The sequence below is a fragment of the Cyanistes caeruleus genome, chromosome 2 (assembly GCF_971803275.1).
Source record: "Cyanistes caeruleus chromosome 2, bCyaCae1.hap1.1, whole genome shotgun sequence".
Taxonomy (NCBI): domain Eukaryota; kingdom Metazoa; phylum Chordata; class Aves; order Passeriformes; family Paridae; genus Cyanistes; species Cyanistes caeruleus.
The window spans coordinates 27,383,162-27,527,340 of record NC_141702.1 but is presented as its reverse complement, the minus strand read 5'-3'; the positions used below and the strand labels follow the sequence as shown (position 1 = coordinate 27,527,340).

Below are 144,179 nucleotides of genomic sequence, written 5' to 3'. Positions count from 1 at the left end.
TTTTTCACTCAAGTAAGGTTTCCTTTTTTTTTTTTTTTTTGAACTTCAATTTCTACAGTAGTTTAGCACTTATTTGGATTCAAAACTGAAGCTGTTATCTAGCCCACAACAGTGCAACAGTGAGCTCAGAGTACCAGAATATTTTTCTTAGGCCTTTAATAACTTTGTATTTGTATTTCAGTTCATACTGAATTCCAAATATAAACACAGCTAGAAAATAAATCATCTCTAAAGAAAAATAATAATACAGTATCTGATTCCTCACTGCTAAGATAAAACAGGTTTAAACTGTTTCTAGTGTTAATGCATGCTACCCTCTGCAATAAACATTTGTAACAGTGAAAGAATCACTTGTTTTTAGTGTCCAGTAAAATCAACAACAAGGTAATGCCTGCAGAAACTTTTGAGGTTATGGCATGATGCATTTGCTGCACTTAAAATACTCCCTACATATGTCACTGAATTTGAAGTCAAGATAAAATGCAGTTTTGGTACTAATGCTGTTTTGGCGCAACTGGTTCTGCCTTACTATACTCCAAATTCAAATTTTAGTGAATACATTCACTTTCTTCATTACTGATTAAAGGATTCATTCCAGAAATATTGTCTTTTGTAGGCCTGATAATAATTTTTCTACAGCTGTCAAATTTATTGACATAGAAATAGTTATTCAAAAATACAATGTCATCCAAATATATTTACTTTTAAAGAGATTCCATGTGCAGATATGGAAGTTTTCCAAATCTAGGCAGGTTACAATTTAATGTAATTGATCTTTATCTGCAATCCAGGGATTCCATCAAAAAAGAGCATTTGAATAAGTTCACAGTGGGCTGAGGACAACCTCTTGGATAGGGCTTATGTTCATAGCCATGGTATTAAAATGTTTTCAGCTGGACTTACAAAGTTCAGAAATAGGTTGTGATGGGCTGACCTTGACTGGCTTCCTGACCCCTGCTCAGCTGTTCTCTCCCTCTCTGCAACTGGACAGGAGAAAAAAGAATGAGAAACCTCCTGGGATAAGGTAAAGACAGTGAGATCACTTAACAATTTTCATCATGGGCAAAATAGGAATGGGGAAATAAATTTAAGGTATTGCTAATTAAAATAGAGTAAGGTGGTTATAAATACAAAATCACCTATTCCTGTCCTCTCTTCTCCCCAATCTAAGCTTCAATTCTTCACAACCCTCTGCCTCCTCACTCTAAGTAGTCCAGGAGCTGTGGTCAGTCCATAACATTTCATCTTTACTTCTCTGTCCTCCTCACACTTTTCCCTATTCCTGCAAGAGACCTCTCCACAGGCTCTAGTCCTCTAGCCCTGCTCCTTCAAGGGTCTATCCTGAGCCAGAGTTTCTGCAAACAGCCATCCATTCCAGCAAGTGGACCACACAGTCCTCATGGGCTGCAGGGAAACCTGCTCTGGCGCCCAGAACATCTCCTTTCCTCCTTCTTCTGCGGCCTTGATGTCCTCAGGATGATCTCACTTTCTCCCACCTTCACTCTTCACACTGCTTGTGTGGCATTTCCCCTTTCTTTAACACATTTTCTCAGAGGTTCCCTCCCCTCAGCTGGTGGGTCTCAGCTGTGCCCTGCAGCAGATGGGCTGGAGGCAGCTGTTGATGGCCATGTCCAGCATAATGCTGTCCCAGCCACTGCTCACAGACCCTCACTGCAGCCACTGCTGCTTCTAGACTTGCTCATCAGCACCCTGTACAGAGAGCTAGCTTTTCTTGGGTTTGTTTTAGTCTACACTGAAAAATAGAAATGTCCATGTTCTACATTGGATTACAGCCTGAGGGAACTCCACTTCCCTATATGAACTGAAAAATGGCGAGAGTGAAATGAACAGCTTGAAAAAGAAAGAAGAATGTGAATATTTAACCGGAGATATTTGAATCATATGAGTCATTATAGCCCATCTGAGTATGACTTCTAAGTGGTGAGAGTCTCATTATGTTTTGGATTTATAGCTCAGTTTCAATGAGAAAGATATGGCCTTGCTGGGTGATTTTCTTTGCATGTAGCGCCAGATTTGACCTTTGTAAGTAAAGAATTTCAATAGCAGGAAATGTTTAAAGGTCATTCTGTGATTTGTACAAATGTTTTCCAGGGACTAGGAAGAGATTATCAAACTCATTTCTCTTTTGACCCAAAGCAGATCTCTTAACCTAGTTCTTTGGTGTCCAAAAACTTGTGCACTAATCCACTAATCCTCCTAGTCTAATAAATTATTGAAAATCTATTATCTACAAGCCCAGACTGAAGATCTATTGGAAAGACTGTGACATCAGTGAAGTCCAGGTAGTGATACATTGTGGGGAGGAAATAGTGACTAAGAATGAGGAAGTGGCTGAGGAGCTTAATGCCTTCTTTGTGCCAGTCTTTAATAGTAAGACCAGTCTCCTGAGCTGGAAGACAGGTGCAGGGAGAAGAATGAAGACCTCATAATCCAAGGGGTGACAGTGACCTGCTACACCACTTAGAAAGCTCTGCATAGGGATCTGGACAAACTGGATAAATAGGCCAAGGCCAGTGTTATGAGGATCAACAACAGTGCCAGGTCCTGAAACTGGGTCACAAAAACCCTGTGCAGAGTTATAGGCTGGGGGCAGAGTCATTGGAAAAATGCCTGGTGGAAAAGCACCTAGGGGTGCTGGTCAACAGCTGCTGAGCATAAGCCAGTGTTTGCCCAGGTGGCCCAGGTGGCCAATGTCAGCACTAGTTATAAATTCTTTCCAATTACTGGTTTGAATGTTCCAAACTTTCACTTCTTTCAACTTCTTTTTCATTTTTCATTCTAAATGAATAAGTATCTGTGGCCTTCTCAGTACACTACCAGAAAATGCATAAGAACAATGTCACATTCTCTTCCATTTCTTTGCCCTTTTCTAATAAATATATCATTTATCTTTATCTATGAATGTGCACCTTTAACATCAACATTCAGAAATATTCTTCAGAACTCCGTGTTGATAGCAGTAGCTAATATGAATTGTGGTGACATAGTGAAACATATAAAAAGCCTCATTATATTTTTAGGAATCTGCACATATTTATGTGAATTTTCACTTACAGAGAATGTGGATACAAAAGAATAATAGTCAGAAAATATATCAATAGAAAAAGCACTATGAACAATAGCTTGTGAAAAGAACTGGAATTATGTGTGAGATTGGCTATATATGTAACATGTTTTGTGTGTAACTTAAAAGATGTATTTACTGGCACAATACACACTTGCTAGCCCAGATACTTTGCTGAATTATTGGTCATCTAGGGAAAAAAAAACAAACTCCATTTTTAAATGCTGCAACATGTATTGAAGCCATGTATTGAATTCATTCTGCATTTACACCTAAAGAGGGGAAAAAAAAAAGGGGGTTGGTAATTATAATGTCAAAACCTATTTTTCATTATTGCTTCAAATAAGAAACATTTACAACTATTCAGGGTTGGATTGAAAAAGAAACATGAGAGATTCTGCCTGTGACAGTACCACTGGACAGACTGACCAGATTTCCCTCTGCCCACATTAATTGTGATCATGAAATACTGAGAAAGGATAACACAAATTTGAGCTACCACATTTGAATCAAGTTAACCATGTTTATTCAATAGAGGTAGGAGGGCTTGTCAGCTCTTGTTTTCTGTCTCTGAAAATGAACCATTCAAACAATTATTTCACAGGGAAAGTAAATTGAAGCGTAGTGTATCTCTCACTAGTAATATTCCTTTCATTCACAACAATGTCCATACACTTCCCCAATTACCCATCAGTGTCACAGCTTCAGATCTCTTCTACTAACTTAATTTTTGACTTTGTAATGAATTTTGAGGATGAAATCTTAGTATTCTTATACTATAGCTAACATGCTATCACCTAGACAGCTTTGCCTTCTTGCCTAATGCCAACAACACTTTTAATGTCACAGGAAGCCTGGAAAGAAGAGAGGGGTGCAGGGGAAAGTTTTCTGATTTTGTCCTAATATATGACCTGATATATATTATTTCATTAATAGCTTAATTAAAATTCTACAAGTCAAGCATATTTTTCCATGGTAGTAATTCTTAAGTGATCTCCCAGTCTTCATCTTGACCTGTACATAAGCTTTTTCATCTTACTTTCTCCCCTTGTTCGTTTTAGAAAGAGAAATTTGTGAGAGTCTGGCAGCCAACCAAGGTCAACCCAACAAAAAGTCATATATTTAACTTTTATAGGATGTAAAACTTTAAAAAATTTGACTGCTTTGGACTCAGACATGGGATGTTAGCATGGTACTAAAATAACAGGGTGCAAGTTCACATGCACAGGAAAATGTATCCTGTATGTGAAATACGTATCTATGGCCCAGTGTTGTGGGACCAAATAAGACAGTATTTGCCACAGTCAGAAACTTCCATTTGTTTTTTCTCAAACTACAATATTTCCCTGTCTATCAAGTAAACCTATCAGGATTCTAGCTACAAAGCTTTATTCCATGTATTTTACCTGTGAAGCCAGGCCCTGGTGTAACAGATGTGTGCTAGCTAACTCACCTACATGGCATATATCCCAGACAGAAGTCTCACAGGATCACCTCCCAATCCATTTGCTCACAGACTCCAGTTATGCAACCCAACTTTCATTTTAAGAACAATTCCCTGCACAAGTCTTCTGGTGAGATGTATCCTATTTCTGAAGACAGAGTTATGTTTTTTATTGGTTTGGTTTTCTTTTTTTTTCTGTTATGTTTTACAGTTCTTGATTCAGATTTCTCTAATCAAATTGTTTAATCTCATCTGTGTTTTAACATGAGACAGTGTCATTCACTTAGTTCTGCCATGTGAGAATATTCACTGGGAAGTGCTTAAAATCCAGGTGCCAACCTACAGTATAAAAAAACAGCAGAGAAATTTTTCAACTTTCTTTTTGACACTCTTATCTCTCCACTCTTCATTTGCCAGCAGGGTAATTAGCCTTTATTTCTAGGAGACCATTTATCTTCATGTGAGAGCTTCTGTCTTCTTGAGTTCCCTGAATACAAAGACGATCACCAGTGCAGGGACATTCCTCCTATCCCTTCTTTGCTCTCTGACTCGTGGGCAGTCAGGATAAGCTCTCTGATCCCTTGTGGGAAGCTGATTCCTTAGCCCAGAGTCCTGGCAGGAGTTATTTAGCTATCTGAAATCCCTCTGCTATCCAGATACAATGATAAGAATTCAGAAAACTCCAAACTATATGGAAAAAACCTCCCCTATGTATTAAGTATACTGTCAATTTGTTTCAAGAATAGAGGAATCCAGGTACCAGAGGACACCTAAGGCCAAAGTGCAATTTACCAGAAGTTACAGGAGGTACAGCTTTCTTTGTGGTGTTCTTTCCTTGGATTTGTCCTTCAGTGCTTGCAGTGCTGCAGCTGTAGAAGTCAGGATTTTCTGCTCCTCAGCAAAAGAGCAACAAGCAATGAAACTTCTCTTTCCCAGCTGCAGTCATATCCTGATAAAATGTTCAGAACATGCATTAGTACTCTAGAATCAAGGACTGAAATCAAAGATTATTCCTTTCCAAATGCACATTGCTCAATGCTAAGCAATAGAAAGAGGGTTTTTTTTTTAGATGCAGGTCACAAAGCTTTAATTCTCTGCTAAATCCTGACAGAGTTTCAACAGTGAAGTAAAAGGGCATTTTCATGATTTGTATTATTGATTAATGTATTCTTCTTAGAGCAATAGGCTTCAAGCTGTGAATTTGAGCCTTGTGTTCCTCAAGTGGCTCTATTACTATTTAGAAGCACTGATAGGTGCCTGTTTTGAGAAAAAGACCAGCATATAGACTGGCATAAATTTTGCAGTCCTGAGTTATTTTCATAAAGGACAATGAGGAATGGACAAATCAACCAGGCACTTCATATTTCTTTAGTACAGACTGCATTAGGTTGCTCTCAATCCATTACAGATTGGATTGAGAGCAACCCTATAGAAAAGAGCTTGGGGTGTACCTGTGGGTGAAAAATTAGACATGAGCTGAAAAAGTGCATTCACAGTCCTGAAAGCCAAATGTATCCAGGACTGCATACACATGACCAGCAGATCAAGGGAGTGATTCCTCCCAGTGCCATTCTTGTGAGACCCTGCATGACACACCACATACAGCTCTGAGGCCCCTAGCATGACATGGACCTGTTAAAGCAGGTCCAAAGGAGGACCACAAAAATGGTCAGAGAGACCATTTTCATAAAGAGAGGCTGAGAGAATCGAGATTGTTTAGTCTGGGCAAGTGGAGAGACATTATTGATACTTAAGGGGCACCTATAAGAAAAATGGAAAGACACATTTAACCAGGGATTGTAGGGATAGGAAAAGAAATAATGCTTTTAAACTGAAAGAAAGTAGATTTTGACCAGATATTAGATGAGATATTAAGAAGAAAGTATTTAATGTGAGGGTGATGAGACACTGGAACAGGTTGCCTGGGAAAGTTGTGGATATCCCATCACTGCAAACATTTGGGGCTAGGTTGAATGGACTTTGAGCCATGTGATGTGGTGAAAGGAATCCCTGCCCACAAAAAGGTGGTAGAACTAGATGATCTTTAAAGATCACATCTGGACATGGTACAGTACATTTTTCCAGAAAGAACTAACATATTTTACTGCTTTAAATTCAATTTGAAATTCATGCCAGTTTTATGTTGAAAGGGGACTACAATATTCTAATCAAGAAATGGTATAATGTGGTGTTATCTTTAGAATTTGTGGGATTTTTTTCTCAGCTGCAAATTTTAGCTGGTCATCTTCACCAATATTTTCAGCATATTAAAAATTATCTTTGCACCAGGCAATCAAACTTCACTCTACTTTTCTGCTCTTCCTACTTAGGAATTTAATAAAGCCCATTCCAGCTTTTGAAGATCAACCATCAATCAAGTTTTAAATAGTGTGATTTCGTAGTAAGAAGTGAAAGTTTACTGTATTGATATGGAGCTTTAGTATACTCTGGAGCTGCCTGAGATTCACAAAGCAATTAGCCAATAATGTTAAGAAGTAATGGCTAATTTAACTAATCCTTAATGAAGCCTACTAACACTGTCAGGATTGATGAGTCCAGTGAGATTTTGTGCAAGAACACATTAAAGTAAGGGTCCTCATCTCATTTTGTCAGATTAATCATTATCCTAAATGATAGTGTTTCTTTCCGCTGATATAAAAAAAATATGTATTTTCTTCTTTCTAAAATTTCATAAAGGTATAAGTATGTGTAGTAGTACATGGATTTTATATCTAAGGAAACAGTTTCTGGTGATCATCCATTCTCATAAAGTAGGTAAAGCAGATATATCTATTTGAATCTCGTAATTACTGGGACAAGTAACAGTTATGTACATTGGTGCCCTGATATTTTCCTAAGTGAATCATTAAGATTCAATGAAAATATGAGATATTAAAATAATACTAAACAGGTGCTCTAGAGAAAAATTAGCACCACAAAATTTTAAAAGATAAGAAAAATTACATCATATCTTATAGACAGAAGCCTAAAAGTTGTAGTCTAAGGGATGAACATATTTTGAAATTTCTTTTATTAATAAAGTGGTATGTGCTTTTACAAACTATTTTTCCCACACACCTTATGTGACAGCATATATATCCTTCCCCTAGAAAACTCTGTACCCACTGTGTGTATTTCACTTTCTTCCAAAGTGAATTTCCAAGTTCACAAATTCAGGTAATGCATCAGATGCTGGATTAACAGGTTAAAAAAGCTTCAATAAATATCTGTATTCCACACTGCATATGTACATGCATACTAAGACACAAAGGAGATAGTCACTAGAAGGAGGACTTCCATCTGGTGGGTATATTTGATAGAATTATGAAACACTTATTTTTGAAATTGGGTGAAAATATATAAAATGTAAAAAATGTAGAAATGTATAAAATGTAGAAATGTATTTGTTATTCATATGAAGGAAAAAACAATTTGAAAAAAACAACCAAATATTTATTTTCACTTGGCTTTTAATATTAGTGTTTTGTTTTTCAGACTCAGGCTTATAGTGCTATGAATAATCAACTTTATTTAGGGAAAAAAAAGTGAAAGTGAATTTGTCATTAACCATGTAACTACTAAATACAAAGAAATGTGTTTATTGAACCCTAAAAAAACTATCACAGAGAGTCTTCAAAGCATGCATGGAATAGCCCATTATGCTTGATTTTTTATTTTTTTTTTATTATTGATTTATTAACAGATAGGAAAAAAAAAAACCCATAAGAGTTGTGGAAAACTTCTTGGTCTAATTATACAGAAGCAAATGATCTCCTTTCATCAGAAGCAGTTAAAGGCTTGTGAAAATTGGTGCCTATATTATTTAGATCAAAGTTCAGGGTGCTTATATAGCTTGAGTTATAAGATATCAATATAACCTGATATATCTATATAACCTGATATCAACATAACGTAAATAATGACTTTTTATATATCTATATAACCTAAATCATAGCTTTTTATACCTATATAACCTGAATCATAACTTTTGTACCTATATAGCCTGATATAAATAACTTTTTATTTATATATTTACAACATAATAGCTGTTATGGTTAACTGCTTACTTAATGTTGAGTAGAAAAAAAAAAAAAGAAGAAAAACTTGCCAGGTGGACAGCTTTAGAGATAGATAACTATAGTACTAATGAAAAATTGGCAAGTGCAAAACAAATTATCCACAAAACAAAGAATTTAGGCCTATTAAGATCAGACAGACCAAGGGACACCATAACTGTGCATGCTCTGAAGAGAAAGTTGTAAAGTTCAGATGAGAAGGACACCTTGGAAGCCTTCATCAAAGACCCCCACGACCCCTGAACTGAGGAGATGCAAACAGAGTGCAAAAGAACTATCTAATAACCAGGAGATCATACCATGTAAATTTTTTCTGGCACATATGTGATGATGTTGTAGTGACAGAGAGATACTAAGCAATACTTACTGTATAATTATACCACAGTACTTGACAAATGTGGGTGAGTTAGGTGGATAGGATATCTATCCCCCTCACCACCAGCACTGCAATAAACAAATACCTTCTCTACAGACCAATGTCTGTGGGGCTTTATTTCCAGCCTTTCTGGAATCAAAGTAATCACTGGTATGGCAAAAAAAACCAACCCAATACTAGTTGTTAAAGTCTAAATGAAATAAAATTGACTCAAATGAAAGCTTCATATAAAACATTGTAAACGTTATTCAAATAAAAAAAAACAATACCACTATAGGAAAACAAAGCTGGAATAGTCTAAGCTAGTAATTTCCATAACAAAGGACATGCTAATAAAATAAGAAGCCTCAAAGTAAATTTATCCTGTCACAGCAAGAACACAACAACATTGTAAGCACTTTCTCCACAAAGAGAAATTACCATAAAACTATCACATGCAAACTATAGGGACATATCATATTAAATATATTTATTATTAAGATTATTACTTTGCATAAGATACTAGACAAAGGATACAATTTGAAAACATTCTTACTTCCTGTTCATAAACTATTTATAAATGATAATGTTGTGAGGAACCAATGAGTTTTGTTATGCCTCAACAATGGTTGTCAGAGGCATGTGTGGGAGGGTTTGTGCCTGTGCCATGCCCAGGAAGCAGCCAGAAGAAGATGGAGCAAAGCCTTGTCTCTAGGGAGACTTTGCCACCAGTTCATGTCTTACATGGGACAGGCAGCCAGCAGGGGAACACTGAGGTCACAGTACCCCAGAGACACTCTCCAGTCAGATGGCAAAAGGTCTCTACCAATGGACTGCAGTGGGACTGGGAAAAAGGTCCCTACTGATGCCCATTGGACTGGGCCAATGGTCTCCTGTCAGCAGACAGGCTTGGAGGGGGAGCCAGGGGCATAAAAAGTAACTTCACCCCAAGCTCTGGGGGCTGTTCTGACCCTCACTTTTTGACTCCTTATGGGTTTTTTGAACTTGCTTTTGGAGTCCTGCCTTTTGGCCCTCCTGTTCTTGCTTACCCTTGCATCTGTTCTGCCTCCCTGTGTCCCTGACAATCTCTCTCTTCCTGCTCCATCTCTGTGCCCTCCCTGAGCTCCCTGTGATCCAGCCATCCTCCTGCCCCAAGGCAGCCCACCATCCACCCTCACCGCTGTCCTGTCCAGGTTCCTGGACCTCCTTCCTGAGCGCCCCTCACCTCGTGTCCACTGCCGTGGCAGCCGTGCCCAGGCAGACAGCGAGTGCAGCCCCGCCTCAGGACATCGACCACGCTCCCCAGCCTCCACTGGTCAATGAAAAAAAATCAGAGAAGCTCCTTCTTTTCTGCAACTATATGAATAAAAGTTTTCTCAAGACCATTATTCCATTTTTGAGTTTAACCACTAAGAAAAAGGAGTCATATGCCTATTTACTGAAGGCTTATTTATCAAAAGTTTGGGAGTTTTTTGTTTGTGTTTCTGGGTTTAGTTTTGCATTTTGGTCTGCTTTTTTACTCCCAGATTTCAGAATGCTGGTATTTAGATAACTGGAATTGTTTTGGTATAAATAATTTAGGTTGTATTCTAGACATGCTTTACAATTCTGATAAGACTCAAAGAAATAGCATATTAAAAATTCCAGTGTTTTTGCATACCTAAGAAAAGATAGCAATTCCAACAGTTACATAGTTGCTGTTGCAGTAAAACAGATATTTTTTTCCAGTGAGAATCATAATATATGTTGTTTGATGTTCTCCTGCAGCAGATTCCTAAAGGCAGTCTTTTACGCTGATGACTGGTGACTTTAAAGAAAGATCAAGAGTACACAGTGTACTCCTTTCATTTCTTCAGATAAGAAATTCCCAGATACAGACAAATCCAACTCCTTTATTTACTGCAGTGAGCAGTTCATGTTTGTTTTTTTTTCTCTAATGGAAACTAAATTAATATATCTCATATCTTTTCTTCTGATAATTACGCATATGTTCAGAATGTTACCCTTGAATAACTTCCATATTGCACATACCAATTGCAATCTGACAGCTTGTTTAACTAAACACAATTGCAATTCGGCTGGAAATCTCATTTCTAAATGGCACTGTAATGAGAAATTTGCAGGGCAGTTTTTGGGTTACTTTGCTTTAGGTTTAATTTTGAAATGACTGATTGAAGATCAGGATTAACATACTCCTTAATCACAACTACTGAGTCGAATAAAGATTTTTATTTTCTCTTACTTTACGCTTGGTATGGGAAGTATTTTTCTTATGTTCATTTAGAGTAAAATTTGAATAAATAACTATTTCCAGGCTACAAGTTTCATAGTTATCTGATAGATTGTTTTCCAAAAATAGCATATTTTCTGGCCTGAGAACAAAAAAAAGTTAATTTTTTTTATTATATTATTTTTAGTATCAAGTTCAGAATAGTAAAATTATTTGAAGTTACTGGTTGGTTGCTCTTTTGTAGGAAAAAAAGGTCACCTTTTGATCCCTTCCTTCTGGGCAGGAAACTCATTCAGTGCCCCCACTTTTATGTCTTCCACTAAGCTGAGCTCTCTTTCAGAAGGCATTCCTACCAAGGTCAATGGATTTTTGCAAGACAATATTACAATCTGTTCCCTTTATGACTCAGCCATGATAAACTGTTCCAGGAAAGTGTAAAGGGAAAAGACAGTACAAGTCTTTCTGATCTCTGCCTCCTACTACACTGTTCAAAGACACTAGAACAGTAACACAGAGTTAAGAACTAACAGGATCCCTGCACTTGGGTGAGGGGAATGTACATCCACATATCTACAGAACCAAGAATGCAATATCTTATAATCACTGGAAATTATTTTTGATAGTTCTGTTACTTTAGTGATGCACTTATCCCTTTGCTATGGCAATTTAGTACGTGTGGCTTGTGGTTGGTTTGGGGTTTTTTCTGCCCATCTCATACTGCAGATCTTTGCTGCTACCCCTGCAAATGAGTCAGAAACCTTTTTTCTACACTTTAAATACAGGCTACCACACAAAGCAAAAGCTTTGGCTAATTTTGTTTGCATTCATCTATGACTTCATAAAGGTAGATAGATTTATTACAAAATATGTGTTTGCAATATTTATAAATATTATTTCCTACTTTTTTTTTTTTTTTTTTTCTTTTATATATTATGTAGCCATGGCCTATTAGTGAAAGATTAAAAAAAAAATAATAAAAAAAAGCAAACTGATCATGTTGGATTAACAAATGCAGAAAGAAGCCTAAAAAATACTTGATGCAAACACTGATTTTCTATGTGTCTCTCTCTCAGAAAATAAATTCTTTGGTTTAATTTTTGGTAGTTTACTTCCAGGTGAAACAGGTAAAATCAAATTTTAACTTAAGTATAATTTCACCTTCTTTTAAATTTTCATCTTTTTTCCTATGTTATGATCTAATGAAGATAATGAGACTTTGAAATGACCTTAAACAAAATTCAGGCATACCAATGGAATTGCTGTTATACCTTTTAATGAATCAAATTTCCCTTCTGTGAATAGAGTGGTACCAGGACTTCAACTGCTTTTTCTTTTGGCATTAATTGTCACTTAGAGGTTTTTGAATCACTGAGAGCAGCACAGGAGGCCTTGGTAATACAATGCTTATTCTGCAGGAAGAAACCCCACTGTGAGACCGCCCAGCTGGCACTGAGAGCCGTGGTAGTGCCTGACACCACAGCAAAATCTGATGTGCTTTGCTTCAGAGCCCTTGAAATTAACTCCACCATGGACTGCAGGGAAGATAAGGCCCTAAGAACCAGATTTCTGAAACTGGGGAAGACTAGTTAATGCTAAATAATAAAATACTTTACAGATTGTCCTGGATCCTATTAAACCTAGGTGATAAATAAAAAGTAACCTCTATGTGATATAGTCTCTGATCAGTAGCTGCAGAGTGTCACAGAACCCGAAACATTGCTGCAGTTATTGCCTATTATTATCACACAAAGTTTTCTAGAAGGTCTGTAGCCATTTCTGACCCATGACACTGACAAACTTCCTACTAATTAGTCATTATTTTATCATAAGCTACATATAATGGAAATAAAGTAGAGGGTATAAGTGAAATTTAGAAAGAAAAAAATCAATTAAAAAATGTAGCCATCTAAAAAAATTTAGAAAGTGAAACTGAAAAGACATTGCAAATTTAACTATAAATTTCTGGTCTACCTTGTGACCAGAAATTTATTGATGTTAAATATGAATAAATGTCTTATTTTTAGTCTGAGTAGTAAAATATACTATATCTCTATTGTGTGCAGGTGCCCAAATATTAAACGACCTAACTGTTTTTTGAAAAGCATTATTGAAAAGCAAAATACAAATATTACCACACTATTTTCCTCTAGTCAGGGAAAGGATTACATGCATTAAATTTATTTCAACTCACTTCTAGTGAATGACTCTATAAAAGTAATAAATTTACATATATCCAAACTATAATATCAGCAGTTAGGAAGCCTTTATTTAATGCAGATTCTTTCATTGCATACCTATGAAAATATGAACTAAATTCCTCAGCCAAGTTCCATAAAAAAATTAAGTTTAAAAAAAGGGTTAAAATTTTGATGTACATCTTCCATTAAATATTCTGCTAGATGAAATCAGAAATAGTACCTAAGGTCTCAAGATAAAGGTTCAGGTTAAAAAGTTATATTTAACAGAATAAACTAGAGAGAAGAGAGCTAAGTACATGTATAAAGGGAAAAGACTTTATCTTACTTTGTCTTCTGATCTGGAACAAGTAACCTGCGAGATCAGGTTCTCCCTGTAGGGAAAGTGAAGATTTGCATTATGGTTTTTATGTGGTCTTCATCACCATATTTTTGAGGTACTACATCCAAAGAAAGGTCAAGGCTTTCTTTTGCCTAAAAAAGTTAAAGTTCTTGGTATATTTCTCAAGTACAGGAATAATGTCACAATCTCAGAGGCCAAACGTGGCAATTTTCCATCCACAAGAAGAATGTATTGAAAAGGCATATATTTTTGAAACAGAATTTTAAAACGACCCTTTGTAGCTTTGTATTATAGTGGCAAGGTTTTAAGTTTTCTTTATCTAACAGAATGCAGAAAGATAGCACTATCATTCATTCCTGAATACTTTGGTTTATATTCCAGTTATCTTCAGCACTGCTATCCCTATAAGCAGTTCAGTTGGCTACAGCAGGATGCTAATAACATGATGGTTGTGGGTTCAAGCCCCATGCAGGTCATTTACTTAAGAGCTGGATTTGATCATCCTTATGGGGCCCTTCCAACCCAGAATATTCCATGAAATTAAACCATTTTAAGAGGAAGATGTTATCCCATTTTAACTACAACCTGCACAGAAATTAATTTCACACAGAAAAAGCAGAGATTCTGAATAAAAACCTTACTGTTCCATGATCTCTTTGAAATACTGATTTTTCACTATTGTAAAATTATTGGCAAATGCATTTTTCCTAATTTAGAAAGCTCAGTTTTTGAACCAAGGGTCTTTGAATGAGTTTTCTCTCAGGTATATATATATTTTTGTCTTCCGGGCCCCGGGCTGAGCGATTTGTAATGTCTTTTTCTCTCCGTATATTCTAAGAAACCCAGCCAATTAAATAATCCATTTTGATTCTGAAGCATTTCACTCAATCCCAAAGATAATAGCATCGTAAGTCTTCACACTCTTGACAATAATTTTTATCAATCACATTCATTCTCAACCTTCCTATCTTGGTGCTTCCTATTAGTTAGCATTGTAATAGCCAAGAAACATCCATATTTAACATGTTTGTAATAAAAATAATCAAAACCAAAAGGCTCACAAAATATTCATCTGCTTGAATGACTTTTTGATGGATCAACATGTCCTTATAAATGTCTGGTGAGGAAAAATCCATAATGCATGTAGGCAATCTATCACAGGTTTTAAAAATAGCTTATGTTTTTCCTAATCTCTAACTAAAGTCTCATTTGATGCAATTTACATCCATTACTTCCAGTTCACTTGACTGTGGGTATGCAAAACACTCCATTTTTTATCTTTGGTGTTTGCAACCATATTTTTGTGTATTTGAAAAAGGTTATAACCTCCTCCCTTCCTCTCCACCCATGCAAGTCCAAATGCTTTCAGACTGTTCTTATAAATTACATTTTTATTGCCCCGGCTTTCCCCAGCTGATCCACACTTTAGAGACAGAGTATACACTATAATTTAACAAGTTCAGGTATAGAAGAGCCATTACCCTTACAGACACCACATAATTGTACACCTCAATCTAATTATCTTTTTTCAGAACACCAGATTAGTTCAATAGTAGTTCACCACAGTTTACTCTTCATCTTAATCCCCAAATCCTGCTCTGGAAATTACAATCTACCCTCATACTGCTCTTCCAGTTTCTGAAATAATTTGTTCCCTAAATGCAGAATTATGCTTTTGACCTCATTAAACTTTTTTTAAGGTTTTCCAGTGTCTCAAAATGATTGGAATTCTAATCCAGTCCTTCTGCAACTGAAGTTTCCTCCCATGTGCTAATGTATACAGATGTAATAAATATTAATACTGAATAGTAAATATTAGTACTGAATAGCACTGAATAGTACTGGATAGAAGCCAGGGGAAGAGGATCTCAGTAGGTACTTCCAGTTTAAAGTGAACCATTGCTAGCACTTTCTAAATATTGTTTTGCATCTATCAGCTCTAGATTAGTTATACTATTTGTCAAAGGTTAACTTTTGAAATTCTAAGGTGCTATGATATAAATCAAATGGACAAAAGGTTTGTCAGCTCATAGGTAATGTAAACTACATTTTTAATGTGTGTATTTTCTCTTCCTGTCTGATGGCTTGTGGTTTAGGTTTTGAAACTATGTAGGTCTCAACTGAAGCAATTTCATATTCATATGCAGTATAAAAGTATAAATGTATTCATTTTTTCATAGAGACTACTTTTTTCATTAAATATCCATATTTCTATAGATTAAATATAATCTCTTTTATAAAGTTTTTGATAAAAATGAAAAAATTCCTGTAAGTTTTTAAAATAATTTTACTACATTGGAATTACTACTTTCAATACTTTAAGTAATGAAAAACAAAGCATGTGTCTAGACATTTCCATTTACAGGAAAATATGTAAATGGCATAGAAACTGTATTGAATTAGGAGCCCAGATATTAATAAAAGGAGAACTTTTGGGACCATTTTAGCAAGTAAAGGTTTTAGGAAAAGAAATAGTATAAAGTGAATTATAAAATGCCATTCTGTAATAGAAATATCATGTCAGAGTTCTTACTGTATTTGAGGATTACTTATGAAGTACTCATTTTGGCAAAAGGAACCCTAAAGCAAATAAAAAACCCTTATCATTCTGTATATTTCACATGGTACAGTACTGGATTAAAATTACAGAGACTTTAACTATTATCAAATTTAATTAAAAATTTTATTACTTCAAGTACATGTGTTACCATATACTTGTATTTCCCTTTCTTTTATTCTCTTTTCTTGTCATTTGAAATATAATTTCCACAGTATTTTACCGAAAGAAGAAAATAATCATAGTTGTTTGTTTTTTGACAAAAAAAAAAATACTTGAAAATTCATTGAAGCTTAAACTTAGAAAACTAAGAAAACAGCAAAATTAGTTTACAGTGTAAATGACAGTATATTCTCACTGCACACATCTAAAATATCAGGAAAAAGGAAACGTCCTCTGACAATAGATGCAAGAGATCTGAGAGAAAATATGAGGACGGATAAGCAGCAGCAGTAGGATCTTCTCATCTTGGTGACCACAGGTCGACAGCTCTGATTCAGCCCAGCTGCTTTGCCAAGAGCACTTCACTCTGTGCTATTACATCCTACACTCAGTGCAGCATTCAGTTCAGTGATTGGTGGAGCTCAGTTCATGAACTGAAATGGGCAGATGTTCTCTATTTATTTTCTGTCTATTTTTATGGATTTGCAATTTTACATATTTTTCATTTTCAATAAATTGTGTTGATTGCAAAGTGTCTTACCCTGTGAAACAGAAAAACAGAAAAGCAGAGTTAAAAAATAGTTCTACAGCTTTAATCAGTTTTAAGCAAATTTTCAATCACATATACCACTTTTAAATTCAGAGACATATGTCAATTGCAGCACCATTTAGCACCATGTCTAATATTATTGGAAGTACTCAAGAACAGGTTGAATGAGGGCTTTGAGCAACCTTGACACCTAGGAAAAGATGTTCTGTGGTGGTGGCTGGGGGCATGGGGTTAGACTAGATGAACTTTAAAAAGATTATTTTATGATGCTGTGACTCTTATGACTGTAATATAACATATCTTAATGTATGGCTTTGTGTGAATCATGATATAGTTTTCAAGGACACCTTCATGCATACTTAGGTCTAACATTTCAGTACTTACCAAATTTATTTTGGTTGCCCATGTTGAAACCCCTAACAGCTATTGTACAGTCCCCCACATGATGCACAATTACACAATCTGAAATCCATGTTTAACTTTTTTAACAATTCTTTGGAAGTAAGCACATCTTATCATAGCAGCAGGATGTATTGTGACATTTAAAATATTCTGGAGGCACCATCCACAAAACTGCCTCCACAGACTTCCATGACTCAGTATCTTCCGGGTTACTTGCTTAAAAATAATCTTCTAAAAATATCTTCATGGTCAGAGCATGGATTTCCTCTGCTTTGAAGGACCCCTAGAATCCCTGAGGAAGAACCCCTGAGGAAACTTTGTGTCTGGAAAAGTGGGGTTCTACCATCTTGGCACAACCTTCCGAATGTACACATGCAAGAACCAACATTTTGCCCTTAATATTCTAGCCTAGGATGACTGCAGGCATCATTTAGAAATTCAAACACTAAGAGTGTTCAGTGAAAAATATGTTTTCAGTAATATATATCGTAGTATAATATACCTCAATTACTTTTACCTCAATCACCGAAATGCTATCTTTCCTTTTGAACCCTTATTTGCTTTTTCTTGTGTAATCAGCTTTTTCTTAAAACTAACATGATAATTTCCATAGGAATTACAAGCCTGTGTGTGTCAAAGTAAGAGTTTATAAGGTAAAAGAAGATTTAATTTAAACTCACTTATTTTGCAATTACTTTCCATATCAAGCCCCCACTTCTGGAAAGCACAGGGATACATCACATTCAGCTTGATTTAAGTTTTGGAGTCATAAAAAGGAGAGCAGAAGCTGTTGGCAGTTTCTAAATTAAATATAATAATCACATTATATAATAGTGAAATTTATTTATTTGTTTATTTGTTTGTTTGTTTATTTATTTATTGATCTCTGGTTTTTTTAATCACTAAAGAATGAAGTTTTATGTATCCCAAAACCATCTGTAATCTAAGGTCTATTTTAATTTTTTTTTTTTTTTTTTTTTTTTTTTTTTTTTTTGCCATGTTTATGGGGATTTTAACTTTTATATCCTAGGAAATTTCCAAGTTGTAGTCTTTAGTAGAACTGTAATTTATTCTCCTTATGGCTGTCATAGGTTGTACAAAGAACTATTTCCTTTTCCTTCCTATAACACTAAACATATGTTAGAGTTAAAAGAAAAACAAAAGCACAAACCAAACAAACACAGATGTAGCACCTCTCAGATGGCTGTTACGTTTACAATGTTTGATATTTTATCTGAACATAATTTAAAGCATAACTTTGAACAAGTATTTCTGCAGTTAGCCTACCCATTACCCATATTACACTTTTTTTATACCCAGCATTTATCAAATTATTACATATTCTAAAGGGAAAAATCTCAGCAGCTGCAGATATAGAACCTGGCTGAAAACACAGAAGTGTTTGTTGAACGTCTAGGAGAAGGAATTACTCTCCAGAATATTGTCTGAGATGTTTGGTCTCTGATCTCCTGATCCAAAGGACCCTTACTACATATTTGATGTGACTCACCAGTAGAGCTACTACCCTACAATATCTCATATTTAGGCAATTGAAGCAGACCAGGAAGGTTTCACATTCAAAGAAAATTTTATAGGTGAAAGAATAAATAAATTTAAAAGTGAATTATTTGTTTATGAAACTGATTTTTTTTTTCCAGGGATAACAAAAAATCTAGGATGAATAAACAACTCTTCTAGAAAAGTAGTTTGAAGTTATACCACTTCACAGAATAATGGAAAGATTGTGACTTATGCTCAGTATTTTTTTTTTTTTGTTATCATGTATACCTATAAGTTTCTGTTAAAAATTAAGTCTTTAAATCCTCAGACATTGCATTACCTTAACTATCTTAATTCTGTCTTTGAGTGGGAAGAATCATTTTTGCAGACATGGATCTGATAAAACTAAAAAATTGTTTAAGTGTGATATGACATGAAAATACCTCTCTGGCTCTGTATAATTCTGCTGCATAACATTTTTCTTTTTCACCTCTTTTTTTTCCTTCCCTCCACCCCCCTTTTTGAGGTTATTATAGGAATCTTCTTTGTACCACCACAGAATCACTGAATAGTCTGAGTTGACCCAGAAGGATCATAAAGTCCAGCTCCTAAATGAATGGCCCATATGGGGATCAAATCCATGACTTTTGCCTTCTTAGCACCATCCTCTAACCAAATGAGCTAAACTCAGGGTCATGCTCTTCAAGCACATATTATTGCAAATGTAATATAAATTTTTCACTGCGATGAAAGACATAACAGGGAACCAGACCATCTAAAGCTGTGTTATCTCACTCTCACACTGAGTAGAGTCTTACTGAAACTCCAATTGGCCACGTGCAATTCCTGCCTTCTGAATCAGAAACAAAATTTTTGTGATAAGGGGAAACAATAAGTGCTTCTCAGTGTGTTCTAAGTCCATAGTTGTTCCTGTGAAAATAAGATTCATCTACTCTTTTGGCAAATCTGAACATTTTCCTGCCATGGTGGTTAGTTTTCTATTTTAACCCTTAATTGTTCTGTTGTAACTTTTATGCTAACTGAACTTTTGGGGTTACCTGCCTTTTGGCTTTTGTGTGGTATGTATTTTATGGACATTTCCCTCTTGTTTGCCCCTGAATAAAAATCTTTGTATCTTTCGCCACACAGTCACATTGCAATTTCAGAACCATTTTTAGATTGTAAATTTGCTTTATTCAGGAGCTTCTTTTATACAATTTAAGGAGAGTTTTTACATATTTTTTTACAAACTAATTTGTCTTTCAAGACTCTTTCTAACCTTCCCCAAACTAATGTTGTTCTGACCTCTTTATTATCTTCTTTTCTTTCCTTTTCTCTTTCTTTCTATTTTTCCTCCTTTCTTTTTCACTTTTGGGTTTGTTGGGGTTCTTTTTTTTGGTTTTCTTTTTTTTATTTCTCTATACAAAGACATACCCGTTTGTAAACTGTGATTCTCTTAAAAAGCAGAACCCTTTCATGTAAGTTTTTATGGTGATAAACCCTACTACAAAGTACATCTCTTTCTTTCCTTCTTTGTGAATATTTTTTTCTGTAAGGCTCTTGATTTTCATAGGTAACTGTTTGATTTGTCACCATTTTTATCAGTAGAAGAGGAATGTATTTATGTTTTGCTGTATCAGTAACTTAGAAGTATTTCTTCAGTGTCTTCAGTGTAAAGAATGCAGGTTAATTCTCATTTGTATTGTCTAAACCATGAGTATGTCCTGAACTGAATAGCTATTTTATTTCAAGAACAAAGTGATCTGAAACAATCTAAATCTGGCCTGGAAAGCTTAATAGAGTCCTGGAATCCTACCAGTGGCCATCTGACATTGCCATTTAGATCAATTACCTTGTAGAGTTATCTCCTGTAAGAAGAGAGAAATTCTGAAGTCACACAACCAAAATCCTAGTCTATTTTTGTGCTACTCAGTAGAATATAAAACAGGAGTAAAAGGGTTGCTAATTGGATAAATGCCCAGAAACACTCCTTATTTAATGGGTGGATTATTGTAGAAAGCAAAATTTCTGTGTTGCAGAACTATTGTTTTTATCCTTTAGATTAATTTCTTGTAAAAATATGTGTACAAATACATATAAATGCACCAGATTAAATATTTTATATTAACTATTATAGCAAATACAAATCTCTTGAAGCAAATATATACTTTTATGTTTATCAATGTAATTTTTTTCCTTAGAAATTATGTATAACAAATTCAGTGTGTAATTTCTGCTTTTGCTTGATGTTTCCAGTCATAATAATCAAATTAAAAGATTGAATAATTACCTATAAAATGCCAAACATTTAAAAACATGTGAGTTTATGGATATGTATGTGTGGCTAACCTAGATAAAATATTAGAAGGAGAAATATTAAAAATAATCATATGAGTGAGGGTGTTACATTGTATAGTTGAAGACTTTTAGGAAAACACAACATTTTAGGCTGGACAGAAAGGGAAATAAAGTAATGTAAAGTGCACCTTTGACCACTTCTTGCTTCTCCCTTTGATCATATGTTCTTAACCTGTGCAGAAAACACTGGCAAGCACCCCAGTCTAAAGTCATCCTTGAATAAAGAGCAAGGTGAACTACAACTTCATGTTAGAGACATTAGAGATGCTATTTTCTACCTTGGAAGATAAGCTGAAATTTTTTCAGATTTGTCTTGTAAACTCAGGAAAAAAATATTTTCTGAGAAAGAAATGAAAAGGAAAAAAATAAAAATAATAAAGTTGAAAAAAATTTTTACCACCCCACCCTCCCCCCCCCAAATTTTAATCAAGCAGCTTGGGAGTTAAAACTTTCACACTGAAGATCAAGACCTCAGATTTAATTCTGTCCCCTTTTTGTGAAGAATTGATTCACATGCATTTAGCTTCTATATTCTACTAGACAGAAATCCTTACTCCCATGCAAACATGGCTTCTCTTTGAGTTTGGATGTCAGTGAGCTGAGGCAGCCAAAAGTAAACAGAGGTAACTGCACTTGAGAGAAAAGAAATGTTTCAGAATAAAATTGTATCCAAAGCCATACAGCATTTAGAATTTAATGAGTTTAATTACACTAATGCTAATTTTTGTGCTTCCACGTATCTGAAGTCCATAGTAAATACATGTAGAATATCACTACTGTTATTTGTGTTCTGACACCCTCTAAGCAAGGTACAGGAAAATTCAGTAGGGAGAGTTAATGCAAACTTTGATGTTGTAAAGCAGAGCATGTAGTGAAAATTTTTCAGAACATTATGACACTGGAATGACAGTTTTCAGGATGCATCAAGGAAAATCTAAGTCCCTCTTTTGAATTTGAACAGAATAATTTCTATAAATTTTCAATGATTTAATCATCCAGATCTCTTTTTAAAGGTATTTTCCTGAAACCAATAATATTAGCTTAGGATTTGGAGTCTAAGGAGCTGTGAGTGAGAAGGATTTTTATATATATATATATATATATATATATATATGTAATCTATCAAAATTTGGGGAGAAACTTTTTTTAAAAATTAGATTGTTAATCAGTACATTTGGATATAGAATTTGTTTAATCCTTTTCATCATATATGTGTATTATATGTGCAGAGCTGGTTTATGCAATGGATTATGTGAGGCTTCCTCTGCCCTCTGTGCATCCTTTACATTCCCAAGGTGCTGTAGCAGGACTGCCTTGGGCTTGACACTAAGGTAGTTCACTTTGTCATCTCACATCTCTAACCATGAACTTTGAAAATTTCTGTTAGGTATACAAACAAAAAAATAATGCTGCTCTTGCACTTTGTTACAAAACACCTCATCCCATTTCCTTATGAAAGGCTTCCTAAAGTCTCTTTATTCTTTCATGTTACTTCTTCAAAAATTTGATACACTTCAACTAAATGTGCTTTCTACTTAGTGATAAGCAATTATTATTCTTTATATTCACTAGGTTTTCTAACAATCTGTTTTGCCGTAGGATTTAGCAACAAATTCCAAACAATTAAAGATCAATTACGATGTCCTTGCAGAGGAAACTTCACATGTAGGTTTCTAATTTAAACACATGTAATCAATTTTCTGTGATCCTTTGACTTTCCCCTCTAAACATCTTCCACTTATCATGGACAAAGTTCTAATGGATGATAGAAAAGTTGCCTGGAATTTAGAAAAGGTGCGCTTAGCAGCAGCACCACATCTACATAATGATGACCTTTATCTAAATTCTGGTATTTGTGCTGAAAAAATGCAGTTGTAGCAGCAGAAATCTGTCTAAAGCAATTAATTGCCTTTTAGGGGAAAAGAAAAAAGGTTATTTTAATGAGAAAATAAAATTAAATTGTAGAACATCTTTATGAGCCAGTCTTTTGTAACAGGTGCCTCTTCATGAGTGTCATAGTTCAGAAACTGTCCATTTCCCCACTATCTTCACCAACAGCCTGGTGTGCTATGCAGAATGCTTCCAGACTGCTGGAGCTGAGTTCCTTTTAGATAAAAATAACATGGAAGAGGGATTCCATATCCAATGGACACCAACTGCTGACAGCTGCTAATCTCATAGGACCAAACCAGAGACAGTTTAAACTAAGTCTCTAATGTGGATAATGTAGATACCTGTTCCATCAGTAAAGCTGTCTATTTCCCAATAAAAATGATAAAACATGAGAGAAAAATAGTATATTTAAGATATTCTGTGACAGTGTTCAGTAATAATTAATGAGAAATAGTTTCTGTATGATGGGGATATCTTGACAAAATATGTCTGCATTTCAGTTTAGAACAGGAAGTAAAATATTAGGGCTCCCTCTGGCATGAATATTCTGAAAGAAAATACTAACAGAAAAAAAAGCAAATCCTCAAACTGCTCAAATACTAAGCTCATCCATTTTGATATAGGATTTCACTGGAAGTATGATCTTAATATTACAAAATGAATATCAATTAAACTATGTATCTCCACAGTTTCTATAAGAGAAGTATATTGAAGTGCCATTTCCATCCTATTGACATATAATACTAAAAAAAAAAACCCTAAAAAGTAGATATTTATTATATTTTGTATCAGTTACTTTTCTACAGCCAATGACACTATTTTTGGGGTAGGTGTTATACATGTGGATGGTGAGATATCCCTTATTGATCAGAATCCCCCAATTACAGAACAAGAGAAAAGAAGTATTTTGATAAACACTGGAGTCAGCCCAGGAAACAAGGAGACTGGTGGGTCTGACTGGCAGACAATTATGTGTCATTTACTACCTCTCTGGTCCTGATCTGATTTGAGCTATGTGAGGTGAACAATTTTTCTCTATGACAACGAGGCAGTTTAGTTATAGCTCAGAGTGGGAGACACTGTGGAAGGGTTTGTTTATAAATTTAACCAGTGAGTGATAAATGTTGGTATCATAACTATACAGATGTAGAAGTTGACCTTTCATCGTTTTGTGACAGATTATGGGTAAGAAGAGAAACATGAAAGGAAACAAAAATAATTCATACTCTATATGATAAGGGATTGAAAGCCAGTTGAGAGATATAAAGAAGTTAAAGATTTCAAGCTTATGAAAGCTAGTATTTCTAATGTTATAGCATCTAAATGGAAAACTGAAACCATTCTAATTAACATTTTTCACTTTGCCTTCATTTTTTCATTTATTAGAAGTTGTGATTTTCTGACAAGAAAGGATTTAGTTGAAAAATATCTAACTGGATCTATTATTTTAAGAAGAATGATTTTGCTCTGGTTTTACAATTTTCATGTAATGCTGGGCTTTGTCTTTTCCCCTTCGAGTTTGCCAGCAAAACAAACAAACTCAATATTTTCCCTTAACTTTAATACTGTACCACTAAATACTTGAATATATGTTAATTAGTCCTAAAATCTGGATATCTAGTGGTCCCTGAAATTGTTGCTGAGATAATTCCCAAAGGTCTGTAAATTCTAACAGTGTAACAGTTCCAATTTTCTAGTTTAGGTTTCAGTTTAAGACATTGATATTGAAATGGATTCTCTTATCCTCCATAGCTCACACTGAAGAATATTAAAATTCTAGTTTTAGTAAAGCAACTTTGCTTTAAATCACAGATTTATATTAGTAAATCTAGATTTAGTTGAAGTCCCCAAACATTACTTTCAATTTAATGAATACCCTGCTGATATCTCTATTTTTTTGCCTATCAATCAGTATTAATAAGCAGCTGAAGCAAATTATTTCACATGATTCTTCTGTTTGCTTCAGACAGACACAAATTTTTAGGGCCCTATTTTATGAGGGATAAATTTTCCTTTGGATCCATTTGTCTGTTCACTTTTAAAGCACAAAAAAGTTTCAAACCTCTTTTCAAGTTTAGACTATAGCCAAGATCTTGATTTTTATGAGTGACCATCTGAATATCAGATTTGTAGGTAATACTTGCATTTTCTTGTAGAAAAGTGGAACTGTAGAAGTTCTCTTGTCTTGTGGGTTTTTTTGTTGACTTTTTAAGTTGATCACTAGCTTACTTCTTAGTTTCAGATAAGTGCCATACACAACAGGGAACTACTCAGTAGTACTAGAAAGAGATCTTCCAGTCTCAAAACCAAAAAAAAACAACCACCAAAAAAACACACCAAAAAACAAAACAAAACAAAACATGACCACCAACAACACAAAAAAATCCCAAAAAACAACAACAAAACACCACAACAACAACAACCAACCAACCAACCAAAAAAACTAAAAGTCAAAAAAACTCCTTGTAATATCACCGACATTGTCAAAATTTCCCATTTTTATTATTTAAAAAAAAAAATTCCCAAGGAATCCTTATATGAATTTAAGAATGCCATGTCCTACTTTATTGTTATGTACATTATTAAAAAAACTATGTTTTATTTCCTGATGATTGTAAGACACATAATATTCCTTCCTTGATTTCCTTAATAACAAGAGTTCATCCACAAGGAGATCGGGAGCTGTGAGGGTGCATCCTGCAATCTTTCCATTATTCTAGGGTAATAAATTTGCAATGAGACATTACCAGTGCTCTAGCATTATGAATTTAAGTCTTGGTTTGAGTTCATGCCCTAACTTTATCATTTTGAAATGCATGCAACAAAATATATAAAGCACTGTTTCAGGGTGATTCTGAGAAAGTGTTGTAAAATCTGCTTTGCATGTAAAAATGTTAGTACTTTCTTTGTCACAATTGAACAGTATTGTACTTCATGGGAACTCTATGGAGGAAGCAATATTTTTCTCTCCTGCTTCTTGTTATGACTCTCTGATCAATTACCCTAACAATCTACTACCCTTTTTCTAAAAACTCAAGATAAATATTTATATATGATATTTTGGTAAACAGTGAAAAATGTAATTTTCTTAAAGACATGTAAAGCCTTTTCCACTGAACTTCATTTTTCTCAGTATCTTTACCTGTGAAATCAAGAACAGGGACTTTTAAATTAAATTGCACCTCATTTTATCTTCTTTGGTTAATTCCTTTGTCTTTGAGATATCATTTCTCTAATTCTTGAATATAATTATAGTACTTTCTAACCAGTCAATGATTATCAATCTGTACATCTATATATTTTTTTTTCTTTCATGAAAATACATTTCTTCATATCTGTGCTATGCTGCCTATGTGTTCTGTTTCTATGTTAAAATAGTTAACTACTCCAGCAGAGGCACTGGAACAAATACCTTTGTAACAACTAACAAGAAAATAAGATAAATACTATTTGGAGAAACTATGAGAAAGGACTTATTTCATAAATTATTTTTTCACTTATTTTCTTAATTTTCTGTCTTATTTTCTGTGTAGTCTGACAAAACTTCATATCCATTTGCTCATCTGAATATATATAAGAATTGCCCTGACTTAAAGAAAGTATAGATTATTGAAGCCTAGCTATTGCTTAAGTTTTTGATGTACAATTTTATTGCTTTTTGTAATTCCTTGAAAAGTTTTAGCTGCCATGAATGCTGTCTGTTTCCTTTCATTTGAGTAATTGGGTATTTTAGTTTCCAGAGGCAATTAATAGATGAATAGATGTGGATTTAGTTCTATATTTTTTTCCTTTGTTACACTGAAATTATAAAGATGTAAATGAAATAAAATGTAGTTGAAAGATTTTCTATGGAAAATAGCCCATGAGAACATATATTTCCATGGTGGGTGATAACTTTGTTGGTATATTTTATGTTGTAAAACATGTTCATTGGTAACCATTTCTAAGTTTATTTTATGCTATACATTCCTAAATTTTTTAGAAAAAGTCCCTCTACTTTAAAGAAATATTTGGAATCATCCAAAGTGAATTCAATGCCAAGGCTTCTAAATAAATTTGGAATCTCAGACATTTCTACAAATCAGGCATTCCGATGTCCGGACAATGAAACACCTTCATTGAGAATATGCATTTTATAATGTGAACTGTTGGACCATATCTCATACTCAACTTGCTAAACAATGTTGATTGATCTCTTAAATTCACAAAAATTATTTAATTGTAGAATATTTCCTCAGTAGGTACTGACACGACCTTTAGGTCTAACATACTGATTGGATTATTCAATTGAAAGAAGAGACAAAAAATGTAGTAACTTTTTGTCTCAAATGTCCACCTGCTTCAATTTATCACATATTTAAACTTTTTTTGACCTCCAGTCTGTTTTACATTATGTAATTGTCATAGAGCTTTTTGTAATGATACTATGGTTTAAGTGGCTAGAACGGGCCACCTGAAAATAATGATATTATTTAGAAAAAGTACTTGCACACATTTTATTATATATATTATATATTCCACATGATGCCTATGCATTTTATTTTCCTTCCATCCTTACCAATGTAAAATCTAGCCCTATAGCATTATCAGTATAATGGCCTATATTTTTCAAATAGGTTTCATGGATTTTAAAAAACCTGATATACTACTGGCATTGCAAAGTATTTATCAATTCTTCTACACTGTTTATTTGGTCAGTTTGGTTCTTTTTTCCTTTCCAGGTCTCCCTCCCCTCTTCTTCGAAGAACTCTAATGTCTCCCCTCCAAAATATCTGCAACCTGCTACTACACTTCTGGACTGTGAACATCAAATGCTCTTATTTATTTGTCTCATCAAACTTTTCAATGTTGTAAATATAATCTGTTCCACAACCTCAGGTTTGCATACACTGTGTCTCAGAAACTTCTGGCTAATAATGTTACACTTCTGCAATACTATCAGTATTCCAGATTCTCTAAGCTGGAGTTCTCTGGCTGTTATTCATTAAACCTACCACCCAAATTGTCCTTTTCCCTTTTTGTTTGCTTCTTAAGTAACTTGCATAGTTCTCTTCCCCAGTTCTACTCACCAGCTATAGGTAAGGTCAAGTAGGTGATGTTCCATCAATATTACTTTATCTCATGGTGACTTATATGTAAAAAAGTCAGTCTGAAGTTCAGTCAATTTTCAGACCTATGTTAGTAGGTTTACTTGCTGCAATTTTCAAACTAATTCTTAGACATATTGCACCTGTTTATTTCTGTCTAGACTTTTGCCCTCTCAACCCTCTTCATGAAAAGTGAAATATGTCTCTTTTCTGTTCAAGTCCATGTACACAATTATCCTATTTTTGCTGTAAGGGAAAGAGATATAAAAGACATGAGTGATTTTGCTTAGGTCACATAGGATAAATATTATCCCCAAGAACTTTGTCAGATGTTAGGACCTCTTGTTCATTTATTTTCTTTTTTTTCAAGTGGCTGTACTTAATCTGAACTTTACATACATGAATGGCAGAGTAGTTGCTGCTGGCAAAGATCAGTCTGCTTCATTTTAAGCATCTTTTTTTTTTTTATTTTTTTTCCTTAATAGAGACAAACACTAGGATTACATAGGAAATTCAAAAAGATGGCAGTAATTGCATGTGTCTACTGAATTTGTCCACAATCACAGTTAAAAATATAGGGACAGTGTGAGAGATAATTTTATTACCTTGGGGAATATTTGAAATTTTTTATTACATGGTTTTAAAAGTAGTTTCATTTGATTATTTTTTAAATAGAAAAATCATTCATCTATGAGAATAATACGTACTTTAATACTGGATATAAAATGCTGGAAAGTTTACATTTCCTGATTTTAGGAAAAAAAGGATTGCAAAAAATCCCAAAACCACAGAGCTACATGGAAATAGATAAAGGGGTTTTGAAAAGAGTTAACTTGAATATCCTGGAACATACAAAAATGAAGTAAAACACAAGAAATAATGCAGTTGGGCAAGAATAGTAAGACTTTCTGAAGGAGCAGGTCATGAGTGGGGAAAAGATGTAACTGGGAATTGCTTCAGCTATGTGGCAAAGTTGGTTCTTTCCATTCCCAAATGCAGAGTTTAACTGCATCCTAAATTACCAAAGTCATTAGGTTACACAGAGGGAGTGAAGTTCTCTAGTACTTGACAAGGAAAATCAATAAACTGTGTCAGGTAGGAAGCTGCACTTAGTTGCACTAAGCAACTGCCATTTTCTGATCATTTGCTTTAGTAAATATTTTTTCATGGCATATTGAAATTACCCTAAAGTTTCCACTTTGAGAAATTATTCTGTTCTTTTGGAGTTGCTTAAAATATCAGCCATTGATGTTTGTGGCACATTAGCCACTCAGGAAAGTTCATATATAAATAATTGAGCATAAAACAAATGAACTAATTTGATTTTCTGGTATCAACTCCGGTTGTTTAAGATGTCAGAGCAGTGGAGTGAACCACAGCCATCTTATCACCTACATCCAAAATTACTGCATGAAGTTAACACGGTTAAGTTCAGTTAACCATGTCAAGTGGAAAGCACTTAGGAGGAAACTGATAGCCCAGCTGAATATTCTAACTGCTGCTACTGAGTTAGTGATGCAAGTTCCAGATGCAGCTTGCTCTAAGCAAGGTCAAGGGCTGTACTGTGTGTGCTGTATACTTACTTTGCAACCCCTAAAACTATATTCTTATGTTCTGATGACATATAGGGTTGTTAAAGGCTATAAACAATTTGCTATAGAAAAGGGCCAAGCTGCATTGAGCAATAAAAGTAAAAATTAGGTTGATTTAGATGCTTATGTCCAACAGAGAAATCAAGAAAAACCTTCCAAAAATGGTAAGCAGCATCAGAATGCATAAGCATTTACAGGAAAACTCATTTAAAACACTGGAAATTTTGCTAATGTTCATGGTCTGAAGTCTCACTGTCTGAGCTGGCTTTAGTATCAGATGCTGAGTTAATCAGCCTCGTAGAGCAGCAAGATACATGAACTTGAGGTAATACAATTGTATTGCTTCCTGGCCATATTTGCTTCAGACCTAGCCAACTCTCATCTGGCTGTGAATATCTGATATGTCAGAACAGTCAGCAAATAGTCAGGTTGAGACAAGAGGAATGTCACCAAGCATCTGTCTCTCTCATTCTAGCTCAGTTATGTACTAGTGTATTGCACTGCTTTTCAGTTCTATTTTTCCTCTCTGTTCTGTTTTAGATTTAGTGAATGTGTGCTCCATAGCCATCCAAAGAATACAGTAACAATTGGCATTTCCTTCAGGAGTCACCAAGCAGAGACAAGTTTATTTGGAGGATAGGATGCAGAAGTATAAAAGCAATCTCTGCAGCCACAGGAGCCCTGATAGGAACAGGCTCACAGCTCCCACTGAGGTCATCAGACAGGAGGTATCACCTTGGGAAATGGATCTCGATGTCACAGGGCATCAGCCTGCTAAAGGACTCCTGTCTTTCCTGATGCAGACAGGAAGTCAGCGGTCATATGTGCACAGCACAGACTGCCTACACAATCCCTGAGGAATCAGAGATTCTCCAGTGTAATGCTGTACGTGTGATGCCAGCAGTCTGTCAGGAAGATGGGGACCTGTCAGTTTCTCCATAAATCCTTCCTTGCCGTGAAGCCTTTTGACACACTTTTGTCCTCTGCAGTAGGTCTGTGCTGACAGCTCCCTTTTGAAGTGATATTACCCATTTTTAAGGAATATTATTTACAAATTTCAAGATTTTTCATACACACCCTTATTTCCCAATCAGTTGCTTAAAGTCTGAGCTGCTGACCTTTCAATATTTTCTTCATCTTTGTTAAGTTCACTGCTATACCAGTACCAGTACCAGAACCAACAAACACACAACTGTAATCAGGGAAGGGTAAGACGGTTTTACACTTGGAAATCTGTTCCTGCTGTTGCTGTGGCTGCAGTTCCAGTTTTGTTAGAAACTAAAGCTTTAGAAAGGCACATTATAAGCAAGAGAAGTCAGCATGAATCCAAACTTAATAACATTTCTAAACCCATACCCTCTGTGATCCACCTTTCTCAACTCGCTTGTGAAAACATTCTAATTAACTCCACTGTGCCTTAGATAGCTGAATAGAAGACAAGACTGAGAAAATTATGATGTACACTTTCTCCTTTCACCTTTTGTCTTTTGATAGTGAAATACTTTGCTGTTCCTTTTGTACAAATATTTTGCTTTTCCAAATACTGCAATAAACCTTCAAGAACAGCAGCATACCAAACAGAAAAAAGATTCCCTCATCTCAATCCTTCATGATAAGTCTGAGGGAAAGGAAGGGGACATTTTGTTTTCCTCTGGCATATATCTAATGACACGTGTTATATATCAAAATTTCTAAAGTTATTTGTAGTCTCTTGGATCCTGTTATGCTGTATCACACTCATGGGTCTAATTAAACACCAAATTTAGATTCTTGCTCTTTAGATCTTCCTGAGGGGGGAAAATGGAGAGGGAGGTGCTGAACTCTTCCCCCTGGTATCCAGTGACAGAATGTGTAGGAATGCTTTAAAGTTGCATCCAGGGAGATTCAGAATGGATATCAGGAAGTTGTGGGGTTTTTTTTACCAAGAGGTTGGACAAGCATTTTTCAAACACTCTAGGCTTCCTAGAGGGGTGGTTGATGATCCAAGCTTGTTAATGTTCAAGAGGCATCACAACAACACCCATGATCATATGCTTTAACGTTCAGTCACACTTCATGTGGTCAGGCAGTTGAGCTAGGTGATTATTGATTATTGTAACTGCCCTATTCTATTCTATTCTATTCTATTCTATTCTATTCTATTCTAGTCTAGTCTATTCTATTTTATTCTATTCTATTCTATTCTATTCTATTCTATTCTATTCTATTCTATTCTATTCTATTCCATGCCATTCCATGCCATGCCATGCCATGCCATTCCATGCCATTCCATTCCATTCCAAACTTGCAAAGATGTAAGTTATAGTATTTATCAGCATTTTTTTTAATGTTTCTGTAAAATGTTTGTTTTCTCTAAATGTCATTACAGTCCTAAGCGAATTAAAACAACTGCAACTTTAGACCACCATATTTTATCCTATACTCATCTTGTACCACCAGTGTAAAAGCATTGTAAACTGCAATATTAAGAAAATTATTCAATATTTTGTTTAAATTTTCATGAATTGAACTTGTTACTTTTTAAGGAAGCAATTAATCCAAAGACAATGAATATGAGAATGAAGTTTCACAAAATTTCTGAACACAGTAACTCTTTTTATTTCTTTCTTATTGTACTCACAAAATAATACCTGTCAGGGTGACACTAGAATTGTTTTGACATTGAAGTATATTGCTTAAATTAAAAAAGTGCACTCTTCAAATCATTAGTGAGTTGGGAGGCAAAGAAATTCTGAATTAGTTATTGGTTTCTTGTCATTTTTGAACAGAGGAGAGTAATTTAATTGCCAGCTACAGAATTATTGGCTAGGTATTTCACACTTGCAAATGTAGCCAATTCGAGGAACTCTGCCCATACTCTCAACCTAAACAGATCTCCAGTTCATTTAAAAAATTATAGGCAACAAAGGTATTAGTTTTTAGTACAGCTGAGCAAGAGATATGTCCTCTTTCTGTGAACAGATTTTAAACACCCTTCTGTTGTCCACTGTGAGGAAAACAAGATTTCAGAAGTCTTGTGTTAAAAATTCTTCCAAGAAAACATTCTTAGAATAGCTCTACATATAAGTCACTTGTAGATTTATAGAAGAGGAAGGGTTCAATTCTGTATTATGTTGATTCTTTGACTATCTATTTAAATTTTTAAATATTTAAAATATTTATATAATTTAAATATTTAAATATTTAAATTGAACAGGTATCATAGAAGAACTTTGGAAAATTATCCTAGATGAGGGAAATATTAGAAAACTTACATGGCATCTGTTAAACTGTAACCCATATTCTACTAGTCCATATTCTACAAATTTCTTTTTCTTAATACCAAATAATAGTCTAGATAACGGCAGCCACAGAATCAGTCTGGTTTTGATTTGATTTCTTTCCTGGTCTGAGGAAACTCCTAAAAATTATTTTCTATTCATTAAAATTTTCCAATTAAAAAGGCCACAACAGTTTTTAATTTGCCCTAGTTTCCACAGACCATGCATATATGAACTCATTTCTAAAATATAGAAGTTAAAAGTTTGCAAACCTGATGTCGACATTTTGTGCAAGTTCTTTGACTGCAGCAATTAACACAGACAGAAAAGCTATCATGTATTTTAAAAGTGGGGTTTTTTTGTTCTTTATGGGGAAACCCTATTCAAATAATTTTCAACAATGTAAAACACACCTTTACATCTTCTGATTTTAAATAACCCTCAGTGTTCAAAATCAGAGACAACTAATCAAGTTTTCTAAATAATTCAAATGCTTTATATTATTCTTAAACTACAGATACCCTTTGGCAATCAATATAGTTGCAATCCTGTAATTGGAAAACACACTGTCTGTTTGTGTCTTTGCTCTGTGAGCAAGATTGCCTGGGGCAGACTCTGGACGTATCTTGATTAGCATAAAAAAAATTATGGACACAAGAACCACTTAACAGTTTCTTCTTAAGTCTTGCCCCCAGAAAGTTGATTTTCTGCACTTTCTAATCCCCTCTTCTTTAGACACAGTAGTGCAGAATTTAAAAAGATTTATCTCAAAGTTTCTTAATAAACCAAAGGATGGAAACTCTGTAAGATATTTTAAGAACAGGATGGACTCATTATTACAGATGAAAGGCTTGGGTGCTTGTCTTTAACTTTTAGAGAATTATTAAAAACATTATTTTCTCACAAAGATGTAGGAATACACTCATGGTCCTCAAAAATTCCTAGAGAGATGAAGTCAAAAAAAGCTTTCCTAAAATGAAGAGGTAGAGAATGAGTTCTGAAATCTCTCAGGTTTTTTCTTGTCCTTAGACCCCGTGGTTGTAACTGAATTGGAATTGTTGCATATTTCAAACTGAGTATGATCTCTCAGATAGAAGAACGGTATAATTTAACACCACAGCCTTTTAATTCTCCTCTCTCCTACCGAGAGATGCTTTTGCAGTCCAAATGAGGATATTTCAATTCTGTATGGTCTTGGGCTTTAGAGACATTATCATGCATATACTTCTCTCTCCATATTTAGTGAATTTAGCTCTAAATTCCTTGAAATGTAAACAAAGAGATAAAATAGTATGGTGCTTAGAAAGGTACTGCCTAGAAATGAAAGATCCATCTCTCAAAATGAAGCACATAATGTTGGCTTAGATACGCAGGTGTTCCTGTGGCCATATTAGATTTTCTCCCATATGGGGAAATGACAGCAGCATTGTCCTGGGTTGGAGAGACATCTGAGTCAGACAAAGGACAGCTGAAATCGCCTCTGAGAACTATCTCAGTAGGTGCTATTGTGAAATGGGTATTTTAGATTCTAATCCACAAATTAGAGCCCTAAAAAGTTAGAAGAATTTATTAAATTCACAAAGAGATAAAAATAAAATAATGAAAACACACTTATTAAGCTCAGATACTTCAAAAAATTTAATATCTAAGTTTTCCATAAACAATTAATTGCCTTTAGAGTGTCATTTTCTTTTAGCGTGTGATTACTAACTGACATCCCAGTTCAGTAATTACTAAAACAGCGTTTAGTTATGCAGAGTTTGGACACATCAGTGTTTCAATCCTCATTTGTAACAATCTGATTTAAACAATGGAGTAGAGAGCATAAACTCTTTGCTTATTCCATAATTTAGCAGTATGGGAACATGTCTGAGATTTCAGAAATTATTAGGTTTGTGAATCAAAATCTTAGACTGAAGTGGCTTACAGTTTGCTTCAACAACTGCATTGGCAAGTGGTCTCCAGTATGGGAAGAAAAATGCCCTTGAGAGATAGGTACTAGGAAGTTATTTCACAGTGACAGCAGGGATTATAGTCAGAAAGATTTTTCCTGAAATCTCAGTTGTCAATTTACCCAAGGCAGCTTAGCAGTGTTGGTGGTATGTGGGAGGTGAACAGCAGTATTACAAAGAACGGGTGAACTTTCTTTTCTAAATGCCTGAGCATTTAGCTAAGAACAAAATCAAGAAAAATAATGTAAAATAAAAAAAAAATCCAAAATAACAAAAAACACCCCACCCTGAAACAAAACAACAAAATCAAACCCAAAGGACTCTTAACTGTAAATCGTCATATCATAAATGGGCAGCACACAATACACCAAAAATACACCACAGAAACTGAATGAGAAACCTGCAGCAAAGAATCTCAGCATATTTACAGATAATGGGCAGCTTACTTACATGTTCATCCTCATTAACCCAATCTTTTAAATCAATAAGGTTAATTCCATTTCTGAGACTTGAAAATTTGGAAAATAATCATGAGACTTTGTTTCAGAAAACAGATGAAGAAATAGATTGTTGGCTTGCATAAGGAATTCTAGTTTCATATCTGTATTGAAATGTTTTTGTTTATTTATTTAAATACAAGAGTGAATATGAGCTTGCAATTTCCATAATGGTCTTACTCTGTCTTAGTGGGAAAGTGATGAGGACCATCCAGGAATCAAGGTCTCAAAAATGTAGCTAAAAAGAATTCTGATGTCTTTAATTCTGAATGTGAACAGCTATTCATATTTAAGTCAAAGCCTCCACCCACCATGGTGGAAGTCCTAAAATAAATTTCTTAAGCTTTTTCATTTCTTTCCTGTATAGCTTGAGAAACTCAGACTTTAAATGTGAAAGATTTCATTTATAGATAGATATAGATAGCATATTTTTAGTAAAATTAAAGCTGTAGCAGTGCTGTTATTCCACACTCTTTTTTCTCAGGAAGAAAAATGTTTTACATATGTGGTTTTTTCAGTAGTTTTGCAAGTATAATTTTATAATAAGCCAAACATTCACTACATAAAGGCCATTTTATTCCTAATAAAGGTATGTATTTCAAAGGGGCCAGGTCCTGACTCCTCTCTACTCATCAATTCTCCAGCTCAGGCTCCTCTCTGGAATTCAGTGACAGTACAGTCACAAAGGTAATGAGGTAGTCTCTTGAGGAAAGGACTTTCTCAGGACTCTAAGGTACTCCAGTTAGAAATAGTTTCCCCAATATGCATTGATTGAAGAGAATAATTCTTTGACTCTTCATTGTCCTGAGGCATTTACCAGGATAATGAGACCAGTCATTCATTTCCTAAGGCAAACTAGGGTCTGTGGAGTGCCCGTGAACCATGGAACTCTTGATGTTGTCCCAGGGAGAGCTGACTGGTTGCAGGATGGCAGATTTCCTCCTCGTTTCCAGCCGCTATATTGCACTAAAGACAGGTAAAAATACATTAGATACTTCTCTAACATTATTTTCTCTTGTAAGCAATTGCTGCTGTTGCCACAGGGGTCTTAAGGGTTCTGAAAGGTGAAAAATAGTCCAGCGTGTTTAGAAAAAGTTGTAGAGGTTACTGAGGCAATCTCTCCATTACCAAGAGTTGTAATAACAATACAAAAAAGCAGCTTGCAAGTTTAGGTGCAAAACCATAGCTAAAAATACAAGCATAGCAACAGCTTTCCATGTCTGTAATCTATTAATAAGGGAAAATTATTTAAGTGATGAGAGGTGTCATCATGCTGGTATTACTTGTCATGCACTAAGATATAGAATTGGAAATCCCCTGAGAAACTTTTTCCTCCAGTTTTGAAATAGTATCAAGAAAATAGATTATCATGAATTGATCATTATTTGGAGATTTTTTGAATACATTTTGATTCAATTTCTGGGAAAAGATCTGCAGCATGTTTGTGAAGGTGGTTTGGCTGTGGTGACTCCTGGATTGAGACAATGTTTTCACTACTGTCCATGTTGGAGAGAGCACAAAGTGTGTCACTTGCTTCAACATGCTCATAATATTTGCAGCTTTACATTAAGAGAATGATAATGATTTTAATTAAATCAAATGCTTCAGCTAGCTACCAGCAGTGGGCCAGTCTGTTTTCCACAGTGAACAATTGGAGAGAGTTTTCTTTCTTCATGTCTCCCTGGGCATCAATGATTTACTGCCTTTGAAGACAGACAAGACCTGGTAGGAAATATTTGGGTATCTTTGTTTTGATGCTCTGCTGAAGTTCTCCTAGAGATTAGTAGGAAAGAGATTACTTAGACTGAAAAATGGAAACAGAGGGTATCCAAATAAATTTGGAAAGGCTCTTGTTATTTTTGGCTTACTTGGCAAGAATTATTAAGTGCTTTTTTAACTTTTCCTGGAAGGAATTTAAAAAAAGAAAAAAGGTGCCAAAAGAGTTTAACTCAAATGCTATACTTGTAATTAATAACAAAAGAGTTTCTTTTGTTTGTTTTTGCTCTTATTTTCATTTCCATTAAGCACACTTTAATATAAACAATAATCCACATGTGTTCCTATATGTAATTGTGTCTTCACACAAATCTTTTGACTCAGTGAATCCTAAAGAACCAATAGTTTTTTACTCTAATCTAATAATCCATTTTGGTTTTGGCTGGGATAGAGGTATTTTTCTTCACAGTAGGTAACATGGAACTATTTTATGGATTTGTTCATTGTTGACGACGGAGGGATGCTTCAGTTATTGCGGAGCAACCCTTACACAGTGTCAAGGTATTTTCTACTCTTCACCTTACTCCACTGATGCCTTTTTCATGGCACCACCTCCTGTAAGGGGGCTGGGGTGCACAAGGAGTTGGGAGGTGACACAGCTGGGACAGCAGACCCCAACTGACCCAAGGGATATTCCATACCATAGAGCATCATGCTCAGAATGTAGGTGGGAGGAAGAAGAATAAGAAAGCAGAGGGTGTATTACATGATGGCATTTGTTTTCCCAAGCCACTGTTATGTGTGACAGAGCTCTGCTTCCATGGGGATGGCTGAACACCTGCATGCCCATGGGAAACAGGGAATTAATTCCTTGCTTGGCTTTGACTGTGTGTGCTGCTTTTGCTTTCTTTTCAACAGTCTTTATCTCACCACAAGAGTTTTCTCACTTTTATCCTTCCTATTCTCCCCTCATCCCACTGCCGTGCAGTGAGAAAACAGCTATGTGGGGCTTAGCTGTCAGCTGGGGTTAAATCATAATTCTATTAATTTATATGTACAAACAGCAACAGACTGAGCAAAATTTTGATCTTACTGTAGTGAGGTGCAATCAGAAAAAAAGCTGAAGGTTTAAATACAATTTATCAATATATAAGTACGAAAAAGCTTGAGAATTTCAAAACCTCTAAATACAATCATGAAAACAAGCTTGTTAAGACACATCAAACCTGATCAAAATTAAATAATCTTCCATGGAAAGGAGAACTAAAATGCACTAAACAATCAAAATTACACAGAAAATACATTTTATTAATTAATATTCTTTTGTGGGTTGATTTTTTTTTGTAAAGTGTGTAGGGTTTTCTTCTTATTATGCTATTTTCAATGAAAGCCAAAATGCTATTTATAGATTTTTTTTCTATTTCTTCTTTGAAAGAAGAAATAGAAAAAAACCAGTAATAATACTATATTACTGGTAGTGTTATAAATAATTTTCAAATAGCAATAGGTGAAAGGGCTTTTCCATAACTGCAAAAATCTTGTTTGCACAGTCCTGAACATTCAGGTTTTGCTTTGCAGGTTTTTGAATGCCTTTGTCCCATATAAATACTAGTTATAATACTTAACAGATGCTCTCATCAGCTCTTAGGCAAAGACTACATGCTACACGTGCTCTATGCTTAAGCTCTGGAACCTATTTAATGCTAAATTATTTGTTTACTTTGAATATAATTTGCACAAAGTTAAATAAGTAGTTTTTACATAGTGAAAATAGGTTTAATAATTAAAGATAAAATCCTACATTTAGCTTTGCTAATTTTTTATAATAATATTTTTAAGTGTCCTTTTTTTGTGCTTTTTTTTTCCCCCCCATTCATTTGTAGGCATTTAAATGCAGTAACTTTTCAGTAACAGTTATGGCTTAAGTACTAGGCTTGTGTAAGCCTTCCGTTCTCACCAGTAAATGAAATAGTCATATACTTTTAACCACTCAGGCAGGGATTCTCTATGACACATTCTTAGACAGAAGAAATTTATTTCAGATACTCTGCAAACTAGTTGAAAACCAAAGAAACAAGCAAGTTACAGATTCTATAGGTAGGAAATTGGGTAACAGGCTGCACTTTAGAGGGTGGTGTTTAATGTTTTTTACTCAAGACTGGCAGTCTGTCAGAAAGGGTCTACGCTGAGAATTGAAACGATCCTCACCACATCTGCTGATATCCTAAAGCTGAGTGGTGAGGTGAACACCTCACTTAGACAATGGCTGGAAGGGAAAGACATCTTACAGAAAGACCTAGATGGGCTGAAAGAACTGTATGAAGTATAGAAAAGACAAGAGTAAAGCTCTGCACCTGAAGCAACATAACCAAAGATCAAATTACAGGCTGGGATCTGTGTGGCAGTGAAGCAGAACAGAAAGAGAAATAGGAGTCCTGGTAGACAAGTTGAACATTTCTTGAGTGCTGCAGCTAAACAGACAAAGCAGTTCCTGGGCTGCACCTGCAAGGTTTTTACTAGCAGAGCTAGAAATGTGATCATCCCACTCTCCTCAGCTCTAATCAGGCTGCACCTGGGGTGTTGTGGCTAGTTTTGGTCCCCGCAATTCAAGGTTGAATTGAACCTGACTGAGCAGTCAGAGTCTCTGTTCATAAGGAGCCACATGGGAAGGGCAAGGGGCAATGGGTAAAAGTTGCACTGGGAAAGGTTTCATGTCTGTAGAAGAAATAAATTGTTCTACAGTGGGAACAATCACTCACTGGAACAACTTCTCTGATCACATGGTGTTGAACCCATCATTGGAAGTTTTCAAGATGTGAATGGACATGGTACTATATAACCTCATCTAGGTTCCTGTCCACACAGAAAATGGAACTAGATCATCTTTTCAGGTTCATTCCGACCTGGAGTGTTCTACAATACTATGAAAAAAAACCAAACAAATAAATAAACAAATGAAACTTCAACTGTTCCAGAATTTATTTTGCTCCAAGAATTTTAGAGGCTAAAATGATTTATATGAAACCTTAGCAAGGCTCTTTTTTTTGCTGCTGCATTTTCTTACATTAAAGAGTAGCACAAAGGTTCTTTGAGGCAAGGAAAGGAGTTTTGAAGAAACAGGTTTTTCTGCTGCCACATAGTCACTAAAGCTGTTAAGCTACTTAGGATGGGATGGAAATTGAAATTTTATTGAAGCTGATGTATTTTACAGACATAACAGTTTCAACAAGAATTGTAAACAGGATGATTTCTTAGGAAAACTGTCAATACCCAAGTATTTCTCAAGTGAGTACAAAACAAGAATCCAAAGGCAACAGACCAAAAGAAATTGAATTTAAAAGGCAATATTTCTAGCCTGAAAATGGATATTTTTACAAAACAGATCCTCAAATGCATTTAATGTTTTTCTTGTTGTTCTAACGTAAAAATATGTATTTTAAAACATAATTTTGTGAAATTACCTCAAGACTGAACACTTGGTCTCTCAAGAGCTCTAATACTTTATTGAAACTGTCAACTTAGCAGAGAATATATAATATAAGACAAGAATTACCTGTTTTTAACATAGCTGGGACTTCCACTCTTATGAGGCTGTGTCATAGCCTGAGATTTATTTTGGAAAGGGAGTTGAGGGAGACTATTTCTGCCTTGGCTTCTGCTTAAAATTAACCTGTTAATATGTCCTCCTACATAAAATAAACATTTTACAAATAAAAATTGCCGGTTTTGGTCTTACTAATAAGAGACGTTATCTCATGTTATCTAAACCAAGGAATATGAGTCTTCAGCTCACAACTTCTGTCCAAGTACTTCCACACCTAACAGACTAGGAGATTTCAAAGGGGGACAACTGCAAATCTAATATATGATATCAACTTTCAATTATTTCATTCAATGTGCCTAGAAACCTGTAAGGACTTTTTTTTTTTATTACAGAAAACTGACATTTATTCTTTATGTTGACTCAGGGACAGTACTATCGTTAATTTTCTGTGCCTTTATGGATCTGCCCTGCATGGCCTGCTGCCTGTTCTAGCTTTTGCAGAGTGGAAATTTGACACATCATCCAGGTTACCAAGGAATCATAACTTTACCAGCTTCAAAGGTAAAGCTTAGGAAAGTGGAAAGATGGAGTTCCTTTGGCAGCATGCCCACAGACTCAGCACCAATTTTTGGGAGATTGGAAGGGCCAGTTATTTCCCATACTGCAGAGAGCAGAAGCAAAGGAATTTCTTCAACTGAGCATTTAAGCAGATCCAATTTAATACAGAAGTACAAGTTAGTATAAAAATGTCGTGGTTTTAAACCAATAACTAAGAAAATTACTTATTTCTTGCTGTGAGATATGGATTAGAACAAGAGCAAAACAGGCATACAACTTAAAAGGGAAAAAAAAGAAAGTTTATTGACAAACCACAATAATAAGAACACCAGAATAAACTTCCAGAAAAACCTTTCCATCCCCTATCCACTCACTATTCCCTTGTTCACATGATAACAGACAAAAACTTTGGAACTTTGATGGTTAAAACAGTCCCAATTCTTGCTACAGTCTTTTCACCAGTCTTTGTAGAGAAACAGAAGTTTCTTCTTGTTAATTTATGGAGTTTCTCGCAAGAAAACTACTTTTGTTATAGTTTTCCATTGCCCTAATGTTAGCTGCCCAGAGCTGCTGTTATTAGAGTTCACTCCTCCCATTTTCACATCACTCTGAAGTGTGTATGGGCCATGAGTCTAGAGAGAGCATTTTTAAGGATAAGTTATTCAAAGGCAAAAAAGTCTTCTTCATCTGTTTCTGTGAGCTTCACTAGAAAACAGTTTTCTCATTGCCTCTCAAGGCTTCAAATCTCCCAGCACTTCACTATACCATAATTACTCTACTTTTTACTCAAATTTACACTTTGAACACTTTATTCCTCTCTAGATACTGTATCATGAATTAAAGGAGTTCTTTTCAGGACTTCATTGTCCATCTCCATAGTTGTAACAGAAAGATATTTCAGCTTAATTAAAGCATCTTCTTAATTCTCTACCTTTCCTGAAGCTTCTTTTCTTTCCTGTCAGTGGTAGTTTATAAAGTCTCTTTTCATGTTGATCACTCTCTTTTTCTCTCTCTGGATAAAAAGATTAATCTGCAAGTCTCATCTGAGTAATGAAAGAGTTAAAATCTTGCCCAGGCTTTTGTAGATGGTTTGGGGATCTCTGCTGAACAGGAGCTGGAGCCGTCTGTGATGGAAAGTTCCTCATGGCTGCTCTGGAGCGTGTAGTCTCTGCTCCAACCCGCTGCAAGTCCAGGGCCTCTCTCTTTCTTCACTGGGCAGTTTCTAGTGAATGTAGTTACAGCAAAACCTGCAGCCAAGCCAGAGATTGGCTCGGCCAGGCCCGGGGAAAACCTTCCCCAGGCCCCCCCATCTCCCGGCCGGGAGACGGGGCAGGCCCGGCCCCATCCCCGCCCGGCCGCATGGCCTGGGCAGGGACGGGAGGCCTGGAGCTCCGCCACCCTCCACAGCCAGGAAACAAAAAGAGCCCAGAGAGCTCTGCTTTTACACTTTAAGGTAGGGTTCACAAGTTGATCTTACTTTTCAATGGCCTAAACTGCTGTCAATTCTCAGCAATGACCGATAATTGGTCAGGAGAAAAGACTCCAAGCACTTCCCAGCAACTCCAACTCCCTTAAAGGTAAAGTAACTCCATGACAACAGATTAGGTATCAGGTGAAAAAATTAAAATAGAAATCAAGGAAACACAAGGCTTTTGCCCCCTTCTCCTTAGAAGGGAAAAATAGAGATGGGGGAAAAAGGGCAATTGCTAACCTTTCTTAAATGTACCTGAATAATATCAAGAGGTTAAAGAAGAAAAGGAGACTATATATATTTCTGGATTCAAAATCTATATGAAGGATAGCACATTGAAATTTGAAAGTTGAAATTAAATGATCACTATTTTGTAATTTCATAATAATCTAAATACAAAGATTTTGTACAACATAAAACACTAGGTAGGCAAGTCTAATTCACAGAAAGTACAGAAAATGAGGAAAGAGACACTTTCTCTAAGTTTCCCTTTCTCCCTCAAAGTCAATCACTTAAAAACTATATACCCAGTGGTTCACCAAAAGGTCATGAAAAAAAGTGGTACCAGATTAGTTTGATGTACTATTGATCTTTCTTCCTAAAGATTTTTTTTCTGGTCCAGACACCACAGGTGAATTTTTTTTATTCATTTATTTTTCACTTCTTGCCATAAGAAATGTACTATGGATCCAAATATACCTGCTTTGATCATACAATTTGTGCAATCCAGGCAGTTAGAGTCATCACTCTGAAGGCAAAATATTATGTCTTAACTGATACCTAGGAAATAAGCATTCTTGGAAAAAATACAAGACTTTTGAAGCTTTGAATTTCAGCTAAGGCTTTGTATAGTCAAATAAAGCAATTAAACTTCAGTGAAGGGTTGTAAAATCAAATGATGATACCGTGAGTTTTAGTGATATAATTTGCAGGTGACATGAACAATATGTTCTGCACAGTTGGTAGCCTGGATAGACCAAATGGAAGAAAAGAGAAGTTAATGCTTTTAAGATAAAAATAAAATCACTGAAAATAACTATAAATAGAATTGTACTAGGCTGGAAAGTAAAGGATAAACACCAGTTATTCAGATAACTATGATCTTCATGGCAAGATAGTTACATCCATCACAGTCTTAGGGCAAAAGGCTTTTCTGTTAAAAAGCTTACTTGATATTTTCCATGATAAAACTAATTTTAGTTCTGTATCTATTTTCCATATGTTTATGATTCAGAATCATCAAAATTTATCCATTTGATATCCATCTCAGGTCAACTATCCTCAAGCATTTTTCAAAAAGAGGGCCAGTGAGAGAGTTTCAGCAATATTCTGATAATATTCCTGTAATGAAAGTCTCTACATAATGTTAAATTGTGTGATTAGGTATAGTACTTGCTGTGCAAAAATAATATAATTTTTACTCTTGTTCATTGCAGGATCATATGTTGCTCAGGGAGCAGCCTGGGCAGTTGTTCTATTGCCTATTATTTATATGATGAAAAATTCCCTTGACTTGAAAAAGAGACTTGCATCATTGACTTCAATGGGATTTGACAAAAATGATACACCAGAATGTTGCATATTCAAATGGGTCAGAGATAGAGCAATCTGTTTTGCTCTCAGCTGTGCAGTTACCACATTATTGTTACACAGACTAGAATTCATTTGCTTCCAAACAAAACATGTCCATATGAGCCAAAATTGCATCCTTCTCTTAAAAACAAACAAGGGCCTCTACCTTGGATTTTTTTTTAAGATCATGTAATAATTAGTAAATGATAAATCTGAGTAGTTTTGACATCAAGAAGAAATTTGATAGCTCCAAACCAGATGAAGATATAATCAACTGAAAACAGCTGACACTGGACATTATTTTGACCAAATCAAATAGACATATTGTATATGTAATTATTTTATATAATAATTTTATGTGAATATACGTATTTACATAAATCCAAAATATTTTGTGCTGAAGTCATGTGCTAATTAGGAAAGCACAGACACAAACACATATTATTTTAATATAATCTTATTGGAAGGAGATGAAAATAAACCTGTTGAGTTTCATTTCTATATTCCTGCAGTTAAACAAAGATAGAAAGATGGAGTAAATTATTTTACCTCACAGTAAAACACATGTACAATATTGTACATGCACAATAAAATGCAGTTCATTTCAGCTTTGTGACAAAACATAGGTCAGCAAAAATCACAGCTTGTTATAGATGTCAAGTGATGCCAGCACCGTACAACACTGTACAAGACAAGCATGAAAGGACTTCCTAAACAACATGTTGGCAGACTTACTGCTTTGTCTTCTTGAAATTTAAGAAAAGGAGGAAAAGTAACGAAAAAACCCTGAGGTTCATTTTCTTTTTTTTAAAAAGCACTATCTAATTAGAACAAAGACAAATTTAGAGCATTTTCAATGCCCAACATTTAGGTGTTACCTACTGCAGATTTCTGACAAGGAACAGGCATTACAAAATGGAAAGTAATAAAAATTTTCAAAGAAAGAAGGAAAAAGAATGAAAGTAAGAAACAGAAAAGAAAATAATGAGTTCATTAATGCTTTAAAAAGGCACACTGAAAAATAACTTCTCTACATAAAAATTTTCTGAGCTCACTTTATTTCAGACATGAATAGCAAGTCCAGAGAAAACATTAGATGGAGGGAATCTTCCTCAATAGACCACAAAAGCAACTGAACTTTTAATTCTGCCCCATCATTGCTGAACAACAACAGTACCCAGTTGACAAAGAATTCCTACAAAAACCTACTCGATTCTGTATGATCTCTTGGAATGAAGTCACAAAAGCAGACTACATGCAGTATATCTTAACCATTCACTTGTCAGCTGACCCACTGTGTCACAGTAGGGAATAGCATTTTCTGCAACAATAAGTAAAACCATCTTTACATCTTTTCTAATTGAAGCCACTTTGGCCTTCTATCACATTTTTTTTTCTTTTTAATTTAAGAACCCAGTGATGTTACCTAATTTGTTTCATTTATTACTCTCATTTATTTCCTTAAAACAGAACACCTGAATACTCACTCATGTGCTTATTTTAGCTTCCCCATTCTCTTTCCATCATTTACCATGTCCTTATGATGTTCACCTCCTATATTTCCCCTTCTTTTACTCTTTCTCCTCATTCTTTGCAGTTATATGTTTTTTTCTTTAAGCAGTATATTTAAGAAGTGATAATTACGTATCAAAAAGTGCTACCTTCTATGAATTATGTTGCTATCAGAACATTAACAATCCTCCTCGCTCTGCAGTTAATGCTGAAACTTAAAAACAGATTTTAGAAGTCTCAAATAGCAAAATAAGTGAATATATTTTTAGAAACACCTGATGTTAAAGGAATAAAACCAGTAAAAAGTTTAAACGTGACTGATTCTTTTAAACTTCAGAAGATAACAGATAATGCATGATTAAACTGCATCAAGAAAGTCACTCAATTTTATTATTATCTATTTCCCTCAAAGGAAAAGTTTGAAGTCATGTACTGATTGAAATTCATAAAGACCATAAGACTTTCAAACTATGAAACATTGTGCAGCCTGATACAATGATTAGTTCTAAAAGAAGCCAGCAACAGATACAGAAAAAGATGACAATCTCTCTCTTTGTTACATTAATGATAAATTCTCCACAAGAGTTGGACAGAGAAATTGGAAAATAAACACATGTAAAATTATAAGGTCCCTGTTTCTACACAATATCAAATTTTTAGAAATTTTAAGTTTCCTTATTCTCAACCAATATTTTTTAATAATTTACCTTTGTCATTGACTGTTAGATGGGTGTCATGTCTCAACTACAGAAACAAGATTGGTTTCATATATTCAACAAGAAAAAGGCTTTTATCTACCTTTTCTTATATCTACCTATGATAAATATATCCATACATATGTTGTTATATACATCACTGAATGCATATGCACCTGCAGAGGGAGAGAGAGCATTCCATGACTGCAGCAAGTTTCCTGAAGCAGGAGTTTACATAAAGACTAACATAAAAAGCTGTCAACCCGACTTTCAAGCAAGCTGCATGTTTCTAAGTTGAAGGACTCCTCAGAAATCACATCATCACACACATGATCTGATAGCAATGTTTGGCCTGAAAAGAAAATAATAGCAATAGTAGTGTTGATAATAATGTCAGTAATGATGATGATGATTATAGTAATAATAGTGATTTATACCCTGACATGGTCATTATGAGTTTATGTATATTCAGGTTTCAGATTTTTAGTGTAAACACTGGCATAGCCATTTTAAAAATACTGCTTCACAAGAAGAAAGCATGAGTGAAAACAGATGAACACTGGTGCATTACACATAAAAAACCAGCAGCTATCATAACATATTCTGTGTAGAAGAAAAACATGACTGAATTGATTGGCTGCACATGTAGAACACACCCATATCTGGCCTCTTTGGAAAGTAGTTATCTTTAAAGGCATAATGGGAGAAAATTAAAGTGTATTTTAAGTGTCATGGGAAAAACCTAATACCAAAAAAAAAATTTAAAAAAAAAGAATAAAAAAAAAAAATAATAATATGCTGAAAGCTTGGTTATCACTGAATCCACTGTTTATCGAGAGAAATTTTATATTTCTATTAAATATTTTCTGCATGTTTCTGAATCTTTTTTTATCACTAAATAAGCCAGTAGTGATTATATAAAAATACTCTAATCTAGATTCAGAAATTAATTAAAATTCAGCATTGCAATATCTAACTGTAATGCTCAATGTCACAGGATATCAGAACACCTATTAACATTTTGCATCCCTGCAGAATGAGACGGAACACAGCCGAGTAACACACTCATAAAAGGTATTCTATAGACAAAGGAAGACCAGGAAATATCAAAGATGGGAGTTAAGCTTTATAGGAACTGGTGAAGTAATTTTGGAACAAAAGAAGCCACTGTCTCTATGGAGATTTACTGCCATCATCTCTGAATTAGTCCTAAAAGTCGTATCAGCCTTCTGTCACACAATTCCCCTTATGTGATCAATGTGAATGTATCTTCTAAAAAAGCAGGAATATTAAAGAAAAAGTTCATCAGCATTATTCTCAAATTCCAGCAGTTGGTAAAAAAGAGTATAAAAAAGGCACTTCTCGGGTAACCAAAGCTTTCAAGGTTAAATGTTAGATATCTTAAAACACACCAAGAAACAGATTAAAAAAATGTGCTGCATTCATAGGCAGTGACAGTTTTGTGTTTGTACTGACAACAGAAGGTAACAATGACAGATTCTTTGCACATATGAAGATTGGGAGCTTTATTTTTTTCCCATGACCCAGTTACCAGCAATAGCGTCATAATGTGTTTGGCCTTTTGATCGAGTGCTTCAACCCTGAGACACTGCAAACATAGAAATCCCAGTATGAGTGGTCAAACTATATTGTAATTATTCCAGAGTTGTGTTTTTTTTAAGAAATCTTACCTTTTTTTCTCCCTGCTCTTTGTTACGTGATTATACTACTTCTGTGTAATTAAATAAATGCTCTTTACCAGGTGGTCCCTTGAGACACCCAACATATAATTTAGTAAATGTTACACCTTATCACTTTTAAGTCAAAACATAGGAAATATACTAACAATAAAATTAATTTTAAAAGATAACAAAATAGAAACCTTGATGTCAATGAATGCTCTAGTTACCATGGAAACAGTGGAACACCAGCTTTGAAAACAGGGTTTCTTTTTTCCTTGGTTTTTTTTTTTTTTTTTTTTTTTTTCAATTATTTGTCAGGCCACAAGACCTGAAATCTCTGTTTGACTTCCCTAGCCATCTCTTCTGAAATCCACATGAGGGAAGAGCATTTAAAACACTTGCTTGGAACAGCACCACTTGCCTTCACACTAACTTCCCAGCCTCCAATTTAACCTGTTTGTGGACAAACATTTACAGGTCATACAGGTGGTTTAACACCAGATGGAAATTATACTCCAAAAAAGCCACCCCCCTTCTCCCACCCTTTCTGGTAGGAGAGGGACAAAGGCAGAGATTATGGGTCAAGATAACAATTTACTGAAAGCAAAAAGCAGTGGAATGAGATATGCACAGTAACAACAGGAATATTAATAACAAAAGTATACAAAAAGAAAGAAGGTGCTTTACACACAAAAAGGTGTTCAACACCTTGACTTAGCTCTGAGCATCCACCGGCACAAAGACAAGATACTGGGGAGGGACTCCTGTGGCTAGTGTTTCCTGCTCCTAAAGCAGAGAAAAACAATAATGGGCACATTCCCAAAAGCAAGGTCATCTGAGACATGCTGTGACGCTGCTCTGCTCGCCTCAGTTCTGTGCTGGTGCCACCAGCAATGCTTTGGGCTTCTCCAGAGTGCTGGGGGTCAGTCCAGTGTGGTGCTGTCGTTTTGCTACCTCTTCACTGTGCTCCTTTTGGCTCAACTGGATTAGGGCTCCCCCCTTGGCTCTTCCCACACTGGCTCCATCCTTCAGCACCATGTTGATGTTGTGTTTCAGCACTTTTCTTCAGCACCATGTCTCGTAGCTGCATCTCAGACAAACGGGAGGGGATGGAGGGTGGGAGCAGGTGACAGAGTCCACAGTGCATTTTGCAATAGCCTTCCTACAATTTATTGATTGGCACAGCCAAAAAGAACCTTTGTCTGTCCTCTTGACACCTTCCCCTCAGATATGTAATAGACATTGATGAAGTCCCCTCTCAGCAATCTCTCCTCAAGGCTGAACAGACCTTGCTCCCTCAGTTTTTCCTTGTAAACTAGATGTTCCAATCCCTTAGTCATCTTTGTTGTCCTCCCCTGGATCTGCTCCAGGATCTCCACATCCCTCTGGTACTGAGAAGCCCAGAACTGGACACAGCACTGCAAATATGGCCTCACCAGGGCTGAATACAGAGGCAAGATCTCCTCCCTCACCCTGCTGACAATGCTTTTCCTAACACACCCCAGAACACCATCAAGGATACAACCACCTAGGATTGTTCCTTCCCAGCTGCAGGACCCAAATTTGACTCTGTTGAGTTTCAGACAGTTCTTCTTTGCCCATCTCTCCAGCCTGTCCTGGTCCTTCTAAAGGGTTGCACAGCCCTCTGGAGCATCACCGACTTCTCCCAGCATTGTGTCATCAACAAACTTGCTGAGGAGGCATCTGTCCCTTCATCCAAATCACTGATGAATAACTTAAATAATTCAAGGCTCAGTATTGAACCTCGGGGGACATCAGTGACAGGCCTCCAGCTAGATATGTTGCTAGGCTTCAGTGATGGCTGCTGATTCTACTCTTGCTGAAATCCATGACAGTTATCATCAAATTAATGGTTATAATATATATCAAATTTCATAAATTTCAGATAAAACAGAACATTATTCATTTTTGACATGCAGTACTTTGGATCTATGTGACAATCACTGACTTTCCTCAGTGAGTAGATCAGATCAATCTCAGCGATGTTGCTCTGGAACATAATTAACATTATACAAACAAATGGCAACATATGAGTTCAATTAGACTAACGTATAATGTGGGTTAATATTCTCAACATTTTTATGTATAAAAGGTGTAAACTTCCTTTGGTACCAGGCAGCACTACAAATTCCACAGTACTCAGAAAGAGCACTTCAGCTTTTTCCAGCTATGCTTGTGGATTTTGACTACAGATGGAAAAAATTCAGCTAACAGAGATTTATAAAGAAATATGAAGCCCTTTAAGTTAACAGTATAAAGAACAACATAAAAGTAATTTTCTACATTATCAAAGAAAACACAAACTGTTCTTCCATAATGCCAGGGAGGGACATAAACAATATTCACCATAGCAAAACCACATGAAAAATTATAACTAGAAATCAATATAGTCTACAAATTTATTCATATTCTCTGATCTCTATTAAGCAATCCACTTTAACGATAAAAACAACCTTACATACTTTATACAACTTTCAGTTCTACACAAGTGTTTACACAGGACTGCTTTTTCTACCCAGCTGGCAACATTGCCCAGGTCCTTTTTCAGAGTAATTCAGCACAGTTAGGGCAAATTACCTCGCTTTCAACTTATGAGTAGCTGCTATCTGCAATCACCCTTTGCTGACCACAAATACATGAAGACTTTTTGTCCTATAGTGGTCTGCCTGTAAATTCACTTTCTGTATCTATAATAATAAAAAAAAAAAACCCTGATCTGTGTTGGGATGTGTATATTTTCTTAACAAACTACTTGAAAAGAGTAGATAAATATTAGCAACATTCATACATGTATTCTCTCATCACATCAAATTGTTTCCATAGGAGTTTATATATATTATATATATATATATTTATATCATTTTTATATTTATATCATTTTCCTCAGTTCTGTGTATGACTCAGATGGAGTTTAGGGATTCATTATTATGGAAAAGCATTATTATTTGTTTTATTATGTTTATTTACTTAGATGAGAACCTACAAGAAAGGAAAAATAAGTTTTTTTAGGGCTTCTGATGAGCCACTCTCAGAAAATATGTATATCAAAAACCAAACAAAACAAAACCAAACCCCCAATCTTCTGCCTTTGAAGATTTCATTTTTTTCTTCCAGTCTAGAAAATTAAAAATTTGCGTTAGTTTTGTCATGAAGATTAAAGCCTTGGATGTTACAAGAATAAATATTTTCTAGCAGGAAAAAAATCTTCTTCCACAAAAAGTGAAGAGAAATTCATTATGGTTTGTTTTCATAACTTTGTCTGGGATGACAAAAACTTATGTTTTCCTATGTAAGACTATGCTTTGAATAAAATAAACATGCATATCGATGGTAATATTTGAGCACTGAAAACATGATATAATAGGAAAGTTCAGTAGAGAATTATTGTGTAGAAATTTGAAAGCACAGTTGAGAGCAGAAGGAAATATAACAAATGTCCTTTCGAACAAACTTTCTAATTCAATAGAAATGCATCTCTATGTGAGAGTAATGAATTATACTAAGAGCTTACATATATATTGACACAGTTGATTTTCATAGAAACCTTGCTTCAAACACAGTGTGCTATGTCAAAAAAATAGCATCAAAACATCCACATTGAGAAAAAGAATCAAAATGAGTGACCTGATGGATAAAAAATAGTGTGAAAAATAAATGAAAAAATACAAAAAGGACCAGGCCCTACATTTTCAACAGTTATGTATTGAAAAGAAGGAGCTACTAGAGAACTCTTGCAGAGGGAAGGTATTTTAAATCTACCTACACGTAATTCCATTGTATTTTAGTTGGTTGTCAAAGACAGTTCTTCAGTGCAGTGTTTCTGAATTTGCTATTGGAAGTTATTTCCTCAAGATTTTGTGGTGAACCTACCCACATACCAATGTAATTTGCAGCCCCCTCTTGGGAGAAAGATCTAGATGCATATCTTGGTATTGTAAATTTCGAGTTGTCAAAAGAATTCCACCAATAGAAGTGAAATGAAATGATTACTTACCTTTCTTCAACATCCTATTGATTCAAAACCAGTTGCATGCACCTTGTCAAGCACAGTCATGCCTTGTTCCAAAAAGCCTTTTTTAGGAGTGACAGCATATCTTTCAATAATTAATAAGCAGCCTGAACTCAGACTGCTTCCTAAAATACTTGATGAAAAATATGATCCACTAGTATGGACACAGGGAGAAGGTCAAATAAAATAGATGGCTTTAACTTCCTCCTTGCATAGATGCAGTGTGTATGTTTGTGCTACTTAATCAAACGAGTTCAATCATGTCCTTACACTAATACCAACTAACTCTGCAGAAAACCAGCACAGCACAAATCATGCTACTAAACTCTGCTCTCATTTAAAGTGGAGAAGATGCATCAAAACCACTTCTTCAAAATAATACCACACTAAAGCCAAGCAAAAATCGTAAATGTGTTGATTAGTGACCAGCACTGGACAAAACTATTCCAAACATTACTAATTTATCAACAAACATGACACAGCTTATCTTCCCAGGATCATTCCCTGGTACTACTTCGCTTTTCTGTGCTAAGGCGGTACTGCATTGAGAAATTCAGCAACTAGACCTATTACTGTTAACAAATGCTTTATTTCTAGTAGGAATTCATCCAAGGATAATGCTCAGTAAAACTAGCAGAACACCTATACAGGTGAAAGGTTTAACATGTGAGGTGGAAATAGAACTCTGCAGTTGGCAGGAAGCTTTAATGCATTGTTACAGCAAGAAAACACTTAGAACAGACGAATAAGAGGAAGAAAGCTCTAAGCAAGACATTTAAGATGCAGTGTATCTATGTTCCTGAGGTTACTGATACAATAAAACAAAATGCAACAGAATTGATAACACATTAACACAAATAATATATACACTTTACCTCTTCTTGGTTAATTCATATTTAATGGTGGCAAAATTAATCACTAAGAGTCCACTTATGGAAGGTCCAAGTAAATTGGGGAATCAGCATTGAAATTACTCCAACATAAAGTTTTGGAAGATATTAGAAAAATAAAGTGAAGAACTTCTCCTTCTCTGAGCATAGTTTGTATTATATGAAAGACTTAATTTCCATCTAAGTTCTGTGTACAGATCTGATATTTAATAATAGCTCTAATCAAAGAGGGGAAAAAAACCCAAAAAACAAGAAATAAAAAAAAAATACAGATTTATTGAATCTTGCAAAAAAAATATATAGTTAAAATATATGTATAAAATATGCCAGAATATAATGAAATTGTAAAATAATATTTACTAAGAACATCTATTTTTTTTTTTCTTGAATCCTGATTCCTGAACAGATGAATCTGTTGCTCTCTTTGCTAGCATGTCTGTGTTTCTATATCATTTTTTATGGCACAGCCATGTAATTGCAGAACATCTTGTCCCATTTCAGTCAAAATTGAACAATTAAAGTGATGACCAAAAATTTCTTTAAATATTTTTAAGACATATTAATATTGAATTTTACTCTAAATGAGACAATTGATTATAAATGGAAGCTACATGTTTAAGGTGTAAATGTCTTCATCTGGTGTGACAAATCCTGCCACAACCTTCAAGGAGCCAGCCAGAGGAAATATACTTTATCCCTGGTATCTTTGAGGGAATGAAACTAAAAATGCTTTCATGTCTTGGATTCTCTGAGTGATTTATACTGTTTACGAATGCTATTTCAAACAATGCATATTAAAATACCCTAAACTAAAACTGATGTGTGGATAGGTTGCACTTCCACCCCTCTTAAATGCCAGTAAAAAAATCTGTACAATTAAGTACCTTGAAGTCCACAACTGGAATAGAGGCATTTCTTCTTAGTATGTAATACAGGAACACAGATAAAAACTTCTCACTTAAGCTAAGGAAAAATAATTCTGAAAATCAGTAACAACTCTTTTGTTATTTGCTTTTTGGAAAAAATCATCCCACAACAGAGTATAGCATCAGCTGTGTGCCTCTTGGTGTTCTGGTGTACCTCCACTTTCTGTAACAAATGGCAAGCTTGATCTCATCTGCAAGTTGTTAAATGGTGCCTGTCAGCTATTCCATAATACATGAGTGGCATATCACTCTCGATTTCCCTTGACAATGCTTACCTTGTGCAGACAGATGAAAGGCTTGGATGCTGATAAACTCACCTTCATCCATACTGATAACACAGAAAGCTTGCATATCTATGGACTTTTAATGCTTAACTCTGAAACTACTGGTGTACTTGGTGTAAAACTTTTTAAGACATTTAAAATATAATCCAATGAGGTAGAAGGAAATAACACAGTACCTTTCATAAAAAAATTATCATAGGTGCAGTTCAAATCTCCTGGAAGCAGTACTAGTTCACATGTCCTGGAACAATTAGTTTTCAACAGGCAACTGCTTAACAAATACCAAATCACAAAACCTTTTTTTTTAGAGCTTTAAGGAGAAGATAAAAACCCACGACATAACTATGAGGTAGTAATTCCAGTTCTGCAAGATGATTCTTTAAAATTAGGAAAATCTGAAAAAAAAATTAAAAATAAAATCAGTACTGCATCAGTGGGATGCAAGTAAAATCCAAGTCTTACTAGGAGGTCTTGTTTAGCCTTTAGTACTTTTTTTTTTTGCTTTGTTTTCATGTAACATTCTCTACAGCTGGAGGAAACCTGTGGAATAAATGTGAATCTGCATAAGTTCGATCGTATTTGTGTGATAGGTTTTAATGTTCCTATATAAAATCGGTTGGTGCAATGACTTTCTGTTGTCCAAGTAACTAAACCTCACCTACTGCTACAGACTTACAATAAGGTAGTGATTCCTAAAATTAGTGGAGAACAATTCTATCTTACCTGCTTACCTAAGTCTTTCAAAATTTGAAGTCTATAGCCTGACAGTCCAACATTTCTTCTTATACAGGAAATGCCTATCTTAGTCTGTTCTATGTATCTAAACTGAATATGTAACTTAATCTTCAGTCTTTCTAAATACTGTCCCTGTAAAACTTTTCAAATATTATCTCTGCTATAGGTGTTACTTTTCTTTCTGAACATAAGACAATTAAAGGTATTACATTTATTAAAAAATGTATGTTTTGTTTTCTCAAAACACTGACTAACATAAGTTAATTGAATGCTCTGCATTCTTGGCATTGCCTTCCCATAGATCATTTCAAGCCCTGAGCCTGTGAGATTTTAAATATGTATCATCATGAGCAAAATTTGGCTCATGCATCCACAAGCTTGATCCACCATACAGGAACACTCACTTCTTTTATTTATGCAAATCAATATCATAACTATAGGCAATTCTGCACCATACATACTTCTCAGTTTTGTGTACAATTTATTCTGGCAGAAATTATAAGGGAAGGAGATTCTTAGTTAAATTTGAAAGGTAACTTGGGATAGCTCAACTGAATTTGAAAGGGAATTTCAATTCTAGTGGCATCTAGTTAATTCCAATTTTGACCCCTCTGCCAGTAAAGTCACAACGTTTAAAAATACAAGACATTTCAGAGTACACCAAGGTTTATACACCATGTGTTTATACCAAAAGTTTATAGACTAAGAGTCAACATTAAATATTAGATGTAGAAACATAGTTCCTGAAATTTTTGGAAAGGAGGAATTCTGATCTCGTGGTGAGGACTGTAGTTATGTCCCTCAGTTTGCAGATAATTTTAATTCTTGAAATGAAAACATAAGTAAATTGATAAATCAAAGTTTCACTATTTTTTCTTTTAAAGGTATATGAAAATATTTCTAGTAACAAATGTGAATGTTCCATCCCAAGTGTAGTTTGAAAATTGGTTTTGTGATGAATAATCCTTGGCAGTATATATCAGAATTGTATTCAGCAAATAAGAAGACAAAATTATTCAGTAGGAGGTTGTCTTTAGATTTTGTAAGAGAACAGTTTCTAATACTGTAATAAATAAAGAAGAGGTGTATGACCTTACCATAGATCTAGACTTTTGCCCTCTCAGCATTTTAAAAAGGAGATAATTGGGATGCTTTAAGGCACCAAATTTGATAACCCATCATGAAAATACCAAGTGCTACTTTGCTCAGATATGTGGTCCATAACAAGATTGCTTATTGCAGGATGACAGTTGTCAGATGACTTTCATGAAAAAACATACTAATTTATTTCAGTAGACAAGGGTAGATCACTAATTTATAAATAAAAATCTAAATAAAATATGCATAAAACTGAGAAAAATCCAGTCTGTTTATTTTGTTACTCTAAAAAAATGAGACCATTTCAAGGACAGTCTTCTTAGATGCAAAACTCTCAGAAGTTGTTTAGGTGACATTAATCATGAACAAGATAAACTCATAAGCTCATTATATAGTCCTGGGCTCTTCACAAGGGTGTTGCCTTTCTGTCCCATGTCTCTGAAAGTCAGTCTGATCTATATTATAGCAAAATTTCCAGCTACATGCCTAATTTTAACTCAAGAACAACTGTAGCAGTACAGTTCTTTTCAGACAGCTTATGGTCTCTAAATAAATACTTTCTCATTTTCTTTACATTTTAAAATGCAGTTGGAACCCTCTCCAAATTCTTCAGTATTCCCCATGGTTTTGTTAGCTGGTAGAGAAACTGTTCATTACTGAGGACACCAGATTAGCAGCTCTGTCAGTTTTATTGTTACTTTAGTTAACACCATATCTTGCAGTGTATCACTTTGCAATTTCCTTTGATTTCTCATTCAAGGGTCAGGGTGTTTTAGTTTTAGTAACATATAATCTTACAGTAATAATAGTACCCAGCTTTGAAGTATACTGATTTAGACAAAATTTATAAAACACTTTACTCTGCTGACATTTTTGCAGCCACCTGCCCAGTCTTAGTTTCAGGGCACAGTAAATTTGTAACTCATACTCACTAAGGGTGCCAATTTACAGTGTTTCAGCTACTCCACAGTAATTATGACATGCCTCTGCAAATAGGAAAAATTAGAGGTTTATTGTTTGCTTTCACTGAAAGAATAAGCAAGCTCTTTTTTTTTACAATGGTTTAAAAGTATGTGTCTGTATGAGTCTTTGTACTATATAGCAATTTGTTGAAATCTGTGTTGCTTTCATGTCTGAAAAATGTACCCACAGCAATTTGCATATTTTTAGAAGGGCCGAGAGGGAGAGAGTCAGAATTTTAACTTTCATGAATTTAGAATTATAGAATATAATAGGTAATTATATATAGCAGACACCTCAGGTCTGTGACTTTAATTCAGTCAAGGTTTAATATTTCTCTTTTTTTATAGAGCAGAACACCTCTATAGGGATGCAGTGACATCAAAGGTACTTGTGGAATAACAACAGCTGGAAAACCAGGCCACTATATGTAAGAGTGCACAATTTGACAAGTGCTTGACAAGAAGCATCAGACAAAAAGGAACAGACTCTAAAGCTGTCTTTCAAACCTGAATTTTCTAATTTCTTTACCATTTATTTTAGACATACGTAGACATGTTTAGGAGATCACTACTCTCAAGACATTAGTTTTAAATATCAGATTTTTTTTTTTTTAATAGGAAAGTATGTTTTGTCAGAAAATTATCAGTGATCCTAACAGTCAGATTGAAGACTGAAGAAATCTATGCTGATGTGTGAAAGAATCATTTACTGTTCTGGGATACAAAACATATATAAAAATAGGAAAGGGAGAGAGAGGCTCAGGTGTTGAGTATCACATGCCCTGTGAAGCAAAAATAATTACCCCATTGTTTTCAGCCTTAAATGCAATGTGTTTTACATACAAAAGAAAGAGCAATAGGTATTCTAGGTTCCAGTCTGTAGAAAGAAGTATAACAGTCTTGACAATATTTTGATTTTTGTATGATTAGACTATGTTCAAATGAAAATCTAGTACTCTTTATTAAATGTATTTCATGAGTAATCATTCATGTATGATTATATACAGCCTTCTTTTATGTTCAGAGCTATGTATTTTTGTTGCTATTAATATTGTTTGGCAAAATCTGCATTGTAATCCTGATTGACTGTGTCTTCCAATGGAGTAAACCATTAGTTTTACAATAAGAGAAAACAAAGTGAAGGGAATGAAAAGAAAGGAACAGATGCAGTATAATAGATTATTTTTACATTTATCTTCAACTATACATTTTGGTTATCTGGAGAAGGATTTAATAATTTTATTAGGTATTCTGAAATTAATCTTAGTTTGGGTCACAAACAATGACTTAGTGATTCAATTATGAATTCAGTTAGTGTTATAATCTGCTCTCACTATTTTGATCCTTTCTGGATTCTTCAGATTAAGAAACAATAGGAAAAAAATCATTTACCTTCATTCAAACACTGCATTTAACAGTATATTTTAAACAAAATATACCATGTTATCCTAAGTAAGTCATTACTTTTTTGACAGAGTCCACAGTTTTCTTACTTTTCAGCAATAAGTAGTTAGCAATAATCCACTACAGCAAAAATCAAGTAGTAAAATAATCAAGTAGTAAAATCCCAGACTCCACCTAACTTGAATATAAAAATCTATGTTAACTGATCTTCATTGATTATGAGTTAATATACCATGGAGGTTATCAAAAATAACATCTAGTTATTCCACTAGACTGCTAGGAAAAAAACCCCTCTTATTCTATGTTTATTTAGAGCTGTCTTTTTCTGTTAAAAGAAAAAAAGGGAAAAAAAAATCAAAATGCTGTTGGCATTCAAGTTTTATCTCTGTTCCAAGAATTATATGTAGTATCCTACAATAAGATAACAATCATAAAGAAGCTTGGATACATCTCTTATATGAAACTCCTACTCCATAAATCTAAACCCTAATTCCATTGTTGTCATGCTATTTAAACAGCAGGGAAATATAGATAAGAGAATGAATTGGAGCTAGGCTACCAGCTTCTGCAGGAAGTCTGTTCTACTCTTAAATCCTTTCATTATGTTCTGCCTTCATTGAAAGTTACACCTTGTTGGGACACAGAACCTCATGGCACATGACCTTTGAATTTCACAATGTCTCAGAAAAAAATGTTATTTGATTGAAGATGAAACTATTCATGTTCATTTAGACTTCTAAGAAAAAACAAGACATATCTAGGAAAAAAAACAAAGAAAACATTTTAAAACTTTTATTTATCGTTTCTACAGATTATGTGCCGCCTAAATTGATAATGAAAAATGAGATAGTTATTTTGTTTTCCCTTGCCTATATCTGACAAACTTGTAGGTACTCTGGACTCTTCAAGGCCTTCTTCCTCTTAGTCTTTTAATTGTAGGACCCCAACACTGATACCAATAGTGGTCACCAAGAGCTCTACTAGGGCATAGGAAAAAAGGAAAACAAGAGTCAGGGTCTATATTTTAAGATGATACACCAGGGAAAGGCTGTTATTTGTATGTCACATTGTATAAAAATATTGCTGACAAGGTAGACTAGTATTCCAATCAATCAATGAAAGTCAAAGGCAGGACATTTAAAACTGAAAAAAATAATATAATTTTACTTGACACATAATTGACTAATGTAATTCATTGCCACATGATAATACTGGCATCTAGAGGAGTATTGTTACATATAGGAACTCTATAAAGAAGGTAAGAAAGCTAATAATTATGTAGTAGAGGATAAAATATTTTTAGATTAATATAAACCCGTAAGCTCTAGGTTAAATTAACCACAAGCTGACAGAAGAGACAAATAATTTTTTCCTTTGGACAAGTCATTCTTTGTGTTTCAGAATTTTCTGCATCTCTCTCTGATTATTCTGGTTGGGCTACTGGGTGATCTGGGGAATGGGTTATGGCAATTCTGAGGCATTCTACACCCTTGATCTTCAAAAACAATTTACTTTAGTTGCCCATTACTATGTTATTCTTGAAGTGTAAAATTAATTATGATTTGATGTGATCTATGTGTCCAGGAAATCTCATCACAACAACATATTGGAAATTAACCATAAAAATATACACTGTAAAATTAATATTTCTCTCATTACAATGTGCCTATTTCATATATTAACATCAAGAAATTGGGGGGAAAATGAAAAGGAAAAATTATAAAGAGATTGTCTTTGTTAGAGGATGGTAACAGAGAAGAAACTTGAAGCTCCTATATAGGACTTGGCAGCTATAAAAAAATACTCCACACTGAACAGAACTTTCTAAGTTGTCAAGATAGGTCTTGACAAATCTGTATTTTACCAACAGTTTACTGCACACAAGGATCACCAAGCATTACAGAACATATAGTTATCTTTCTGTATGTGCACATACTGCAGACAATGATGGTTCAAGGAGACTGAAATCCTGGGAGCATATGCTTCATGTCACGCTTGGAAATACCAACCACTAGGATATCCCTTAACTATTGTTTTTCAAGCTGCATAATTTTGTGGTTGAGGTAGCAACAAAATGCTAATGTTTAACTTTTTAATTAGACTATAGAGATAAATACAATCTGTTGTGCTACAGAAAAATCTGGATTTTTTGCTGTTAAATGAAATTACATGTTATTCTCTGTTTAGTGTCACCTATTAATCACAAGATAGAGAAAACAAATTCTTTAAACATGGAAAAGGAAAGCCAGGATTAACATTCTCTAATCAGGAGTTTTGTTATATTCTCTTCTTGCCCCTTCACCTTCTACTGTCATTATTAATGGGCTACAGAAAAAAAACTACATTTTGATCTCTCAGAAGCAGGGTAGCCTGCTTGTTCAAGCACAACACTTCCACCTTTTCAATTTGGCAATCTATCTACTGAGTAAGACCCTAATTAAATTTGATTATATCTGCTCAATGCTTAGGACATGATTTACATCACAGGTGGAACACATCTAACAGTTTGTCTTAGTTTGCCTCTTTTGATCAGGAAAGGCTCAGAGCTGAGATTTCATAAAGAGAGAATTACAGCTTTTTTCTTCATGAGGAGGCCCTTTATGTTCAGGAACGGGTTCTGTTTCATCTTAGGACAAGTTTTCTTCAACCTGTTAATAAACAATCTGGTCACAGCAGTCAGAAGTGTGTTAGGTTTAACAATGATACTAAACTGGGAGTAGCTGTTGGCTCCCTTAAAGGTGGAAAGGCCCTGCAAGAGATACCTTGACCAACCAGAGGGCTGGGCAACCACCAGCCAGCAAGGGCCACCAGAAGTTCAGCAAGGGAAATGAATGCTGGATTCTGCACCTGTGATGGGGCAACCCTGGATGTATGGACAGACTGGAGAACGGGACACTGGAAAGCAGTGCTGGGGAGAGGGACCTGGCAGTCCTGGTAGATGGCAAATTGAAAATGAGCCAGCAGTGCCCTGGCAGCCAGGAGAGCCAGCTCTGCCCTGGGGGCATCAGGCCCAGCATGGACAGCCAGGCAAGGGAGGGGATTGTCCTGCTCTGCTCTGAACTGAGGGCTGCTGAGGGCACCTTTGGGCACCACAATAAAAGAGAGATGTTAAAGTATTAGAGAGCATCTGAATGAGGGTAATGAAGACTGTGAAAAGGCTGGAGAGGAAGCCATATGAGGAGAGGCTGAGGTCATTTGGCTTGGTCCGTCTGAAGACTTGAGGGAAGATAGAGCAGTCCACAATTTTCCCATGGTGGGAAGAGGAGGGACAGACACTGACATCTGTGGCAGCTAGAGACAGGACCCGAGGGTATGGCCCTGAAGTTTTGTCAGACGAGATTTAGGTTGTATTTTAGAAAAAGGTTGTTCACCCAAAGGGTGGTTGGGCATTGGAGCAGGCTCCCCAGGGAAGTAATCATAGCACAAAGCTGTGTTGCAGAGTTCAAGAAAATTACAAACAGAAAAGATAATTTTTACTTCCCAAAAGTAAATGGGATCTTTATACTGTAGGTTGCTGCAAATATCAAGAGGTTGGTATATGACAAACTTCACAGCCACAGGTTTGTATGTATTCTGTGATCAGGTGAGAATGGAATTGTTAAGAGGTGAGATAACAGTTCTGTATCTGTAACATATTCATCTTGAAAGTACAGTCATACTCTATGTTGTTATGGTTTTTTTCTACTAGTGTACATATATATATATATATATATACACATAAAGCATGGCTGTCACAAGTAAGGGAGATGAATATTTTGAGTTGGTGTGTGTCGCATGTAGCTGACCTATATAAGGTGATGCATAGTATATGTGTTGTTTAATTGGCAGGCAATTTTGAAGATATGAGTTTAAGAAGATATGAGTTTAAGGGCTCCCCAGACCCAGGAATATGGTCTCAAAAAAGAGGTAAGTGTTGTGCACAGTGTGATTTCCTTCCATGAACTTTCTCCTCTGCAAGAAACAAGCATAAAGTCACTTTCCGATGTGGTGATATAGAGGACTTCGACCCTACTTCTGAGACTGGCAGCACTTCTTACATTCATATGGATGGTCAGAAGAGTGTAAAAAGAGAAGGGCTACCTGTATTCCTATCCCTCATTGTCTTCTCTGGACTATAGCTTCTAAAGAGACTGTGTTTCAGTACTTTAGACAGGGAACAACCCCAAAAGGTAAAAGGGAGAAAGATGAAGCCTTATTTCCCCTCAAGTAATTAACTCCAATTTCCAGTGGAAGAATGAGTGCAATTGCTTCATTTTCAGTTAAATTGTTTTGCTGTCTTCCACAAAGGCCATGTAGGTCCTCAGTGAGACTGTTTAGGTGACACAGATACTCGTATATCTTATTGTAAATTACACAAATTAGACCATGATCTTTATGGAAAAGTGCCAAAATCCAAAATACAGCATATAACCCTTTGAAAGTTGTTCCTTCCTTGTATCTGACATACAGAAAAAATAATCTGAAAAGAAAGACTAAATAGAGATAACATTGTTTTCAAAAGCTTTAACTTATTTACCAACATACCTAATGCATGGGTGGGAAAAAAAAGGAAAACAACAAACACATTTGTTTCATCTACTCATTTTCACTTCATTCTATTCCTTTTGGGGAAAAGCCCTGAACCAATATTTTAAACTTGTGAATTCTTCAGCATCGTATCAATAATGCTTTTTATATTAATTAACCTGTAAGAGCACAAACACATATTGGCAGTTATCTTGTTTTCATTTCTTGATAAGTGTAGGAATTTAATGATCTCACAATGGATGTTAGAACAAGTAAACACATTTATCACTTTTGAAAAATCCAAACATACCCAAAAGAATATCAACAGAATAAAACTCAGCTGTGACTATGCTTCATGTTTTCTAGGCAAAGAAAATTTTTAATCTTCAGGGTTTGAAATTAAAGAGACTATCAAATTACTTTTATTTTATTTATCTTTTTATTTCTGTAAGCATCCATGAGTGCTACTCAAAATGCTACTGAGAAAGTTTTAGAAGAGTGAAGGTACAAATTTAAATATAGGAATTTTCTGTCAACGTGCTTTAAAATTTCTCCTTTAAAGGCTTGAATAATATATACACATTTTATTTATGAAAGCATACAATATAAAAGGAACCATTCAATAGATGACATAATTGAAGTTTTCAAATAAACTCCAAGTTAACCATTCTCTCTGGGATGATATCTACTCCTTTCTGAGTACTCTTTCTGTTTTTCTTTGTTGCACATTTGAGTAACAAAAACATGTCTTATAATATCAACCTTGTGCACAAATCCAATACACAGCCCCATACCATCCATTATGAAGAAAATTAACATTACTGCAGCCAAAACCAGAACATCCAGGTATTTTCACAGTAAAGAACTTTTGAGGAAAGAAGAAACTGAGCAACAAAGAAATATTTATAATTATGTCCAGTGGCTTTGTTTGGCATCAGGGAAGAAGAAAAGCAGACTGGCAGTTTGTTCTTAGAGCAGGAAAAGATGGTCAGAGGTTACAGTCAAATGAGCAGACAGTGAAAACTCACAGCATAATGACTTATGGCAGCCTCTGGTGTTTGTCTGTAGATGTCTATAGCCCTCCAGAAATCTACAGAAGGCTTTCTTCAGAAAGCTGAGGCAGCAGAAATTAGCAAGTTCCCTCAGAGAAGATATCTAGGCTGGCTGAACCTGATCCGTGTGTCAAACAAGAGAAAGCCATGTATGACTGTAATTGGAGACTGTGGGAGATTAAGACATCCATCTGTTGACCAGATGTAGTTTTTGGAGGCTGTAAGTTTCCTTCTTACATGAGCTTTTTGTCTCACTAGCAGGATTAAAGATGTCATCACCTGGACCCACAGGCTGTTACCCTAGTTGCCATTGGGCCTACAGTAAATCCTGACCCATCCAGGAAAACAGTGACACTCCAAAGGCTGGTTGCAACATTTTGAATTTAACCAACCAGCCGACTAATCAACCTACCAGCCCTTCCACAGGCTGCAGTAATTCATGAACTGTTCCAGCACAGGTCTCTTCCACAGGATGCAGTCCTTCTGGAAGAAGCTACTCCAGCACGGGTACCCTGCATGGTCACAAGTGCTGCCAGTAAACATGGTCCAGTGTGGGTTCCTCTCCCCCTGGGTTCACAGGTCCTGCTCAGAGTCTCTTACTTCCTACATGGTCTTCCCATGGAATCACATAAATCTCTGGGCATCTCCCTGATCCAGTGAGGGGTCCTTCCTGGGCTGAAGATGAATCTCTGCTCCACCATAGACTTCTGTGGACTGCGAACAGACAGCCTGCCTCACCATGGTCTTCATCAGGGGCCAATCTGAAAAAGTTGGTGATCTGAAGAAATTCCTGAGGGCTGGAAAAAGGAAAATATTGGACCCATCTTTAGCCAAAAAAAGAGGTTCCAAGGAACAGCAGACCAATAACAAAATCTTTCTGAAAGACAAATGCAGGAAGGACAATGTCAGGACCCTAAGGACTACTGGGCTCTGAATGGCCCTCAATCATAGCCCCTGCTCAGGCAGCCCATGCTACAAGATACCTGCGTTCAGCCCTGCCTCTGGCACCATCCCAAGCTCCATCTGGAAATCTGCCTTCCTAGCTTTCTGGCTGACTTCTCTACTGGATCCAGACCCAATTATTTAGGTTGCATTATCTGACTGTAGACAAAACCAAGTTATTATCACCAATTCATAATCAGGACAGACTGTTAAAGTGTATTATTCAAATAGTGCAGTGTAACAAATTTTGTCATAAACTACCAGACTGTTAAACAGCTTTAGGTATACAGTAACCCAAAACTGCAAGTGCCTAATATGTTATGAATTACACAGAATATTTTGTCTTATATTTCTTATTATGGGATCTAAAACACCGCAAATGTAGTTCATCAGACAGTTGATTAGCTGGCAAATGAGCCCTTAGAGAGAGAGAGGATGCAGTGCTTCTAGCACAGCTACTTGCAGAAGGCAAATGTAAATTTACATGATTGATGAACTTGCCAAACATTTTTAAACCTATAAGTCTGGAGATCCTTGGAATGCTTCCTCTAAATTGTGTATTTCCCAGTACAAAATAGCTTTTAATAAAAGGTCTTCCTTAGTAATTGCCAAACTTGATTTGTTGTGACACTGCCTTTTGAGGAATTTGTGGTTACTTATGCATTCCAACTCAGTGGATTACTGTCCTAGAGTACCAACATTACTCTTATGCTCTATTTTTTTCTGTCCTATATAATGGCCAGATTTTCTGTTAAAATCATTTTGTAGTGCTAATATCATAGAAGCATGGAAAGGCTTGGGTTGGAAGGGAGTTTAAGGTTATATAGTTCCAACTCCAAGGCCACACAAAGGGATGCCACCCACTACTCTGGGTTGCTTAGGGCCCCATCTAAACTTGAATAGATATCATGTTGTTTCTGCGCACATACATTTTTTAGTTATGGAAAGAATAAATGTGCTTTACCTAAGACTACTTTATCTCCCAGTGCAGCAAGAATATATGAAATTTAAATAAATTTTTATACTTGTTTTTAGAGCAAGATCCAATCTTATTGGCTAAGATAGATACATAAAATAAATTTCATTTTTAAACCAAATTTTTATGAGCCTTATGCAGAACTCTCAACAATCTTATTTCCTGCAGTCTTCACTGGAATCACAGTATATGGTTTCTTCAGGAACTTAGAGGACCAGTTACCCTATAAACTAAAGTGATGAACTTTAGAATCTAGATTTTATTGAAATATTTTGGTAAACAACATGTGTTGAATATGAAGCCACATTCAAGTGTAATTCTTTAGCTGGCTGTTAACAGTAACATAAATTTCATTCAGTTCAGGATTAAACACCCCAAGAGTGCTAATTGATAACAAAGTATATCATATATACAAGTTGGGGTCATGACATCATAGAATTCTGGAATCATAGAATGGTTTGGGTTGGAAGGGACCATAAAAATTGTCTAGTTCCAACATCCTGCTACAAGCAGGGACACTTCCCACTAGACCAGGTTGTTCAATGCCCCATCCAATCAGGCCTTAAACTCTTCCAGAGCTGGGACAACCACACCTTCTCTGGGCAATCTATTCAGGTATGTCACCAACCTCACAACAAACAATTTCTTCCTTGTATCTAACCTAAATTCCCATCTTTCAGTTTGAACTCACTAGTCCTTGTCATATCACTAGAGGCCCCAATTAAGTGTCTCTTCCTGACTTCCTTGCAGGCCCTCTTCATATACTGTAAGGTTACTATGTGGTCTCCACTCAACCCTCCCTTCTACAGACTGAGCAGCCACAACTTTCTCAGCCTGCTTTCATAGACAAAGCACTCTAGTCCCCTTATCAACCTCACGGCACTCCTCTGGGTTAGCTCCAGCAGTTCCAAACATTCCATGTCCTTATCACATAATACTATTGGGAACACCAGAACTGTACACTGTACTGTATTCAGTACTCCAGGTAAGGTCTCATGGGAGCAAGAGTAGAGGGGTAAAATCGCTTCCTCTGACCTGCTGGTCACATTTTTTGATGCATCCCAGTATAGGGGTGACTTTCTGGGCACACACTGCAGGATCATGTTGAGTTTTCCATCAACCATGACCCCCCAGTCCTTCTCAGCAGTGCTGCTCTCAATCACTTCTCTGCCTAGCTAGTAGATGTTGGAAATCTTGAAATAATCAGGAAATAACATCTGAAAATGAAGAATGGAATGGAGCAAGTTGTCAGTTTTCTATTCAGTTTAGTGAGCCTAATGTAGATGAAAACTCCATACAGTCTTGATACAATATTAAGATTAAAATCATGTGATACAATCAAGTACATTCTGTCATGGCTCATATATTTAGAATATGACATTTATTAGAAGAAAGTAGAAAATAAAATGAGAAAAATAAATTAGGTGATGAACTACATCTCTTAGTAGATACCTTGCATAGTCAGGGACAGAAAAGAATTTTGAAAATTCTTGCAAGAAGACTGACATAAAGACTAATTTTCAAAGTACTTAAAAAATTAATTGAAGATTTTGCTTCCACAAGTAAAGAGTACATTGTTGTTTAATGTCATCTCCCATTTGAAGAGGAAAGGAAAGACTGAAGAACTTTGTGCCCTCTTTTTGTCCTTTGTATTTGAACTTGAAAGCAACCTAAACCAGCAAGGTATTTCATTTGTCATTTGTGTAACAGTGTGTTTTTAGGTTCATAGAGAATAATAAACAGGAATTATGCGTTAAAGTACATCCAGTGCTCTGTATCTGTTCTGGTTTTAGTTGGGGTAAAATTAATTTTCTTCACAGTGGCTAGTATGTGGGCATGTTCCGGATTTGTGCTGGAAAGAGTGTTGATACTGTTTTAAAATTATAAATCCTGAACAAAATATAAGAATGAAAAGTAGTATAAGCATGAAAAGAGTAGACTAAGAATGATCACATGGTTTCTTGTTACAAATTCTCCCACCATAACATTTGCAAGGTGTTTTAAAAGACTACAGTGACAAGTCTGAACATTCTGATATGTAAATACATTTCTGAATTTAAACACAAGGAAGACTGCATTAATTCAAATGGTACTACCTGTTAAATATTATCTTCAACATGCATTAGACACTTCTAACTGTAAATCAGCAAAACTTTTATCTTATGTGCACTGGCACACCTGAAAGATTACATTCTGAGGAACAGACAAATAAATTAAGTGCAATAACTGTCAACCAAAATAGGAATCTAGTCGGGGTCTGAAAGTAACATTTTTATTAAAATTAAACATCAGAAACTAAAGAATTTAACCATTATCCTGTTTTGTTTTTTTTTATCACTGACTATGATATTTTGTTAAAATCACTAGCACTGTATGCAGAATACAGTAGTTAAACATTAAAAACCAGGTAAAACAACAGGAATCTGAAAAATAACATTTTCCTGAAGCTTTTGTATCTTACCACAGCTGGAATTCACAGAGGAAACAGAAGAACAAGCACATTAAAAACAGATGAAGAGCAAAAGTTATCAGTATCACTATTTACTGGTGCCAAGGTATGGTTGACATATTGAAAAGAACCCTATCAAACTTGAAATCTGGTAGTAGTCTTACCCTAATGATACCAATTACCTTAAAAGGTGAGAAAAATAGCAGAAAAAATACAGGTCTGTTAGTATTTTGATGGTTTGAAATTGCATACTCAGTTCAGACATGCACTTTAGTTCAAAAGAGCATAGTAACAATGTTTTTGTTCCAAAATCTGGATATGGAGTGCTCCTGAGGACATATGTGAGGCTAATAATACGTGAACACATGAAAGAGATGCAGTATTTTTGCCTTAATAAGTACATTATAAATGTAATCATTTAAATTACAATATTAATGTATGCATTTATAGTTATGTATGTTCTGTTTATAAAGATAATTCCCGATGATGGTGCAATATCAAAATAGATACAACACGTCCAACAGAAGAATGTGTCATAGGAATGTTTCTCTCAGTAACACTGATTTGTTCAGACACAAAAATGATCACCAAATCTTTCTTTGTTTCTGTTACAAAATTAATTTAACACAATATACCGAGACCAGAAAATGGGCCCATTCACTGACACATGATTGTCTACACCATTTAATTTCTAGGCCAGCACGGGTGATGACTTTGACTCAGACTGGGAAAATCCTCTCGGATAAAGCCTCAACGTAGTTTTAAATCATTAAAGACTGGGGAAAATGTCCTATAAATAAGATTTACTTGGTTTGAGGAAGAAAAACACTGTATGTTAGTGGGTTGCACCATGTCATTCACCTGCAGGGTCTGATGAACAGCCTTAATAGTTAAACCTCCAAGGGGACTCACTGAGAAAGAATTGCAATGGTTTGTCTAGCACTAGGGGTACTCCAGAAAGTATGATCAGTCAACATTTCTGTACTCCAGAAAGCTAGAAATAGTTTGTTCTTTTTTAGCTTAGTTACCCAACCATAAAGAAAGAACAGAGCCCAAACTTTCTCGGTAATGCTCTCTAGAGAATACACACATTAAAGAGTTTAGGCTGTTCCACTCTGTTGCTGATACTGTCAGTAATATGAACCTAGGACAAACACTTCAGCGTCCCTGTACTCTAATTCTTACTCACATTTCAGAGCACTGTAGCAATTCAATACTAATTACTTGTGTCCTGTGACCGAGGGCTAGAAAATTACTGCAACATACAAAGAATAAGCAAACCTTATGATTAAGTAGAGCATATATTTCTCTCTATTCTACAAAGCTACCTGTTACACATTTGTCATACTTTGAAATTTCCTAAATTCTGAAATTGTACTTTAACATGAAGAAAAAGAGTGTGATATGAAACCAGCAGCTAGTCAGAAACGCTAATATTCTGTAGCTGAGTTTGGGTCAAACCACTGCAATTTCTTTTCTCTGTATATCATTTAATGCCTTTCCTTACTTTGAAGAAAAAATTATTTCTATGTAATGTGAGGATGACCAGAAAAACCTGAGATTTTACTCATAAAAGTCTCACAGCATCCATTACAAATTTTCATAGAAGTAGCAATTTAAAGTCTTAATAAGCACACTACTTTGAGATTAAATAAATTGTTCATTAAAAGTCATTCAAGTTTCACACCAAATTACTCCTCAAAATTGAAAATTAATCAGTTTTACTGTTATGCTTTCATTTGATTATTTTTTTCTTCTTTTGTGTGCCAAAGTAATTATAAGCATAAAGGTTAATTTTATATGCCAAAATTTTCTTTTGTCCAGTTTTAAATGTTGATTACACATTTTCTTTTGTCCAGTTTTAAATGTTGATTACACATGCTTTCATCTCAGCTATACAAATACAGCAACAAATTTTCTTTTACTTTAATGAGAGTAAGATCAGATCTACATCACTTTTTCGTGTATGACTTTCATATTTTCTATTAGATCATGTGATAAAAAGCTTGTCTGAATATGCACAAAGGAGCACGCAGAGAAAATGAGTGGTGGGGAAAATCCATGTAACTGTCTCAGCTCCTCCTAGACCCATCCCATGAGCCACCAGACCATCAAAGCCCAGAGGAGCAAAGAGCCCAGAGGCAGGTAAGAGTGTAAATAAATGACTGAGAGGAAGGGAGAGTCTGTTCCTGCTCCTCACAGGGCTGTTCCAGGAGACTCTTGGAGTCTCCAAGGGTGAGTCCATTGGAGTGACTGGTTTTGAGGAGTGGGAGTAGTACCAGAGAGTTCTCTTTGTGTGTGTGTGACAGTCTGTGCCAGAAAGTCTAGTTCTTGAATCTGAGGTGTTTTTTCTGTTTTGTCATTATGATTATGCATTAACCCATATTTCATTATGCTCATTTTAAGTTCTTAGCAATCTTTACTATAATTAGTGATGTGGGGATGTGATGGGGAAAAATACAGCCATGTATTTTTCAGTACATGATAATTGCAATCTCAATTCTGTATAAAATCATAAAAATTAATATGGTAGGAAGAAAATGGTGAATATACTACAGATATTTTAAGTAAAAGTGCATATGGAGGGTTGACTTTGGCTGACTTGACAGCTAATCCAGCTGCTATCCCACGTCCCCTTCTCCACAGGGGAAGGTGAGAAAGTAAGATGAAAAACCTACTGGGTCAAGAGAAAGACAAGGAAATAACTTGACCATAACTATCATGGACAGAGACTGGACTGGGAATTTTTTTTTATTTCTTCTTAAGTATGCATAAGTAAGAATTGGAAAGAATTCAGCTATCTAGATGTATAGGGGAGCCCATGGCCTCTTCCCACAGAGGATGCCACCAAAGCCCTCACCTCCCCAAACCTTGTCATGTAAACCAAGACCAGTGCATCAATTGGGAAATTAGGTCTTTCTCCTATGCCCTCTGGGTAGAGGTAATCCCAGAAGGCAACAACTGATCTATTTATTCTAGAGTTGGGTGTACTGACCATACAGATCTCTGGAGGGACTTCGACTTTTTTTCTCTTGCCTACTGACACTTCCATCCAACCATTTCTGTGTCCTTTATATGTGGTTTTGGAGATATGCCTTGTCTGGATAGAGAAATACCCACAAATCTGTTGAACATGTGTCTTTTCACAGATACTCCTTTGTGAACTCCAACCCTCTTCTCCATACATAGAAGACAGGTATATAACTCTATGAACAACTATTTCTGTTTCAATGGAAAACAATTATAATTTTCTGCATATACACATAAAGATTTTTGTTGTTGTTGTTTTGTTTTGTTTGTTGTTTTTTTTTTTCCAGAGACTTGTAACAAGTTTTGTCAAACTAGGAAATAAAAAAGTTATTTTATTTATCACTGGCTGAATATTTATAAGTTTTCTAAAATGCTACAATTCCATCACAACCTGTTTTATAGAGGATGAACAAACAGGTTCATATGGTGGTACACAGAACTATTGGATATGATATATCTTCCCTTTACATCTATGAAAATAATATATATTTCAAGAACTGGGCTAATTAAGCAGATTTTCACTTAAATTATATAATCCTCATAATTTACACACTTTTCAAAAGAAGACTTCACTGAAATATACATTAAGGGGATTAACTGTCCTTCATAGGGAAAACATATTTAACTTTCAAGATACTTACAATTTTACATATTTATATCTGTAAATAATTAACTGAATAGTTTTTCATCAGATTATATTTTATAATTAATGTAAAAGTTATTTAAATGCATATGCATGGTGACCAGAAAGCTGAAAGCCAACAACTTCAAATGACACTTTTTGGTTGCTGAAAGATCTTTTTAAATATAGATACGAAATGCTAATTATGTCTTCATGAAGAAAATTCCTGTAAGTCAAACACAGTGGTAATAAAATAAATGCTTTTTTTTAATATAAATATTTTTTAAAATCTGTGAATGGCTAAGTCATCATTACTATTAGGTCGCTTCATTTTTGATTCCTCTCATAGGAAAATTTTTGACTCCAGCTTTCCACCTGTTGTTTCTTTCAAGGGAGAAAGGAATAATTATGTAGTGCACAATTAATGAAGTTAAATTGAGTAGAACTATTTACTTTACAAATACTGGTTTTATAAAATGATAATTAGCAAATGCTAAGTAAGACAAAGACAGTTTGATTTGAAATTACTATCTGCAAAGTATGCTTATTTATAATCAAATTGAATGGTGGCTGTAAATGTTAATTTTGCTAATTCAGTTTGGAGATAAAGGAAAGTAACGAACTCCATATTAATTTCCTAAGGATTAGCAAGAGGAGTGTTGAGAATACTTGAAAGGCATATTCATATGAAAATACAAATACAAATCAAGAGAAATCAGATATTCAGATGCAATTCTAGGTTCAGCTTACATTCCTTCACAGATTAAAAATCATCTGAAAAAATAATATAAAAAATTATTTGACGGTTTTTTGAAACTGATGAGGCTGAACTAATTTTCTAGCTCTTTTTGAAAAACATTTTTACAGGTATTTAATAAAAGCCAAAGTCATTATAAGTGTATGATGTATGTCAGCTGCATTTAATTGAATGTGATGTAGGAATGCGATTCTCTATTAATTATACATTTCTTCCATGTCAAGATAATAATAATGTGATTGGTAATAATAATCTCATCATTGTTGGTATTTCCTAGTTGGTTATAGCTGATACATCATCTAGACATTTCATCCATGAACAAGGCTGTACATCAAGAGTCATAATTACATAAGAAAAAATTATAAGAAAATCTATACTGATCTGAAGGTACAGAGTTTAATTATTTTATTTAATCTACAGGAATAGCACACCCTCGCTGATGTGTTAAAGTCCACTGGAAATTAACTCCAGGACTGGATAGACCATTATGGTCATGCCATGAAAAAAAAACATACTCCTTCTTAGGCACCTACTAAAAACCTTACGTTTACTACTCTTTGAGGTAAAAAGGTAACCTTCTTTTGAATTTTTTTAGATTCTCTTGAACATATTTGGGTTTTTTTGAGTGGGAGAAAAGTGGACTGCAATGCTATGAATTGGCTCCCAGTAAGTCCTGTCTTCTGAGAATCATAGAATGGCTTGGGTTGTAAGAATTCTTAAAGAGCATCTAGTTCCAACCCCCTTGCAATGGACATGGACACTTTTAACTAAATCAAGTTGTTCAGAGACCCATCCAGTCTGGCCTTTAAGACTCCAATGGGTAGGACATCAAGACCTTGTCTGGAGAAAATGTTATAGTGCCTCCCCAACCTCACTGTAAAACATTTATTTCTAAAAGCTAATCTAAACCTACTCTGTTTCAGATTGAAACCATTCTCCCTTGTGCTATCACTACACACCCTTGTAAAAAGTCTCCCTCTTTCTTTTAGGCTCCCTTCAGGTACTGGAAAGCCACAATTAAAAGCCTTCTTTTCTCTAGGCTTCAAAATCCCAATTCTTTTATACTTTGTTCATTGGACAGGTGCTCCATCCCTCTAATCAACTTGGTAGCCCTCCTCTATACTTGCTCCAAAAGGTCCATGTCCCTTCTTGGTTCTCCAGAGCTGGATGCAGCACAGCAGGTGGGGTCTCACCAGAGCAGAGGGGCAGGATAACCTTCCTTATCCTGCTGACCACATTACTTTTGATTAAGCCCAGGATACAATTGGCTTTCTGGCTGTAAGTGGACATTGCTGGCTCGTGTCAAGCCTCTCCTGCACCAGAACACCCACGTCCTTCTCAGCAGGTCTGCTTTCAATCTCTTCATCCCCCAAGATCTATTGATGTCAAAGGTTTTCCCCAACCCAGCTGTGGCATCTTGCACTTGGTCATGTTAACCCTCATGACATTTCCATGAGTCAACTTCTTTGGTTTGTCCAGGTCCTTCTGGATGACATCCCAGCTATCAGCTGTGTCAACCACACCACTCCAGCTTGGTGTCTTCTGCAAACTTGATTCGGATACACTCTATCCCTTATTCTATGTCATTAATGAAGATATTAAACAGCATTGGTCCCAATAAGGACCCCTGAAGGACACCATCACTGTTACTGGTGTCCATCAGTTCTGTGAGCCATTGACCACTACCGTCTGGATATCAATTCCTTACCCACCTAACAGTCCACCCATTGAATCCATCTCTTTACAATTTAAAGAGCAGGATATTGCTGGGGACCCCGAGAAGTTTTGGATGTGCTCATCTTGGAGAGTTCCAGGCCAGATCCAGGTTCTGGATCCTGTTAGCTCTGGACCTAATCTAGTGGAAGGTGTCCTTGCCTGTGGGAGTTAAAACTAGATGATTTTAAGGGTTTCAACCATATCAAAAGCTTTACAAAAGTTCAGATACATGATATCTATACCCCTGTCCTTAGGATGCTATTCAGAAACTGGAGGAAGACAAAATTCTAGTTGGAGACTTGCAAAAATGTGTCATAAACCCAGATCCAAACTTACTAAATTGAGAGATATACAGAATTTACAGGCTTGTGTCCAGGAGAGAAATCTAGAAAGCCATTTTTTGAAGGACCTTAAAAACCTAAAAATTTACAGATCTGATTTGCTTAATAGTCTCCCTGATTACTGAAGCTATAGATTATGTCTACAAAAGTATATCATTTAGAAACCATAAATTGACATAACTCTTGCTATAGTACTGTTCTCCTGTATCATTGATGAACTGTACTCAAGGATCCCAAACCAGGTCAAAACCATTGAGTTGCATAAAAAATGGAGGAGACCTAGCTATTTTCATTATAGTAAGCTAAGGATTATTGAGCTACTTAGGAGAGTGACGATTCATAACATTTTATCCCATTTTACCAGTCTTTAAAGAACTAGAAAGAAGGTCAGTCCAAGTTTCTTCAATTTTTCTTAAATTCTTTTCAATTTCTTAATTTTTCTTAAAATCAACAAGTTAAATTTTGTGATGTTATCTTCCTATGTCTCTTAAGGGCACATGACCTTTATAAACAGTTTGAAAAAATAAGAAATTATTTCCCCATAAACAATTAATATGAAAAAAATCTAAATATGTACACCAGGGGTAATATGGAATATTTTTTAAGCAAGGTAATACAAGCCAATTTATTTAACTTTATATTCATGTTGCAATAGAATAGATACAAATATTCATTGGGTTTTAATCTAATATTTAAATATGTAAAGAGAAAAATAGTATTTAAATCATTTTAACAAAACAAATGGACTTCTGTTCTAAAAAGTAGCCGGAAATTGATACTGGAGAAAATTATTCTACATAGCCACTAGTGGAAAAAATTAATAATTTTATTAATTTAAATATCTGGACACTGATAGTGAAAAGGGTCATTCAAGTAAGAGTAGTGAACACACTGCTGTCATGGTTTGACACCAGCCCAGTGCCACGCACCCATGAGATTTGCTCGCTCACCCTCCCCTGCCTCAGATGCGCAAAGGAGGGGAAAAAAAAAAGTTAACAAAGGCTTCATGAGTGAGATAAGGACCAGGAAAAAACACTTTAAGGGCAAACAGGCTCAACTTTAGTTGCAAACTGAATTTATTACTAACAAAATCAGAGGAGGATAATGAGAGGTAAAATAAGCCCTTAAAACACCTTTTCTCCCCAGCCCCTCCCTCCTTCCCACCCACAGCACAGGGAGACAGGGTATGGGGGTTTTGGTCAGTTCATCACTGAGATTTTCTTACTGCTCTGGCAGAGGAGTCCTTCCCCTGTTAGGCTGTGGGGTCACTCCCACAGGAGACAGTTCTCTGTGAACTTCTCCAGCGTGGGCTCACTCTCAGAGATGCAGCCAGACCTCACCTGCTGCAGTGTGAACTCCCCCCACGGGCACACAGTCCTCCCAAATCTGCTGTGATCTCTCTTCCACGGGGTGCAGTCCTCCAAGGATGGGCTGCTCCAGCCTGGAAGCAGGGCCCTCTCTTCACCAGGTCACCATGGATCACAGCCTCCTCCAGGCATCCACCGCTCCGGTGTGGCCACCTCCCCAGGGGCTGTGGGTGGATCTCTGCATCCCCCATGGATCCCCAGGGGCTGTGGGTGGATCTCTGCATCCCCCATGGATCCCCAGGGGCTGTGGGTGGATCTCTGCATCCCCCATGGATCCCCAGGAGCTGTGGGTGGATCTCTGCATCCCCCATGGATCCCCACAGGCTGCAGGGTACAGCTGCTTCACCACAGCCTGCAGAGGAATGTCAGGTCCGGCACCTCCGGCTCTCCGGCCTCTCCTTCACTGCCCTTGGTGTCTCCATGTTGTTTCTCTCATATGTTCCCTCCTCCTCCTCCTCTCTGACTAAAAGCAAAACTTGATTTTCATTTTGATTGTCTTCTTAAATATGTCATCACAGAGGCATCACCAACCTCACTCATTGGCCCAATTTTGGCCAGCAGCCCATCCATCCTCAGAGCCATCAGGGCTTGGCCCTGCTGGACATGGTGGAAGCTTCCAGCTGCTTCTCACAGGAGCCAACTTTGTGGCCCCCTGCTACCTAAAACCAGGTTGTGTGAAACCAATACAACTGCTTTGTTATCTGTAGGAAAAAAAAAATCCAATAGAGTGAAATTCTAGGAAATAATATCAACATTTCATAACAAATCAATAGTCACTTAGTGAAGAAACCAAAGTAATATATTTATTTCATCTTCAAGCCTCTAAATTTAATTTGGATTCTGTGGAACTCACCTTTAACCAAGACTTTTTTTCAATTTCTTCTTACAATACCTAAATCAAAAAGTAGATTATTTTCACGGATTAGTAAGATTTCCGTGGTTTACAATTCCATCATTAGATATGCTTGGGAACTCAATATTTGCAATCTAGAGAGGGAGAAAGACTTTAAGCTCCTGTCTTTTGTTACTTCCTTAGTAATTCAGAGGATCATATCATTTTCCTGTTAAAAGATATTTTTAGAAAGTCTTTGTTTGTAAATAAAACGCATACTTCCAGTGCATTTAAAATGTAATTTTCAATAAATGTCTCTCACATACTGGAGCCTTTGTAACAGCTTGTATATGTATAATAAACTTCAGTTCTATCATACCCTTATTTCAGCATGGATTCATTTTTCTTTCCCTTACTAATTTAATTCTGAAAAAATAATTGTGGAATTTTTCTCCCCTTTTTTCTTCTTTGCAGGGGTTCATCTGCCGAATTAGTGAAGTTTGTGAAATTTCAGAATTTATCTTGTGAATATGAGCCTATGTTCTTCCAAGTCAGGCCTATCTACTCATAGCCTGAAATTTCAAAAACCATAAATATTGTACTATTGCTTGGTAGGTATATAGCCACATTATTTCTGAGACACAGAGTAGGAGAATAAATCTAGCACTTGAATTTAACTCTCCTCATGTAAATTTGGCACAAGTATCAGACAAAAAAAGGGCAGCATATATCTTAGTTTCAGCACAGTGTTGCACCTTTGCAGTCACCTGCTGTTTCAACTACTTTACAAACTTTAATACATAATTCCAGCAGATTCAATTTAATCACCTAAAAGCTACACATCTCATCCAAACTATTTGTCTCTGTCTAGTCAGTAGACAAACAGGAGTTCCATTAGAGAAGGAGATTCACAGTACTTGTGTAAGGGAAAAGCCACATGCAACACAAAAAAATACTTCATTGCTATGAAAGCTACGTTTTATTAGACATGCACTTTCTACCAAGGTCTAAAGTAGTTTATTCAGTCACATTAATATAAGTATTTAATGTAATTTGAGGTATCTTAAGGTATGCAAGACATTTACATATGACTGGCAAATGCTGCGGTCTCAATGGAGATAATGGTCTGGTGGCAGCTGGAAATCAAATAAAATATTCTATAGGATCTTAGATGGCACTACATGTTTAGTTGAGTGAATTAAGCCAAATTTATGACGAAGATAGCAAGAAAGCACAACTAATAGGATAGAAAGGAAGATGGATATAAGAGATGGAAAATTTTAAAGATAGGAATGAGATTATGCTACTTGTTATACAGCCATGCATATAGAAAGGACCTTTCTTAGCAACGCAATAATGCTTTTCCTAATTAAATCATCTGTTTACTTCATCAATTGCATTGTAATTATTTAACAACTTCTAAATTAATGCAGGAGTGATAGAGTTAATTAAAATGCAGATGAGAAGAAAACCACAAAAAATAAGGATAAAAAAGGTTCTTTTAGGTCACCAAATTTAACTATTTGCTAATGAAAAATTATGTCCTTTTTTTTTTGAATTCTCACATACACACCTACATGGACACATGTTCATCTATATTCACAGATACTTGAGAATTTTGCATTTAATATTATGTTATTATAATATTATGATAGTACTTTCTCACATTTATTTTTGAAAGACCAAAGCAGGGTATTTTCAAGAGATTTTTCTTCTTTGTCTCAGAAAATGTTTTCTGACAGACTTATTATTTACCTTCATCTGTCTTTAAAAAGTTTTAGTCATTCCTAGCACATTTACAAACATAATTTCTCATTATTTTTTGCAAGTTTTGAATACTTGTCACAATTAAAAATATTTTTTCCATGATTCAATCTTTCCATAATAATGTACAGCATGTTGCACTACAATAGTGCACTTACTACAGCCTGCTAAAGATGGCTTTCACCACTCCTATGAAATGAGTGAAGGCTCTGTGCCAGCCCAGTAATGCAGAACCTCAGCCACAGCTTGAACCAATCTGCAATAGGAACCAGGAGAAGCTGAAAGATACAATGTCTGTATAGTTAAAGACTGCAAACAATTATCTTTATCATCTCTCCACAGCACTTCCACTGCTTTTGACACTGCTCTGCAACAGAGCTCCGGCTAGCTCTACGGTGTTCTTCTGCACTCAGGTGCAGGCGAGCTCCAAGAGGGGAATCACTGGGGATTTAGCTTTTCCCAAAGTGAAAACTCCAGAGGCTTGGGCTGCCCCAAGCTCTGCGGTGCATGGCATCGGGGCAGAGGTAATAAAGCAGAGGAGTCTCTCTGGATTGAAGTTCCCAGCAACCATTTATTGAGGATGGGGAAATGACAGAACCACACTGCAAGGAGTCAGGTCCAAGAGAGCTCCCAACACTGCTGTGCAAGGGGTTAAATACAGCCCAAGCTCCAGGGGTGGGTACAAACAGTGGACCAATAGGGAATTCCAAGGGGAGGAGATCATAATTTCAGAGCCAATAAGAACACCCAGAGGGAGGGAACAAGATACAATTACCAGCGGGGCCTCCAGGGACAAATGATTGTCAGGGAAGGATCTGCAAGATGGGGTGGGGTTTACAATTGATGGACAGGTGAGTAGGGGCTGGACTGGGGTGACAGGGAACTTTCGAGAAGGGAGGGGTTTGCTTTGAAGGATAGGGTATGGGAGGGATAACAACAGGTAGAAACCAATAAATTTAACCTAGGGGGAAAAGGGAACATACCAACAAACAATTTGGACCTATCAACTTTGACAAAATTAAATAAACATACTGCAACAATTTTTTGTTGTTCCTCTCATTTCCTTTCACATATCCTTTTTTCTAGACCAAACAGTTACTGAGTCGTACTTAATGTAAATTCATTATATACCTATAACTTTCTGTCAAAATTTCTTCATTTCAATTTACTTTACAGCATAATTAAAGGTAGGAAAACTATGTTTTCTACCGCAGAATAACAATGTTCTTTGTTTTGTTCACTGATTTGTTTCTGTTACTATCTCAGTATTTTCTGTGCTTTTTTAATTGCTGATAAACAGTGACTTGACATCTTCATGAATTATCTACCATTGTTCAAGTTCTTATTTCTAAGTAATAAAGGTAATCACGAAGCTTATCCTTTTACTTGTGAAGTTAGTAGCTATTCCTTTTGTATTCATATTGCTGAACCACAGTTACTTTGTTAATCTTTCACAAAGAGCTAGTATTTCTAAACTAACTATTCAGAACAGTGTATTTTCAGAACATCAACCATTAAAACTGCAATTTTTTCAGTGATTTAACAATATCAGGATTTTACCAGGATATTTTAAACTACTAGATGTTAAATTAAGTTAATCATTCATTCTGAAATGTTGATGGGCAGAAGAGAGCTCTACCAGCACAGTTCAGTCTGATTTGATAGGCAGGTAGGATAGCTGAGATGCCCTGGGGTATCCCTTCTGGCTCTAAATTCTTAGTCCAGAAGGGCACACATCTCTTTTCAACCTTGTGTCATCAGGATGAGTTAGAGACTGAGGGACAGGGCAAATGACAATAGGTATTTTTTAGGCAGCTGAATCATACTTAAGATCAAATATGTCATCTCAACAAGAAATGGTGTTTTTTTACTGTCTTGTAATATATCAATCAAACTGAGAGTCAGTTTTTTTACATGACTATATAAAGTCAATCCAGCAGAGTAAATGGCCCAGCTTTTTTCCCAGCATTTGAATGCTTATCAGAACACAGTTTTAAAGCTGGATTCTGTCTTATTGTCATAGAATCTATTATAACACTGATCTATTATAATTACAGTTATAATTGACTTTCCTTTCTGATTGTCTGAATGTGCCTTGATAGTCCAAATAAGTTGTCATTCCACTAATCATTAAATGTATATTTTTATGACTTCAGCAATAAATGAGTGGTGCCTGCCACATAATGTTCTCTCATTCTCCCCACTATGTGCCAGAAGATTACTCAGGGTCAAAGACACCCTGGACTTCAAAATGTCTTTCATAAGAGTTAGAAATAAATATAGTAACATTACACAGCTGTTTTCAAGTGTTATTCTGCCTGCAGCTTTGAGTGCAGAGGAAAGGGACTGGGGCTGGAGCAGTAATTCTTGTAATTCTTGTCAAACCCTTGAGGAGGGCAATAATAGATCAGAAGAGAATACTTAAAACTGAAAGTTGAAACCAGTGTATTTGTTGGGAAACCACAAATTACTCCTTAGCAAATACTGTGAAGAAAAGAAAGCTTAGCCTAAAAAAAAAGTGCAAATAATAACAATAAAAAATAGTTAACTATTAAGGGAATGTGTAAAAAATAGTCATCATTTTTTAAGGATGTATGATAAAATTTCCTGCAACCCTTATAAAAGACCAGTTTTTCATAAATTTTAAGGAAATAAAAAATAAAATAGATTAATTCCTACCAATATAGCAAACAGTAAATGAAAATATATAGTTTCATTTGGTATTATACATATACATAATATGCATGTCTTTGAAATAATTATACTACAAAATGGTGTATTTGATTTATCTCTAAATCAAAATTCCACTTAGGAATAAAAATATCCCCATAGAGTACAAATAGACTACCTCTTTATCCTAAGAACCACATTCAAGCAATCAAGATGAAACATAAGATAGAATATAACTATTCATATAGATTTCTAATTTTTTTTAAACTTTGATTCAAAGATATATGCAGATGTTACATAAAGGGAATACCCATTCCTAAGCATGCAAAATTCAGACTTGCTGCAATAGAAATGTTGGCTACCATGAAACCACATGAATTTATGCCAGTTGGTGGGGTCCATATTTCATGTGTCAAACTTTGGCAAGTAGCCAGAGGAAACACTATGTGACTCTATAGCAACAATAGTATGTTAGTAGATTTGCATTTCCTACTTCCACTTAACAAATAGACACAAAATGAAACATTGTAAATCCTGTGTGAAATAAAGGAGAAGTGTGCAATTGTGTTTCTTCAAAGAATACAAAAGTGAATATGCACATACAATAGAAATATAAACTCTGCTGTATGTATTATGGCCGTATTTACATATGAGACATTCCTTCCTGGGGGAGGTGAGAGGGCATGCTGGAATATAATTTCCATAATTGACTTTTCCTACTCCAGGCACTAATGTTAAAATTACTATAACAGCTACTCATAAACATGTGCTACAGTAAAAGAGAGACAGCTAATTTAATAAACAAAAATTTTATGTAATCTGGGATATCTTTACCTTCTAGACTTTGTCTGCTAAAATAACTAATGAAGTGGATCCAGGCAACTCTGATGCAAGATAAAAAATATTTATTGATATAGTAATAAATAGGATTACATAAAAAGTGTTACTGGTAGTAAATTCTTAAAGATTTCTTACATGTAATAGGATATTGCATCATAAATGTTTTGTCAGCAAAGCCAAATATTAGTAAAATCAATAGCTTTTAATTATTAGCTTATAGAAAACATGGTTTGTTTTGTCAGTTTTGGTAATGCGTCCCTACGAAAAAAAGGAAATGGCCAACCTAACCATTATCTTGGGTAGCTATAGAAGATATCAATTAAAAATACTGAAGCAAACACAGTGGTTAAATATACTTATTTCAAGGCCAAATAAATGACCATTTTAAGAAATAGATATCAAGAAAGGTAACAATGTAAAGAAATCAGACAGCTGAAATGTTCAGGCAGCTTCCTTTAAGAGATGGACCTTGAGCTTTGTCCAGTTTCTTGTTTATGGTTTCATAGCTACATGATGAGATATAAAAAAAAATACAACTTGAAGAAAGAATTCCAATGTGATAAATAGAGACCTTTTGTTCGCCTAAACATGTAGCTGTGATGCTTTGCAAAACTGTGCCTTGTGAAATCAGGATGAGGTTGAAGGCTGCTGACGCTTGTATAATCATTTACGGCCTTGCGAGCTTTCTTGAATTTCAGGAAGTTACCAAGATAAGCCTTAAAAGGAAACAGCGAAGGAAAGTCAAAAGGATAGGACTGAGGAAGACTCTTGATCTTCATCCCGTGACCACCAGAAGGCAGAGAACGACCCCCTAGCAACTGGAGACACATGCGCAGAGACACCCGAGAAAGGACACGTAACCCGGAAACCGAACCACTTAAAAGGCGGAACTCGGAAATTTGAAGCGTGGTAGTTGGCAGAGCGGAGACTCCCCTGTCGCCCAGCGCTGATTTTTGCTTATTGCTTGCTTGCTGTAATTAATAAAATTTTCTTTGATTGAATCATATCACTCTCTTGAGTGCATTCATAACGTCCAATATTTTAAAATCCAGCAAAACTCAGTGAATATCCACACTAAGTTTCCTGTTTTTAATGAGATGTGTTAGAGGAAGATCTAATCATTAATGGCCTCAAGAAAGCAGGTAATCAATTATTGATGCAGTTAAAAGCAAGACCAGTATGTCTTTTTTTCCCCCATGTTCCTCCAGTACCAGAAATTGGTCTTTATATCAAGAAACCACAAACAGATGAGAGATATTTTGGCCAGTTCTATTTTCCTCTACATCTGATAGATAGATGGTTTTAAAAACTAACATTAGAAGGTTCACTTTCTCTTCTGTTCTTCTTTATTCTTATGAGAAAACAAAATATTTTCTTTGGGAGCTATAGTTGTCTTTACTGTAAGTGATTCACTCAGAGCAAACAAGGAGCCCTGTGAGTGTGGTTCTTGCATCTGTCTGTTTCAGGTAACCCTTTGGGCTAATGTCATCTTCTACTTTCTTTTTTTCCTCTCTTCTTGCTTTTGACATTGTTGCTTGCATATAACATCTGTATCTCTCCAGGGCAGGAGCACATTCAGAAAAATTTCCTCATGGAACTATTCTCACACATTTGATTTTTGTATATTGAAACTGTGATGTTATTCAGAAGCCTTAAATGTTTTCCATGTCCTGGTGCATACAGCAAAATAACCAAAACACTACATTCAGAACTGATAGGAAAAAGTTGAATGATTTTTTTTCATTAAGAATAATTTCATTTACGACAAGCATTTGTTAAACGTTGGTGTTCTTATTTAATTTCAGTTATTATAAAATGTAAATAAATATTATTTCTTTGTTTTTACTTTTAGCTTCTTTTGACCTACATGCTTTGTAATATTTTGTACAATTCTATTAAGTTTAATGACTCTATATTTTAAATGCAGTTTTCTGCTATAAATGTCTCTCGATCATATTGATAATTAACATTTTGATTAAGAAATTTTAACATATTTCTTAATCAAAATATTTCTTAAAAAAGAAATTATGTTTCCTCTGAGATCACTCATTTTCATTTAGAATTAGTCTAATTGCCTTGGTGATGTTATTTCTTTTCAAGATGGAAACATTTTGGTCCAGTTTCATCCATGTAAATGTAAGTGTATGACTGCAGCAAAAAGGTGTCTTTACATGCCTCAAAAACTTCCTGGAACTGTGAGCCAATTCATGTGTTCAGAAGCAGAACTGGGGGCTCTTAAAAAATGTTTGATGTATTTCAATCTTTATGTATTTCTTTATATTCTTACCACTACCATGTATATTTATATGGCCAAAAATTTAGTCAACAATGAGAAAAGTTGCAAGAAAAATATATGTTCTTCTCAGTGGTAAAAGGAAATGGGGTTGTCACTCTCTCCAAGATATGCCAAAGCTTTTTGGCATCAAAAGTAACACACACTGCTTTCATCAACATTACCATATCTAAGTTTTCTGCTAGGAAAATAGTCACATATACATGAAGAAATTAAGAGAGCAAGGAGGAAGAGACAGATAAAACAAAGGAAAATGCAGTAATTTACAAAGTAAATTACAAACTAATTTACAAAGTATTCTATTTCCTATACTTTGTAGTATCACTATTGGTAGACAGTGGGGCACCACCTATTTGTAAATTTTTTAAAGAATATTAGGCACAGAAGAACAACACAAACCAGTGATCACTCTCCGCAGAATCCCACTGAAAACCCTTTGTCTCCACAGTTGAAACCCAATCTACTGCAGCACAGGGAAGATGTGTGTAACTTAATGCATTGAGTGGCAGAATGCTTGACATGACTCAGCAAAGCAGCTTCTTTCTCAGAAAGTATTTCTTCTCTATAAACTTTCCCTAATACATGGTATAATATCACTGCATATATCAAATCCATTTTAGGACTGTGTTATATATTTCTGTTTTGTGTAACTGACCATAAAGAAACTAAACACATGTATATGTATTTCTAAGTTATCTTAATATATTTATTCTTCTCTGATGCAGCACAATAGGCATTTTTATAGCTATCATCAATCTTTGAAATATATTTTGGATCTACTATCTCATCAGACATAACTTGCTAACATTGAATTATAATACTTCTTAAAATAGAAAAATCTTTGCTGTTGCTTTTGAAAATCATTACTTATTGAAGTAAATGTTTATTTATTTATAACATTAAAAATTATCAAAAGCCTTTACCCCACCTTATCAAAGGTCTAGTTTGAAGGCCTGTGTTTTCATCCTGTGCTGATTGAGCCTTCTGGATGAACTACAGTACTGAGAAAACACATCATCTTCTGCCCTGTTGTGGGGATATGTTATGCCAATAATGCATTGTAGGGGTGCTTACAAATAGAAAATTGTCCAGACCACAGGAGCTCGTTGCTTAAAGTCATCTTGTAATTTTAGTTTTCCTGAACGGTAACAAACACATGTTAAAATATTTTGGTTTTGGGATAACCTACTATAATTTTTAAATATAAGCATATTTTCTCTGATATTTACTTTGAAAATAGAACTATTTACAACTTGTGACTTTCATACATTGAACTTCATTCTTACTTTCTATCAAAAAATACTTCCTAGAGAAAATTTCAGGCCTTAGTTATTAGATAAGAATTTTACCATTATTAAACTTATTATATTATATGTAAGGGAACTAGTTGGACTAAATCTACAAAATTCCTTCCTGCCTTCCTGCCTTCCTGCCTTCCTGCCTGCCTGCCTGCCTGCCTCCCTCCCTCCCTCTGTTCATTGTAGATCGTATCGTGTTGAATACTTTTTCATACTCATCAGCAATATCTTTCCCTGTCCCCATCTTTTATCTGCAAAGAGAAAACTATAATTGGCATAAATGATATAGATTTGGGCGAAAAAGAAGAACTTGTGGAATGATAAAACTGTAAATCATGTCTTAATTTCATCCCTGACTGTCCACAATTTTCAATATTCCCCTGAAGTCAAAACAGGAAGGAAAGTTTTTCAGAGTGCAATGGAATAACTACTGATTTGCCAAAATTTCTAGATGAGGGATCTATCTATACACATATCTATACACATGAAACTCAGGTTTATGGTTAGCCATTGCTTGTATCATGCTGTATCTTTGTCATAAGAACTTGTAGAGAACTATGGAGGAGAGAATTATTTTTCCAGCTTTGAAATGATTTCCATATGTACAAAACCTTGATTTGCTACTGCCATTGGTATTCACATAAGAAATTGTCATTCTAATGCATAATCCTGCTTTGTTAATAGCCCAAATCCACTGACAAAGGTTTCATTGTTAGAAATGTTGATTGTGACACAATTGATTTTGGATTACAAACCTAAATTGAATACCAATGTCTGTAAAGCCTTATTCCAAAGGTAATAAAAAATGTTTTCATATTATGTTCTGAGAAATGGCATTAATTAAAACTAACATTCTGTAGTTACAAACAGACATCTAAGCAAAAGAAAATTTATTTGGGACAAAATAAAAATCCTTTCAAGAGTTACTCATTTAGTCTTAAGGACTTAGGGATGTTGAAAGCAAAGGGATTGATGCCCTTCAGGTCCCATTGATTTCAGCTCAGACTCAATATCTAAGTTTTTGTTGTTCCACTTGTGCAGTGTAGAAACAAGATCTCTCTCTGAAATGAATTAACTTCTCATTTATTAATTATCAATTATTTTTTGTAATAGTAGTAATAATAATAGTAGTGTTTGTATATAGGAGCTAAATTCTTTTCCTTATTGCCACATAAATAGTCAGCAGAAATAAGGCATGTCCCTTGTGTGTTTTTGGGTTTCTTTTTCCAGTTTACAGCAATATAGAACTAGTAGAAGCTGATAATGGAGTATGAAGACTAAATTACTTGTGACAGACTCTAGTGACACTATATCTGTAGCCAAATAGTTTCTAACTTCTTGCGTTTTGGGTGGTCTGCCTAAATTCACTAAAAAGATTTGAAGAGACACTTAAAGGAAAAGAAGGTGATATTATATTATTATTTTTTATTGGAAGAGTTTAGCCTCTTGAGAATGCAAAGCAATGTGGGAGAGAGAAGAGAACAATTCGTATAAACCAAATATCGAGTATGGTAACATTTGTGGATCAGATTTAGAAGCTAGCTACTCACACTGAAGAAAGATGATGGGAATAGACTACATATTTGGAAGAATGTGTTCATGTTTGATATAATGGGTAAAAGAGTGAATGTGTGCAAGTGCAAGTGCAAGTAGGTGAATGCTTGAAAGTGATTGAGGCAAAGCAGAAAATTCAGTGTTTTGAATGGATTTGAATAGCAAGGATTACTTATCAGGCTGAAAATTTTAGCTAGACAAAACCAGAAAAGGGTCATCAAAATTTCTTTGTAGGAGGTGGGGATATAAATTTAATACATGTTCATTCAAATTGATTGATATGATGGAGACATTTTAGACACCCACAATCTAGATATTTATCTCTGAGCTAATCAAGCTAGGACCACTTCACAGCTAATGGAGAAAAGTGCTTTCTGGTCTGATGTGTATGGATATTTGCTTTAAGACAGGATGAACCTTTCTGAAGTGACTGCTTTTTTACACTGAGTATTAAGAAAGAAGTTTAAGTGACAATTTACACTGTAAAGTTTTATATTCTAGGGTCAAAAGTAAGTAAACCTCATTTGACAAGGTGATTTTGTTGGAAAACTATTCTTTTCAAATGAGAAATTAACATTTCTGTTTGACAATGATATTTTTTCAACAAAACTTCCTGAAGGACTCGATATTTTCAACAGAAACTCTTGCCTAATTTTGAGAATTATCCAAATATCATCTTTCATTTTAAATAAAAAAATCTAAGATCATTCTTAATTCTGTCTAATTGAACAGAATTGGAAATTAATTCTCTACATTATATTTTAGAGCAGAAAGGTATTCTTTTAGATACACAATGCTAATACCCACCGCACTCTTATTGGACTTATGTTTTAGTTTGGAAGATAATTTAAAAAAAATATTTTCTTTTTTTCTTTTGTATTTTTCAAATAGTATTTGGCTTTTATGCATTTATGCATTTTTATGCTTTTATGCATTCCATTAAACAATGGAATTGTACTTCTTGTCTCCAGAACTGAGTATAATATCCCTACTTATATACATATATTTTGAATCTTCAACATTAAATAGTAGATTTAAATTTTAAACAGAAAAACATGATTTAAGTATGCTGAAACATGGAAGTAAAACTCTAGGAAGGCTCCAAGACATGAAATTGCCTCACCTCAAAAAACCAACTTGCTGAACTTTTTAGTTCTTTTGTACCTTTTTGAAGATTGTTCCACAGTGCTGTTAGGTCAAGAGTGGCAAGTCCTCTGATTATGAGCATAAAGACTTGCAATGTTTGTTAATATCCACTCAAGTTTGCTGTAGCATTATTTTTTTGTTCAAACGGCTTTTAACTCTCCTTTTGTTCATTAGAATCTCATCAGATATTAGCAAATTCAGCTCCTTTATTGGTTAGAAGCCCTTCACCAGAGCAGAACATTATCTGGCTGCTAGCCAAATACTGCCACTGTATAGATCTGAATTGGTAAGATCCAGGAGAAAGTTTTAGACTTTTTTGAACTATGAATGTAGTTGTCTATAAACAAGATACAAATTTTGTAGCAATAGTAAAAGCTTTAATGAAAGTAATATCTCCATAACTAAGTGCATATGTAATAAAAATACAAATTTTGCAATAAACAACAGCAGCAGGAAGGAAAAAAAAAGGAGTCTATAAGCAATTTGAGTAAAGAATAGCAACAAATAATGGAAAGTGAGTTTTCATAATGTTGTGTTTCCCACACTGACTAGGTAGCAACTAATCTATGTAAAGTATATAAATACCAATATAGTTATTACTGTAGTAAATAAAATAGGCCGAGTACAACTGACATTTCCACATTATTGCATCTGGGAGCTGAAAAAGCCAAACCAAACCAGACCAAATCAAATTGTTCTCTCCAACATGACACCAGAGACAAATCAGAAAGTTATTTTAAATTTATTGAATGCATTAATGGAATGTTCATGGTTGTATTCAGACAAGCTGAATTCCACCTACTTTTCAGTTTAAGTAGGTGGTTAATTTTAAAGGAATTTAAAAATGGCTATTTTCAGGAAATATCTAACTATTTATAATTTCAATTTTGAATTGAATTCATACATTTTGAATATATATTTTTGTGAATTTGTAAAAACTTGAGATATGTGGTACTACCAGAATGTTACATTCAAGAGAACAGAATAGTGGAGTCGTGTTCCATAAAAGCTGAACTTATTTACAATGCTAATACCAAGTCTAATTTAGTTGGACTGATTCAATCCCAGCACTGTCATTCCTGATCACTACAGTGGAGATAGTTTGATGATGCCAGTTTTTTATAGAAGCCTAGTAGCTGAAGCCCTCAGTGCTGGACAATCATCACCATATGGAGGTTTGAACCCCTGGTTCTCAGGGGTGGATAAAAGTGCCTTGGCAAAACAAAGAGTGAGAAATGACATAAAATAGCTTTCCAAGCTGACATATTTCTCTGAGCAAGTCTGTAAGATTCATGAGTTGTGAAAGAGATGAAGTCTGATTCAGTAATTTGGTGTTCTTCAGTGGAAGAATGAAAACAGGTTCTAGATCCTGCTTCCACAATTGGGTGTAAGAGAGAAAATGAATACCATTTCTAACAGACTTTAGGTAGAATTCATTATTGACAATACAGTTATTCAGTTCATGTAGAGGAGGGGATTTATCACAAAACCGTATCTTCTATGGAAAATGACAAGAAGGAATTGTACTTCAATTTTTTAGGAATTAACAATAAACAGTTTCTATGTCTTAAGTGTCCCCTCACAGTATTAAAGATATACTACCTGAGTCATGTCTGAACTTTCAATATCTACTGATGAGAATTAGAGTTTACTGAATTGTGCACTTTTCTGTCTCCATGTTCTCTAATTTCATTATGGCAATTGGAGCTAAAGAGATAGGGGCTAGCTCATTTTCTAGGCCAGAGAATACAAAAGTACATCTGAAATGTATTTATATTAAATCAATTTCCTGCAATTATTGTATTTTCCCCTTGGTCCATACAATTTCTAAGTCTTGTCAGGGACACTCCTGAACTTTATGTTGACTTTTAAAAATATTATTGAAATATTCATAATCCATTATATTTACCTGCCTATTATTATATAGTTCATCTGAATTATAAAAGCTCTTTATCAGAGTTGTTAAACCCTCACAAATCCAGTGACTTTCACATTTGGAATGCACAAGCATTGTGAAAACAAGGGAAATACATCACAAAGCTGTAGAATTTAATTAAAACTAGGAGAAACCAGATAATTAAGGTACACTACTAGCATCAATATCACATTTAAGTGACTGTTTGGAAACCTTTACTACCACCGTCTACTTAAGAAACAGCTTGTTAAGCCTTTGAATTCAGATACTATGCCTGGAAAAATTATGTGTTCAGCTGGCACATCAGAAGCTGGCAGCAATAGCTGCTAATACAATTAAAAATTTAACAGAAAAATGTACAGAAGTGAATTATTTGTAAAGAAATACAGTTTAAAAGATTCAGGTAAACAGAAAATATTTAAACTTAATTATATAACTTTTTTATGGAACACATATAAGCATATTTGAAAGTTCTGAATCAGATTTCTCTCAGATACTAAATATCATAGGCTCTAGAGTTGTTGGTCTCACGATTCTTAAAGCCCAGTTGATTTAAACAGTATTAAAAATGTGGATTTCATTAAATAATTATAACAATTTTTTATTAAAAAAACACAGTTAATCAGATATTACCAGAACACATATACATACCCATGGGTGTGTCTGTGTGTGTATGTGTGAAATAGGTAAAGGAAGTGAAGATTCAGTGTATATGTTTGTCTTTTTAAATATCAAAAGTTATATAGAAGTAATAAAAATACTGTTATATGAAAACCTTGAATATTTTTTAAAGAAAAAATTTGGGAAATGTTATGTATATATATATATATGTATATATATATATATATATATATATATATATAAAATTATGTGAAGCAATTTAGAAATAAGATAAATACCTACCTTAAAATATGGGTCAATATTCATAATGTAATTAAAGAGGGTTCACTTAAATAGCTGAAAAAACTTTAAAGACTTAAATTAAAATTTTCACTGAGTTATGAAGTATCTGCTTCTTTGTGTAAGGATAACTTATTTTGAAAGTCATTAAGTTGAATGCAGAGAAAAATTTGGAGCATTCAAAGTTATAACATTAAGATTATGATGCATAATGTCCAAAAAAAATGCGAGAAAAGAAATAATAGATGAAACAATTAAATAAAATAAAGTAGCAAATAAAAAAGTAAGAATTACTTTAGGACTCATGGAAAACATGATGCAACATAGGAAACCACAATTTTGTTTTCTCGTGATCTTAGTCACAAAATAGTTTGTCTATATATGAAACATCTAACAAACAAAGAAGAAAGAAACCCCTTCAGAGAAAACAGATATGCATGAAGATTAAATTTTACAAGTGTGGCTTGTAATAGATTTCCTATGGGCACTGTCCAGTGGTCTAAATAAAGTTTACCTTAGATACTTTGAAGAATATACCAAAAAAAGAGTAGCCTTACCTATTCTGTATTGTGACAATACTCACTTATGACTGATAAGCAAAAAGTGAAAAGTTTTACTAACATACAAAGTTATAAACAATAGCACTATATATTATAACATGCTGTAGTAACAATAATAATTGAAGTAATAATAATAATTGAAACTGCAGATGATAGAAATGTAGTAAGAGATCATTATGGAAATGAGTGTTAAAAAATAATCCTTGAGAGGGTAAGAGGTTTTTTTAAAGAAATCTATCTCCCATAAAAAAGGGTTCATCATTATGAAATAACACAAAAACTGCAGCAAGAAAATCATCTTTAAAAGTAATTTATGAAGCAAAAATATGCTAGGAATATGGATGATAGCTTTGGAGCAAGCTGCAGGCCCCATGGCCTATCCGTCCTGCCTGAGAAGCTAGCCTGGGAAATTCATTGGAGGATTTCAAAACAATCCTGAGACAGAAAACAACTGCCAGGTGCTGTTTGTCTGTCCTCTTGTTCTCCTTGCAGGAGAAAGTCAGGGGGGTGGTGAGCCCCACTGATCAATGATGGTGATGTAGCACTTTACTAACCAATAAGAGTTTCCTTTCTGTACTTTCCACGTATCAGTCTATAAAACAGAGCTGAAGTAATAAACTAGAGAATTCTCGTGTTGTGACTCCTTTGAGAGTCCGTGTCATTCTTTTCGCCGTTCCCAATTAGAATGACATAGGAAGAAAGATATATTCTAGGGAATGCCAACAGTATGGGACTATGAATAATCAAGAAACAAGCAATAATCTGTTTGAGCCCAGCTGAACTCTTAAGTTTCTTGATCAGCAATCCTTTAATTTCCTTTGTTCTTCCTCCCAGCACAGATCTTAGGACTCCCTCCCTGAAAATGGTATTTATTGTCTAACTGAAGCAAGTACTGCCTACTGGTTTATGTCACTGTTTATGCTATTTGAAATAAAAGAATGTCTAGACCTACCAATTTGTGCCACTCATCAATAATAGTGATCCAAGTAAAATTAATCTATCATTTTTAAAATGAAACTAGTGGTCTGTGATGACTGTAAAGCTATGGAGCTATTAGAAATACTGCAAAACAAATTTGGACTCATACAATATTATTTGATTTTCCCAAAGCAGAAGGCAATATAAATTAATGAAATAATATTATGTCTTCTTAAAACCACAACAGGTTACAATATAATCATAACATCACAGAATTATAGAATCATTTATTTCAGAAAAGACCTTTGAGATCGAGTCCAGCTGAAAACTTAACACTGCCAGGTCTACCACTAAACCATGTCCCTAAAAGTTACATGTATACATCTTTTAAATTCCTCTAGGGATGCTGACTCATCTCTTTCTTGGGGCAGCTCCTTCCAGTGCTATTTTTGGTGTTCTAAACCTCCCATGGTGCAATTTGAGTCAGTCTTACCACTTGTTACCTGGAAGAAGACACTGACTCCCGTCTTGCTGTATCCTCTTTTCAGGTACTTGTAGAGGACAATAAGGTCCTTCCCAGGCCTTCTTTCTCCAGGATAAATAACCCCAATTTGCGCAGCTGCATCTCACAGGACTTGTGCTCCAGACCCTTCATCAGCTCCACTGTCCTTCTTTGGACTCACTCCAGCACCTCAGTGGACTGGATACCCAGAGAACAACTGGCCTTACTATTAAAGAGTGAGGCAAACAAGGCATTAAATGCCTCAGCCTTTATCACTATGTTTTCATCATATCCCATAAAGGATGGAGGTTCTCCTCAGCCCCCCTACTGTTGCTAATAGGTATGTTTTATTGTCCTTTACAGCATTGGCCAGATTACATTCAATTTGGGCTTTCATGCTTCTAATTTTATTCCTTTGTAACCTCACAACATCACTGTAGTCTGCCTGAGTTGCCTGATTTCCAAAGTTGGTTTTTTTTTTTTTGGTTTTTTTTTCCTGAAATCACAATCAGTCAAGTTGTTCTTCTTCCTCAATGGTTCATCTTAGGGCATCTTCATTTCCTGCAACTGGAAGGAAACAGGAGAACTGAGCCCACTGATCCCTTAATCAGTCCTCTCAAGGCCCTGAAGTTTCTCTTGATTGCTCTCAAAATTCTTGTTCCAAATTCATCTGCTTCTTGAAAAACCAATAATAGATAATAACTGAGGGCCATACCAGTCTAGAAAGCTTTTTCTTCCCATCTTTATCCCAGGCCCCAAAGAGGCAGAAAAGTTCCCTAAGAAGTAGTTTCAGTCTGCATGTTGGGCTTTCTCTTCCCCTCAGCAGAGTCTCCTATAAGAATGAACTTTTTCCTTTATGGAAGTGGTTTTATTGCAGGGTGTAGGTCATCCTTGGCAATGGCACCGAGTTAAATAAACCATTGTACTCATTATTGTTTGGTTCCACTTGCAAAGCCTGCTACTCACTATTATACATGTGTGATAACCCACAGACAATGACTATAGAACTTCCAGTACTGTGGTTTGTTCATGTTTCCTGTTAATGAATTATTTGTTAAGATGCAGAAAGTGTAATTGAAGCAGTATATGTTTTAAGATGTTTTTCAGTGTAAGGGAAAATTTATGCCCATTAGCTGGTAGTTATAAAATTAGTTTGATTTAGTATTTGACATATTTTATGTGAGTTCGAGTATCACAGGCTGTATTGAATTAGGGATAAGTCTGGAGTTTTATCTGAACCATATCACCTCACAGGAACCTCAGCAGCTGTGTAAACTGAATTACATGACACAGTCTGGGAATTAAGGCAGAGTAATTACCTTGAACAATGGTAGCAGACATCCCAAAATACAGATTAAGGTTGTCATTTTCTACTTTGTCTCCAAAAATGTTTACCAGTATCATCAGCTGTAAGTAATTAAATCTGCTAATCTATGAAGGGTGCTTTGAAAGCAATCTAAATTATAAAAAAAAAAATTTAAAAAAAAAAAATGTGGGTTTAACATGTAAATTGTTTACTTTGTGTTTCACATCTAGCTGTGCTTTAATGAAACCCTTCTACTTCGGGGAGAATATTAAATGGAGGATACTTTCCAGTGAAACTGAATAACTGTGTCATTAGGGAAAGAGATTGAATGACCACATATCCACCACTGGTCCTGTTATTCTCTGAACACACAGCTCTCTCAGCTGCTCATTACTGGCTTTTTTTTAAATATCAGAAAAATGAACTGTCAATCAGACATGAAGGAAATTCACAAAAGAGTCAAGAGAAAGGCAGGCTTTTTTCTTCCCACTGTCTAAATTTCTGATACAAAACTATTTTACCAACAATGTCAGGCCTCTAAAACATTGTGTTCTCTTTGTTGCAGAATGAAAATGTGTTATGTAGAACTTTAATGTTCTGATGCAGTCTTTTCATTTGAAAATATAAGGCACCAGATTAAAGGATTTTGTCATGAGGGTATTCCTGCATCTTGAAGGTTAGAGGCAATTCAAAACAAGCAAAGGAATAATATACCATTGCTCCCCAGTTAAAGTACCCTCACAGGGTGCTCATCATGATTCGTGGAAACACTTTCATATGTGGATGGTTCTGTGAATATTTACATATGAAAGGGAAGCAAATGCCATATCCCATCTCCTCCGTAACACAGTCAGAGGAGGAGGTTAAACAGAACAAGGACTTTGGCATAAAAAATGGACATCAAAAGTACCAAGTTAATTTGTCAACAATATTTTTCAATAGAAAATTAGAACTTTTACTATTAAAATTTACAAGTTCTCTAAAAAAATGTTTCGATATAAAAAGTGAGTAATGAAGAAATTAAATTTCTTTAATGAGTAATAATTGAATATTTCACTAAGAAAGCCTATATCTGGTATAGCTCTGATACAGTATGCCAGCTTCTGGGTCCTACCTCCCCAACCCTTCCCATCTCTTCTCTTCCCAATATTTAATGTTATTAGTTTTAAATTCAACGAAGTTTGCAATAACAGTATAAATATTTGAGAGATAATAACACAGTATTATGTACTGTACACATTTTAATCCTTTGCTTCACTTATGATAATGATGGTGAACTGTTATGCAAAGGCATGCAAATGTAGAATCTTTCACATGTATTTGATCTACAATATCATGTCTTTCCAACTCTTTTACAAAATCCTTTCCGTAATTTTCTTATAATTATCCTTCCACTTCTTAGTCTCACAGTCAGTAGTTACTTGCCTCTTAGCAGTTAGCTTTTCTGTTTTGAAAGACTACCCTTTCACCATGGAAACTCAGGATTTTGTCATTAAAATAGCAAAACAATTCAAATTCAGACCTTGAGTTTCTCAAAAATAAATCTCTGGATCATTAAGCTGCCAAAACAACTGTATTTGGTTTACATGGCAAGGTAAGAAAAGGCTTCAGGTGTGGCCTCTGTGAAAAAGATGAGGAGTTGTCCCCATATTAAAAGGAGTCAGTTTAAGTTGACTCCAAAATGGGCCCGCTGATGCCCAAAATTGAGCCCATCTGTGATGCTGGCAGTGCCTCTGTGGTAATGTATTTAAGAAAGGATAAAAATGCTGTGTGGCATATGTGAGAAAGGCATGAAAAATACGTTTGAGAAACAGCCATGCAGATGTCAACAGCAGCAGGGGATGTGGGGGAGGACATGCTCCAGTTGCTAGAGCAGAAATTCCCCTGCAGCCTGGGGACAAGATCATGGGGAAGCAAGAGGAAAGTATGAGGAGCAAGGAGTAGCAGGAAGGATCTACTGTGGGCAGATCATAACTCTCATTTTCCAATCCTCTGCACTACTTGTTGGTGGTGGAGGAGGTAGAAGAATCAGGAATGGATCGGTTGAGCCTGGGGTGAAAGGAAGTGCAGGGAGAACATGTTTTTGACTGTTCTTCACCATCCTACTTCATTTTTATTTGGCAAGAAATTATAATAAGGTTTTGGAATCTGAGTTTGTCTTGCCCATGATGATAATTACATGTCTCTATCTCATTTTCTTTTCCTGTCCTGTCCTCTCATGCATCCCACTGGGAGGGAGTGAGAAAGCCATTGTGTGGTGCTTAACTGCTTATCTACAGAGGGGGAGTGGGAGAAACAGCTTGTGGTGTGTTTGGTAGCCAACCAAGGATAAACCATCACAAGAACCTATCAGAATAAAGGTCAGATGTTGCTTATTGTTTATACTTTGAAATATTACCTAGTAAGTCAGACCAGGATAAAAATCTTGGGTGAATCCAGAAATTGAAAACAGACTGCAGACTCAAAATGCCACACTGAAGTCACGGTTATTTGATAACTGACATTTTCCTGTAAGTCGCCTGTTTCTTTGACTCAAGAAAATATTTATTTGTGGAATTCTGTGTTTTATTAAATTATGTTGGACATACTTTCTTGTTTTATGGTTGTCAAGTATTTTGTTTTATATTTTTTGAAGGCACATAGTACAGTAATGAAAGGAAGAATTTATAAAATTCTGCTGTAAAAACATCTAAGAATACATTTCTATTTTTAAGAATAGCTTTACATTTCCTATGCCTTCCTTCATCATTCTTTTGTAATATGCTGATTAACTCTGAGCTTAGAGAGAACAGACAAAACAAAACAAAACAAAAAATCTAGTGCTGAACAATCTGTTGATACAAGAAGGAGAGATATATTTTCAGTCAGATGACTGTGTCTCTCGGTGTTTAAAATTCACATTTGAATTATGATGCATATTCCAAAAGGTCAGTGTTACACTTTGACTTCTGAATGATACAACCTGTGGACTTTTTTTAATAACTATGTAACATGTGAAAATACTCTTGTTCATTGCAATGGGGCTTGAACAAGATTATCTTTGAAGTTCCTTTTCAACCCAAATTAATCTATTACTAAGAAAGTATTAACTTTGACACTAGTTAAACTTTCTCTGTATCTTTCCTGTCTTATTGTGGTTTAACCCCAGCCAGCAACTATGCATCACACAGCCACTTGCTCATTTCCCGCTTTTGATGCCCAGCAAGATGAGGAATAGAATCAGAAATAGGTAGAACCCTGGATTTACATAAGGAGAGTTTATTGTTGAATTTTTTTTTTTGTATTATTGAGATCATTAGGACTACTTGGCTGTGAAAACTAAGCAGATAAATTTTTTAAAATAAATTATTGACCTCACAAGTATATGTTCCTTTCTCATCATTTATATGCCTGAATTCTGAAAATACTATCTGTACATGATACTTCCAAGAATCTTGTATTTATTACTCGTTATCTTTATGAATGAAGGCAAGTGTTTATTTTCTCATTTTTTGCAGGTAAAAATATAACACACTAAAATTACATCAAGTGGATATTGTGAGAGAAGCCCCAGGCAGTCTTTACTCTTCCAGTATTATATATTGTAAACATTGCCTTTGAATAGTACAGGTGCAGTTAGCTTATTTATGAAATTCCTTGAATAAGCTTTTCAGACTCTAGAAATGTCTTAAAACTTGCAGTGAATACTGCTTTTAGAAATGTGTTTCCTGAAATTTTTGAAGAATATCTCTTAAGCCCTCAGAAATTGTCAAGACAGCAGAAATGTTATTAAGTGTAATCTCCCTTGTTTAGCTTTTCTGATGTCATGAGTAGTTGTGCAGTTGAACACCAAAATTTAGAAACAATGTCATTATATATAAAAAAATCTTGTGTGAAACTGACTTTTTTAGAAGGACTGTCTGCAGTTGAAATGCATAGCCTCACTTTTTCATATGAAAAATTAGGGATCATTCAGTGGAAACTCAAAGGCAACACTCCATCTATGTATTTGTCATCTTTTGGACCTTATGTAGAGAAAATGAGGGTTTTTTTGTTGTATTGTTTTGTTTTGTTTTTCTTGGTGGGGGGTTTTAATTGGTTGTTTATTTTTTTTTAATTAATTCCTGTGAATCTAAAACTGCTTGCATTTTTTGTCCTTTAAAAATATCACGGTATTGGTTGTCTGGGGACATGGGAGGCAGACAATGGTGTGTGAACTAAAAACAAAACCCTGTAAGTCCTAGGTTCATCACCTTGTACCTTGTTTTGCACTACTCACCACTGATGAAGATCCAATTATGTATGAAATGCCCTGGGAATTTACAGTCAAACTACATTTATACTTTCAGTAATGAAACAACAGGTTGTAATTCCTTCCATTGTTGCTCTTTGCTTTTTTTCTTTGTGTTTCTGATCACTGCTACCTCCACTGTGAGGTACAGTGCTTTGGGAGACAGCGTTGCAATTGAAATACTAAAATTAGGGACCATACACTTCTGTCTGGAAAAAAAGAATGAGGAGGCATTTTTAATTAATTGTTATTAATGTTTTAATAGAAATAAGAATGAAGATCCAGGTTACCATGTCAACTTAAGATACAGATTTAAAGGGTAAGAAATTTCTACAATGGTTTTGTTATTAGATAAAAATTCTGTTCTCTCTTTGTGTGTCCATCTCAATAGGGAGGGACAGGACCAGCAAATCACATCCACTTTAGGGCTACAAAATATTCTATTTGTTTTGTACTGTCCTGGTGAAATTACACCCCAGTAGTGTGTTGTATGTCTGACACATATAAAATGATTATGTATTTTTAGCATACATTGGATGATAAAGCAGTTCCAGCAACCTCCAGACTTCATTGTAAAATTATATCTATGCAAATTAAAACCAAAATATAAATAGAATTTTATTATGGCACTTTGACAAGCAGGAATATTCCTTTTGACACCAGTTTCTGAGGAAACTGCAGTCAGGCAAGTTCCTGATGCTGGGAAGTATGATTCTGCCTTGTCACGAGTGTATCTCTGCAGTAAGTCGTTGATGGATGGGAGCTTTTACTTATGGCAAGTGGAAAATGTGTTATGGATAATTCTCATTCTACTTTTTTTTATTGCAAAGCTACATCACTGCTTGCACATAAAAATGTTCTCCTCTTAATCACTATATTTGAGAGCCCTTGAAATATAATGGTGATGACTTCTAGCTACAAGCTAGATAGATGTAAATGCAAAATGAGTCATTACAATTTAGGTATGACCTACTGCCTAACACATTCAAATAATTTGGAAGAGTGATATAAGCATGGTATACAAATCATATTATGTCTCTAACCAGTTTGAAATAGTGCACTCTATTTTCTCAATCATATTAAGGCAAAGCATGGTCTGGCAATCCATCTCACTGACCTTTCTCTTCTTTTGTGGGTCAGGCACATGAATTCTTCTGGCTTGCAGAGTAAAGTGTATAATCACACATACACACCTCACCTATTCAGCAGTGAATATTGACCATTAAAAAAATAAGTGAAAATACCCATTTTACCCCTGTAGACAAAGGTCATGAATTAGTGAATCACATTTTATACTTCCAGAAATTAGGTTTAGTTCTGTGCCCAATATTCAGAAGGTATGTACTAATGGAAGACCATCACACCACATTGTCCTGTCTATATCACAGCTCGAAAATGTGTTGACTCAATCTAAAATGTTGGTAATCTGGTGAAATATACACAGTGATATATATACAAACCAGCAGGATCAGAATAGTAAAGTGATTTTCAAACATATATTTCTATGTAAATTGCATTTCTTGCTGTTTAACACCCTCTATATATCTATGAATTAAAGGAAAAAAATGGAAAATGAGAAAAATATGTTTTCTCGCTGCATTTTTTATAAATAAATTATATTTGACATTTCATGTCCTTCTTAATGTGATAGGAAAAAAAAAGGTAAGATAATTTACAGCATTAATAGTATATAACTAATAAAAATAATAAAGTAATAAGAATAAATAATAAATTAAATAAATAAAAAATAATAAAATATAATTTGCATCATTATGACTACTTTAAAAGATTATTTAGTAAACTTCCCCAGTGCTCTTTACATGACCATGTTATGACTCCTTTTACTGATATCTAAACAGTTTCTTACTGGTTAATAATGTTTTTCAAAGTAATTGTTTAACACCTGATTAAAGGAAAGTGTCAAACATTTTTATTGATAGAAAGTTCTCTTCACAAAAGAATATGTGGACAAGAGCAAAAGTGTAGGTTTAAATGGAAGCTGAGCCTTTATTAATATTTTCTGTTACTTGTCCTGCAACTGGAAAAAAAAAAGTACAAAATGTTGTAGAATTTATTTTAAAAATTCTATTTTAAAATAATTTTAAAAATTTAAAAAGATCAAATTTGTATTTGACCTTATCATGCATGGACTAGGATTGAAATAACAATAAGCATAAGAAATTCAAAAATTTTGACTTGCTCAGGACTTCATACCACTTTAATACACTGAGCATATAAACATTCATAAAATCAATCATTTCCTTCTGTGTCAAGAAATTAGCTTTGAATCGATTATGCCTAGTTATCTGTTGTGTTTGTGACAACATGAAAATGGGCACAGTCTTCTTTCATTGATTTACTGTCCAATAAATAATTACTATTCATTATTTATTGATTGTAAAGTTACATAATCATTTCACTTCCTCTTTATGCTATCAGTGTCAGTTCTAAAGCTAGAGCTATATACTTGATCAAATTTTAAAATTGGTTATGCACACAGAAGAAATGGTATTCCACAGAGCTGTTTAAATTTATGTGAGAATAATAGGTTTGCATACCTCAACCCATTCATTCCATTTTAGAACTCTGCATTGAGGAGGACAATGTAATCATAATCCAAGAGAAGCTGTCCACAGTTTATATTATGATAAGTAAAGCAATGAAATTCATATATATTCTTTTTTGTTTATTTTTTAAGATGCTGGAGATAGGAGGATTTGTGTATCATTTTGTCACAAATACCTGAGCCAGGTGCATGATGCAAATGATACATATCATTGCTACACATAAATTTTTATGATAAAAATGGGCAAACTTTTATTAAAATAGAAAAAAGCTTTTTAAAAGCTTTGTCCCCTTGTGCACCAGCTGTTTGTCATAAAGAAAAAAAAATTCACACTTGAGAAAAGAAAATTTTTCAAAATGAGTACCTAATACACCTATTTGGGAATGAAAATAATTTTAATTCTATTGCATTTGCTGTGAACTTCTTAAAACAACTGTCTCCAAAAGTACTGATTAGAAGTATGCAGTGTACTAAAAAGAGAACTTTCCGATAGGTTGATTCTGAGCCTACAGTATTTTTGTGTCTTTTGGGTGCTATCACTCTTTTACAAGTTGTCTAAGCTCATCAAAGCTGTAGTGTTGTCATTTATCAGCACCATAATGTATTTAACACATTCCCTGCCTTTGGTCCTTCTGAATCCTGAACTCAGAACACAAATGAAAGGTAAATGAACAGAAAAACAATCAGAATTACTCAGTGAACAGATACATTTTTTATCTTCAAAGTACTTTTCTGATTTTGTGGTTTTACCACACGTTAAAAAAAAGTCTGATTAATCTCAAAGAAAAAGAAGCACATGAATTAAAGCTGTTCACAGGAATTTTCTTTGAGTTATCATCCTTCAGTTCAGTAACAATAAGTAATTCCCATAGCAACCCCTACTGCCATACGTCACCAAAACCTACTCTTGTACCCTTAGGAAAAAAATCTTACTAGACTGAAAAACAATGTTTAAAAATAACAGTTTTGTAATTCTAAATTTTATCCTGGGGACAGTATGGAAAAAGAAATGACCTTGCAAAGGAAAAGAGAGATTTTCATACTACACATTTCATAACGTTCCTCATAGAGTTTGGTTAGGATAATTATCTTAAAATAGAGTCCTGAGTTTTTATATTACACCTCTTCAAGTGATGATGAATTATGACAGTCATGGCAAGAAGCACAACACTTAGTATAATGTGAAGGAATGTATACTGAAATGTTAAATCTGTCCCAGCCATGGGCTAAACCACAACATCCATTTTAAGAAAAATTCTCCATTAGGAAAATGAAAAAAGTGTGCTTTACGTAATACGTGCTAATATGAAACAGCCATATTTGTTCAAGGGTGTCTGCATCCTTGGTATGCACTCATGATGCCTCAGATTCAGTAGCCCATCAAGCCTTGACAGAACCGCCATGCCAAAAAGCGAATGTTAAGATCACCATCATGTATCTAAAATTTGAGTTGCAAGGGACAGCAGAAGGTGGGTAGCCAAACCTCCAGCTCAAAGCAAGGTCAGCTCTGACATCAGGTCATGTAAAGGAGTCTCTAAATTGTGTAAGACTGGAGTAGTAGTCTGTGCAGGACTGTGTGTCTTGCCATAATCTCAAGATTAAGCCAGATAAAACAAGCCGAGAGGCATCCACATCTGCTTGATATCCTTCTGCCAAAGTAAACCAAAGGGAGGCAGAGGCAGCCAACTCCAAACTGAAGCAACTGATAGTATCCAAGTTTTCCTAATTTTTTTATCACCATTTTAAGAAAATATTCAAATAAATTATTTTCCTCAGTCCATTCAGTTATTTGAAGTCTGCTGAACAGCTTAGACTCAATGTTTTTCACTCACATACATATACACATATATGTACCCGTGTGCATACATGTTTTCCTTTCTGTGACAACCTAACCACTGTCTAGGTTGCTCTGTGGTTGATAACACCCAGGACAATTGGGATGGTGATGTCTTAAACACGCTCTTTCCAACCAAGGGGAACAGCTGCTAAGATTGGAGGTAGGTCAATGCTCTTTTGAACTCAACTTCCCCCTTTTCATCATAAGACACACGGCATGGTCACCAGAGGTGGTATCAAACAGCAGTCATATCCCTAAAGAGGCTACAGACCAACAAGGACCCAAAAACTCCTCTCAGATCCTTGTGGGAACTCTCCATCAGCAGGCTGTGCATGCCCCCTGGTTTTACACCACACATGAAGAATCCCCTCCCTGGTAGGGGATTTAGGCATTCCCATGCCAACCTGAATGTATGTAAACTGAAAAACAGATTGAGACTGTAACCATTACTTTGCTCACAGACATCAAAATTATATTTAAGTCAACAATCAAGACTCATTGCTGAATCTACAGGTGGTGATATCTTTCCTCTCAATTACCTACTTTATACTGTTCTTCTCTTTCTTTTCCATATATTAATAATTTTATATTTTTGTTGTAAAGAACTAAAACAGCTGCATACCTCCTTTACACTTTAATTAAATTGTTTTAAAATAACCCTGCCTCATATGTATGCACCAATCATTCAGTGTCATTTCACTCTGATTCCAGGGGATCCCAAAGGATTTATTAGCAGGAACTTCATTTACTCTGTCTCAGAGACGGTTCATAACATATCCATGTGTAGGAAATCACATAATTTATAACTTAGGCGTTATGAAAGCTCTTTCACAGTGTAGTATACAGCTATATGTCTTCACCACTTCTTACTTTTGATAACTTTAGCAAGATAAATCTATATAATAGAGTAGAAGACAAATTGTACCAAACAGTTAAAGATAATACCAACCCACATGTGGAAACCGTAGAATGTTAGGATCAAAGAGAAGACATGATAGTCTATAGCAGAAAATGTATATATCATTGATCTTACTGGGTTGACATATTATTCAATTGCCTTCTCTTCAACAGCATACTTATTGCATCTTTTGAATTGAGTCTTTTTCATCTGAAAGCCAAGATCATTGATTTAAGAAAGTAGCTTTTACACCTGCTTTTTATTCTCATTGCAGAGTGCATAGCAAGAGTATTAGACTTGTATTCATTTAAATTTTCTTGAGATTTCTTTCCTTGTCTACTTTACTGTATCCCCTAGACACAGTGAAGAACTGAGACCTATAAGCCTGTGTGCCAATATTTCCACAGTGAAGATCTCTTAAACACTGTGCTGAGTCCTGCTTTGAAGCCTGCCTTTAAGTGCCCCCTATGTGTATAATTTAGCTCCTTAAAGATACTTAACAGTTGTGGTATATAATACATGCAGAAATAAAATACCTTTTACTTAGGAAACAGACCAAATCCACAATCATAAAGTAAGAAACCCTGAGTTATTTTGTCTTCATTGTTCTTCTCATCATCTTAAAATATGCTCTGTCCTGAGCATATTCCTTGAGCACTTCCAGATTCTGACTCTGCTTAAAAACATGTTCTAGCTGTATTCTAGGTTGACTTCCAACCAAGCTGGTTTGACGTTCTATGAGAAATGCTCTGGCTAAACCATTCTTATTTTCCAAATACACATGCCATTTTATTTCTATTCTTCATTTCAAGCCAGTACATTTCCTAGCAATGCTTGGTTCCAAATGTAAGGTATATTCATGCAGAATTGACAAACAAAATCATCCTTCTAGGACTGAACAGAGTTATCAGACTTATCAGAGTTCCAGTTGCCACCTTGATGAGGGACTCTAGGTGAGTGCTCTTATCATCACAAACATCAAAAATAATTTAGAAGCTGCATATAGGCAGATACTACAAAATCAGCAGAGTCTGCCTCAACTGTTCAACTATCTGTAACAGGAATGATAACAGACATTTGGGAAATTCCTACTTTTTTTAAAAAATTTGAATTTACAAGGGTTCTAATAGTTACCTAGAGGAAAAGGAAAAATAAGACAATATATCATTGGAATGAAGAAAAATAGCAGAATACACATTGGTAGAAGGGTCCAAAATTGCAGAACACTAAGAATAACAATAAAGCCCTGAATTTCCTGCTGTTGGAAAGAACATTTTTGTTCAAATAAAACACTTAACTGAACATAGTGTTGCATCTGCTGACTATTTTCAGTGGACCATTTTCAAAGATATGAGCCTGATAGTAAATAAAATGAGCATTTTTGCAGGTAAGCACACAAACTGTAACTGGAACTATCTGGAAAGAAAAAAAAAAAAAAAAGACAGAAGCAGTTATTGTTATGGTAACTTTAATATCTGAGAGACTTTAGTTTTATTAAGGAATTTTTGCCCTAAATAGGTATCTCCTTTGCATAAAAAAAAGGTGAAAGCACTGTGCTATTTAATTCCTTACATTTAGATATTTATATGCCCTATGGAAAAAGCAATCATATTTCTGGTAGACCAATAGGGATACTTAGAAAGGCTGGTCTTTCCCAGACTTTGGATATGACTCAATATACTATGGGTTTGGGCAGTTGCTCAAAAGTAGTGCAAGATACCAGGTTAGTAGATTTCTGAACATGTGATCAAGCTGAAATCTAGACCTAGGAAGAGTTCTGAACCAAAGATTCAGGTTAAAAAAAAAATTCACATGGTTCTACTAAGTCTTCAGCAAATATCTGAAGTGAAATAATTCAGTGTTAGATAAAACAATTAAGAGTATACTATACTGGATACTTAAGGTTTACTTAAAATATGATATTTAGGGCAAATTTCTATTTTTTACTTGATCTGGAATCAGTTTGATACCCACTAACAGAAACTAGCTCTATTTGAACCATTATCTTCCATGTAAGACAATTAAAAGCCAGCTGACTGAAGTGACATGTTTTCTGGGTGCTTGCAACTAGATTTTTAGTCTATAAATTCTTTACATGGGAGTGTCATTTAATATTCAGTGTAGTTTTTCAGGATGCTAATTTTGCCCTAGTATAAGCTGACAGTAAAAAGATCCTTTCATGATTACTTTTGAAATGTTATTTAAAAGGGGAATGAAAATACACAAGATTAATATAGCAATTGTCTAAGCTGTCACTACGTACCAGAAAATAGAGAAAACAGAAAAAAAATTACAGTCTTTTAATTTTTTAAGAATAAGGTGTTGTTATTGGATTTGAATAATAAAATCAATAATTTAGAATATCACAGAATCACAGAATCACTAGGTTGGAATAGACCTCCAAGATCATTGAGTCCTAATATCCATGCCCTAACACCTCAACTAGACCATGGCACTGAGTGCCACATCCAGTCTTTTCTTAAACACATCCAGGGATGGTGACTCCACCACCTCCCCAGGCAAACCATTCCTGTACTTCATTATTCTTTCTGTAAAAAACCTTTCCCAATATCCAACCTGTATTTCCCTTGGCTCAGCTTAAGACTGTGTCCTCTTGTTCTGCTAGCTGCTGCCTGGAGAAGGAGACTGACCCCCACCTGCCTACAGCCACTTTTTAGGGAGTTGTAGGGAGTGGGTTATTTATTATGACCACATGAAAATAATTAAAAAAAAAAAACCCACATTTGACTGTTTACTAGTAAAGGCAAACTTGTCCAAACAGTCCAAACCCTAAATTTTGACATAATGACTAAAAAGAATACTAAATATTATGAATACTGCATTTAATCTTTGCGAAGAATTGCCTGAAGTGCCATAAGCAAACCAATTATTAAAAAAAACCCCTAAAATATATTAGTAGAAACAAATACCACCTGTTTGAAATACATTGCTACTTTAATTTCAAATACAATTAACCTCTATACATACCTAAAATCTTAATATAAAAAAAAAATCTCTGTATGAAACCAAAGACTTTTCAGTCAGTATTTCTTCAGTCAATATTGAGCTTTGCAAGTATCTTTTCAAGTATTCTGGTTTGTTTAACCAGCCGGGAAGTAAGACAAAATTAATTCCCACATGGACACTCTTCTCAAAATGTCTATTGTTCTCAAGGCAGAGAGGTTACGAAAACTGTCAGATGCTTTTACAGATGCCCTTTATCAAAATGGCTAAAACCTTCCATCACTGTTAATAGGAGTAAGAGAAACTGCTTTTATAGGAGAGAGGCACTTCTTTAGCGTTTAGGAGTTTCCCTGACACCTCACAGTTAAAAAAAAAAAAAAAAAAAAAAAGAGTATAACTTAATTCTGAGACCCAAAAAGCAGCCTGTTTTTACAGTAACTCAACAGTAAGTCATTGAGGATCCAAAGTTGGCTATTCATATCACAAGCCACTCAGTATTGTGTACATTCTTACTGTTTACTTCCTTATACAGCCAAATCTATCTCTTCCTTTAAAATAATTAAAATTTATTTTGTCTGGTGTTTAATGTTTTTAACAAGATTTTCTTCTACCAAGAATTCATTGAACAGCATGATTAACATTTATTAGTCTTTTTTTCCATTATTAGGGCCTGTGTTTCTAAAATAAAGTGTGTGGATTATATTGTGAATGTTTTATATGTAGTTCAATTTATCTTTGTTTTAAAATATTTAGATTTATGGAGACAAAGACAGAGGCAGTTGAAAGATGCAGTGCTCTGCAATTAGCCACCCCCAGTCAAGACCTGCAAGATCTCTATTTGTGGACACTGCTGTTCAAGTAATTTAAGATTGCTTTGTTCAGACATCATTAGCTGGGCACAGAGGTTTCATGCAGAATGTGTGTAAGCCATAAGTCTAAATCAATTATGTAGTAGATAATGCACATAAAAATCAGATACTATCTAGCAAGCCATGAAGTTGTGTGATGGTACAGCACTTGGAAAGCCTTCATCAGCCTGGTTGGTGAGGAGGGAAGGGTCAGTGGTCATGGCTCCTGGGAACCATCATCAACGGCTGTCACCTTTGTCCAGCTCCATCAGTAGTGACAGCCCTGATAGCTTGAACCCAGCACAGAAAATTGTGACTATCCTGGACAAGTCACCCTCCAGCTACCCTCTCTGCATTGTTTTTTTAAAGATTTTATATTTTCCTGTCAGTTTTTGTTGAATTCTTGATCCAATAATGATCACAGATCAGCAGTCCTCTGTAATTTTGTCTTTTCTCATCACTATGGCTCTGACTCAGCAGCCTGAGTCAAGGTTCCACAGCTGGAATAAATCAAAGCTGGACCTCACACACAGCTAAAACCTTTGCAGAAGAAATTACAGCAGGGACCACAGAGAAAAGGGTTACTCTGCTTGGCTTTAGACATCACAACTTAAGAAAGACGTGAATAAATTGTGAACAAGCAAAGGACAAAAGTGATTAGAAGTATATGATCTGTTGGAAAAGGTTGAAAGTGAGGTAAGAAAAGGGGATGGAAGGGAAGAGACCAGAGAAGAGGAAAAAAAGGTAATACAAAAGACTTCTAATATACAGATGTATCTATAAAAATGGACATAGTGGTGTTAGAAGATTAATGGCTGAAACAACAGACAAAATTTCAACATTTTTATAGAAAATTTTTCTACCACTACAAATAGTTAAACATTGCCCTGGGTGAAAATGTTATCAGTAATCTATAAAACATCTCAAAATGTGATAGTGATGCTCAACTAATCCGCAGTGATAATCTCTTATTTCTATAGATTAGAAGTTCCTATGAAAAATCTACCTCCTAAAATACATTGTCTATTGTGTTAGAAGAGCCAAGCTGTCGATCTTTATCTTGAAACTTCTGGAGGTCTTTCAGATACCTTGGAATGAAGCCACAATGTGTCATGAACATAATTTTATGAGAGCTACTATAGAAAGTACAACACAGCTTTGATGTATTTTTGGTGGTCTGTGTTTCTGTATTTAGTTAGAGTTTCCTAAACACTCCAGGCTTTTTGCCCAGGTATATCACATTTCTGTAATCTGGCCAAGAGATTGATGAAAATGTGAGTAACAAAGGCCAAGGCATCATCATATGCCAAGATCTTCTATCCAGATGGAAATGTTAGGAATACTTTTTTCTTTTTTTCTTTTTTTTTTTTGCTACCAGACAAGATCATGATCAGTGAAGAAGTTAGGAGTACACATCAATTTGATCAGAAATTTTGTGTTATTCTTTGAACATTGGAAACTACAAATGGGCTGCAAATTCTTCAAATTCTTTATCTGTGGTACTGGTGGATGAAAAAATAGAGAATGAACCCACAAAATCTGTTTGCAGCTCAGTATCCCAGACTGCATAAAAAGAAGTGTGGCCAACTGGTTAAGGGAGGGGATTTTCCCCCTTTACTATGCTCTCGTGAGAACTGGACTGGTATCACATCCAGTCCTGAGGTATCTGTACCTTTCTGCTTCTGCTGTGCGGTCTTCCAGAGGCCCAGAGATACTATGTTTCTCCAATAAAACACATTTTCAATGTGTTCAGTGATGCTATAGTGTGTTCTGGAAATTGTTCTGGAAATTAAATGGAAGACTGTCCTCCTCTTTCCAGACTGAATCAACTACATGTGCCATCAGTAAAATTTCAGTTGACACTGGCATGTGTGTCAATCACTAAAAAACACAAGTCAAGACTAGATTTCATAAAATTAATTTTCTCATGATCTTCCACTAGAAATTTCAAACACTATTGCTTAAATTATTTTTTTTCTGAATGTTATATCCTACTATAAGCTATACAGAAATATGAGAAATATATTCAAACAAAAAAATTAGCCCTTCCAGGGTTAAATTATAAATGAGGAGCAAAGCTGAGTGTTACTTTTACGCCATACTTAGCAAATCAGGCAGCTTCTAAGCCAAAACATAAGATTAATGTCTAATTCCTGTGCCTTTGGAAAAAAAGTTAAAGTTGAAAGAAAAATAATAGCTGATATATTAGAGTTTAAATTAAAAATGCTCCTTAAGTACTTGAGTAATACAGAACTTAAATCAAAGAATAATCCCATCTTCAACTTACATTTTCTTGACAGCTGAGTTTACGTCTTCCTCCTTATTTCTTCCTTGGAAGAAAAATGAATGAGAAGCCTTACTTGTCTAGAAATATACAAGGCATTTTCAGTTTCAGTAGAAATGTTTTTTTCTGAGTGGTTTGAGCATATTGTAACTTCTTACTTAAACGTTCTAGGAAAATGCAGAACACTGTTGTCTAAAATGGCATCTCATTGTTTTATTTTCTCATAGCAAAAAAATTTAAAAAATAGAAAAATTAAGTCTTTCAAGCTACTCAAAGATGTACCAAAACTGTATGAGTAAAAAGTTATTTAAGCAATATATGCTTGATATATATATATATATATATCTAAATTAATTTATACATGTGTCTTTCCAATGATGCTGTACATTTAAATGTCCAGCTATGTACAGAACAAGACCATACCTAATGTCATCGTATTCCTCTTGTTTTGCGATAAAATTTAACCTGAATTTTAATTTGAATTACCAGGCTATACCTACACATGCCAATATACATAACTTATGTGTCTTTTCTGCTGTCATGTCCAAGGTATCTCAATTATCTCAAGGTAATATAGCATGAAGGCACAGTGATGCAGACAACATTCATTCTGAAACATCGTAGCATCTAGTTCTCTTGGGTTTTGCCTTTAAAAATGGATTTTCTCTCTATTATATATAGCCTTACATCTAGTGCTGGAAAGATTTACATCAAAATGAATGGTAGCTGAAGCATTCATCTATAATGTTAGAAACTCATTGAACCTTTTATTATGATTTGACACGGTATTTGAATTAGTCCTTACTTGTAACATCGTGACTGCTGAGAACTTTAGAAACTATTTCTCTAGGTTTTCATTATAAAAGTTCTAGTTTTTATGTGTATTCTGATAGATATGAAACAGTAAGATAGTCTGAAAATCTGAAAGTTAAGGACAGAGTACTTACATCAGTTTGACTATGGTTTGATATTAAATTAGCTGTAAATAGTTTTCAAAACCTCTCTATATGACTATAAGAACTCTGGTCAGTAATCTCCTGCATAGAAGAAGACTATCCATTATGTTTCCTCTTATATCAGTAGGAGTTATGGTGAAAGTAGTTAACACATTTGAAAGAAACTCATAAAGCCTTCCAGGATTATGAAAAAACATGTTACTAGCAAATAGTTGTTTAAATTGTCCTTGCTTTTATTCATGTTCACAACTCCAGCTTCTTTATATTTACATAAATTTAATATTTATATTTACATAAATATAAACCTTTTTATAATTCTGAAAAACTCTGTTCTATCCAGGTATGTACATAAAAACTGAAATGGTTACTTTCTGGCTGCTAATATTTCCTACAAGAATGTAAATAATATAAATGTTGTAATGTCCATGGTTTTTTTAATACTTATTTAAAAATGTCACTTCTTCCGTGTGAATTTTTCTGAGTTTTCAAACCAGATCCTAGAAGCTTGACAATCACTAAATATATTTCCCCTGCTTTGTACAGCTGCAATGTTGACAAACTCTCAAAAAACTTGCTTTTAAACAAGTATGAAAATTTCTCTCCTTGTTTCCTTTAAGAAAAGGGCTAGGCATCTCAATTCAGAGACTCCTGTGGATGCTGACATTTCCAGTCTTTCAGACTTTCCTCCTGATCTTAGTCACATACAGGCCCAGGTAACAAGAGTTTTTCCAGCATGGGAACACACTAAGATCTTTATCAGTTACATGTAGTTAAGAGCCACATTGGGCAGTTTGACCCTACAGCACAATGCAGTATTTTGATTGTGTTTTGCTTCCTCAGGTGGGAGGACAATATGTACATATCTGCATACAGCAGCTAAGATGTCACAGGAGATGGAGTGAGACAATAGTAAAAATAAGTGGTTTAAATGATCTGTGAATCCAAGTTCAAAGGAGTATTCAATACTAAATATTTTAGAGTTTGTCCAAATATGTTTTAAAATTTCAGCCCAGACAGTTGCTTGAATTTTAAACCTCAGTTTCTCAATTCTGAACCTAGTGTTCGTCTTTTAAGCTTTTTTTTGTATGATCATAAAATTTTCCATTGCTCCTCTTTGGGACAGACACTTGAGAAAAATGAAGACAAAACAGATAATATTAAAGTTGTTTTTTTTAAATATGAAACTGTTTAAATGTTCTGAGCTTCATATGTGCTATCACTGCTAAAGTATCTTTTAAAAAAAAATTAATTCTAAAATTGTACTTTTAAAAAAAACTTTACATCTTCTTCAGCTTCATTGATGCTGTGAAGTTCAAAAAAGAGCCAGTTTCCATCCCATCTGACATTTTACAAATAACCATGTAGTTTAGACACATTGTCTTAGTGGTTGATGGAATATCGCAGGCTTTTATGGGAATTAGTTCAGGTTTACTTGAGTTCCTAACTTAATTTTATTTTGAGATCTTAAGTCAGCTGAAGTAGATCAGCACCAAAACACCATGTTTGTAACTTGAAGATCTGTGTCAGTTACCTTTGCTTATGTAAACTATTCAAAAAGAGAACTGTGCTGGCATGGTAGCCAGATTGAAAGACTTGTCTTCATAATGCAATTGTGGCTTTCTAACATTTGCTTTCTTCTTCAGGTTTTCGCAGTCATAGAGAAGTCATGATTTAAACCACACACAGCATCTTGCTGACAAGCCCCCACTGGTGTGGGGAAGAGAATTTTAAAAGTGAGAAAACTCATGCATTGAGGTAAAGACAGTTTAAAAGGTAAAGCAAAACCAAAGGAAATCAAATGAATTAATTTACTGCTTCTCATTGGCAAGGCAGACACTTAGCCATATCCAGGAGAAAAGGGCTTCCTCACACAAGACGGTGACTTGGGAAAACAAATGCTGTATCTCTAAATGTCCCTCCTTCTTACCTCCTTCCTGTAGCTTTTAATAGTGAGCATGATTACACATAGTATGGAATGTTCCTTTGGTCACTTGGGACCAGCTGTCCTGTCTGTGTCCCCTCACAGCATCTTGTTTACCTCCAGCCTTCTTGCTGACGGGATGGTGTGAGAAGGAGAGAAAACCTTAATGTTATTTGAGCACTGCTTGGCAAAAAAATAAAACATTGGTCTGTTTTTAACACTGTTTTAATCACAGATACAAAATATAAACCCATACAAATTCCTAAGACAAAATTTTATTCTATCTGACCCAAAACCAAGACAAGCAGCTATTGCATTTTTTGTTATGCCTGGCATGGAGTCGTGGTCCTTTCTAACTCAACCAGTTCTTTCTGAGAAAGGAGTAATTCCTCTGGACAAAAGTTACTTATACAAACTCTAGAGATATACAACATATTCTGCTTCAAATGGAGAAAGTGAATCTTAAGAACAGCTCACCTTGTCAGGCAGCTATTTCTTGTCAAAGTGGTTTTTCACATATAACAATGACTCATGCTGAGAAAACAGCTTTGTATACAAAAGTATTTGCCTATTGCTATTAAGGTTCATTTAACTAATGGTTTCCAGTGGTACTGGGTTTAGATTAGGCAGAAGGAATACTCTGAGAAATATGGAGAAAATCTATTCAGGCTGATTTTAGGAACTTTTATTCTCATTTTGAGTATGTTGCTTAAGAGAAAAAATTTAACAGTATATTTATATGATTGCTCATAAAAACATAATTGTATTTATTGTCTTCAAGCTCTATGTTTTCCTGTCCTATTAAAGAAAGTCATGGTCATTATGCTTGTCTCTCCCCTTAAACCACTATGTTGCCATAAGCAAAATAAAATAAGTAGGAAATTTATCTGCAAACACATGGTGAAATTTCTGTCTACCAAATGCTTTTCAAATCAGAAATAAAAGCAGCCTTGGGAGATAAATCTACAGAATTTGAAACAGCCATACAGAAATTGCCAAAATAATCCCCTGCATTGCCCAAAGCAAGATATAAATTAAGAAGCAATACACTATGAGTGTAATGGAGCATTTACCTTTCATGCTTCCATTCATCTCATATAAACAGCTTGTACACTGCACCTCACAGGAATAATTACAAAATCATAGAATATCTGAAATCATATGTATTAAGACAGAAAAGAAACAGACAACAGTTTATTTTTATTTGTCTAATTATTTTAAGATTCTAATTTAAAAAAGTTGCTACCTTCTTTTCTAATTACCAACTTACACAGGTAAAAAGTCAAAAGAATGAAAAAGGCTTTAGGCAAAATCAGCAGGGGAATTATGCATCCCTTCTGCTGAAAACAAATGTGAACTTGCTGGCTGATGTGTTAGCAGTATTCTGCCCTTCCATATAGGACATACATATTTTAAAAGTCCAGTCAAAATTTGGAGTCTTTAAAATCCCAAGGACAGAGTGGGTGGATTACAGAGTTACAGCTTGTTTCTTTTGATGGAAGAGAAGATGAATTAAAGATATGCCATATGCAAGATATATTAAATAGGGTATCAAGGAATTTTTCAAATCAAGGAATTTTTCAAATTTCAAATTCAAATTTCTGCTCCAGAAGATCACTTCAACTACTATAGGTCGATCTCCTCAGTAACTGAATGAAACAATAAGCACAAACAAGTGACAAGTACACTGCTTCTGCTTGTACAAATCTGTCCCACTGCACAAACTCATTCTCTACTAAACCATCATTAAATTTTACGTTTTTATTTGTCACCTCCATTTAACAAATAGAATCAGAGAAGAATAAGTGAAAACCAATAACTAAATGACATTAGGGACATCAGCTGCAAGCAGATATCTGAATGAAGAGATGAAAAATAATGGTTAACTGAATAACACCTTCTGCCTTTTCAACTTCATCAAATAGCTTAACAGAAGGGATACGGTGTCATACAGATAATTTCCCAGAATAAAATACACAAAGCAGTGCATTCAGGAAGCATTGTGTGTTTTCTTTACAATTCTGTGATATTTACTGAAAGCAAACACCTGCCAAGTGATAAAATGGCCCAACTAAGCAAAGGCATTGATAAATCTGGTCTGATTACATGACTGACTCCATTTTGAGGTCTCTCCCAACCTCAATTATTCTATGACCCTATCCTGTAATTTTAATACAGATAAAATTACCTTTTGGACTTTTATTTGTTTGGCTGTTTGATGAAGTGGCCAATGATTGCATGGTTGGATCCATATAACTAGATGTAAGTAAAAACCAATTTTTCTAGCAGCAGAACAGGTTTCCCAGAGAGGTTATGTCACTTCTGTCCATGAGGATTTTCAAAATGCACCTGGACAAAACTCTAAATGACCTGATCTGAACATGTAGTGGACACTGTTTTGAGCAGGAGATTCGTGTACACCTTGAGGTCCCTTCCAACCTGGATTATTCTATGATTTGTAGTGTAAAACAGGCCCACTGGTCAAATTTTGAGTTTCAGACTCACCTGAAAAAGTGCCCTTATTTTTTCAGCATCAATTTTTGCAACAGACTGGTATAATGTAAAAGATGTTTAATTACCCAACATTCCATTGGGCCCACTCCACTGCTGTTATCAGTAAAGCAGGACTGAGAGCCTTCACTCTAAGAAATCAAATTATCTCTGCTCCTTGACCTAATGAATGATAACAAGAAGTGGTTTCATGCAAGCTTGGCAGTAAGTAGTCAAGGAGCCCTAAAGCAGGCACACTTATCCTCTTTCTCTTCAGTGGATTCTAATTTTATATTCGTCTTTGCCCATGCCATTAAACAACTGCCCTGGTAAGAAGACAAATTAAAAATACATAGTCATAAGACAAGCATAAGGATAATACATGAGGCAAGAAAATTACTAAATGGAGTTTTACCTTCATTAGACTTTAGAATATGGAAATTACAATTGTAGTTATAAAGTTAGAAGATTTCTGTGCCTAGGTAATTCTATGGAACTTCATGACTTTAAATTCTGTAATAGATTGGCATTTAAGAAAACAAAGAGAAACACCTAAAGAAGTTAAAACTGCTGGAGGCTGGTGGGAGTTTTTCTCTTGGCCAACAGCTGGCCATTTCTAAGAACTGACAGCAGTTTTGACCATTGAAAAGTGAGATCAACCTGTGATCACCACCTTAAGACGTAAGCCTGGGAATTTCTTTGTCTCTTTGTTTCCTGGCTGTGAAAGGTAACTGAGCTTTAGCTGGGTTCCCGTTCCCTGCCCAGGCCATGCGGCCCAGTGGGGCAGGGGCTGGGCTGGGCCCAGCGGCTCCCAGCCGGGAGATGGGGCCTGTGGGGCTTGCCCCGGGCTCTGGCCGGGCCAGGCCGGTCCCTGGCTCAGCTGCAGTTTTTGCTGTGACTGAATTCACCAGAGACTGCCAAGTAAAGAAAGGGAAAAAAAGCTCTTGACCTGCTGCGTGCTGAAACAGTGACCACACTCTCCAGAGCAGCCATGAAGAATCTTCCATCGCAGACGGCTCCAGCTCCTGTTCGGCAGAGATCACAGAACCATCTACAAAGCCTGGGCAAGATTTTAACCTTTTCATTACCTATATGAGACTTGCAGATTTTAACCTTTTATCCAGAGAGAGAAAAAGAGAGTAATCAACATGTAAAGAGACTTTCTAAACTATCAGAAACAGTGAAGAAAGGAATTAAGCTTCAGAAACGGTAGAGAATAAGGAGATGCTTTATAAGCTGAAATATTCTTCTGTTAAAGCTATGGCGATGGACAACAGGGTTTTGAAAAAAACTCCTTTAATTCATGACAGAGTATATTGGGAGGAATGAAGTGTTTCAAAGTGTGGATTTTGAGCAAAACAGTGAAGTAGTTGTGATATAGTGAAGTGCTGGAACAGAGGGGAGAAGTAATAGTTGAAGATTTGTAGCTTTGTAGAGGCAAAGAGAAAACTTCTGTTTCCAGAGAGGCTCACAGAGACAGATGAAGAAAACTTTTGCCTTTGAATAACTCATCCTTAAAAATGACATCCCTAGACTCATTTGACCCATACACACCTCAGAGTGATGTGAAATGGGAGGAGACAACTGATGACAGATTTTCAGGCAGCTGGCATCAGAGAAATAAGAAGCTATGAAGAAAATTAGTTTTCTTGTGAGAAACTCCATAGATTAGCAGAAGAAGACTTCTGTTTCTCTACAAAGACTGATGAAAAGACACTAGCAAGAACTGGGAGTGTTTTAAACACCAAAGATTTTTTGTCTCTATGTTGTCATGTGAACAAGGGAATGGTTAAATAGTGGGGGAGAAAAAGGTTTTCTGTAAGTTTTATTCTGGTTTTCTTATTCTTATAGTTTTTGCTAATAAACTTTCTTTATTCCTTTTAAGTTTTAAGCCTGTTTTGCTCTCATTCTAATCCATATCTCACAGCAAGAAATAAGTAAATTTTCTAGTGATTTTTTTTTAGTTGCTGCTTTAAAACCACAACATTTATTTAGTGTGTTGGCCAGGAAATCGAAATTGGCAAATCTAAACCACTACAAATTCTGAGTATTTTTTCTCAACAATTCAACTAATAATTCCAGTAATTTTGCATTTGTAAAATTCCCTGATTATTTTAAAGGGTGTTTTTTATATTTTTAAATGTATATTTATGACAGTGGACATAATCATAAAATGTCTAGCTCATAAGGACAGATACACATGTGCCCATGTAAATTAGAAGAAATTTGGTAAAATAGCATGAATAAAATTTTATGCATTTGACTCACTCTCTCTATATCTGAAAGGATTATCATGAAAAATTTTAGGTGCTTAGTTTAGTATTCATCTCCAATGGGTTAGCACTAGATCTATTAAAAAATCAAATATCTATTGGTTGAAAAGAAACTAAGACAATTTTTCCCTTAAAAAATGAAAAAGCAAAGAAAGTTCAATTCTAAGCTAATCACTCAGAAAGTTAAGGTTTTCACCTGAAATGTAGAAGGGATTCATGTAAACTGTAGATATAATTCAGCCTGTTAGTTATAATGTAAAACTCAATATATGCTTCAAGTTTTGACAATTATTTTCCCATGTATTTTCACATTCTGTTTTTTGTGTATACATACATATCCTGATCTTTAGAAAGTTTCAGAACTCATGAAATACATAAGTACAATGTGAATGAAAGAACTGGTAATTTCTCCAAGTATTTTCCATAATTCTTTGATATACTGTGATGCATGTACACCTCAAAAAATCATCATCTCTTTCTGGAGCACAACTGAGAGAAAAAGTCATGTATGCTTACCCAAATATGGGGTTATATTGTAACCTAGTTGTTATATCCCATTTACAGATACTGTCAGAGATATAATAATCAGTAAGGAGAAGGTTCAACATCACATCCAAGCCTCTCAACTTGATATCTGGACTGTAGGTTATACTGGGGTTAAGAATATTTTTTCCTCTTCTTTTCGAAGCTGTGTCACAGTGCAGAAAATAATTAAAATTTATGGGATCAGAAAGAGAGCAAGCATAACGACAACTCAGTAGCCTACTGTCTCAAAATCTCACAGGAGAAAAGAGACCTGGCTTCTGTTCTGTATTCCAAAGACTATACATTTTACATGAGACAGACACTGGATAACACATATAAGTATATATTGAAGCAACCTAGACCTTTCTCATACCGAGTGAATATCTTAACCAGCTGACATGAGACCCTTACTAACGGTTGGACTTTCCACTGCCTTCTATGAATATTATATTGCAAACATCTCACAAACACTTTGTCTGAACATGCAATCTCATGTTTAAAAGGAACTCCTAGAATTTTTGTTTGATATCATGCAGTAAAAAGACCAAAAAAAAAAATCTGTTGCACTGTGTTGTTAATTTTGTTCCCCATAGTGTTATGTTAATGGTTTGTTCCCCTCTCCCATCTGTTTTTATTATTAGTTTAGCCTAAGTTGTACCCTCCTACCCCAGTTGTCAATCCAACCTGGTACCTGCCCCTTGTTCTTGAATGTTCCCTGTTCCTCCCCTCTGCCCTCTGTCTGTCACCTGACTACTCCTCCCAGCTTCTAGAAAGCTCGGGGAAGATCATCGAGTGATAGGGCAGAGACAGAGGAAGTCCCACCCTGAACCTTCCTCATTAATTCTCCCCCATGTCCTTTTGAGCCTTTCACGCTCCCCTCTTGTTTCTCATTGGTTTGTGATCTGTCTCCGCCCCTTGTTCCTCCCCAAAATTTAAGATGCTGTCATCCCTGTTTTGGGAGCTCTCCTGGAGCAGCGCCCATGGAGTTTACTCTGAGGATTCATTAAACCTTGGACTTTGCCCTTCATGAGGGCCTGACTCCTGTTTCCTCCATTGTTGCTTCAGTCTCTTCCAGTAAGCCACTCCTCTGATTCAGAGGGGTGTCCCCTGCAAGGTCAGCAGTGTCGAGCTAGCCCAGGTGGGTGGAGTGCTAATTCCAAAAGGATCACCATGACAAATGGCTATGGTAACTGTAGCTGTGAGAAGTGCTATATGGCCATCAACTACCTATAATGCAGAGTGTTCCCTTTAAAGATGTTTCTACTCTGCTCAGTTGAAGGAAGGTCGGTCACTTCCAGCTGAAAGTTCTAATATCATTAATTTTCTAAAAAGATATCAAGGATTAATAAGATTTCCAATTTAGGTTAAAAAATCTGAAAGAAATATTTTGCAATTTATTCTTCATTATTTTCACAAAAACTATTATGTTGGATCTTAACTATTTATAGGTTTCTAGATGTTGTTGACATAGCATATTCATTTTCTATTAGAGGTCTGTGGCATTCTATTTCTGTGACTGAGAAACAAACCCTTAAAAATGGAAAAAGGTCAGAAGAGATAAGCGAGGGTGATGTGTCCATAAAGACTGGAAAGTTACGTGGGGTGGGAGTGACCACAGATGTTGCAAAGAAGCTGGCTTTATTTCATCACAAAGGGGATCGAAGGGTGGCCTTCATTTCACATGAGCACCTACCAAAAGTTAAATGGATCTGCTGGTTCTATAAATGTTTCTCCCAAGTTCACTAAAAGTTTGACTGTTTCCTTGAGCTAGCCAGATCAGCATGGGGGTAGTGGCTCAGCTAAACATAGAGTATAAAACAAGACAAGTGTCAAAAGAATTTAAAAGACAGCAGTAAGTTTGAGATGGCTGCTACCCACATATTCCTTTCCAGCAACTGGGGACTCCCTGCATCCTGACAGTGAGAGTATTATAGATACTGATAAAAGGGAACATATTGGTGCTGTGATCCAGCTGTCTGTTTATATTGCTTTATTTTGTTAAGTTTAACTTACGTTTGTATTAGTTTATGCAGCAGTATTTAAATCACTCTGATAAATCAGAAATCCAATGCAGTATCAACTATCTTCATATAAGCAAATTTGATAATAAATATTAAATCTTTCACATGTAGAATATATAAAATAACCTAGTTAGAGAACGTCAGACTAAAAAATTCCTTGTTCCATAACATATTCCATTCAATAAATGCAATTTTTAACAAATTCACCACTATCTAAAGGTATTTGCCAGTTCTAAATTTATTCCTTTTTCTGGATATCCTGAAAGTTTATTTAAAGCTTCTACATGTATCACAAGGTTATTTTTCACAGATTCTATAATTATTTCTGTGTATTTTTTTATCTCTCTGGTTTCTTGATGGAATATATACATCACATTTTCTCAGATGTCTACAAACATAGCTGGGTCAGAAGTTGTTCAAGCAGGACTTTTATATTATTACTATAATTTTTAATTCCAGTTTCTTATTCTGCAGTCTAGGTCCATGGAATGGGAAAGAAACTACTTCTACTTAGCTTCAGGTAGAGCAAATCTCTGCTGCTTTCCAGATGAGTGGCTTGATTTCCTTACTGTATTTTTTTTTTTTTTTTCCTTTGGTTAAAAGTAGAAAACAAGAAGTTGCAAGATTGAATTCCGGTGTCAGATTTCCTCCTTTGCCTTCTACATTCTGGAACATATTTTAGCTAATGAAAATGGACATCCTCATGACAGCAAAAGCTGATAGGTATGAAAAGACTATATCTGTAGTTCAGCCTTTGAGAGGGGGTTTGGGTTGCAGTGCACACACCACCTTTTCTGTTGTTACAGAATTTTCTCATTCTTCTGATTCAAAAGCATATTTCCCATTCCTCCTAATTTTTAATAGTTTCTTGATTTTTTTTCCCATTTTCATTTTATAAGACCTCCAAATTGATAAAATTTGGAGGTTATGCTTTGTGAAATTTATTTCATTGTGGATGTGAAAGCAAACACAAAATGGTGTGAGAAAAATTACCATTTTATTGGAGCAGTCACTAAAAGTCTACTAAATATCTTTTCAGGGTAAGGGGTTATTTTCTTACCCTTGCTCACAGTGACGTGTATGCACGAAGGCTTTTTCAACCAGAGCCAACTATTCAGTGTGAAGAAAGTAGAATAAATCAGGAAAGCATATCACTTTTCAGCATCACAGCTGTTGTCACTTCGTGTCCTACTTGGTAGCTGGGCTACTGAGAAAAGCAAATACTTCTTTGTCTTATTTCTGCGCTAAGTAAATGTCATAGCAACCCATTAGCATTGACAAGGTCCTTGTTCCTGAATACCAAGTACATTAACCCTTTCTTTTGCACCAACTGTTTCTCTATTATATAAGCCATAGCAATCAATGTCTTTTGTTTAAGTTTACATGCAGTCACAATATTTGATGTTTCAAAAATAATAAAAAGATAGTTTTATTCTGATTAAGCATTTCTGCTGGGTTTTGAAGAAGTTACGCATTCTTTAAAACATGACACTTTTACTCTCAATAGTTAGTCTTCTTAATATAAAATTGCTACTTCTACATAAGTCTGGCCAAATGAAATTTGGTTTAATGACAACAGTGTAACTATTCTGTGGACTGATGGTGCCGCTTCTTAAATAACATCATAATTTGAAATACGATGAAATTTGAGATTTGAACAAATGGTGTCTTTGAAATAGACACCAAATGTGTTCCAAAACATATTGAAATTTGTGGTAAAAGCTTCAGTTCTGTTAACTTTGTTGACTTGGATCAGATTAATGGAGTAAAAATTTTTAAGGTTTTTTTGCTTTGCTATCCATATATGAAATGGGTATGTTGCAATGAAAAACTGATAGAATCTTTATTTACCTAACTCTGAAAGGTATCTGAAAGGTCCTTGGTGCTTTTTTAGGATGCCAAAAATTTCTGTATGTTCACATTAAACTTACTGGAAGTGTCCTTTTGTCATCTTCTTTTCCTATATTAATTTGAAGTTTCAAAAAAATTAAACTTGTTAGTCTATAAATAAATCATCAAGTCCAAGGTAGCAGGCAGTAATTGTCAAACTTGTCATGGCTGATATTCTTCCAGAAATCCTGACACTCTCTTACTTCAGAGGCTAGTAAAGTCTTTCTTGGTTGCTGTAGAATAGCTGCACAGACTATGAAGATTTTCCCTTATTTTACTCATCACTTTTCTAAAAAATTGATTTTAAAATGAGGGAAGCAGAGTTAAATTACCATCTGCTTTTGGTTGCAGGAAACCTCAGTACATTTATTTTCATCTACTTGTTTTTCCAACTAATTAATAAATTATTACAGAGAAAGATGACAAGTTAACTTACTAGTCACACAGGACACAGATATATGCTGTTCTGCAGTTTCTGACAGATTGAATTATTGGATACAGTTAAGTTGATGGAAAAAAGCAAAGGGATGGGTTAGAAGTTCAGGATTCTTGCTGACTGCACTACCTTCTTATAGCATCATGCTAAAGGTTGACTTCAGGAACATACATTAAATCCCTTTTCTTCCAATCAAGCGAAACATAGCTAATAAATCATATGTAGTAAGAGGTAGTACAAAATATCTTGGCTTTAGTTTCAGGAGAGCTGTGATGAAGTAAGCTGCACGCAGTACTGTACCCTGCTGGTACACAAAACACTTCCAAATTACTTCCACCAATGTGCGTGTTTACCTTATCTAAGCTTATGATACATATTGTGTGGACAGTTTATTTTACTTTAACCTAACACAATTTAGAAGTGTTAATACTGATCCTTGAAGACAGCTGGGTCTTTATTCTTATCATGTAAACATAATTGCATGCTCTTAACAGTTTTACAATTGTTTCATAAATGTCTACGTACGCTTAAGTATGTGAGTTAGAAAATACACTCTTTAAGAGTATCCTTCAAGGTCAAATGGCTTTAATCTTTATTTTTCTAATTCACTTTCGTTGCTTTTATGACTCATTTCTGTCACTGATACCTGCATTAAAGAAATAGGTACTATGAATGTGCAGAGACAACTTACTAAAATGGGGCTCACATCCTTGTCTTGATGCAAAATAACCAAGATTAATATATACTTTCTCTGATCAGTGGTTAATAATGTACTACTTCACTAGATGACAAAGAAGTTGTTTTCAGAACTACTCAGGATTTGTTTCAGGTAAGACTTAATTTCGAAAGAAATCGGTTTCACTTCCTCAGACATACATTTTAGATGGAAAGGCTGTGAAATTTAGTATTCAGGCAGTTTTGCTTCATTTAATTTTTAGTATAAAAAAAAGTGTAGAATTTTGATTTTTATGACTACTATTACACTAAATGTACTGTCTTAGCCACTAATACAATAATGACCTGTATGTCAAATGATAAAAATGTACAATAATCTGTTAACGCCCAAAACTTATTATGGACAAAAAGGGCAAAAACACAAATGCTGGTCTGTAAAATTCTTGTTTGTGTAGAGTTTTAACAAGCTAGCCTAACTTGTCAGGATAATACATGAAAACCTTAACATTAATGTGCTCAAAATTGACCAGAGGAACAGAGGACCAGAGGGTCATCTCTGCTTTAGATAAAGGGTTGAATGAGTTTACTGGGATCAGGTGGCTATGTTCATGGCCTTCCCTGGCTTAATCAGTGTAAAAGTTTCCTGAGTGAACCAGACTGGCATGGGGGAACTGGCTCAGTCCAACATAGAGTATAAAACTGAACAACCAGCAGAATCAATTTTGAGGAGGACAGTGGGTTTGGGCTGGTTTCAGACCATGTATTCTTTCCCAGTGACTGGAAACACGACATAAAGTGACAGAATCATGACCACAAACACCTAGAGACCAATAAGGAGAATCAAGTTTGTGATCCAACCATGTATCTCAATGACTGTGTTTGTTTTTGTTTTTTTTAATTTCAGTGAACTGTTGTATTGTTAAAAAATAATCCCAGTAAATATATTCAACTTTAAAACAAAACCCCTCCTTCTGTAGAATATCTTTGCACAGTGGGAAATGTGAGTACAAAGTTAATCTGGCTTCTTCAGGCTCTATGACAAATATTTACCTTTTCTTTAGTATCCTCAGTATTATGTGGAAGGTGGCAAGGACTTTCTGTAGAAAATTCTCTTATAGCAGAAATAGACATTATAGGACATACATATTTTAAAAAAAATCGGTATTATCTTCTAAGGTTTTGAACACCAAAAGTGAAATCGGGAGCTAGGATTTGGTTCTGACTGTTAAACTAATTCTAATAAAGAGATAATATTATGATGACCATTGCAATAGCTCAGGGTGTATTATCTGCTTTAAATGACATTGATAGTAAACCACAGCATAACAAGTTTGCAATGACATGGATCTGGCTATACTTGGGTTGTGAAACAAGAACCCTGAACCTTTGCTGCAGAGATCATGCTCTAGTAAATATCCTAAAGCACTTTAGGATAGGATAGGATATTTGGGAACATTGAAGATTAAAGAACAGTTCTTGAAGAGTCACAGGTAGTGTCACTGGAAGTGTCACTGAAATTATAATTGACAAAACATGAATATATTCTTAATGTTTTTAATAAAAATTTTGCCCAAACTCTACAGTGGGGAAGTTCATAAACTGTAAAAATACAAAAATTGGAAGGGCCATTTGCACAAAAATCCCAGGCAACAGTGTATGGAATTACCAATTAAGATGGGAAACCACATTATCTACAGCATGTTATGGTATGTACCCATACTCACCACATATTTTAATCCAGTTTTTATTTGCCTTCCCCCAATTTTGCTGCAACAGTACTGTTCATCAGTTCTAAACACACTCACAGTTTTATCCCATGGCAGTATTTCTTGTATCCTCACAGCACTCCATGGAAGACATACCTGAATTTGCCTTGATGTGCCACAGAGACCATCTTGTCTTGGTGTCCAGTGTTCTCTCCTCCCTTGACACCTGTTTGCTGTGACTGACAGTTTCCCCCTGTAAGCACTGATAAATTTCAGTTCGACCATACTGTGGCTGTCAAACAGACTGGCATAATACACAGTCATTGTCAATATCTATATAACAACATCACACCATTTATTACATCCTGTCACATAAGCATGCAGCTAATGTGTGTACCTATCTTATACTCAGTGCTTCTTCAGTTTATTTTTGCACTTTTTTAGTCACTACGAAGTATCCTCATTGTTATAAAAATGTTAAAAATCTCAAGATTTAAAAACACTTGTGCAAGGAGAAGAGAAAATAAAGAAAATGTTTGCTGAAGAAAATACCTAAAAATAGTGTAAAAAACCTAAAATAGCATATTGTGCAAAACAGTAAGAAAAGGAAGAACGCATGCAATGAATTCCAATATGCACACTCAAAACATATAACTAGAATCCAGCTTTCGTTAATCATAGACACAGATATGTATTAAAAAAAATATTTTTTCTGAAGAATTTTCTTTAAATACTAAATGAACTATTTTAGGAGAAAAAGGCCTAGTTTCTCAGTAAAACAATGTCAAAGGAAAAATAACTAATAAAAATGTGTTTGCATACTATTCTAACATGTATTTTTTCATTAAAATCAACCTAACTGGGACTGCACTAGTATGTGCTTCCAGTGCTAGAGATTGGCACTGAACTGCAGACACAATGGGGTTTTCCAAAGAACATTCTCTAATGAGCGAAAGACCTCAGGAAATTTATAAGCACATAAGAACTTTGGCTTCTCAGACTTTCTCTTTCCCCCAGCTATATTAAAATTGTGTAATACTATAAAAAGAGAAGAAAAAAAATGCCATTATGAGAAAAATGTTTTAAAATTTATAACTAATTTCACTAGCTGTTGGTAATGAAGCTTTATTCAGAACTGTGGAAGATAGGAGTCTTAAATAGTGGCATCCTGTTACTAAGAATTACTTTGCAGAACAGCAGATAGCATAGGTTCTTAAGGCAACACAACTTGTCTGGCAAATGAGCAGCTTTATACATTATTTGCTGCATCATTTTTGTAATCCTGTTCTGGAATTCATTCTCCGTGCCATATTATGTGGAAGTGCTCATTTCAGGCTGTAGCTTCTTTTCCAATGAGCTGGTATCCTAGACAACTCCTAGCAACCCCATGTGGCCTGTAGTATTAACAGTGGAGATGCTAACCTAAGGAAAAAAAAGTCAGTAAGATCAATAATTATTTTTGCCCTTGCTTTGGAGCTTGAGGTCAGTCTGGTCTTAGATCCTATTAAAAGACTCATGTAGACATACTGAAGAGTAGGCCTGTAAGGGTACTGGTTTCTCTTCTGCTAGATTCTAAGACCTAATTAGTATTAGATAACCAATATTTAGTTATGAGCTTCTAATATTTTTATGAGTTTATTTTTGCTTGTATCATTGGACTTTGCTTGAAGAGACAGATTTTTTCAAGCAGTGGTCCCACCAGTTCCTTGCAATGCAGTTCCAATAGCTATTTGCTGCCTTAGCTAAGAATGTAAATGTGTAAATTTTTAGCAACTCCCACAACCAGTTAACTAGCATGCAAATGACCTTAAATCTACCCTCAAGAATGGATGTCGGATTAAGGAGAACATGAAACTTCTATTTGAATATTCAGGTTTAGAAAAACATATCTTCTATCCTCTGTTGTTTCACTTTAGTGTAATGTAAATAAAATAATAGTTTATCCTCTAGCACATCTGCTTCTAATATATATAGTATGGAAACACATTGTTCAGGCAATTATTCAGACCTATAGCACCAGAGAAAAATTATTCCCTGATGAAAACTCCATACATTTATGTTAGAGAAGGAGAAGTTCAGCATTATACAATACTGGAGATAAGAACAATAAGGAGATCTGACCTTTTGCTGAGGGGCTATAGAGAAAAATATGTGTAGGCTGAGCATTTGGCTTGCAATGAAAATTTATCACAGACAGTGATGAATTGAAAGTTGGCTTTAATGTAAACATCTTTATATAATAATAGGTAATAATTTTCCTTGCATAATCTGTGTATTCATAATTTAATATGATAAATGCTGTACAAACATGTGACTTCCTAACACCACAAGGTTCTTGTTAAACGTATTATTGTGCATGTTTTGACAACTTTATTTTTACATCTCTTTCTGAAACATGAAATTTTTGTCAGTTCTCTCTCCGAAAGAACAACAGCTGAGCAACAGAAAAAATACATACGTATACAGAAAAAAAATGTAACTCCTTTTTATTTCAGGCAACCTGCTAGAATGTTACCAAAGCAATAAAAATCTTCCTAAAAGAGAACAGAGATGCATATATGTACAAGACTTTAAAAGCAGTGTCATTGTTCTTGTCTTCCTTTAGCAATACAAACTTTATTTATGCTGTTATGCCACCAAACATTTTAAAATGCAGAAGAAGAAGGTCAAACCATTTATGCTGGTTTTGGCTGGGGTAGAGTTAAGTTTCCTCACAGTAGCTGGTACGGGGTTATGCTTTGGATTTGTACTGAGCATGGGGTTGATAATCTAGAGGATTTTTATTGCTGAGCAGGACTGACACAGAGGCAAGACTGTTTTCCTGTTTTTCCTGCTGCCACACTCTCAGGGAGGCTGGGGGTACACAGGAGGCTGGGGAAGAGACAGAGGTGACCCAATGAGACCAAAATGATATTCCATACTATATGATGTCATGCTCTGTATTTAAGGTGGCAGAAGAAGGAGGAAGGGGAAATGTTTGGAGTGATGGTGTTTGTCTTCCCAAGTCACTGTTACATGTGATGGGGTTCTGCTTTCCTGGAGATGGAGAACCTGGAGAACACCTGCCTGCCCTTGGGAAGCAATGAATTAATTTTTTTTGCATGTGAGGTTTTGCTTTCCTTATTAAACTACCTTTATCTCAATCCATAGGATTTTCAGCTTTTACCCTTGTGATTCTGTCCCACTGGCAAAGGAGTGAGTGAGGAAACTGTGGAATTTGTTTGCTGAATGGGGATAGACCATGACACTTTAAAAACATTAAAAAATTTTACCTACAGAAAAGTATGTAATACGAAACTTGAGCAAACATGGTCAAAAAATCCTTCGACCAGTAGATTTTTTCAGACATGCATAGCAATGATTTTTTTTTTTTCCTTTACAGAATTGAAACTTATTATGAGACCAAAAAAAATTTGAGCAGAAGCCATTAAAAAAGTAGGGTTTTAGCTCTATATCGAAGAAAGACCACTTTATAGTGCTTGTTTGTTCTAGAGTATTTTTGGCTCTCAAATCTTTAATATATTAACTAAGCAGAAACTAGAAATGGAGTGGATAATACATACTTTTCTTCTGCATCAGAAATAATGACTTGATGACCCTGGAGGCATAGTACCTTTATTCATTACAGTGAAATCAAGTAGAATGAGGCTGCCATAATGTCTGATAAATTAAGGTTTACAGTATGCCATTTCTGGAAAGCAGCTGCAGTCAGAGCAGCTATTAAAACAGTGTCTTTGTTAAATGAGTGGCATTAACAGGAGTTTCTTGTTAGTCAGTCAAACACATGAAAAGAAAAACCGACAGAAAGAGACTGTACAGAACATGCAACCAATGTGTCAATGCTACAAAGCAGTAACAAGTACCACTTTTGTAGGAGAAAAAAGCAACTTTCACTTGCTCATAAATTCAAGAATATATTTTGTACGACAATTATTTAAAGAACTAAATAAAGCTGGCTTCCTCTGTTGTATACCTTGAGACGTTCTGATAAAAACTGCCCTTATAAGATGTAAGCATTTTAACTTTACCACTATAGATTAGAAGAATTACTAGATTTCAAGGTTTTGTAAGGTACATGAATTCATATGTCAGGTTATAAATGACAATTGAAACTCTGAAGGTAGTTCAAGTATTTTTGTCATGTACTTGAGAAAAGTTATCATAAATCTCAAAATACCAAAGAAGCTTCAGTTGGGGGAATGAGTTCTGCCAAGTAATGTTAAATTCTGCTTCTATCATGCTTAACAGATTTAACAGAGAATGAATCCTCCAGAAGTGTGGACCCTTACTGTTAGTGTAATTACGGACCTGTTATAACCATTAACAAATGCAATTAGCACAGCTTAAGGTCATAGAATGCCATTCACCTTTCTTGTTACAGCAAGAACTAGCGTCAGTAATACTACTTCTGCTACTGTTTTTCATTTTTTGCTTCATACATTGCTATGCTCAATTATGTTTAAGGTCTCCTCAAAAACCATTAAGGTTTTCTACAAGATTTTGTCAGTGGTCTTTAGATGTAGAGATCACAGAGACTATCCATGCTCTTAGAGAGTGCATTAATGACTCAATTTAGTAAAATGACAGGGAAAATACCTTTTAGACTAGATTACTTAGAGCTAGGTTATCAAGATTATTCAGACCTAATTTGTACCAATTCTTACCATTCTTCAGAGTGACTACTTAATTCAGATGTATCAGTAAATATTAAGACATACTTAAAAGAATTTAGAGGACTTCTAAGGTTCAAGATGTAATATAAATCCTCTGTTTTGCAAGATGTTTTCTTCACTCCTTTTCATCCAATATCTATATATTTAGGTATGCAATGTATAAGAAATTAATAAATAATTTTTATTATGAAGTTTTAATTACATTGATATTTGTAAGTTAAATACATTGTAATGAAGATTTTTGATATAATTGCACGTCTTAAAAATAAATTATTACTGTGAACTTTTTTATAAATTAATTTATTTACATTTGGGATTTTTAATCAGTTATGTTGGAATGACCAGTCTTACACTGGAATGATATTCTCTTGAAAAACCACTCTCAGATCTCCTGCAGTCTTCTGTGAACTCAGGCAGTTGTGCCAGCATGGGCTGTAATCCTGTCAGACCTAACAAGCTAAGCACATTCAGGTTGAATTAGTAGAAGAGTGGAAGACCTCTAAGGAACACTTCAGTGTTGTAGCAAGTTTTTAAGTGCTACTGACTCAGTGGGAGACACTCTTCTATGTAAGTTAGTACTGAACTAATGCCCCAGACAGGGAATTTTGAAAGACACTATAATTAGGATGCAATAGGCTAAAGTGCTCAGAGAGTGGGAGACAGTCTGACCGATGTCACTGCAAGTGTCTTAAAGCATGAACTGCAAAAAAACAACTGCTATAAGGAAAAATAGCCCTGGAAAATACAAGCAATGAATATAAAAAATATCTTATGATTTGATAGTAGAATATAAAAGCAATAGAAAGCCTAGTTTGATATGATCAGCACAAGACCATTTTACTGATGTGTATGATGAATTTTGAAGACCAAATACAAGAAAAAGATCTTGCTAAAAGAAGAGATAGATAAAATTATTTCTCAGTCAGTTTTAGCTGATGTGTTGCTCATTATATGTTAAAAGTGGCCTTCCACAGAAGTAGTCCTCCTTGGGTCTTTACACAATCATAAAAGAAGTAATATTCTGCTATAAAACTCCTAATACACAATATAGCTATGAATATTTAATAAACACTGAAGTAAAGAATAAATTTTATACAGAAAAGGTAGTTTAATATTTCTAAGTACTGGGAAATCATTCAAATATTTCTATTTGCATGCATGGTTACACCTTGACATAGGAAAAAGTCTTAAAACTTCTCATAAATACTATCTTAGAAAGTAATGAAAGGTGAACTCTGTACCACAAAATATGTTCTTAGTTTTATCAGGCAATATTTGCCCATCTGTAGCTGTCTCAAAATCAGTTCACTTACCCTTTATGCAGCATGGTCAACAAGCAGCTAAAATCATCTTAGATGTATCACACTGACACTACTTTTTAGTTAAATTTAAAATAAAATGAGTCATGATCACAAGAATTTGCAGAAGTTTCTGCAGTCTGTATTAAATGCACAGGCTGCCAGGATAGGACTGTCTCTAGACCCTTATAGGTAATGTGTTGTGAAAAATTCTGAGAAAACCGATAAGTAGGTGTAACTTTAATAGATGAATGCAAAAAATGGGGGATAAAAAAAAAAAAAAAGTGATAGTCTTGAAAGGGAGTAAGTTGAATTTGTAGATAGAGTTTCATTAATGTTTTAATGGAAGTCTACATATGAAAAAAAAATTGGGATTTTTCTCCATAGATTTTAAACACTGAATTCCACTGGTCAACTTTCTAATCACTTGGACAATAAATAAATTTGAAAAAATATTTAGCAAGGTTCTGCTCATATAAATTATTAGACATTTGATGATCAAAGAGCATATGACAAGCTAGAAGTGCACTGAATATTCTAAGCATTAGTTCTCAGTACAACTTCTCAATATGTACTGAAGTTATTGGGAAGATAATATTTTCAGAAGGTTGCTGTTGAACATGTTAAAAGTTTTGTATAAATGCTGAAGAAATATGTTAGAATTTAATTTCCTGAGGACAGGAAGAAGACTAAAACCAATTCCTTACTCAAAAAAATACTAAATAGCAAAGCAATATGACCTTCTTTCCCAGATTATTTTTCTGATTTTCATGCTACTGGAGACATAGTAGATGTGAGTCTGTTTGGACATTATTTCCTTGATGTTCCCACAAGTCATTACAGAAAATAATCTTTCATTTTAGGAATATTTTCACTTTAAAAAGTAGAAGCATAAAAGTTTTCCATGTATGAATGTAGCCTCAGAACCATTAATAAACTATTACTCAGTTCAGCACAATGAATTTATAAATTGGGCATGATGACTCCCTACTTTGGGTAAACTTGAGCATCATCCAAAGGCAGCAGTATTATTGCTGCGGGCAATAAGAAGAAGAAAGGTTGTTGATGAAATGGGAAAAGGAAATGTTACTTAATTTCATTCCACTGTAGAGAGAGAATAAGGGAAATTATTTACTGGTATAATACCACTAAAGGTGAGTTTGTATGGTGTTATGTATTTAACAAAATGTTAAAAATAATTCCATTTAAGAAGATTTGTTTAAAGTCCCATAATACATTTTTAAACTTAGTTATCCAACTAATCACACTTTCTTTGGACAGTTCTACTTTGCCCACCAGAAATTTTGATTTATTATTTCAGCATATTTTTCTAATCTGGAAATTAATGCTCTAAGAAGATTTGTTCCAGGACTTGTGTTCAGTAATACTTTATTTTTCACTCTCCCAATTACAGAGAACATTTTTTTTTCCTTTTCTCCATAGGCCTCTTAAGTCTGTATATTTCATTCAAAAACTTAGCCTTTTTTTCTTTTTATCAGTATTAATCTTCAGATTAGGGCTTGAAAAAAGAAAATGTGAAGAAAAATTTGAATTGTAATTATTAGCAGCAGCAGCTCTTACTTGTGTGTGGCACATTGGTTATTGTATATACGGTTAATTTTAGATAGACAAGTTGCTTTAAAATCTTTGAACAGAGAAGTTGCTTTAAAATCTTTGAACAGAGATGTTTCACAAACCTAGGTTCTTATGTATTTTCAGTTTACAAATGTTATTTCATCTTTCCTGATGACAGGATATCTGCTATGTAAAGTAGGCCATGTTCTCTGTGTTGCAGCTAAAGGTACTCTGCAGATTAGAAAGCATTGCTTATACAGGCAGACACAGTATTAAACACAAGCTTTGTAACTGAGTACAGCAGCTCGCCAGGAGGTAAAGTTTACCAGACTACTGCCTCTTCAAAGGCATTTCTCTGTCTTTTTCTTGTGAAATTAATATCCTTACATTTCTAACTGCTCCCTATGGCATTTATGCAGCTTGTGGGTGTGTTGGTCAGGCAGAGATCACTTAAGAATGATTAGAAAAGCTGGCATATAGAACAATAACAGAAGCTTTACCATAAATGGGGTCCTGCACATTTAATACTCTCTGAAAACCCAAGAATTTTTTCCATTGAGTTATGGGTGGCTGAAAGTTCCCATTGGAAAATACCAAAGGATTTAATATGATTCACCTATGCTAAATAGTGAATTAATAATCACCATTAGCAATACTTTCAGTTGCTGTTTGAAAAGGAAAAAAAAAAACAATATGTATCATCAGAAGTTACTTCTCTGTCAGACTCTGTATAATATGTAACAATACAGTTGCATTCTCTAGTAAAAGTCCATGGATCATAGGTACTGATTCTAAATCTTGGTGCACATGCTCAGCCATGAAGGATAGGTTACATCTCTAGCTAGTGATTCAAATGGCTCCTGCAGGTAACAGACCAAAGAACATGGAGAATCTGTAAAATTAGAAGAGATTTCTGTAGGTTATAAAAAAACCAAGATTGTTCTTGCTTCATCATCCACTGTGAACAAAATTCAATCATGTGCATTAGCTATCCCAGCTCAGTTGATTGATTCTCTCAAACAGTAAAGGTATTCAAGACATCCACATACTGCTGAAAGTGGATGAAAGACTTGTGCCATTCTGAAGAGGAAGATAAAGCGCCACAGATGGCATGTCAAGACAGTGTTGGGCCCTCATGAATGTGCATCAACTCTATTAATCTATATAAAGTCCTTCTTTATTCATGTAAAAGATTATAGTGAGAATGATCTTAACATTTCCTTATGGAAATACAGTAGTGGCATAAATAGTTTCCGAAGGAAATGTGATCACCTAGCAACGGTTTTGATCTTCAAATTTCTGAATCTCAGGATTAAGAACATACTTTTCAAGGATGTCACATACTTTCAAGTCATCACATGGCTGTTCACTCTCTCTGTTGACTTAAGTACTTTTCCCTGCCTTTGCCCAACTTGTGTGATTATTGTTCACCTCTGTGTAAACAGTGTTCATACACTTGTGCTGCAAGCAGGGAAACTCCATTGTGATCAGCAGATTCCCCTTTGGCTCTGAGTCTAAAATGAATCATATATAGCTCCATTTCACAGTTAATTATAATAAAGAGTATGTATTTCAGAATTTATACAAATGTACAAATGTGTAAATGTATAAATTAATATAAACCTTGCTTTGCACATGTCATTTCTACTGTTGCCTCACTAATTTAATTATAGTGTTCGTATGAAAAATTACTGCCAACATTTAAATCCCTTTCTCTAAGTAGGTTTAATTGTCAGTGAAAGAACCAAAGTTCTGATGAATTTGAGTTTGAAAAGATACACTTAACATCCTTACAGTTCTCAAATAGGTAATTACCTTACTACAGAGAATCCCTGAATCAGTAAGGAAGTTTAAATAGAAAATTCTCATGAACTCTCCTATCACTTTGCAGAATATTGGTCTGCTCCATGCAAAGATCTAATAATTTTTTCTGTTTTCAGACCTGTTTTTATAAAACTGTTCTTTAAGAAGAATTTTCTCTTCTTTGTTTCATGACAGAAGTAATTAATTGATCCTTAATTCTTTGTGTTAGGTCCAGACTCACGGACTTAGGCAGAACTATTGGAACCAGAGTTAAGATTTCAGAGTTAGGATAATTTCTTGATATGACTAGAGATCCAGATTCCTGACATGAAGGCTGGCAAACAGTGAGCATGTTCTGTGCAGTATCTTGGCCCAGGTTCTTCAGCAGTCTCTTATCCAATGTTCAGACAGGGCTCAGGACAGCACAGATTTAATTTGCAAATTAAACTGGATACAGTCACCCTCTTTTGGTTGGGAGGAGACTTTAGCTGTGCAAGGCTAATATGAGGTGGCCTCATATTTAGTGCCTGAAGCCTCTCATTTGCCAGAGTTGGCAAAACCTGTGTGTCTTAAAAATATACATTACTAGGTAGTGAAATAAATGGCTATTGATCTCTTCTTACAGCTTCTTCTAGGCTTGGTAAAAAGTCACAAAAATACTAGTCTGTATATAAAAAATTAGGATCCTTAGCTCAATAAGTAGGCTACACAAGGGAACAGAACAGTAACCTAAGAATTGCTGAACTAACCCCTGTCTTTGTGCTCCTTGGACATAAGCTGTACTTGATTGTTGCAGTGATGGAGGCTGTGTGCAGATGTTCTTTTGCACTCAAATTCCCCATGAACTAATTCAAGAGCAAGGTATAATTTATCCCTTCTAAACTGTTAATTAATCCAATATGATATATGAATCCTACTGTTCAACAACTATATAAAATGAGGCAGATCATAACTTTTGTAAAGCAGCATGGTCCAATAAAGATTGAATACAAGCTAATATTGACCTCATGAACTGAAAACCTTCTTCTTTTTACAGTACACCGTAGCTTTGGTATCAAAACATTAACTTCACAGTAGATTTCAGCTTTGTGTTTCTAAAGATGCTCATGAGCCAATGCCTCTTAGCCAAGTTGCCTGATATTTCATATCCTACCACAATTACAGACTCAGATGGCAGCATCAAAACCAAACAGGTGCCATGCTCATACACACAGGATTCAGATTGTTCACTGAAATTGTTCTTGGCTCACTAAAATTTTTATATGCAACAAACATTTCTTTAAAAGTCCAATACAGAACTTGTATTATCAGAGGAAAGGCCTAATCTACTCAGCTGACCTCTATGGAGCTGCTAGTTCACACTAACAATGACCATACCACAATAAAAAAGCTGTATTTTCACTAAAAGAATAAATCTTGAGCGATCTTATTGCCTTTCACAGATACAAGCACATTCTTTTTATATTAACCATGTTAGGTTTTTTGTGTTACCTCCTTTTTCTTAAGCTAAACGTTTATTGCTTTCAAATTGACAAAAATAATTTATAGCTGTATTTCCTGTATATTTCAAAACTAAAGTGATTTTTTCCCTTTTTCTAAGAATTGGGTAAGATTTAAATTTCATAGAACATCTAAATACTTAGTTCATTAACACCTTCAATATAAATATTCTGAAGATGCTGCAGTACGATTTTTATTTTTTTTTTCTAGTTATATCAGAGATAATTTTTTAGGAAAAAGGTTACTTCCCTGCTACCAAGATAGTTCTAACAGTGAATGAGAAGCTGTAGAATAACTGAACATCTTAGCATTTTATCTATTTACTTATGACTACTAGCTATTCCTGGTCAATTAGAATCACCATCAATCTCTCCTTCTTCTTTAAAAATGTAATTAACATAAAATAGTCATCGGCTCTTCTGCTTTTTTCCAGATCATTGAATAATACATGTCATTTCAGAAAAGAACTCCTGTAAATATTTGATTCAAAAATAAAGAATTATTAAGAAATAAAATAGATATATTTTTGTCATACATAAAAGATTAATCTTTTCCTAACCTTATCATTGAGAAGTCACTTCAAAGCATTTTAAGAACAGAAGGGACTAGAATATTTTATGGAAGCTTTCTCTATCAGTTAAGCAAACAGTCTACTTAGAAATTCTTGCTGCTGCAGTGTACCAGAAAAAGGCTTTGTTGACATGAGGTCTTTGCTTTCATTATTCAACACAAATATCGTACCTCCAACCACATCTGACATTTCAAGCATCAAACATAACACTGAATAGAAATCAGGGCACTAAGCCAAAATTTTTTCTCATGCAGACCACCCTAAAGGGAAGTTTTTAACATGAGAAAATATTTTGGCCCTAAGGCAAACTCAGAATAGATGAATTAATGCTGGAAGTGTTATTAAGATTCGGAATATGTTAACACTGTTCAGAAAGATATCTCCAGCAAAGATTGAGTCCTGGAAAAAGGGAAACAATGTGTTTGGTCTCTTCATGGACTAAAGCTGGACCCCAAGCAAGATACATTAACTTTGTGGACGATGTTTATGATAGTGATGCTGTGAATTCAGGTTTGCTTCTGCCATTTGGACTATTTTCTTCTCTCTTTGGGCAGATAGATAATTTCATCTAGTTAAACTTAGAACAGTTGCTCTTATGGTTCATTTTGAAGTTGGCCATTTATCTTTCAAACCTGTTGCACCAAGGGATTATTTAAAGAGGAACCAGGCTGGTTTTGCAACTATGTTGGCTGGTGTAATAAAAATTATTACTTCACTATGAAGAATTTGGCTACTGGAACACTATCCTTAATTCTACCAATGTTTTCCATAGAAAATGTATAAATACTGACAATATGGACAGTGGATATCGCCGCATGCAAATATGCCGCAAGTATGCCTGGTGTCAGGAACCCTTACGTAATTTAGCTGTTAATAGATATTGTATGATAAATAAATGTCATCTGACCAAGATGATGCACTAACAGTTACAAAGATACTGCTGTTTTGGAAGCAAGCATTGTTCCTTTGCTGACTTTACCTTGACACAGTATTGGATATAGTAATTTTTTAAGTCTTAGGCTTCTTTGTGTTTTTAATGTGCAGCACTATTATGAAATGACAGCCTTACAATCTTCTAATCAAGCTGTTCATGTGCAATTCAATTTTCATTGTGTGCATTTTCTGTTTTATTAAAATGAGAGTCACCAAAGACACTAAGAACACCTTAAATTAAGTAGTCTGTTTTCAGATAAGGCTTTGTTTTAATCAGGATTCTGTGAAGCTCACTGGTATGATAATGTTTCACTAATCAGAGGTCTAGAAACATCAAGGTGTTTTGTTCTTAGCATTTATCCTTGTTAGTTATTCCCTAGAGAAGTATTAATTTACACTAGATGCTTTATTAATGACCTCTTAATTTGGAGATAAAAATATAGTACTATGCTATGAACAATTTTTTTCTGTCTAAAAACCAAAACATGCCAAATTATCAAAACAGAAAAATTATGATATTATGGTGCTTTTATAGAATGCTCAATACTTATATTACACACATATTCCCATAATATTGTAAAGGCAACAAATACATGTTTATATCATTTATTTCTTGGAAAGATTTTTTTGTGTATCCCATATTTATTCATGCTTGGATGAATCTCTTCAAACAGATACTTTATTAAAATTACAGGTGAGTGAAACCATAAATTTCAACATGGCTTCATTCTTAACAGTCTATGAAGCAGTAGATTGGAAGCATAAAATAAAGTGTGCAGAACCATGTCATGTTCTGCTGGGAGACATATTTTACTCTTCAGCAGCATAATAAAAACACATGTTTTAGAAATTGAGGCAAGACATACAGTACCTCCTTCCCATGAGATGTATTTCTCTGCCTAGAGCAGAATTTTCCTCTTAGCAGTGTGTTTCAAAACTGGCAAGTTCAACAGTTTAATCTCTTTAGCATTTGCATTACATTTTCCAATTTAGACAAAAAAAAAAAAATATTTCTGTCATACTGATGAAGTGTTGGGTTTAAAATTTTTCAAATAAATTTAATGTAAATGAATAAGATTAGTGTATTTTCTGATTCCCAAAAATGGGCTGTTTAAGCTGGTCAGAGAGCATGTTTTCATTATGTAATTTTAATAGTATATTCACATTGCATTATCTCTCTATTTCCTAGTCAGATATTCATAATAAATTGCAAAGATAAATTCAGGAAATGTTGAAAAGCAATCTTGTTTGAAGGAGAGATGTCATAGCACATGTACGTGCTGTAGTTTATATTGCATAATCCTTCCCACTCCACTGCATAGTTAGCAGAATGCTACTAGAAGAATAACTCTTCTCGACTGAATATGAAGCACAAAGAACGTGCCTTTCACAAGGATCCTCTTGAAGATGTTTATCATTAAAATATGAAATTTCTAATTAAAAACTCCTTTGATTATGTAGACAGTACAATCTCTACTCGCTAGCATGCTAATGCACTTAGAATACAAGTAATATCTCAGTAGTTATGGACAACTTACTGCAGTTCTGTAGTGCTGATAACAGATGAAGGTACACATTCTATCAAGTTCATACTTCCCAGACTAAGAATTCATGGATTTCATTAGGGAAAAGCAGCATTAGATAAAAAACATCCACACTAATCATGTGAAGGATACTGCTGGAATAAGGGAGTATGAGGAACAACTGATTATCAATCATACTACTGATTATCTAGGAACTAGGAAAGGGGAGGCAAACTATGGGTATGGCATCCTCACAGGTTGTGTAAACAGCAGTTCTTCATGAGACACTGTGCAGTTTGCTTTGAAATTAGAAAGATGAAGGGGAATCCAAAGAGAAAGTTACAGGCAGTTCTGCAGTACCAAGTGATGCCTTTTTGGTATTGGGTACCATCTTATAGCTATTGCAGAGAAGAACATGTGAGCTCTTTTATTATATTAAAATCTGAAAGTATTACAGGTACAGGTTTTGAGAACTCCAAGTGTATGAAGTTGACTCACACTTAAACTCAGAATATTCGCAATTAGGGGCAAAAAAAACCCCAATCAAACCACAGGAGCAAAAGACCCCAAACCAACCAACCAACCAACTGACCGATCACCAGAAGTAAAAGAACAGGAAAAAAAGAGTCATGGGGATGCAAACAGCAATGGAGATGTCAAACATAAAGATGGCAGATGCTTTTGGAGACAGCATTTGTTAAAATTCTGAAATGTTGTATTTTCAGTCTATTTTTATTTCTCCAAAGGAAGGTAGCAATGAAGGCAAATATTTTAGTTCATAGAACTGTCAGTGGTGTTTCTATAGCTTTTTTGGCTTTATATAATTGTTCTCTCTATATGACATAACAATAGTCTACAGTAACCCAGCTCTAGAGAATTTTATTTTGTTGCCATTTTTGGGACTTGTCTGACATCAGCCAAGGCTTTTCACAGTGGTGGCTCAGCATAGCAGATGCAGAACAGCCCAACCACCACTGCTGTTAGTCTGCCTATTGAGGATTCACAGTCCCTCATCTATCCTCAACTACAAGACATGACAACAAAGTACAGAAAAGAAGAGCATTCCTCTAGTGAATGCTGAACTCCTTCCAGAATGGCAAAAGGGCTGCTTTCTTGCAGCTCATCTCAGATCCATGTTTACATGTTTGTTCTTATGTCATGTTTTCATGCCCATGGTGCTCAGATAGAACTTTGTATATCAAAATTTAGTTTGATCTGTGAATTATTCAGGAACATAACCCAAAAGGCATTAACAATTTAAATCTGCCAATAACTGATTTTCATTTTTTTTTTCCCTGTAAAAGTAAAACATGGGAAGATTGTATAATGGATCTGTTGCTGTATAATAGTTAATGAGTTTTCTGAAGTAAATAATTGACATGCATATGAGATAAAAAAGATTTTGATCACCAGTTGAACTAAAGATGATGAGTAAGATACAACTACTAGAAAGGAAAACAGACTCCAGAATATAAACAAGTACCAAGAGCTATGCCAAGAAACTTTCAGTCATTCAATTACATTTTATTTCATTAAAAAATTAAAAAATAGGAAAGGCATATGCAGTGAGTGAATTATATTTTTCCTATTTTTCAAAATAACTTCTGATGAAATAATATTGAGGTTTAGATTAAGCTAAAGATATAAGTCCCGTGTCCTCACTTTTGCCATTTTTGTCAAATCAGAGTTGCTGGAAAGTTAGGCATTTAACTACCTAGGTTATCTTCTGGATCAGAAACTCATCTTCTTTGGTTTTTATCCACATAAACCCAAAGTAAACTAGTCCTAGTTTTATATTCCAAAAGACAAATGAGATTTTTTCCAACAGAAGGAATATTGCTGTTTCACAATCACATCAATACATTTTTATCAAGAATTTCTCCCACTTTTTGGATGTGCTATGTCTCAAAAAGTCCAATGGATTTGAACAGAAACAAAACCAAGAAGTCCCAACCAAACTGAAAAAATAAAACACAAAAAATCCAAAAAACAGAGTGGGGGGAAAAAAAAGTCATAATGTTTATTTCCAGAGTATTCTGAGGCACTGAGTATTTTCTCAAAAATAAAGAAAAGAGCAACAGATCATGTTCAAGACACAGGTTTCTGAGTAGTGACGTAACAAGAGAAATGGGAGAGGTCAAGTGGCGAAAACAACAGCTAAAAAGGTTCTGAAAAACTACAGAAGCGGAAACCCAGTAGTGTAAGTAAACCCAGACAGGAAGTTACTAATGAAAACAAAGATGCAGCTGTACTGTCCTAGACCAGTTTCACAAAGAAATGAGTAAATAAATTATATTATAAGATTATAACAGAGATCAATATTTTAGGGAAAATAACTGTAGGATTTCATGATAGTAACAGGACTACAAAGCTATTGAAAAATAGGAGATATGTACACAAAATAGGTGATAGAAATCAATATGTAATCAAAAAGCCAATTGGAAAATTATGTAAGATTGTGTGAAAATGGGAATAATACATTGTATATAACTGCTGGTTTCATTTTGGGTAATTTACTGCTGCATAAGATTGATATTGTGAAATAAAAATCTAAACATAATTATTTATGTGTGTTTGACAAAAGGATGTAAACAATTTATTCTCTATAGACTTAATATTTTAAATAGTTTACTGAAAAATACCATGGATAATTTATCACCCTACTGATTTATTATATTTCCTATTTCTCCTCTGACCATGAATGAAGGTTTAAAGGGGAAAATCAAAAAAATAAATGCTCTAAGAATTATTTGATGTGTAGTGCACATTTATTTGTTCTCAAAATCTCATTGTTTGCTCATTGTTTGCTTGACTACTTGTCTCTGTTACTCTATTGAAAATTTTACTCGATTACAATAAAAAAATGTTACTAGGTATTTTAGATAAATAGATTTAGGTAGATAATAAAAAATACTGAACTGTTAACTTTAGATGAGTTGAATGGCCCAACATCAGTCTGAATATGATAAAAAATACTCATCATCTCTTTCTACATGGGAGGAGTCAAAAATTAAAGACCATAAAAAATAAATTGACAAGCTGGAGACAGTCACTGACTTGTCTATCAATAACTGATGGATTGACAGAAACATGACAAAGTATGTAGACCTAAAATGGTAAAAACACATACAACTTATATATTTGCCTTATTTTTCCAAAGCAATTTGCTCTCCCAGTGCCCAATTCAAATGCAACCTAAAGTAAGGACCTTATTTTTTTAAAGTGTACATGAAGCCCCTAGGGATGTACTACAGAAAAACTATAATAGATTCAATTTTGAGCAGCTACAGATTAAACTTTCAGATAATTTGTTACATAGCATCCAGAAATTTTCCCAATACTATAGGATCTGATAGTATTAAAGAGAAACTATATTAATTACAGGTTTTATAACAAATTAAAAAAATAAAAGTTACAACTGTAGGGACAATTCAGGTTGAACCAAAGTGGATAAGGACACAATTGATCTGAAATATCTACTCTTCATTGAGGCAAGAGTGAAGACATGTAACTTCAGACATTCTAGCTGTATTTGTTTTAAAATTATATTTCAAAGTCATTATTTGTCATCTATTAGGTAATGGCATTCAACAATCAGTCAGTAATAGTCTTAGAGAAGTATCAAATCTAGGTTTATGAAGTCCAGTGCCAAGGTTCATTTTGTACCCTATCAGATCATATTGCATGTGTTGCTCACTTGCACATTCCTGACCCAACAGAATGTTTTGACAGGATGAGTCAAAGCTGTGAGAAAGGACTGTTCCAGGTTCCTCACACTTATGTTTGAGGTCAAAAACCTCCACTGTGTAAAGCTATTTTCCAGCAAGATTGAATATATATGACGTGAAATTTCTCTCATGAAAACGTCATGTAGAACCATGCAGATAAATGTAAGTAGTGCTTATGTGAAGAAAATTAATTTTAGTAAGAAATAATATCTCTATATTTTTTCTAGGTTCAGAGACAACTGTAGATTTTGCAAGATTCACATGTTGTGACACCAAATTTTCAGAAGCCTTAAGAAAGTAGAAGACAAGGAAGTCCTGAAATAAATAAGTATTCAATATTGAAGTATGTTGACTGTTAAAATAATCATCTCCTCCAGTAGTTAGGGCATTGATACGCAGGATTGTTCTTGCTCTTCATTAATTTGTACCCTAACTGTGACAAAATAAATAATTTGAATCTAAGGTCTTAGTTATTGCTGTATTCTTCTGTTAAAATGTTTATCTAGCAGCTAAAAGACTGAAGCTAGGTCCTTTTAGTAAAAATATAGTTTTGATACTTGTCAGGATTCTGGCAATTATGCCCAAATATAGAAGTTTATTAAGCACTTACTCTCAGGCTGATTGAACTTGTATAAACTTCATTTGTTCCTGTGTTCTTTAAGGTACAACAAGAATTAAATTGAGGGTGTTGGTAGTTAAGATCGACTATTAAACTTCAAAGGGTAAGGTGAAGAGTGAATAGTAATACTAATTTTACTGCCTGAAAAGTTTTTGGTGCCTAAATCCCTATTAAAATTCCAGTCATTAGATTTTAGGAAGAAACCTTGTATAATAGTATTAAAAATGCAGAAAAAAAAAAAATCACTAAAATCTTATGAGACTTAATTAGCAATTATTTGAAGATAAAAAATCCTGTATCATTGTTAATCAAAGAACAGCAGAAAGGTTTGAGTGGGAGGGATCTCGAAGGTCATCAAGTTCCAAACCCCTGCCCTAAACAGGGCCACCTTCCAGGTTGCCTAGGGACCTAACCAACTATCAGGGCTTCCACAGCTTCCCTGGGAACCTGTTCCAGTGCCTCACCATGCTCACAGTAATGAATTTCTTCCTAATTTCTAAACCAACCCTCTTTCAGTTTAAAG

At 34.9% G+C, this 144,179-nt stretch overlaps 4 long non-coding RNA genes across 5 annotated transcripts in view; 2 read left to right on the top strand and 2 right to left on the bottom strand.

Annotated features, from left to right (window-relative positions):
• Positions 1-10,415, bottom strand: part of LOC147654689 (uncharacterized) — a 16,251-nt gene extending 5,836 nt beyond the window's left edge. The window contains exons 1-2 of the long non-coding RNA XR_015282520.1: positions 10,186-10,415; positions 5,322-5,478 (exon numbers count right to left, since the gene is read on the bottom strand). This is a non-coding gene — a long non-coding RNA (uncharacterized LOC147654689). The remainder of the gene's footprint in view (positions 1-5,321; positions 5,479-10,185) is intronic.
• Positions 10,416-42,568: 32,153 nt separating this feature from the next.
• Positions 42,569-75,557, top strand: LOC111926085 (uncharacterized). Its single transcript, XR_002862666.2, has 6 exons — positions 42,569-42,809; positions 62,446-62,523; positions 68,560-68,648; positions 70,532-70,687; positions 71,692-71,738; positions 73,372-75,557. It is a non-coding gene; the product is annotated as an uncharacterized LOC111926085 (long non-coding RNA).
• A 26,377-nt stretch (positions 75,558-101,934) lies between these two features.
• On the bottom strand, positions 101,935-113,548 carry LOC111925829 (uncharacterized). Its single transcript, XR_002862485.2, has 3 exons — positions 113,424-113,548; positions 110,544-110,586; positions 101,935-105,860 (listed from the first exon to the last, which is right to left on the bottom strand). It is a non-coding gene; the product is annotated as an uncharacterized LOC111925829 (long non-coding RNA).
• A 6,102-nt stretch (positions 113,549-119,650) lies between these two features.
• LOC111925833 (uncharacterized) lies at positions 119,651-143,898 on the top strand. 2 transcript variants are annotated; one of them, XR_002862491.2, is made up of 3 exons: positions 119,651-119,843; positions 121,333-121,449; positions 143,265-143,898. It is a non-coding gene; the product is annotated as an uncharacterized LOC111925833 (long non-coding RNA). The 2 variants fall into 2 exon arrangements; XR_002862492.2 differs by having other exon boundaries at positions 121,330-121,449; positions 143,265-143,380.
• The last annotated feature ends 281 nt before the right edge of the window (positions 143,899-144,179 follow it).